The following is a 144179-nucleotide window of genomic DNA, read 5'->3' on the forward strand; positions in this document are numbered from 1 at the left end:
TGTTTTCGGTAACTTATATTTAGCACTGTTGGTTCACGTTTGTCATCTTTTCTCTCAAATGTGTCATAATCGGTTTTATGTGTCAGTTACAAGGTTCAGCAGTTTATCTGGTTCATCAATTGTTTTTGTTTCTATATAATTAATTTTTTTATATCTTATATGTATTCCCTCCTTAGGTCATTGCAAAGGTCGTACATTTTTATATTATTGACATTAGGTCCAGAAGATGGTCTAGTGCACTCATTTGACACAAGAGACCGAAAAGTTGGTGACATATCCATCATTCAAACACACATCTCGGGCAATGTACACTTGATGTTGTAATGATTTTCTGATGGACATAAACAGGTTGTATGGATTGACCGATTGTCGTTAACTACCACATGATGAACTGTGATTGAAATAAAGAGGTTGAATGGATTGACCAATTGCGAATAACTACCACTTGACGAACTGTGATTGAAATATTTTCTGACTAATGTTCAACTGATGTGCATTTTTTATGACCCTATAGCAAAATCAATTGAACATTAGCTCAATATTAAAAACAATGTTTATCGCAAACCTTAACAAGAGTACGCCTCCCCTTGTTAGTTTTATGTATATATTGATTTGCTCAGTTTTTATATCTTTCAGTGATTAAACTGATTGAATATACATGATACCAATCACCATTATGAAATTGGAAGTGCTGGCAAGTTACTCCTTGAGGAGCCTTTTCTGTGTGTTGTAGATGCACCGAAGGAAATGAACTTTACTGAGTGAGCACCATGTTTCACTCAATCAGAAAGAGTTTTTGAAACAAACTCCCAAAATGGGAGTTCTTACTATGTAACTCTCCGACTTAGATCATGAACTGCCAGCTGCACAGCTCAGAGATATACAGAAGCATGGAGTGGGATGTGTTGCTCTGTGTTTCTGAGCTCCGTTGTTTTCGCTTGTGTTCTCACTAGCAGTGTTACCGAATTAGAGCATGTGCTGTAAACAATGGGATATTGCTTCAGCAAGTATGCAATATGCGGCGGCTACAAGTGGGGGTGCAACAGGCAATGAAGTCCAAGACACTTAAGTTGTACCAGGGATAGGGTCCCCCTCCGAGAGAATATCAGAATTTGTTGATCTCAAACTACAAAAACATGTCCAAAAGATGCCCTCGTACATAAGGGACAGTAAGGACATAATGACTAAACTCAAGGCTTTTAACTGGTCTTGTGATCTGTTTTTTGTGACCCTAGACGTTGTTAGTCTATATACATGCATTGAACAGAAATTTGGCCTGCTGGCAACAAAGTCCTTCTTGGACAGGGAAGGGGCTGACTGTTTTGAAAACAACAGCATGGTCATGGAAATGATGGAGCTGATCCTCACAAGGAACTACTTCCTCCATGATGGCACCTGGTACCACCAGAGACAGGGGACTGCTATGGGTTCCAGGTTTGCTCCCTCTTATGCATGCCTCTTTATGGGGTGGTTTGAGAGGGAGCATGCCTTGACCAGGTGTGCCTCCCCCTGGACTGAACATATAGTCTTTTGAATGAGGTACATTTATGACACTATTTGTCTTTGGTCGGGATCAGAGGGCTTACTCACTGACTATTTTCATTATCTGAATAAAACCCCGTACAATGTCAGCCTTACCATGGAATTTCATTGAGAGAGAATGAATTACCTAGACCTTCAGTTCTACATAGAGGATGGTACTGTGCAGAGTACGCTCTATTGTAGGAAAACTGCTTGTAACACTGTGCTTTACGTTGGTTCTGTAATCAAAAACATGTCATACTGGGAGATGGTGCAGATTAGGCGCAACTGAAGTGAGGAGGGGACATTTGAGAAAAACATCCGAGATGTCAAGATGAGCTTTGGTGCGAGAGCATATGACAGGAGAACCCTGGAAATAGCAGAAAAGAGGGTGAAGGCTATGAAAAGGGAAACCACACTGGCAGACGTGAGTAGGAAGGATAAGAGCAAGGGAAGTAATAGGGAGGTCCGGTTCAATGCTTAGTATACCACATTGTCAGGCTGTTCAAAAGGAACTGGTACCTCTTGGAAGAGATCCCCAGCTTACAGGGCTCACTTAGAAGAAACCCCTAGATCACATACAGGAGGGGCACTACGCTTAGAAATGAACTATGCCCAAGCTATGTTACACGCACGAAAAAGAAGGGGGCCACTTGGTTGCCATAGAAACCAAAAGGCTTTTACATCTGTAGTTCCTGTAACATCTGCAAGTTTGGTGTAAACAAGATTAGGGATTTTAAGCACAATGACCCCACCAGACACAGGATCAGACAGTTTATTAACTGTAACACAGCTTTTGCGGTATATATGATTGGATGCCTCTGCAACAAGATCTATGTAGGGAGCACTAAGAGGAGTCTTAGGCACCACAAACAGGAACATCGGAGGGCTATCATAAATGGTGACATAAGATACCCCATGGCAGAGTATTATGTTATAACACACCCTGGGGACTACACCTTTTGGTTCCATGGCATCGATCAGGTTGTAGCTGAAGACAAGGGAGGCAACAGGAAGTTATGCCTTAGACAGCACGAATCAGGATGGATATGCAGATTACGCACCATTAACTAGGGTCACAATACCGATAACGGAATGCAATTCTTCCTCAATGACAAACATTAGTTGGGGTTTGCTGTGGTAAATCTGTCATCCCCATAGGGCTTGCATACAGACTGGAAGGTATCTAGTGTACTTCCACATGGCCATATTTGTATGTTAAGAGCCACATCATTGGCCAATTTTCTTGGCCAATGCCGGATTTATTCTGAATCACCCATGTACCAACATCCTCAGGTTCCTTTATGTATTAATGTCTAGATAAATCAACCTTAAGTCCTAAATGTTGCACCAGCCTGAGACACCTTAACCAATTGTCCCCAATTTGGGAGGTCCCACCTTTTGTAATGATATTTCCTTTGGTATATATGTGCCTTATTGTATATTGAAGGTTTCTCTTCCCTTACAAATTGATGACGTTCTAACTTAACGTATATGTGACTTAATGTATATGTGTCTTACTGCAGATTGAAGGTTTGCTCCAATCACAAATCAATTCTGCATATGTGCTCAAATGTTTCTCACTGTAGACTGAAGGCTTGCTCCATTTACAAATTAATGCTGCACCTAGGCGTTTTCTTCTACTAATTTGCCTTTCCCTTGTAAATGCAATTCTACAAATATTCAAATTATATGCTATGCTATGCTATGGTTTTGGTAAAGCGCGACAGCTGCCTCAGCAATGATGCCAAATTAATTACTTTTATATTTTATGGGGGCTCACTCATGCTCACACACTGAGTTTCTTTTAGGGAGGTGGAGGCGAGCATATTTACTCAGCAAGGCTGTTTATAATCTTTTCACACAGAACCAATCCAATATGGCGGCCCCACTTTCATCTCTAATCGCTCTTCATGTTGGTGACAGGTGGTTTGGCATTTTTGCCGTTGGCGTTGTGTTTCTCATATCTTATTTTGCCTGTAATTTTATCAGGCATAGCCTCCATAGATAAATGTTATAAATAAGACGGACTCATTTGTGATGACTCACGCTCAATTATTGAATTTTGTTTAGAAAGATTGAGGCGAGCGTATTAACCAAGGCTAGGCTGTTTATTATTTGTTTTACAAAGACCCACTCCAATATGGCGCCTCCAATTGCACTATTAGTCGCTCTACCTGTTGTTGTAAGTCAGATTTGGCAATTGCGCTGCCAACGATATGTTCGTACAAAATCCGTTTTAATGATTTAGCTTATTTATTTTTCTTTTTGTATTGGCGTTGTTATCAGGCACAGCTTTTTTAATGAATTGTAATATAATAGTCTGATCCAATAATCATGCTGCTTTATCCCGTTATCCTTCTGTACTGGAGGCCCGGCTTTCAATCTTGCTGATGCCGCTCAGGTGTGTCCCTCCTCCTTGTGTACTGACTATGGCGCCCTCTGAAGTAGATAATTGGCCACCAAAGACAAGGGGGTGGGCCTCTCTCACTTAAAAATGGGTCCAGCGGCTTTTCATTCCACCGCATACTGGGACGCGTACATAGGAACTAAAGAAACAGGTAAGGAAATATATGGGGTTTCAGCTGGTCACTCTGTTCTGGTCCTGTTTTAGCGGGGGCTGAAAGGAACTGTTGTGATTTTAGGTATTGCACCTGTTTGTACAGGTTGGATTTATTATGTGCACCGCAGTACCCTGTGGCCACTTAAAACTTCCTTATGCACAGGAGGTTTTTTGGGTTATCTGTCCTCAAATGTTTTGACTTTAAATGTTTTTGGGCCAAGGACTCACACTGCGTACAGGCCACCTTTCACTACTCCAGTGTAACCCAGAGGCACCATCAGAATTACATTATTTGGGAGATGCTTGCCATTGCTTTTTATGATTAAGATACTCCTGGCACTTTGTACTTTCCTCATGACGGGTCTTCTCTATGCTGGATAAACTTTGAACCTGGGTACTACTCTTTAGGCGCTTGTTATTTTTACCAAGGGTGCATTTTTTATGTCCTTGTGCTCATGGTCCAATTATTTCTTGATATACTTGTATGCTATCGTTGTTTAAGATTAAGATACCCCTTGGGATTTATGTTAACCCTGTGGTGCATACTATCGCCTAGTTTAAAGGAGTCACTACTGGTATGCTCAGCTTCACGTATGCTGGATACAGTCTATACTAGATAGACTTTTAGCTGAGGCTCTAGATGGTGTTACATTTCAATGTGTGATGTGTTTGATGAATCTTTAATACCTGATAATGCTCGCAGTGCATTGATTGACGTTCAGACCTTAAGCTGGGGCCAGCTTATCACATGCTGGTTATAGATTGTGTGTTATAGGTTTCCAGGTCCAACATACACTTTAGATTCCTGGTTATTATATATTACATCGGATTATGTGTGATCACTTAGACTTGTACTGATGGGGTGTTTTGCCTACAGCCTGTAAATATAGGACTTTATCTATCAATAGATTTTCGGTTTCAGGGATTACTTAGCCCTGGAAATTTCCCTTGCATCCAGCGCAATACACTGGATTGTCGATCTTGGATCTTAGCCACACAGAGTTCTGTACTTTCAAGATATTAAGGTGAGATCAAAGTTCAAATACAGCTTCTTATTTCACGCCTGGTCCGATGGCAGGTTTTTCCTTGTTTTGTGGCCACGCTTTGTCCATCACTTGTCATCTTTTCTCACGTTTCTATATAACATGGGGAGGTATTTAAGTTTAAAGCTGGTTTTACCAACATGGTTTCTCTGAAGAATTGCATGCTGTTCCAGGGAGGTGGGGATTTCCCTGCCTCTCTGCCTGACTTCACCATATAGACATCTACATATTCTTTTCCTCTTCTGTATGCTCCCCAAGCTCTATTTCTACATATGCTCATGTGCAACCTTTGCACTAGCCAACTGTCCTGCAGCAACAACAATTGCTATTCTTTGGCCTGTATTGCTAAGCTTGGGTACAGAAAGGTTTCCCTCTTTGGCTCTATCACTGTAAATGTGGTGTCTATTAAGTAATGTTTGTGTAATATTTCATGTATTCATATGTTTTATTATAAATGTTTGTAAATATAAGTGTTTGTGATCAAGGCTGTATGAGTCCTGTGCTGTTTTGTAATGTATTTAATTTTCTGATTATTGTATGTGTTTTTGATTAGATTTTTTTTGTGTCACTTTCAGCCTTGATGAAGTTCTCCTTGTGGGAAAGAAACGCGTTGGCTGAACTGTTTGTACTAGTAACCTATGGAAAGAATTCAACTTGAAATAAAGACGTTGATATAACTTAAGTGTCCTTCATTGCCTGAGGCACCCCCACTTGTAGCTGCCCCTTTCAGGATCTGGAACACAGAGGTGCCACGCAACAGCTGGGGCTGGGGTATCAGTGCACAGGACCACTTACTGATGAAACTGGTGTGAGGTGAAGAGCCATAAGTCCGCCGTTGAAACTTTGATTTAAAAAAAAGTATGCAATATGTTCTATGCTCTGCACAGGCACAGAGCTTGGTATTGCCCCCGATCCTCTCAAATTGTCAAATCTATGAGCTATATTGTAAGAACAGACATGGCAGCTAGATACACACCTGAACTTCCTTCATGTGATCCAGTTTTGCTCAATAATGCAGCTGTTAAGCAGATACACCTTGCCTGACAACCTTAGACCGTTGCTATTTGCAGTTTCTTTTGGCCATGAACGTTTTATTTATTGGTGTGTTTCAGCCAATGCTTAGTTTGTTAAAGGGAAAATCCAATTCCAAAATGGATCGCGCAGTTAACCAAAAATCCTTAACTGATGAACGGTATCCAGTCGTATAGGAGGGACACCATGGGCCCCAAAGCAAGATAGTTAATTAGGCTCAAGACCCCATATTGGAGGGGAAAAAACAGACACTAACTGTAGTGAAGGTGGACTCTCCCAACCCTCGGCCCCTATGCCACTGCACTTGTTGCATTGTTCATAGCTGTGCCCTTGAAAGTATCACAGAGGAATTGGGAACTCTTTTCAGCTAAGCCAGATTGTCAAACCTGCTAATTAATCTTGCTGTAGACAGTGGCGAAACACAAAACGATGGACTCATTTTACAAAATATATTGACTTGTTTCAGATACCAGTTCTCCTGTACCTTGTACATTATGCTGTCTGAAAGACGAATAGGACAGAATAAATCAAAATATATTTTTGGGTATAATGAGAAAGCTCATTATTATTATTACTATTAGTAGAAACATGCCTCTCTGTTTCAATTAAACGCTCAAGTAGATACTTGTCCCCGGCGCCCTGGCAATTCGCCGAAGAAACTAAAATTGCATATAAAAAGGCTCTAGGTGAATATCATAATCTTTGCAAAGCCGCCCAAAGGGAGTTTTACTCCCAAAAGATCTTACAGGCTGAAAACTATGCCAAAATTGATTCAAAGCAGTAAAGGAACTGTCTGGCACTGGACTTCTTCTGCCCTTTACCACGGCCAATGTGAAAAAGTTGCTCCTTTCTTCATTGACAAAGTCGAAAATATACATTCCTTGCTGCTAAGTAAAAACTCACAGGATGCCTTGCCAGAGGTAGCGGGATCATTGAACATTAAAAGGAATTCCGACCCTACCCATCCCTTTTTTAGGATCAGACCCTCCCTAAAAGTGGAAACCTTGGACCCCCTGGACTTTACTTCCTTCAATCACTTTCTCCATAACATCAAATCAGGTACCTTCCTTGATCCCTTACCCCAGAAGTGTTGAGGCAGCTGGAGCCTCCCATCCTCTCTATGGTAATGGAGCTTTTAAATGCCTCTTTGAAGGGGGGTCTAGTTCCCCAAAGATGGAAACATGCCATGGTCCTCCCCCTCTTAAAGTAAGAAAATTTCGATCCCTCTACTCCGTTCAACATTTGCCCCATCTCACTGCTCCCCATTTTCTCGAAAATTCGGGAGAAACACAGTAATGGACAGCCGGCCTCGTTTGTTGGAACCCAGACCTTCCTTCATACCTCTCAATCAGATTTCAGAGCTGGTTTCTCTACTGAATCCACTCTTTTGGGGGTGACAGAAATGCTAAAACACCATTTAAATTTAAGGCAAAAAAGCTGCACTCTTCCTATTGGATCTTAGCACTGCTTTTGATATGGTGTCCCATCATATCCTGCTGAGAGCACTACAGTCACTGAGCCTGGATGGAATGGGGTTGGATTGGTTTCGCTCCTTTCTCAAGAACTGGACCTTCCAGGTGTCTTCCGCGATGGCCAGTTTCAACTCCCACGCCTTTATCTATGGAGTCCCACAGGGCTCTGTGTTGAGTCCACTGTTATTTAATATATATGTCCGCCCTCTAGCGGAGGTGGTCGAAAGTGTGGGATTATCTCTTTTCCCCTATGCTGACGACACACAGATTATGTTCTCCCTCTCTTCGACACAAGGACACAAGCCCTCAGATCTTAACTTGGGACTGAGCAATGTTGCCCTCTGGATGCAGAACAATCTGCTCAAATTAAATGGAGATAAGATCAAAGTTATGATCTTAGGCAAAAGTCATGAACTTTGGGGGCCTCACGACTGGCCCCCCAAATTGGGAGCTCTGCCCGCGCATGTGAATAGAGTTAGGAATCTGGGATTCATTGTGGATGAACCTCTGTTGATAAAACAAGAAGTAGCAGAGGTAACATTGACCTGCTTTGCAGACCTGTAATGGTTAAGGAAGATTCTATGGCTGATTCCCCTCCCAGCACAGAGAAATGAGATCCAGGCTCTTGTAATTCAAGACTGGATTACAGTAACACCATGTATCTGGGAGTTGATAAATCGACCATTCAGAGGCTGCTGCTGGTGCAAAACACAGCAGCATTGCTTCTTAATCGCCCGCCTAAGTCTGCCTCTGTCTCAGAGATTCTACGAGACCTACATTGGCTGACGGTATTGAATCTGGTTAAGTTTAAAGCTTTGTGCTGTATGTTTAAAATCAAAACAATATCGGACCCCAAATACTTGAAGGATCTGGTTCAACTTTATCATCCATTCCACCCCTTGCATTCTGCTCAACAGATCTAGTTTGGGGTTCCTAGATTCATACTGGCCCGTATGAGAGGCCGGTCTATTTCCTATCTTGGACCGATTTCACGGAATTCTCTGCCAGCCTTCCTGAGAGACGAGACCTCTCATCTTGCTTTTCGTAAGGGTTTAAAGACCTGGCTGTTTTATTCAAGCTCTTCATGTTCTACCTCTTTCTCTCCCTACCCTTGTCTGGACCGGGAAACCCATTGGGGTAGCTGTACGCCCTACAAAGTCTGGAATAACAATAAAGTAGTGTTAGAATACATACAGGATGGTCCACTCTAAGGTGGGGCAAAATATCAAAGGAAACAGCATGAGATGAGACGTTCCAAAACATTATTAGTGTCTTTGACCAACACAAGAATCTGTTACCAGCGGAGTCATATGGCCTAGGAACATACATTTGATGTGGGGGTCCTTGTTCTCCTATTACAGCAACTACATTCTCAGACCCAGATTTAATAATGCTTTCCATTGCAAACCAGGTTTTGTGTTCACTAAAGCAATGCAATTGCTCTATACCATAATTTGCCCTACTTTGCCTCAAGGGGGCATTCCATGGGTTGTACATAAGCATTTCCATGCTTCCACTGATGGGTTATAATACAAATCCCTATCACTAACATTTGCAGACAGGGAATTTGCACCAACATCGTACACTCCTAAAGGCAGAGGTAAAGAGGAGAAATGTTTAATTTCCTCTTATTTTTCCAATTTTTCAGCTGTTCCACATTATAAAGCACATATACAAAGTAGGGAAAGTTTTAAAGGATTGTTTTTGTACAGGAAGGGTCACCTTACAATACAAAACATATGCTTCAGTGAACACACATACCCTTGCACTATGGCACATGGATGTGTGTGTTGGTGCATGACAGCCAAAAGCATTCACAGTGACTCAAACCAGCACAGCAACATTGGTGCATAGCAGCTTTGGTCAAATATTAGTAAATCTGTGACCAAAACCTGTCAGCATCAGCAAAGAGTTACAGGTATTGGCTGTCTGTGCCACAGCATGGTGGTCAGACAGGTTAAATTCTGTCAGGACCGGAGGAGAGGATTATGCATACTCTCTTCGCTTTGTTATTCACTGCAGCCATTTTAAAGAACTTCTCAAAACTACTATTCCCATTAACCCTTGGGAATAGGAAAAAAGTGATCACAACAGTCTACGCCAATAGGCAAACAAGTCCAGTGCACACCCAATCAGGACCCTAAGTCCAGAGCCGACCTGACTCCATTGAAAGCAGCAGCTTGGCCCATCCCGATTGAAATAGGGGTCCAGGCCTTTAAGTCTTTGTTGTTAGCCTTGTCGTGATCCACTTTCATTGACACACTGCCCCTCCAGTACAATGAGAACACTACATTTATTTCCCTTCAATCAAGGACATGTGAATCAATGTTCATACAGGGGAGCCTATTGTCATATCTGACCCCTCCTTCACTGTCATGTCAACTCTCATTCCTTCCTCCTGTGACATCATAGCCTAGTCCAGCGGCTAATTAGCCCCTTAAGTGCTTCGAACGTTCGGCGGCCGACGGCACCACTACCTCGGGAGTGCTGGTGTCGGCCGTTGGACGTTCCAACTGCACCTGCGCAATGGAACGTCCAGCACTGGAGCTGGACGTTCCATAGCTGCTAAGGTGTTAGAGGGCATTATACATGAATATCATGAATAACATGAGCATAAAACAAGCCTAACCTCATTATGCCCTTGTCTAGATAAGCTCTGGTGTCCCACCGCAGCAGTGCCCATGGCCAGTAATAAAAGCATAAAGCCCAGCTGGGCCACAACACCATGCACTCTCCAGAGTATCCAGGGAAAGGCAGACGTCCTTGCATGCTGTTTTTTTTTTTTTTTGCTGTTCACAAATGTAGACTTTTACCCAACCTTATCTAGTTGACCTCTAGCCTACTTTCATGCTGATGCAAGTAAGCTTGGCGAGGGACAGGAACTGAAATGAAGATCCGTGGGTCACTTCACTGCAGTGCCAGCAGCACGTAATGGAACATACCAGAGCACAACAGTGCAAGCCCTGGAAAGCGTTCATTGGCTGTACACCGGAGGCTCGACCGAGACTTGTTTTTCCACCTTGGCACGTTCCACGTACATGGGATAAAGTTCAGTTCACAGGTTCCAGGACAAAAAGAAAACAGAAAAGGGAACACTCAGTAAAAGAGCCTGTTTGATTGGGTACACGTTGCCCAACATTTATCAAATCAGTGAAAAGGGCCAATTGTGGCATGAAAGTGCATTTCAAAAGAATTATCCTATAAATCAAGCAGCATTGTGTTGGTGTAAGTGAATGAAGTGCCTGGTATAGACCCATATGTCCACATGATTCCACTTCTTTACCTGCTTGCTTAAATACACTGACATATATTTAATTAACATCCTGGGTGGAAAACACTCGCAAAAAATAAAATACTTAGCTTCTATATGTTTTTATTCAACTTTTACAGCATTATCATTAGTAAAGTAATAAACACAAATAAATCAACTTGTGAGATGAGAAAAGAGAGGTAGTAGGTGTCTCTTAAATCTTTCTCTGGAAGAACCAGGTCAACATGATTCAGCCAACTTTGAGTCCTATGGGCCGATGACTTTCGTCAGAGGTTGTTTTATAGGATCCCTTCATGAAGTCAAATTAAATCAAATCAAATGGGATACTTTCCCTCCAACTTTTGAAGTTGTTTTCTTCTTTTTTGATCATATGGGACACCTTGACCAGAAATAGAAGGAGGCAAAAAGACATGAAGAACACTGTGTTTTGAATTAGAATCTGGAACTGATGTTGTCCCATGATTCTAATAATGCATGCACCCAAGGATTTCTATAAATGTGTATTTTTGCTCCATTAAATGCAAACATCTTCTACCTTTTTGTGGTTGGTCATCTATGTGTTGTAATAATCTCATGTATTCTATAATAGTATGGATCTTAATTTGGGGGTGGGGGCTCTCTTATCAAAGCCTCCCCCATGCGAATTTCTGACAACGTATTGTGTGTAGATCTCACTGTATTTTGAAATGATAAGGATCTTGAGTCTAGGTAGTTGTAAACATAGACTTTGCTTTGAAAATGAACAGTAAAGGTAAAGGAATCTGTGACCGCAATGTTACGTATGTTGTTTTTAAGGGAGTAAAGTATTAAACATTTCCACTCAGTGCCCTTTTAGAAACTGGTAGAAAACTGTCTTGTAAAGTTTCTGCAGCGTACCTTAGTTTCTGTTTTAGAAGGTCTTCATAGGTCGGGGCAGAAGCGCAGTATTATTATTCCTTTCATTAGAGAGGAGAAGCTATAAAAATGGAGATTGGAGAGTTATAAATAGATAAAGGAGTAACTCTGAATGATAAGGTGGAATGGGGGACCCATATTGCCAAGGTTAACATGAAACTGGCCCAAGCTGCTGGAGGTATCCTCAAGGTCCATAACGAGTGCTCGTCCAAAATCCTGGGACCGCCATTAGAAATTTATAAAGGACAGGCGAGAGGGAGGGCGCTCTATGGAGTTGAGCTATGGGGCCATGCTAAAGCATCTATGCTCTCTACTACGGAGAATAGCTTCATCAGGCGCCTAATGAGACTCCCACAGAGCACTCCCCTGTTCCCTCTATGCCTCGACCTGGGGCTGGCCCCCCTACACAAAGTCATCCCTAATCACCCTCTTCAGTACTGGAGGAGGCTCTGGGCAACACCTGAGCTCTCTAGCTACCAGGAGAAACTTAGCTACCTACTGACGTTGAGTGGTGTGGGAAAAATCCCTTGGATTAAGCATGTGAAACAGCTATGCCAGGCCATAGAGAGGGGGGATTTGTGGCTCTCCCCAAAACCTTCCTCCTCCTCGACCCCCAGGAGAACACTGGCCAAAGCGCTTAACCAATTCCGACTGGATCAGTTGGTAGTAAAACCATCTCTGGGTAGGCTGACACGTAGCTTTCTTGAAGTCAAGGATAAGTACTACTTTGAGAAGCTCTTAGACAACATCCAGCCCCCACTGGCGAAGAAACTATATGTCGAATTTAGGCATGATTCTCTCCCCGTGAGGGCTGTAACAAATAAGTGGTCTAAGGCTCAACTTGTACCAAGCTTATGCCCAGGGTGCGAACAGGCTGAAGAGACTGATCTGCACGTTCTGCTCTTCTGCCTCTTGTACTCCAAGGCTAGAGCCAAATGGATCCTACAGTTATGTAAATCCAGGGGCTTCAGGGATTTCAGAGAGGTGTTTAGACTGCTGAAATACGACTCTTCTGCTCTGACTGTATTTGCGACCTCCAGATACCTGTTGTCGATGTGGTGTACTAGAGGAGCTAAAATTAAAACCCAACTTGCTTTAATTGACTTTATACCTCCATGAATTTACTTGAGAACTGTAACTGAACCCATCTATATTTTCTTCTATCCAACCACCAGTTTTAACCTTTTTATGCTTTTATATATTGTTTTAGTTTTTTTGTCTAATCATGCACTTTCTATGTTGCCTACTGTTGGCCAAATAGTATTTTTTTTATATGTGTATTCTCTGCTTTTATGTTTTTTAACCGACAATAAAGCTTTTTGACTGGCGGACTGATAAAGGAGTGAACGGGGTTTCAAATTTACTCCGCCTATTGTGGAGATGTTTAGAGAGTCACCCTACAGTAGATTCCCTTTTACCTTAGTCCTTCAGTGTGCACTCCATGACACGTCCTCTCCAGCCTGCATCTTAAAGCAAGTAGGGGTAGCTGCCTGGTTTTTAGACATAGAGATTGTAGTGTAAACGATCAGCTGGCTAGCTCACAGCAAAGCCCACAGCAAAGCCCACAGCAAAGCCAGGGGGGTTGAGTGAACATGTTAACAACTTTATATCCTGGAATGTTGCAGGTCTAGCTAATAAGTTCTCGGATCCATTGTGGGTCGTATTTGTGAAGCAAATCTGTGTGATATGTTTGCAGGAAACATGACTGATGTACTGTAGCTTATTTTTAGAGGGATACAAGTCTTTTTTCATTCCAGCATCCCCCTCCTTGGCAAGCAGACCAAAGGGTGGTCTTGCAATTTACATCTCTCTAGCTGTGGAATGCATGATAGAAGTCCTGCCTGCATTGAGTTTGTGCATACAGTCTTTGGTACTAAGTATGGGGTCGAATAAACTGGGTCACATTAATTTTTACACTTCACCATCATGCTCCAAGGGTGGGTGTAACATCACCATGCTAGCTCTTTCATAAGCCTACACTGTAATGCTGCTCTCCAAAACCTTATGATTGCTGAGGACTCTAACATCCACACAAGTGGAGATCACAGGGTAGCCACGTTAGCCAATCTTGGTTGTCCCCGTCTGAGGCGAATTCATTTTGAACACTCTCCACAGGGGGACTTGTTGAACGACATCCTTAACAAATTTGATTAAAATGTCTCTTTTGTCACTATATGATCCCTATAGCAAGGCTGTTGTCCCTTCATTTAAAGGGAGAGGTGGTGGCTCACTTATAGATTTTATTCTAATTTCATCGACTGTAGAAGCTTTATTTGTGGGATTCATTATCCAAGCAAGTGCCTATAGTGACCATAACCCTCTATGTGTTGAACTTCTTGGTCCCCTATTGTTGCCCAAAAAGGGAGCTGGGTAGAATGGGTCATTAAGACCCACACATGGTAGAAGAAGGCTGAAGTGGTCACTGATCTCCCCTGATGTATATTACAAGTCTGTGAAAGACGCATGTGCTAGCGAGCTAGCCCTGTGTACTTCGTCACATGCAACCCTGGGTTTCGTCATTAATGCTTTTAACATCATCTCTGGAACAGTAGGTGATCTTTTAAGCATCCTGGCCCGCCAACCAGTAACTCAGACCCCTAGATGGTTGGACTCCTATGTTTCTTCGACGGCAAGAAGGTTGAGGGAAGCCTTGATTAGCAGTTCAAGAAATCAGACTCTGGTTAGATCATGTCGAAGAGACTATAAACTGGAACTGGCTAAACGCAAGACCGCTCTGAAGTAAAAAGCAGGGAGGGGGTTAATTGGGGCCAGTACATTGAGAAACAGCTCTAGATTTTGGAGCATTATCAATAGTTCCTTTTTAAATCATGATGAAGGCAGCGCAGTAGGCACACATATCACAGAGGATGAGTGAGTGCACCATTTCGAAACGATGCTCATGAGCCCCGTTGAGCTTAGTGAACTGCCAACCCATGACGCAGTTTCTTCTGACCTGGTTTTCAGTATCGAAGAGATTGAGGAGGGCATAAACAATGCCCCAGGACCTGATGGCATTCCCCTGGATCTTTTTAAATCAGACCCAAAATTTTGGACTCTGGTCCTTGCTGCAGTAGCCAATGCTGCGGTCAGGTCAGGATCCTCTGCGTCCTGGGCTACGTCGATCATAGTGCCCTTTTTTAAAACGGGTGACCGTGATAGCACACATTGCTACAGGCCAATTTTGCTGTTGGACCCAGTGGTTAAGGTGGTGGGCCGAGTGTTCCTAGAAAGGCTGACTAGCTGGGCAGAGGAACACTCCACATTATCAGATGTTCAGTATAGGTTTCGCCCAGGCCATTCTACGGTGGCCCATTGCCTTAACCTAACCATGATTCTTATCAAATGCACGGTCAATTGTCCTGGCACCATTTATCTAGCATTCAAGGTCTTCCGCGTTTGATCGCGTGAACAGGATCAAGCTTTGGCATTCCATGATAAATATCGGGGAGACAGGAATATTGTTTATTTTTTAGAAGATCTTTATACTGCAACGAAGGTCCATGTCCGGTTCTTCCAGGATCTAATAGTCTCATGTAATTTCGACATAAGCAGAGGTGTGCCCCAGGAGTGTATTTTAGCACCCTTTTTGTTTAATTTATATATTAATGCTTTAGATAAAGCCCTACTGTCAACGGGGGTAGATTACCCGCATGTCAGCTGTCGTGGTCTCATAGTACTTCTGTATGCGGACAATTCGGTCCTCACATCAAGGACCGTTAGGGGGTTACAAACCCTGCGTGACGCATTCTCTGCCTTTATGTCGGATCATGATCTTTCTTTTAATGACTCTAAATCCTATGTTATGCAGGTGGGCATTCACCCCAAAAAATCTTTTCATTTCAGGGTAGGATCCGCTAAAGTACCCAGCACTGATGTCTTCTCTTACTTGGGGGTTGTAATGGATGAGCAGATGAAATGGGGCCCTTTAAAAAATAAAGAAAGAGGGGAGGCTTGGTGCGGGAAAATGCAGCTATCTTTAATTTTGCCTTGAAGTTAGTAAAGAGACCTATTGCGGCCCTCTTAAAGATCTATCAGGCTAGGAGCGTTGCAACAGCTTCTCATAGTAGTGAAATATGGGGGCATATTACCACAGATGATCTTCAAATTGTCGAGAACGCATTCCTGAAACGCTTACTGGGCGTTCCCCGGGGAATTTCCAACATAGTGGTACACGAAGAACTGGGGGTACCTTACTTAAGTGATACATTGGCCCTCCGCCCCTTAATCTTTTGGATGAAAACTTGGTTGAGTGTAGGATCTTCGCTAAGTCAACTGATTTTAAAAGAGTGTATGACCCTTGACCTTGCCCTCCAAATACCATGGCTCAGCTACATCAAGAGGAGCTTTAACAAATTAGGTAGAGCAGAACTGTATACTAACCCTGAAACAGTAATTAAAAAGGATGTGAGGCTAATAAGGAAGTCCTTTAGTAGTTTAGGAAACTTGAGAGGGAAGAGCTGGAGTTGAGGAAACCAACCGTCCGCAAATTCCTAATGCTGAAAACAACCCCATTAGGTGAACGTTATCCCTTGGGATTTTTAAGCATTTATGAACGGTTCTTATTAACCAGGTTTCGCCTGGACCTTTTCCATTTTTTGCGGGTTATACCAAGGGGTTGCCGGAGATGGCAGTTGCTAGCACCCTGTGGCTGCGATGGTGAGTCTCCACAGGATCTGCTACATTTTATACTATGTAAATTTTTTGAAGTCCCTCGGAAGACTTCCCGTCTTTAAAGAGGATGAATTTTACTCAGGCTCGTCCAGCTCTCATTTACTTACAAATATTGCACGAAGAATGCATTTTTTTTGTTCTTAGTTACCTGAAATCTGATGTGAAGTCCAGGACTAGCCTTTTATTAAATGTTAGCAATGGCCTGGGTCCATGTCTTCACATTTTAGATAAGGGTTTGGGACTCATTCTTTTAATTGTTTAAAAAGAATTTATCTGCGGGTCAAGGGTACATGTACTTAATCTTGTACTTCAGGCTTTGAATCAATTTGAACTATTGTGGATTGTAATTTATTCGTGATGAATTGCGTTATTACTGTTATGGAAATTTCTATGCTTTTATAACTTTTATGGTTTTATATGCTGCAACTGAATACAGTTGATTGATTGATTGATTGATTGATTGATTGATTGATTGGTCTGAGAAACAATGCTTGGACTCTATAAAGTTTTCACGTACATGTGCTCCAATGGTCCAATGGCGAGGTCTCTAGGTGACGCTTTGCAGCTTCAGCGGTCTTCGCTTTCCCTGCTCCTGACGTCCTGCTGTTTCCAGTCGGTTGCCTGTCTTACGGATGAGGTTTCTCTTCCGATCTCTAGCTTCCTGAGTTCTGGTTCCTAAAATAAAAAGAAAGGACAGTAAGTTATTTAATCTTGAGCTAGCGGCTGCAGCACAAGCACAAGGAAAACAAAGGTTCCTTCATTAAAGATAAAGAGTACAAGTAGAGTGTTATATATAGATACATTTGTTATTTATTTCTATACCATTTTTTTTAAATTGGGCAATATCAGGAGTAGCTCATTTGTGACTTTGAACTTGCAAAGAGACAAGATGTGACATTTAAAAGTAGAAAAGACCATCTGAAATTCAATCCTGTAATTCTGTAACCCCTTATTATTGTGATGTTATTTATTGTTCTTGCAGATCTAATACAGCAACTGTCTAAATAACCTATAACAGAGAAGGTAGAAGGTTTATCAGACATATTGACAGCGTATTCTTTGACATCTGAAGATTACGAAGAAATCATTGTTTTCTAGGCATGTTTTTGGTTACATAGTATTATCTAATTACCAGAGTATTAGAGATTCATACTCCTTGTACTCAGTAAGGTGATCATTGATTGTTTTTCTTTAGGTCACTCCTCCCCATTTAACCCATTGGAGGCTCGAATCCAGTTAACCATCATTAACCCCTTCGAGCATCACAATACAGAAAATCACACAGTATCTAGTGCTACAGACAGTGGCTTTCAGTGTTCCAGTGTTATGTCTCTTTCTTTCTCATCCCAACCCCTTTCCCCTTGGCACCACTGTTGGCTCAGTGTATAGAAAAGCATCGTAGCTGGGAAGGGTTCCAGGAGGTATCGCATCCAGTCAAATCACAAATAGGAAGACCTTGGGGCATATTATCAAGCGAGTTTTCGCTAGTTTAGTGGCACTTCCCGGCGATAATGCGCTGATTTTCATATCGCACCATTAACAAGGACTCGCTAACAAGCTTTAGCGCATGTTTTCCGACGATATTAGCTGTTTTCCTTTTCGCTTTGCATGTCAGCGATATATCGCTAATGACATGTAAAGTAAGCGTTCCTGACTTAAACTCCATTGAAACAGTCGCAAACACAACTTCCCTCTATTATCAATGCCCGCGAAGCGATAAGAAAACTTGCGCTAACCGAGCTTATCTCTGGAATTTAACAATTGAAAAAAACTTGATTTAACCATCTTGTCAATGGGAGGTGGATTGCTAGGTTAAGTACACACTTACCTATTAGAAAGCTTTTCATTAGCGCAGTTGATTTATCGCTGGAATTCTCACGCTATTGCTGGTTTTACACGCTATCGCTGGATTACCTATCGCCTTTGCGATACGCATTGATAATACGGCGCTTTCACAGCGAGGAAATCCACGGATAGCTGGCGATAAAAAAAAAGCGCTAAGCGCGCTTTGTGATAATTATCGCAAATTGTTGATAATATGCCCCCTGGAGTTTTTGGGTGAGTGGACTTGACACTTCCTCCCTCTTTTGATTTTTGAGGTCCCTCCCTCTTTTGATTCTTGAGGTCTGAACCTAGCGAGTCATAAAGAGGAATCTTGAGAAAAGAAATCATGCAAATTTGACAAAGATGAGTTGTATTTTTCATATGGATATGCATATACTTTCGAAGGTAATTATAAAACTCTGAGAGCAGATTGATATAATATTCCAAAAGAATAAAAGAGGGACTGATCTAGAAGAAAGCTCAGAGGCCGGTTCTTCAGGGAATGAGAGTCCAAGCAATAAACATAACTGTTTTAGAAGAAATTAACGTTTTCCACATGACAACCAGATTTATACGGAAGAGGAGCCCACAGACAGAGGTAGAAGACATTTAAAACAATGAGTAGGAAGTAAAAACTAAAAATTCCAATGTTTACACAGAAAACAACAAAGCGAATCCTCATGACAAAAATATGTTTGTTCTTAACATTGACAAAACGCCACTTGGAACTGGACAAGACCATGACAGCATACAACTGGCTACCAGTGGAAAGGAAAAAGTTCTGAAATTTGGTTAATGTGAGGCTTGTGAATACGGAGTGAACAAAGAGGAATATTACACGTTGGATGGCAGAAGATAAGAGAATAAGGAGTGTATCACATGCAACACTAATGATAAAATAGTTAGGTTCTTGAATATATCTCTCACAAGAAATACTGGGAACACAACAAAGAGAGTAAAAATAAGAATACTGATACACCTATGTGTGATAAATAATTATGATACTAGCTACCCAATCGCAAAGCATTTCTGAGACGAGCAAGAGGGAAGCCAAAAAAACATGATGTATAATATCGCCCAAGAGGATGGAATTGAGATCTCCAACTATGAATAAAGGAGACTGCGGCAGCGCATGCAATCCAAGATGGCGGACGCTCTTTAAGCTCAGTCAAAGTTTGCAATTTGTGTCAATTTTAAAAAGATGGATTGCGGTTTTAAACATCACTGGCTGCATAAATATTGAGATTTCATGGCCCCTGGGGCAAACCTGATGCTTTTTAAAAATCATTTTTCTAGCCTCACTGCTTTCTTTGCTGCTCCTTCATTATTCCAGTAAGAAGTCTGCTTTTCCTGAGACTGCCTGAGGGAGAGGGGGGTCTTATTCAGCCTGCTGTTGGTTCTTAAAGGTATTTTTTCTGCCTTTTGATTCACATCTTAAAGGCAGGTCTAATTTTATTGAAACCTGGCAACTGTTAAACTTTGCTATTTGAGCTCCATAACTTCACTGGTTTATTGACTACTTTTTCAGTATTTCTTCTGCAAAGAGGACATGTGGAATCAATGGCAATAATTCTAGAAAAATACAAGCCATACATAATAATACAGACACCATCTGCTCTGATAGTAAACATTTGCTGAGAGATAAGACAGCACTCACAATGCAGACCTCTAATAATGCCACTAAAATAAGAGATATTAAAGCTGCGATTGACTAAATGTTTCCTCAGGTTAGTCCTATGGTACCTATGAGGAAACAGCTTCTTGACCTAGAAAACAGAAATTGCCAGTATCATTTGCTTATTTTCAATCTTCCAGAGAATATTGAGGGACAAAACTATAGATCTTTCTTGGAGAATCTCATACCTTCACAACTGAAAATAAAATTCTCTGAAAAGTTTGAAATCGACAAGGCTCATTGAGTTCCCTCATATCATAAACCAACTCAATCCAAACTAGTTCAAATGATTTTTAAAGTACTGCGACACCATCACATCGTACTTATTTAATGGCTGTCAAAAAAATTCCAACGCGTATGGTTGAAGGACATACACTTTATATCCATCAAGGCTTTGCAAAAGAGACTGTAGTCATTTGCAAGCAAATCTCTGACATACCCCCTACATTAAGAGAAGCTGGATATAAATATAGTTTGTTTGACCCTGCAGTGATGTAAATCTGGACAAATGACATCACCAAGTCCTTTCACCTCTCCTTCTGACCTAATTGCATATCTTGCTCTTCATGATCCGGTGGCAAGGACATTTCAGTCTTCTACAAATGCTACTTGATATTTTTTACTGCATAACTAATATTATTCTTTCTTCTGTTAGCAGGCTGCTTGCTCTTCATTCGATTCCTGGATCGTACCTTTGCAGTTTCAAAAATTCATTCCAGGGGCCTCATTTATGAAAAGTGACGCATCGCTGCGTGAAAACAGCGAGGCGTCACTTTTCACTGCGCACTCCTTACGACATTCCTGATGCGTCATATTTAATGTGTGACGCATCATGTCGCAAGGAGTTACAGATACGTCAGTATTTCTGACGTATCTGTAAGCGCAAAAGTGACGCATTGCTGGAGTGTGTCACAAAAGTGACGCAACTCCAGCAATGCGTCCTTTCACATGGGGAAAGCCCCATGTGAAAGGGCTTGCGTCAGTCTTACGCCTGCTGTGAGGCAGGCGCAAGATTTTGACGCAACAGCGTCCTAAAATTGACGCAGTGAAATCTCATAGATTTCACTGCATCACTATTACGAGGCTTTTTGCGGGGGAACGCCCCCTCTGCATACATTATACCTGACGCAGGTATGATGTGGCGCAGGGGATTAAAAAGTGACGCATCTACCTAGATGCGTCACTTTTTAAATATGACGCAACGAGGCGCATTTTTTACACCGCTGGTGTGTCACAAAAAGTGACGCACCGGCGGTGCAAAACTGACGGAAGGCCTCATAAATAAGGCCCCATGTGTTTTGTATTTGAGTGTTATAATGGGTGTTTGTCTGTCCTTATTCATGGGCTACTTATTTGCTCTATTCCTTTCCATCTTTTCTTTATCCTATATTTATCCAACTTTTAATTACACTCTCCTCTTTAATGTGTTATGGCTAGTAGTTGCAAGTTTCAAATTGTGTCACATAGGGCTTGATTGCGAGTTTGGCGGTCCGAGGACTGCCAGACTAGCAGGGCCATGATGGTGGCGGTCCAACCACCACTGCACCGGCGGTCCAACTGCCCTATTACAACTAGGACGGTTGGACCGCCATTGCCCTGCCACAACCAGCAGGCATTAGAGCAGTGGTTTTGAGTCTGCAATATGCTAGGCGGGACCATCCCTGTCCCGCCAAGTATAATACGAGTTTCCTCTCCATCATGGTTTTCATGACAGTTCCTACTCCATGAAATGGAGTAGGAACCATGGTGGAGAGGAAACAAAGGGGGCCCTGCAGGACCACATTGTGCATGCAGGGGGACAGGTTGTTCTCCTGTTTGCATGCACCCCAGTACCTGCAGGGCATGGACTGCACCAGTCCATACCATGCAGGTACTGTCTTTGATGTCCCCATTGCAGTGCCTATTTTATAGGCTCTGCCATGGGACTGCCAAAGAACCGCCGCCAGTCACTGTTACAGTCATAATGTGGCGGGCTCTGCGCACACAGGTTTGGCAGTTTGGGCGGGGCGGCTTGGCTGTCCCGCTCCCACATGGCCAAACTCAAGTCCTTAATGTTAACTGCCTATGACATCCAGCAAAACAATACAAAGTTCTACATTATTTATACAAATATAAAGCTGACATCTGTTTCGTACAAGAAACCCATATTGATGATACCATCTATGACTAAATCGTGGGTGGGAGGCATAGTGTCCAACTTCTCGTCACAAAAGCGGTGTCGCTTTCCTTTTCTCTCATAAATTACAATTTACCACTTTAAATCTTAAAGCTGATTTAGATGCACATTTCATTTATGTTCATATCCAAAGTGATAAGTCTTCTCTCCATTTAGTCTATATTTATGCTCCCACTCAAGATGACCTCTGTTTTTGGCCAACAGTTACATCTGAAATACATACTATATGCCCTGTACCTATTATAATGGGAGGTGATTTTAATTTCATTTCCTACCCACTCTTAGACAGACTTTCCACACTTAACTTACATTCTACAAAAACATGTATTGTATAAAACCATTATTTAAACTACTAAATTATTAGATCATTGACGACTCACACATCTAACTGATAAAGACTTTAAATTTTTTTCCAATGCTCCCACACTAAGAACTCCCTTGCCCCTATTACCTGTTGCTCGGAACAACTTTGACGCCTATGCCCCTCCGATCTTTGACAAAACATGCTGATTTTGTGTATTGCTTTATTTTGAAACACGATTTATTCGTTCTGTGTACTCATTGTAAAGCGCTCTGATACTCTACCCTGGGTTTGGTCTACGCTATAGAAAACTCTGAACATAAAAATAAAAAAAGCTAATTCTACATATTCACATATTGACTATTTAGTATCCTCCAGACATTTACCTCATATGATTTCCAATTCAAAAATAGAACTCATCACTATATTAGATCAAGTTTTATTCTCTTTTTCTTTAACCTTAGCAGATGTCCCTCAATGTCAGAGTAGTAAGTGTAATCTTACCATCAAGTCTTGCACAGAAACAGAGATGCTAGTTTCCAACTCCCTCCCAGGAATGTCCCAGAACCAGTCTTTAAACCTGGCTCTAAGGAACCCCCAGGGGGGAAAGAGGAGTGGATAAAATAATAAAAAAAATCAGAAGAGACTGCACTGGAACTGTTCTACGGCTTCTCTTGTTCTGTCCGACCTGCAGACTTTTCTCCAGAGATAACCTTAAAGTATTTCAAGAGACAACATTAGCATAAATCCTCTCTACACTGTTCCCTACTCTCAACGTATCTATTCATGCGGTTAGTCCCAGAGACTTCGCTTCTCTTCTACTTGGTATGCTCTCGCTCGCTCTTCTCTTTCTTTAACGGGAGAACTATTAAGAAATGACAACCTAACTCTTGTGTACTTCTCTTAACTGTTATATCTCCTATTTAATTCTTTTCATTAATTTCTCACCTTGTTATTATCGTAATCTCTCCTTATAAACCTCCTAGTTCGAACTTCTTCTTACTGGTATTGTTCTCTCTCGCTCTCTCTCTCTCTTCTTATTTTAAAAGCAACTACTATTAAAAATAAACAACATTAACTCTTGTGTCCTTTCACCTCCAGACTATGATTATCTTTACTGATATTAGTTTCTCACCTTATGTCGTAATTGATCTTTTCTTGAAGTGTTTTCCTGTCCGCTGAATTGTACTTATCTATCCTTATTCCTAAAATTATATAGCCTAACTAATTCTCTAACATCTTTTTAATTTTTAACCAACAGTGTTTCATGTGTATTACTATTTGTGTTTATCTATTCTAATCTTTTAACGTCACTTGGTTTTCTCCCTTCTCTCTTCAGGGATTCCTAGGACTTCTTTTCCAAAGGTAAGTATTAATGTCTTTAAAGCATTCAGGTTTCTTTTTCTCAATACATAATATTCACAGTCAATTAATTTTCAATAGATTTTCGACAATTCACCTATCTTCTTTCTTCTCTTCCTTTTCACTCAGGACGATAATGACTGACTCTCTGGATTCAGCACCCTTTCAGGAATTCTCCGCCATGCAGGTAAGTCGAACGAAATGCCAGAAACTATGGAGAACACGCTCTTCACCAAACGCGTCTATTCTGCAAACTTCTTCTTCTATAAAGTGTACCAAAAACGACACCCCAGGAACTCCGAAGACACTCGACCGTCTCCGTTGATAACTTCAGTGAAGTGCGCAGCAATCTGTGCTCGAGCGCATCACCTCAAGGCTGACACCTGTGTAAAATCAGCAACTAGACCGCCAACCCGCCGGCGGCCATCTTGGAATTCCGCAGATGAATTAAAGATCGCCAAGTCATCGTCTGAAGATTCCTTCCTTGGTCCGATTGGTGCAACTTGTTTCTATGGTTTGAAACAGCACCCACAGTCTGTTTAGGGGTTCTGACACTCAAAATACATATAGGTGGAGAATTAATATTGACAATTAACTTTCTGGCCAAAATCAACTCAAATTGGCAGCTGCTTTCACAGATTATTTCCAAAACAACAAACTTTAAAATACCTCCAGGATTACTCATTTGGGAGCTTTTTAAAAGCACACATACAAGGCATTTCCATCGCCATTATGGCATATGAGAATACATTATTTAATTCTAGATTATAATCACTAGAGAAATAAGTTACTACAGTGGAACAACAGTTTATATCTTGACAAAGCACAAGAAAGGGTAGTGGTGGTACATAGAGTAGCACATCAATTTTCGAACAGTGTGTTATTTCAATATTATCTATTACTCACTATCAGTATAGATGTCACTGCAGCTAATTGCAAACAAAAAAACAACACTACCAAGGGTGTCAACTACACAGAAGTACCAGAGAACTCCTGTGCTAATCTTAACAGAACATCTGTACTTTGGGACTCTCCAAGTTTTTTAAACACAATTTCGAAACTATAGTCAGTTATATGGTTCAACAATATAGCTCCTCTGAACAATTGTATTATCAGCAGCATCATGGGGCTTATTGTATACGTATACAATTCTTGGAATTCTTGAGCTATTTCTGTGGTGGATAGAAGTAGGCAGCCACTTAGGGAACAAATTATTTCTTATAATATGTAGATAGTTTGCAAAAATACGACCCACTTTATTAGCATTAAACTGAAAATGAAATTTCTGCTAACAAATATAAAGATTTTCTCTTTTACTAACCAGTCTATTGTATTCATATCAAAGGGTTTGCAGTTTTAACTTAAATTGCATATCTGTAGAAGATATAAACTGTTGTTAACAGAACAACCGTACCTCGGCTCTCTCTAAGTTTTTTAAACACCATTACGAAAACTATAGTCAGGTATATGGTTCAACAATATAGCTCCTCTCAGGAAAATAGTCCAACAGAAAAATACTTTCGGCCCGCAACCTTGGGATTAGGTTTGACGAGGATTTGTCATTCAGACAACAAGCAGGCACTGTGGCAGGGTCCTGCTTTAGTATACTCAAGGGCCTCAGAAGGTTCTTTGACCTTCTCCCTCTGACAGCCAGAAAGACGGTAGCGGTGGCTCTCATTACTTCCCGTCTGGACTACTGCAACAGTCTATATGCAGGCTCCAGTAAAGCAGCACTGCATAGACTGCAGATGGTCCAGAACGCCACCGCCCGCCTCGTGCTGAGATGGCCCAGGAAGTCTTCTGCATCAGCAGCACTTAAGATCTTGCACTGGCTGCTTATCCACAAGAGGGTGTTGTTTAAAATCCTAGTAATCACCTTCAGGGCCTACCATCAACTGGGCCCCACCTACCTGTCAAAAAGGTTTGGAAGATATGCGCCCTCTCGCTCACTCAGATCCTCCAACTTGAACCTACTGGTGACTTCCAAATTCAGACTAGCCACGAAAGGAGGAAAATCCCTTGGAGTGCTAGGTGCCAGAGCCTGGAATAAACTCCCACTCCAATTGCGTCAGATTCCATCAGAGAACCTCTTTCGGAAGGCTCTAAAAACATGGATTTTTAAACTCACAGATACAGCCTGTTTAGCCCTAGTCTAAACCCTACCCCCAAAGACACCAGACACTATCCCACTGAGACCTCACTGGCTCACTGGTCTAACACCTCTTGGACACGAGTGGTCAGCGCCAAGATGCTCCATGGAGTGTAAGTCGCGCTTTATAAAAATAAAATTACATTACAAAAATTACATTACTTGCCAAAGATTCAATGTAATAACAGCTAATGCTGTTACATTCCAAATGTGGAGACCTAATTGTCAAGGTGCAAGGCAAAGACAAATATCATGTTACATTGGTGTTATTTTGCGTTAATAGTCCCACGGAGGTCCTATTCGTATAGCCTCCCAGTTGTCAACAATGGAAACAGATGACAAGTGTTTTGTTACGATTGTAACTTCTTCAAGGCTGTTAAAAATGCAAGATAGTACAAATATTTGTAAAAAACAACAATTAAGCATACAAGTGTTACCTTAAATGCGATCATCCAAGTGTGACCCGCCTCACTAGTCCACCAAGAGAGTTCCAAAAAGCGTGTAAAAAACAATTGTGTAAAGCCAGTCCCCACAAAAAGGATTATACACAGGTATTTAAAGGAAAGCCAGACATAGAGTCCGAACCACCACCCAGTGACAAGTCTTGCCCCTGTGTGAATTTAGAAGCATATTCAAAGTGCAAAGAAAATGAGAAGTGCACCAAAGTGTTGTGAAGAATACACAAAGCCACGTGAACAGATACTAGCTATAGATCAATAGAAAGGTTTATATTAACCAAAAACTCTCAAATTAAGCAAGGCTAAGTTACGTAAACCTCCCAAACTACTAAATGTGTGCCATCCCTAGCTATACCTACCTTATATGTCCAAAAAAGGTGTTCCAAAATAATTTTAGGGTTTTCCAAATGCACAAAAATCTGGTAATTAAAGTAGCAGAAATGGAGGACCCTGAAATATGAAAAAGTAAGAAAATGAATGTACATATACCTTAAATATAAAACGAAGGCTTGAAAAGATTTTTTACGAAGGGAGAGACACCAAGGCCCTAATTCCCTAAGTGGCTGCCTACTTCTATCCACCACAAAAATATCTGAAGAATTCCAAGAATGTTATACCCATACATTAAACCCCACGATGCTGCTGATAATACAATTGCTCAATTAGTCCCTCACTGTAATTTGCCAATGCTACCCCTTACAGATAGAAATATTCGTGATTCCCCTTTAACTATAGAATACGTTTACTCTGCAAATAAATCAAAAGTATGCTTGGTCCTGATGGAATTCCAGCAGAATTCTACAAACTTTCTCTGCATAAATAGCCCCAGTCCTCCTATCCTTGTTTGAGGATTTTGCTTTAAATGCTTCTGTTGAAGGTTTATTTAAAGATGCCACGATTATTGTGGTCCCCAAACCAGACAAATACCATACTCTAATCTCAAACTTTTGCCCCATCTTGCATATTATTCAAGACTGCAAAATATATGCAAAAAGTATCGCACTTAGACTATCACAGGTCCTAACTCATTCGGCCAGACCAAACTGGTTTTATGAAAGTATGTTTATCAGCATACAATACAATACTTGTCTGTCATACTATTGCTTCATTTTCTAAAATAAAACACTCCATTGTCTTTTTTGCTCTAGAGGCTGAAAAAGCATTTGATAAAGTTAATTGGAAATTTGTGTTTAAAACTATGGAGGTCTTTGATTTTGGAGCAACATTTCTTTCAGTGGATCAAGCTTTGTATTCTTCACCTCAAGCTACTACATATGTTAATAGTACTACTTCTGTGTCATTCGCTTTATATAGAGGCATGAGACAAGAATTCCCTCTCTCACCCCTATTGTTGTTACTGGCCATTTAACCTTTGTTGTGTCTTCTACGTAATTCGTTAGACAATACTGGAATTAATGTTAATAACATTACTCTAAAAACGTCTGCTTATGCTGATAATGTTTTACTCTATATTAGTTACCCCATAACAACTATACCCAGTATGCTGCACATTAAGCTTCACTCTCAGGAGACACATTGAATATTAATAAAACTGAGGGGCATATTATCAAGACAGGTCGTTACATTATCGCCGCTTTTATCTGCAGGAATGTATATGAATCTATATGAATTCCAATCGAAGCCCATGTTAGATGTGAAGACATCTAACATGGGCATCGATTGGAATTGCATAGAGCATATTATCAAGCCCATTATCGCCGCTTTATCGGCAGTTTCCTGCCGATAAAAGCGGCGATAATGTAACGACCTTTCTTGATAATATGCCCCTGAATTTTTTCCACTGTATGTCTGATGAACAACATATATGCCTAGACATACCAATATTATTTGGAATTCATCTAATCTAAAGTACTTAGGGATTTTTAAAAAAAATTCAATTAAGGATACTATCGACATAAATTGCAAAAAAGTAATCTCTTGTATTACAGAGAATTTAGACAAATGGTCTTCCATGAACTTATCCTGGTAGGGAAAATTGGAAGCAATTAAGACGATAATTACACCACAAATATTATATATGCTATCTATAATGCCTCTGTCATTTCCTACTTCTTTTTATAAGTCCCTCAATACAATTTTCATTAAATTAATTTGGAATAACAAACCTCCAAGAATTAAATATAAAACATTACAACTCTCAAAAGTATAAGGTCGTTTTGGTATTCCTGATTTTCAAAAAAATAATTTCTCTTTTTAGACGTACAAAGTGTGCATTGGTTTACAAACTCATACGTCGGTCTTGCCTAAGTGGGTCCTTATTGAAAGGAATATTGATGCTCCTTTTCCTTTACCTGCAATCATTACTATGGACCTTCATAAATTAGAGTCAAATTTATCAATCAAAATGTAACACAACATTCTAAGGTTGATGCATTATTTCATAATGAAATTATCTACTCAAAAAAGTGTCACTATGGTATAATTCTAAGATCAAACTACATACTCCTATCTCTTCTTGGTCTACATGGATTGATGCAGGGATGTTTTATGCTTCAAACATTTGTTATAACAACATGTTTTTATCCTTCTCAGAGCTACAATCCAAATATCAAATTCCAGCATCTGCTTCCCGTTATTTTGTCATCTTATTTAACACAATCCTCAATGCCTGTAAATTCTCAATTCCTCACCCTTCATGTTCAGATATGGAGTTTGTCTTCAATATTCATAAGCTCCCTGGCCATATTGCATCTCAAAATATAAAAAAAATAATACTTACTAATCTTTCCAACCTCACACAGCTGTATAATTTTGTAATCTTATTCTTAATACCAATTATACGACACTCAGTACAAAGACAATTTGGCTCAGCAATATTTCTAGTTGGTTACTTTTTCCATCTGCCAATCCAATTAATTTCTTTTAAACAATTGCTATTGGTCTCCTGTCATTATATGATGCACACCTTTCTGGTAAGCAAGACTGTTGGCATTGCAATTCAGAATCTGATACTCCGAAACGTATGTTTTTTGATTGCTCACTCATTTTTTTTATTTTGGTCTAATGTTTGGGACAACATTTCTGATATATTTAAGTTTAGTACACCACAAACTTTTTAAATTATTATAAACACACATGTTTCCCTTGCATCACCTTTATCATATAGGAATATGAAAATGTTTGATCTTCTTATTTCATGTGCAATAAAATCTATCACTTTGAATTATAAATCTGCAAATCTTTAATCTGTACAAGTCTGGTGGGATTGGATTCTTTATCTAAGGAAAGGAATTGATTTTTCTTATATCAAAACTAAAAAACCTCCTTTAATCCAAACTCTTATATAGAAAACATTTGATGAATGTCCATTTCTTTTTAATATTCCAAAATTAGTATTCCATATGTAGCCCTACACATATTTATATGTTTATTATTTATATTTCTTTTCAAGGTTGTAATCAATTTGAATGCATTTCAGTGCACAATTATATATGATATATATATCACTACAGTGACTGTTCACTACACTTTTGCAGATATTTTTTGTCTGTTTCTTGTTTTTCTATTTATAAAACTCAATAAAAGATGTTGAACTTCCAACTGAGAAAAGAGTAATCCATATTCATACTATCACTGGAAACTGAAAATCCTGTGGGGAAACAACCTTGATGCTGAATTACTTGCACAATTAGAGTGAAAAGCATATGGTGAATTTGGCGCAACAAGTACATTGTACATTGAACACATAACATCAATAGGAAGGAAAAATCTGAACTTGCTCATTCATTTATGAGTTTATCACTAGAAGACATCACATACCATCATGTGCAGTACAATAATGAAGTAATGAACAATGCTTTCTTTTTGTCCAACCACTTGGTTCTGTTTATCATAATTCCATGCAGCATTTTGCACTCAAAAGTGTGAGCCATGATTAAATGAAGAAATGTGTTCTTGAAATTTGGAGGCCCAGGCAACATGTTCATATGTTTACAGGTATGGCACTTTACTGTGACAGTTTTTTCCTGCGATGTTATTATGCTCCATTGTTAACAGTAATGTTTTCCAAGTTCATGATTTTAAGGCTATTTAGGCCATTACCATCCCTTTCCTTCAAACATATAATGTAAAGAGAGCTTAGGACAAGAAGCAGAATAAATCAATACAAATATAGAAATGTAGGAATGTTCATGTTGACTATACTGCAGTGACGCACTAGGCAGAAAGGTATTCATTTCCAATTGTGTATTTTCAACATGCTTTGAATGGGAAGTTCATTTGAAATGGATTATCTTTCTAACAATGCTACACGATTGTATATGGAAATAAATCATCTTAGATCGATCAGGGTATCAAATTCATCCTTTTTATAGTTCGTAATTATTTGTGTTTTAGTTGAATGAGTTGATAGCCAGGCACTTTTCCACAACATTTAGTCTCTTCCTCTAAGAAGAAGTATCCTGGCTATTGTAAGAGGAATATACAGCACCATCCTCAGTGAAAGCTGAAAGTGTGACCTCTTCCCCATTGAGCACAACAGGCTGTATGTTTCTGTTATTTTAAACATGTTGTAAATAAGGTTCTAAATATATTACGAATAACTTCGGAGAAATGGGGCACCTGAACTGGTGCCATGTGTATTGTACGCCAAATTCTTTCACATCATAACCACTCTGGCAGTTAGATTGGTATATAAAGCCTGCATCTGTCAAATGAACAGTACTCCGAAGTCTAAATTTGTCATAACTAGCCAAAGAAATCACCAGGATACCCTGTCAAAGGCCTTCTCAGCACTAGAAAGATAATCCTATTTATTTAGCAAATTGGTAAAATATAATAGTGAGATGGCAGTTCTAATATGAGTCTTAGTGTTCAAGTTTGGGATATATTTATGCTGCTGTGAGCATACCATAAATTAAATTATCCTCGAAAGAGGTAGGGGTAACATTTTGAATATACTTCGGCATTGGCATTAAAGAAATAGGCTACTTTTATTTAATTTAAACCCAGTTTAGGCACAGTAGCTTGTTTGATATAAGAAAGGTGCCAATGAGGAGGATATGTGTCAGTATGTAGCTGCTGGTAAGCTGACATTATCTTAGATTTGTACCCAAATGAGTTACAATATTACCATTGTCATCCGTTATTGCCTTAATATTTTTAATCATGATGAATTCTGTCTTTCTTTGATTCCATATTATAGGCCAATGTTTGTTTAAGAGCTCTTCCATATTCATAAATCTCCCCTTTCATGGATATGCACCCTCTTTTCTAAACGGCCTATGGCCTGGTATAATGAGTTAACATTTGGAGGTCAACTTCACCCTTGTTTTCCGTAGTCAGGTGTACATAATGGGCAAGTTCTACTTCAAGTGATTGAAGTCTTCATGTTCTTGCATTGGTTAGCCTGCTCTTCCTATATCTTTCAGCCACATATTTCATGGGGATACCGGATGTATATACTTTTAAAGCTGCTCATATAATATTAACTGGTGTTGCTCCTAAGGTACATAAAAAGAACTACTTTAGAAACAGCTCCATATAGTTACAAAATTCTAAGTTGCTAATCAGGGCATGCACAAATTGCCACATCATGACTAGACTCAATTGGGCAGTTAGCAACAAGAAGTCATGATCAGACATAACCTGGGACATACTGCCATACATATATACCACAGGCTACTGTGTGAAACAAAGGCCATATCACTACAGGAGTAGTGTCTATGGACAGAAGAATAATAGGTAAATACTGGCTGTAGCTTCCATGCATTACTAAGCCCATGTACTTGAATTCACTTAAGTATAGCACTTGTGACATGCTGCATACATGGGGTTGACCAGTGATGTATGGAACCTAGATTGTAATCCATAATAGAATTGAAATCATCAACCAAAAAAATAACCACCTGTATTGGGGCCATACATGACCCTGAAAACATATAACTTCTGCTTGTGAAGATTGAGCAATTGCCCATCTCCCCTCACCAAATGCAGTTGATTTAAGCACTACACAGAGCATTTGTTGGCCACACTGGAGATAACTCTAATTGATACTTGCGGTAAGATACACCTAGTCAGATCAAAACCCAATTGCCTAAATAATGGGTAGTCATCAAAAGCATTATGAGTTTGTAATTAGCAGAACATACTCTCTTTGATTAAATAAAACACAACTTGTCTCAATCTTTGCTTACTGTGGCTATTGAGGCCACAGACGCTATAGCTAAGACTAGTTAATTAGTGATTAAACTTTGATCAGAGGCCGTGCTGAGGGCATACCCTCTGTTCCAAATTACACTTTTGATCATGTTGAACCATATAATTGTTCCTCACTTTCTTTGCCTCAATACTGATGATCTGTGTACATACAAGATATAACTTATGCTCTTGAAGAATATGAGCAATTGGCTGTTTCCTCTGGCCATAGGCAATACATTTAAGCACTTCAACAGAGCATTTTTGGCAAAGATGGAGACACCTCTAATACATACTTGCTGCGAGGTACGCATAATCAGATCAACATCCAATTATCTAAATAATGCACAATCTTTAAAGCAATGTGAGTTTGTATATAGCAGATAATTATCTGTTGAATTGGACAAAGCAAAACCTGAATAAATCTTCTCTTACTGGGATATTGGGGCCACTGGCAGTCTAGCTAACAATATTTCATTAGTGATCAAAGTAGTACTTAAGCCCTGCTGAGGGAACTCCTTTGATCATATTTAGCCATATATTTGTTCTTCATCTTCTTTCATTCTTCCTCTTTTTGTTATAAAGTACAAACCTTTAAATCTCAGAAATATCCTGAAAAACAGGTATCCTGCAAACCTTACCCCGTCTTCATTGGGAAACCCCATCCCCTGTCGGGCAACAGGCTAGCTGCTGAATAGAGTGACAGGAATGCAGGACCATCATAACCTTCCTCTACCACTTATAAAGAAAGGCTGAGTATAAAGGAAGGACATATTGCCCAATGTTCTGAATATCCCTGTTTGTGCTAAGCTGCCAAGCCCATATTACAATAATATCTGCAATGCCCTTATCCTTCAAGAAAAGTAGCAATGAGAAAAAGAGGTAAATTCTAAAAATGCTAGACAGATATCAAGTCTCAATCCACATCAGCCGTAGTTGTCCAAAGGTGCCCCATATCAGAAAATAACAAATGTCCATTATTAACCACATTACGTGCATTGTTCCTGTGATTGTGAGACTTGGCATACCCCCCCCCTTCCATTTCTCTTGCAGCTAATTAACCTAAGCTTCGCTGGTGCAATCATATGTTCACCCATGGCTAAACACCCTACATTTGGTGGGTTCTCCTGCAAAAGATGACTCATTCTAAGAAAATGCCATTTCCATTCAACTGTTAAGTAACATAAGTCAGAATGGGCATAGAAGAGGATTGCAATGACCATGACAGGTGCAGAGGGTCGAGCTCTTGAAAATATTCAGTGCAGGAGAAGAAAATAGTCAAAATATATATGTATATTTTAATGGCACAGGATTGTGTCCCTGAACCTCAACTAGAGCTTTTTCAGGGTGGAAACCTCTGACTGCTGAATTTGAGAATGATCAAAGCCCCAATATGATAAATCAATAATGCTTTTTGGAATATCTTGTACACTGTGTACAGGCTCATCCAATTGACCCATCACTTGCACTGCTGTCTCTTGAGTTTCAGCAATGCATCTTTGAGTTCCAACAAACAGTCACAAATGTCATTAATCAATTTCTGAATTGGGAACTGAGTTTTATGGTTACCTGCTTTGACCTTTTCATAATGATAATGTTACTCCGCCCTATTAATCTGTATCAATTGAAATATAGCAACAAGTGAAGACATAGAGAGGGAAGCCTATTTACCTTTTTTAAATTGACACATAAGAAGTTGATTCCACCTCCTCTTGTAGAAACAGGACACCATGTGTTCTTGTAAAAAAGTACAAAAGAAAAAGAAAACCCTGAAACATTTGTTTGATTTTCTTAAAAATATTTATCGCAGACCAATGATGTAAAAATATTTAATCTTGGTAAATATGACATAGCAAAATATTTTAAAATAGGCATAGCATTTGAGTGATACATATCCTCTGTTTAGCTAAAGTCTTAGCTAAACAGAGGATATGTATCACTTAAATGCTATGCCTATTTTGAAATCTCTAGAGAAATTGCTATGAAAAGAATATATATATATATATATAGAGTACATCCAAGTTGACGAAAAATCGCGGTTGTTCTTCCACTTGGGTGTGCAATTGACCAAGGGTTTTTGTATACCCCATCACTACTACTGATAACAGAGTCCGTCACCAAACCACTTTGACAGTCTTGTATGCAGCATATATGCCGGACGGAATGGGTGAAATTTGAAAATAGAAATACCTGCACAAAGCTGGGTCTACACGTATTTCTAGGGGAAGGTTTGTTAACCTACGAGAGTTTGGATATATATATATATATATATATATATATATATATATATATATATATATATATATATATATATATATATATATATATATATATATTTATATACATATATATATATATATATATATATATATATATATATATATATATATATATATATATATATATATATATATATATATATATATATATATATATATATATATATATATATATATATATATATATATATATATATATATATATTTTCCACCAAAGGCCCAAGCATTTCACTTTCAAACTGTGAGAAGGGCTGCGCGGTAACAGAACTGTGTCATAACTGCGGCCAGCACAGCTTTTGCATGTAATATATCAACTGGCTGATACAAAGGGGCCTACTTAAGGTACATTGTATAAATGTGGTGATTATATATAAAGATGTGGCATGGAACCTACTAAGGGCGATATTAACTTTTCCAACAGGACATTATATCCCAGAATGCACGAGGGCGCATCCATGGAAATCCATGCCACATTTTCCCAGCTGCCAGATGAAGAGGCTGGTGCCTCGAAACGCGTCGCAGCATTACAAATCATTGACAATAAATCCTGGAAATATCATTGCCGGTTGATTCTTTGTTTATGAACCTTGGTTCGCATTGGCTGTGAGTGCGTCCTTCGAAATGCTTGGGCCTTTGGTGGAAAATAAACAACACGGCAGTCCTGTCGTGGAAGGATGCACCACTTTCAAACTGTGAGAAGGGCTGCGCAATAACAGAACTGTGTCATAACTGCGGCCAGCACAGCTTTTGCATGAAATATATCAACTGGCTGATACGAAGGGGCCTCCTTAAGGTACATTGTATAAATGTGGTGATTATATATAAAGATGTGGCATGGAACCTACTAAGGGCGATATTAACTTTTCCAACAGGACATTATATCCCAGAATGCACGAGGGCGCATCCATGGAAATCCATGCAACATTTTCCCAGCTGCCAGATGAAGAGGCTGGTGCCTCGAAACGCGTCGCAGCATTACAAATCATCGACAATAAATCCTGGAAATATCATTGCCGGTTTATTCTTTGTTTATGAACCTTGGTTCGCATTGGCTGTGAGTGCGTCCTTCGAAATGCTTGGGCCTTTGGTGGAAAATAAACAACACGGCAGTCCTGTCGTGGAAGGATGCACCACTTTCAAACTGTGAGAAGGCCTGCGCAGTAACAGAACTGTGTCATAACTGCGGCCAGCACAGCTTTTGCATGAAATATATCAACTGGCTGATACGAAGGGGCCTACTTAAGGTACATTGTATAAATGTGGTGATTATATATAAAGATGTGGCATGGAACCTACTAAGGGCGATATTAACTTTTCCAACAGGACATTATATCCCAGAATGCACGAGGGCGCATCCATGGAAATCCATGCAACATTTTCCCAGCTGCCAGATGAAGAGGCTGGTGCCTTGAAACGCGTCGCAGCATTAGAAATCATCGACAATAAATCCTGGAAATATCATTGCCGGTTGATTCTTTGTTTATGAACCTTGGTTCGCATTGGCTGTGAGTGCGTCCTTCGAAATGCTTGGGCCTTTGGTGGAAAATAAACAACACAGCAGTCCTGTCGTGGAAGGATGTACCACTTTCAAACTGTGAGAAGGGGTGCGCAGTAGCAGAACTGTGTCATAACTGCGGCCAGCACAGCTTTTGCATGAAATATATCAACTGGCTGATACGAAGGGGCCTACTTAAGGTACATTGTATAAATGTGGTGATTATATATAAAGATGTGGCATGGAACCTACTAAGGGCGATATTAACTTTTCCAACAGGACATTATATCCCAGAATGCACGAGGGCGCATCCATGGAAATCCATACCACATTTTCCCAGCTGCCAGATGAAGAGGCTGGTGCCTCGAAACGCGTCGCAGCATTACAAATCATCGACAATAAATCCTGGAAATATCATTGCCGGTTTATTCTTTGTTTATGAACCTTGGTTCGCATTGGCTGTGAGTGCGTCCTTCGAAATGCTTGGGCCTTTGGTGGAAAATATATATATATATATATATATATATATATATATATACATATACATATATATATATATATATATATATATATATATATATATATATATATATATATATATATATATATGTGTGTGTATATATATATATATATATATATATATATATATATATATATATATATATATATATATATATATATATACATACACATATATATATATACACATGCACACACATATATACATATAGACATTTTAAATATATAGATAGATATAGACCTATAGCTTCATCTCCTCTATTGTTGTACACTCAGCTACTATTCAGCCAGCTGACTCATGGCTAGATAAAATAGTTACAGCCTGCATTTGCAGACATTTGGCTAACCAGCTGCTACATGCATAATTTCAATTGTTCGTTTATGGTTTCATATCCCAGACTGCTAACCACAATGCAAACCTTCCCCTTTGTTACTTTCAGATATACCCTTTTCAGAACTCCCTGAGTTGAAGCAGATTGTTTATGTCAACATTTTCATTCTTATGTGTTGTCACATAAAAGCTCAAGAGCGCCCAGGTACTCCAACTGTATAGGAACATCTAAAATATGCTTAATATGGAGATACATGTAAAGGATTCTTCTAAACATTTGAGATGCATCTTTAAAGTATCAAACTCTACCTATGGGTCTCTATGAATTCCCTAAGTAAGCCGATAAAATGCCCATACAATGCACATCCAACATAAATTAAATGAAGCTACTCTGTGCTTTAAATTTATTTCTATTGTAAACCTGTTTACAGAAAAAATCTCTCTTTGACCAGCAGCTAAATGTTGTTTACTTCTGTTTTCCAACTCGAGAAACTCCCTGTCTATTTCATAATGAAGATCAGTGATGATTTGCTCTTCAAAGTATTTCTTGATGTCTTCCACCTCCTCTTCCCAAAATTCTTTGGACAGGTGGAAAAGTGCTGTCATGTTGACATCTCCCAGACCTTTTAAGTTGAAGTCTGTGGCAGTCAGCACATAACCGATGGCTGTGCACTCCACATATGCCTTGCTGTTGATTCTTGCGTACCGGAGTTGGAACCATAGCCAGCCAGAGAAAATAATCCTGCTCATCTTTGCGGAACCAGTTTACATGGAATATCTTGGGCAACCTGGCTGCGGGGAAGTGCTTCATGCTCCGCCAGTAAGCGTGGGAGCGGACAAAGTTGAAGATGAAGAAAGGTCGCATGGCGAAATGATCATACATAACTTTACCTCAAACAACAAGGATTATAAAACAACATGTCAATCAATGTTTTTGTAGTATTAGGGAGATTTACGCTGATATTCTTATAACTTTTTAAAATAATATCCATATAAAGCTTGGTCCCACAAGATGAGAGCTCTTTTAAGGCACAGGTGCTTGAAAAAGGGAAAGTGGCCTATTAATACATTTAAATATTGTTCAATAGGCCAGTCAATTAAAGCTTGAAGAGGATGTCACACATTTCTCAGACCTACTAGCTTGGAATCAATTTACACCATGTCAGATGAGGCAGGAGGGGCTTAGAGAGGGTTGGGCCTGGAAATGAGGGTGGAGCTTTCAGGACGTCACAGCTGGAGCTGGGTTGGTGGGCAATGAGACGGGTGGGGCTTGAGGAGGAGTTGGTGACTTCTTCCTATTGCACCAAACACAAAAAGTTAATGAAGCCACCTGTTGTCGGTAACTCATAGAAGATGTGAAATCAGTGTTGGAATGCAAAATCTTAGGACCTTGCTGGATAGGTGTTTCCAGCTCACATGGTGCTCACCGTGTGATATTGGCTATTCAATGCGTGACTGGGTCAAGACAGCCGATATTCTGTGACACATGGTGACACAGAGTGAGTTGATAGCTCTGCATATCAGCCACAGATTTTTGAGGAGCAGCCTGGAATAATCCCGTTTTTGGATTAATAGCTCTGTGGTGACCTGAAATACAAAATCTTAAGTGATTAGAATGGAAAGAAAAATATGTACCATTCAAAGTGCACCCAAACTGGGTAAACTGGAGCTTTAAAAAGAGGCAGATCACCATAACCATCAAATGTCATCCACGCAATGTCATCTCCCACACACTCAATTCTCCATCCAGGCAATGTTGGATTCATCATGGCCAAGTTGTTTTTTCCACATGCTCTAGGGAAGGCGGCTGCAAAAAATGTCTTCCCACCCTTATGTTGTCCATTATCTAATGAAAATAGACACGTATTTGCTCACTACAGGGTGTGCAGTGTATCAATATACATCAATATACCTGGTGGAGAACAAATCCATAATACAGAAAATCCTTGTCATATTTTCTCACTTATTATGCATGAAAGTTACACTGGAAATGGAGGTATATTTTTCTCATGCTTAAATATATTGTATTCACATTGGTCACTTACAACTGAATTACAATGCTTATGGACAAGGGCATCTCTCATCTTTGAAGAGTTTAGGAGCAGCTTAATTTTCTTTCCACTATAAATGGTGTTCCATGGTGGGCTGCATGGTGGAATCTGCATTTCTGATGTTACGCCATTACCTTTTGTACTGTTTGCCTCCACTCCACATATATTCTGTTTACTACTGTCTTTCACACATATTCAATTCCATATCTTCAAAATGTGCTGTGTCCTATGTCCTGTTCTCACTCTGCCTTGTGTATCATAAGTACTGTTCCCCCACCGACAGCACATCCTGATTCATATTTTAGATTGCTGCTGCTTTCACCATTGCCTCATTTCCCACCCCATCCTCTTTGGCTTATGTGGTGCTCCCTCTGCATGTTATGACTTGAAATATATTTTGTATTCTGCACAATGCAAGTAGGTATTGGTGTCCACCAGATCACTTGTGCAATTTCTTTTACGAGAATATAATTAGATATATTCTTAATCTCATGTACTTATAGTTCAAACCATGAAGACTTTGGTGATCATTTCTAAATATTATTAGTGCTATTCGTACAGTATTAATTTGATTACATTACAGTACTATCAATTTTTGCATTGGGTTAGTGATGTAGTTTGACCTTAATTCTTTATGGATTTGTGCTACATCACACATCTCAAAACAATTTATGGAAAAGTAGAAAGTAATACATGGATGTAAATCTAAGTGGCATTTTGTCTATGTGGTAATGGAAAAGCAATCCTACTGGTGATCCTCAGAGCAAATCACTTTTTCCTCCAACCAGGAGTTTCCTCCATAGCTGCTTCTGAAGGAAACAATCTGTCTGCATGCAATGAGAGTCATATCCGGGTTACAGGCCCAGTTGTTCACCAAGGGTTCTGTAGACACACAAGAAGATGCCTTACTAATGCGCCTGGTCTCACTGGCCACATGTCAGCTTAGGGATGGGTGTAAGGCAATGACCACAAGACCATGTCACTAACATACTTTTTAGCGGTAAGGGGTATTTGACCAAATGGAGGCATTTCACAAACTCGCCGCTGCCCAGGGCTCTCAAGACGTCAGTGCCCATGCGGGTCATGATCCTCATGCTGGCCACGACGTACAGCTAATCCGTCAGCTCACTCCCAATCTTGGACAGGGGCGACCCAATGTGACCCATACTGAAAGGAATGACATGCATAGTGCAACCTATGAATCAAAACGGGTACAAAATGAAAGAAGGTTGTCATAGATTTAAGATTAAATAAAATAACGGAATACCACACAGTAACACCCATTATATTAATTTGTGGGGTACTGCCATGACAATCACGACTGGTGACCAACAATGTTCTATCAAAGCTGACCAACTGTCTCCTTTGGTGGAGCGCTATAGGTCACGAGTTATAATTCTTGTGCCACTTAACAATAATCTATAATGTTACCTATATGTTAATGGATCATACGTCAACCAATCAATTCAATTAGTTCCTGTATCCCAACTCAGACTGCTTTCTGGATCATATTACTGCATCTTTATTGTTTAGCACGGTATGTAGACAGTGAAGTTCATGTATTCATTACATCCCTGTTATTACATGTTGTGGGTCAAATTCACAAAGATTGGTGTATGAGCAGGTGTGACTTACCGTTGTAGTACTCTCATCTTACTGGCACCATTGACTCCCCATAATTAGAAGAGGTTAGGGTGAGTCATTGATAACCAGTTAATATTCTTTAGAGGAATTTTTGAAGTATTCCTTGGTTTACTCCTGTCTTACTACAGGAATTCAGGAGATGACAGGAGTAAGTCACCGTAAAATCTTTATGAATAGGATCCATTATATCCCGTCTGCAGCCTTATTAATCAATCAAAAATTATTTAGAATATTTTAACCAGGTTACTCAGTGATTAGACTGATGTGCTGTTCAGGCCATTTCTTTTGGCAAAGTCTATCACAAATGTTTGCTTGATTGTCACCTGAGGAGGCGCTTTGTAAGTGTAATCTATCATGCCAATGTATTTTTTAATCAAAGAAAACTTTCCCTATTCACCAGCTAGCAGCTGTCTTTATAAAATGCAAGCTTCTTCTCTACTTTTGGTTGAGAAAGGAAATGTCTGATTTGGCCTGAAATATTCGCTCATGAAAGACGTTGGGATGGACAAAAGAAATGTATAAATTAATGAAGAAATCATAATGCATCCAATTAATAAATTAGGGTGACGACCTCTCTCTGGGTCATTTTGGACACTCACTCAGGGCCTAAACGTTTCACCTACAAATCAACAATGATTGTTTTTGTGCAGGAATGTTTCCCTTCCTGCATAAAAGCAATCATCCCTGCAATGCAGACACCTGTGCACCATGGTGCAAGGGTGCCTGCATTGGCAGAAGGTAGCCAATTGTGCACCAGCACAGGGGAAAGCACAGTGATGCGTCATATTGTTGTAAACATGGCGCATCCCTGTGCTTTTACAATTACACAGCTCAGCACAGCAAAATGGCGTGCGATGCCGTGCTGATTCATTTTGTTGTAAATAAGGACCCTGTCTGTTAGTCCAATCAGTTGAATTGACACAAAACAAGACTACAACACCCAGAGTACTTTGATAAATAGTTTAAATTCAAGGTCTATCAAAGTATAAAGCGCTGATAGTAATTAACTGACGCTCAATTAAAAAATCTTTTCAGATGAAAAATACATTAAGCAGATTTTTAGGAGAGTAAAAAAGTGCAACCAAGAGACACTGAAAAAGAGAACATGCATGGCGCCCTCTGTGTGCATGCACCTTTGACAAGTATTAACAAGATCAGTGCTACCTGCAAAAAGATCAAAACCTGTGAGAACGCTCTGGGCCAATCATTCCAATTTAATTTGTACCTGAGAGGAAGAGGGGTTAATGACAAATTTTGAATCTCTTAGACAGTGTGATCCATTGGACCACACCCTTAATAGTCAGAGTCTGTATCTTGAAGTTGGAAAAGATTTATTAGAAACTCAAAGTCAAACTATTGAAATTCAGTCACAAAAACATACTATAAACATATAGTTTTCTCAAAGGAAGACCAAACCGTCATACAACATTGGTTCTCAATAACAAAGAACATATAAGGATTTCTGTAGCCGTGATACAGAACATTTGAAATAATATTTGATGAGTGTACGAATACTCTTGATTGTTCTTCCCATACATGGAAGAGATTCACAAAATCTACCAAACCCTATACTAAACTAAGAAAAGGGAAACCCCAGTTAACCCCTCCCCTGCTGATGACGGAACCGCTCCGTCATCAGCTGCGGTGGCGCTGTGCTGATGACGGAGCAGTTCCGTCATGGCCCTGCCGCCACGCCTGCGCGGTGCTGATTTCGTGCCTGCACGGCGCGTTCTATTGAGCGGGCAGGGCCGTGACGGAACCGCTCCGTCATGAGCACAGCGCAACCTGACGCTGGTGACGGAGCGGTTCCATCACCAGCATGCGCCCGCCGCTCTGTCACCCTCCCCCTTAGCACTGCGGCGGAATAGCCGCCGCAGTGAAGGGGTTAAATCAGAGAAGAAGAAAAAAGGTGTCAGCATATGAACCACTGCAGAAGTTCTGTAGGCTATCATCTATAGCCTGCAGCCACACAATCAGAACTGTCAGAAGAGATGTTTGCTCTCCAAGTCAAAGGGGCATATAACTAACTTTGAGGTGTTTCCACTAATAAGAAAAACACAGAAATTCGAGAAGCATGACCTCACATCATTCAACTTGTTATTCCAATTTCACATCAAGGTTCTCTGCGCCAGGTACGATCTTCCTGTCTTCCAGTCTCTGCTTCTGAAGCGTCCTTGGATTCCTTCCTTCAGCAGATATCACCAACTGGTAGTGCTCCCTTTGTTCTACATTAGGTTTAGTTGACCTTGCCAGTTCTTCCTCACCTCACTGCCTCAAGAACACAATGTGCTTTTCACTAGCCAAGAATGCTTTGGTCCGCACCTGCAAAGAAGAAAACATGTTGACAACAACTTCAATGCTTAGTATTAAATGTCTTAACTGTAAGGTTAAGGCCCACAGTCATACTAATTTAGCAATTGTTTAGCAATTTATCCTAAAGGTATTTTTAAATTCTGCAACATAAATAAATCAATAAAAAGGAGAGTTCTTCGTTTTATACTGTACTCATCATTTGAATACACTTTATTAAACTAAAAGCGACAACTGAGTATGTTTTAAGCAGATTACTAACACACATTGTTTCTAGTCCCTGGCAAATGCACTATTTTCAAATTCATTTTAGCGCACCACCTTACAATCGAAACCTGTAGGAGAGTATTTTCAGCACTCCAGTTGTCCCTACAAAGAAAAGATTAATATGCCACACAATCAATGCACCTTCTATACTTAAGTGCATCACATTTCATTGATTATTACATCACACAAGTATAAAAGGCCAAAGGTACATAAACATATGTGGCCTAGTCATCCTGGAAAGGATGGAGCAAAATTATGCTACTCCATAAGAGAAAATGTTGACAGTTTCTTTGTCCTCATTTCTGTTTCCTAATCCTTATCTTTCATGCATTCTGGAAGCGTGGCCTTAAACGCCTCATCAAAGTCCTCCTCATACGTCCCACGCCAAAGCTGGCTGGTTATGGTTTGGAGATGGGCAGAGTGCTCCTCTGCTCTTTAGTAATGATGAGCGTCTTCCTCTCGATATGGGCCACATTCCTGGGGTTGGTAAGAGCCAGCTAGTTATGAAAAGAGAGAACGGACTCCTAGACAAACACCAGGCAATGATCCAGCGTCAGTGTGCTGCAAAGTTCATTCGAGACAACGCAAACACAGAGTGTGCCAGAGATTTCTGTGAAATGCATTTGAATTACAGTACAATCGAAAGATTAGGAAATATATTCCACTATTTATGTCTTTCTTGAAGGGACACAATGTGCTTACAACCATTCTTTCATGTACTGTTACCGTGGTGCCTTTGAGATACATCTGAACCCCCAATAGCCACCCCAAAATCTGGTCAATCTGCATTCAGTGAGTGGCCCATGATTGGTGTGGGAAGTCCTTATTTACAAAAACCCACTCCCCTATGACTGAATTCAAATAACGTGGGAAAAGGTGAGGCAGGATAAGGCTGGAGTGGGCATCACTGACAGGCGCACGTAATACTAGGGGCATAGCTATCAATGGTGCAGCAGGTGCAATGACATTGGAGCCCATATAAAAAATAAAATGTTAACTGGTATGTAGGTCTAGATGTACGATACCTAACTCCACATATGTGTATCTTATTTATATACATATATATATATATATACTACCCAGAAACAGCAGGTTGCTCAGTCTGGGGTGAGCAGTGTACCCAGCTCGGATGTAGTCACATCGGCAGAAGAAGGTCCTAGTGGGGAAATGGAAGAAAGAATTCCCACTGTCATCGATGAATTTGGTTTTTTTCAGGAGGACCGGCGCTTCAATCTCCGCCCAAGAACCAAGGTAAACTACGCCAAACCACCAAGGGCAAAAGGCAAAGGCAAAGGCGCAAAAGGCGCCAAGGTGCAAAACAAACAATAATAACTAACGCACAGCAGTCACCGATCATTGTTCCAACTTTAAGCCAACAACCACCATCAATAATTAATTTGACAGATTTAAAACTCTCCACTAAAGAAGAACAGACACTCAACTTGGGACTGTCATTTTGCCCAGAAGCTGAGTTTAATTATGTCCAAACACGCATCGACATCTTCAAGTTTGCTAGGCTTTTGAAACTTAAAAAACATTTTTCTATGAACCCGAGCTCGAGGAGTGGAATTTTGAACCCTAGCAACAATGAGAGCTCATTTGGAGAATTGAATGTACAGGATATGGACCTCATGTTAGACCTTTATCCTTCTGTCGGAATAGATGGGAATGACATGAATGAGGTGAATTTTGAGGAACAGGGTCCACTTGAACCTTTGGAACTTATGAGCCATGCGGATGAAGTGGCAAGAACCGAAGGACTGACCATCAATGCCAGCGATCCGACTGGCTTCCGTCCGAGATCCCGTTACACTCCTTATACTGCACGAGACAACATTGACATTTTCAATGATCTGGTAGTAAATGATTTAAAAAATCTGGAAAAGTGTACCAGTGTGTGCAATAAAAATTTAGCAAGCAAGAAAAAGCCCAGGCAACCCTTATTGAGAAAATTAAGCAGACTGAGAATTGTATTGTTCGAAATGCTGATAAGGGCGGGAATGTAGACCTCTGGGACAGGCAAAAATATATATCTGAAGCCTATAAACAGCTAAATAATAGAGCTTGCTATGTGAGAATTAAACAAGAAATAATGTTTAACAGTCATGCACAGTATAACTCAGATCTAGAAAACTGGTATAGCCAATCTTTGATCACCCATGATGAGTTTAAATTTCCGAAGATCTCTAATCTAGTCACCCCAGTGTTTTATTTGCTCCCGAAGGTGCATAAGGATGTGTGTAACCCCCCTGGTAGGCCGATTATTTCAGCCATAGGTAGTGGGTTGGAAAATACCTCGAAATTCATTGACTCATTCCTTAATCCACTGGCCTCACAATTGCCCTCATATATCCTTGACACAGGGGACTTCTTAAAATCCATCTATGACATACCCTGGGAGGAGGATTTGATTTTGGTAACAATTGATGTTACCACACTGTACACAAGCATTAAACATAGCGATGGATTGAATGCCATCAGACACTTTTTAGGAACAAGACCAATCAAATTGTGGGCTCATACGCAAATGTTGTTGTCAATGGTGTCAACCTGCTTAAAAAATAATTTTTTCATTTTTAATAATGAACTGTTCCATCAAACCTGTGGTACTGCGATGGGCACCTGCTTCGCCCCCAGCTATGCGAATTTGCATATGGGCTGGTGGGAGGAGCAGGTGATCCGGAAGCAGTACCAAACTGAATGGGAAAACAACATCCTTCATTGGAGTCGTTTTATTGATGACTTGTTTGTTGTCTGGAAAGGCTCTATGTTAGACCTAAACCTTTTTCTGGCAAAAATACAACAAAACAGCTTGAATTTAAAGTTCACGAGTACCGCTAGCACTGAATCTGTCAACTTTTTAGACCTCACTGTTTACATAAAAGATTGTAAAGTACATACTAAGATATATAGGAAAGAGACCTCTGGAAACACTGTGCTACATGCCAGTAGTTTCCATCCGACATGTCTAGTGAACAGTATCCCCTATGGAGAGGGTCTTAGAGTCCTGAGAAACTGTAGTGACCCAGAAGACAGAGAATTTGCCCTGAGTGACTTACAACAGCGCTTTAGACAAAGAGGGTACAGTGACAATTGTCTGAAGTCATCCTTTAGCAAAATCAGACAGAAGACCAGAGAGGAAGTTCTTTTCAAAGAGAGAAAGATGAAAAAACAGGAAGGGAATGAATGCAGAGTAATCACTAACTACAACAAATTGCATGGATCTGTGAGGAAAATATTAAGCAGGCACTGGCATGTCATTAAAAATGACCCTATTATCGGTCCTGCTTTAACCACCAGACCTCTGATTACTTTTCGGAAGGCAAGATCCTTTAAACAGATATTAGTCAAGACCACACTGACCAATGTAAAAAAGAAAAAAACAAAAAGTAAAATGAGCAATTGGTTGGCCAGAAAAGATGGTTTCCTAAAGTGTAGCAAATGTAAGGCCTGTGAACATGGGAAAAATACCAATACATACAAACCAGGCCTCTCAAACAGAATGAAAAAAATCAAAGGACAATTTGACTGCAAAACGGAGTTTTCGATATATGTTTTATCCTGTGGATGTAATCTACAGTATGTTGGTAGTACAATTAAACCCGTTCATCAGCGGGTACTACAACATTTGAGGGTGATCAAAAATGCAGACAGGTCATATCCAGTCGCCCGACACTTCGAAAAATTCCATGATAAAAATGTGAGCAGTCTATCCTACTATGTAATTGATTCTGTGCCCTTGAATGAGAGAGGGGGGGATAGGGTGAAAAAACTGCGCAAACTGGAGTCGTGGTACATAGTTGAATTAAATACAAAGAGCCCGTATGGATTGAACATTGAAGAAGATCTATACACTCACCTATGAATTGTTTATGATCTGAAAATCATTTCTTGTGATTTATTTAACTTCCTGCATAACAAAGTTCATTTTCTCTAGGAGAAAAGTTGTAGTAATATATGGAATCGTTTTTAGATATGTGTTTTCACAGATATCAAATAGAACTGATTGGGTTTGCCCACTGGGGCTTTATTTTTTGATAAAATCTTTTGATTCCTTTATGTGCATTTAGAATACTAGTTGGGTAACATTGGATTTGGATGTCGATTACTGAAGAAAATTGCCAGTATAGTGGTCTGGGTGAATTACAAAAAGCCCACTTGGGCTGAATTAGTTTTCAAAGACACTGTGATAAGGTCCTTAATTGGCATAGAGGATTGAGCAAATAAGCATGATAAAATTTCTTTTGGTGTTTTACGCTCATTCTTTCACTGTTTTTACCACTTTAAACATGAGGCTTTAATTATGTAAATTGCACTTCGAAACATTAATCCAAAATAATCCCGCAAAGAAATGTATTACTTTAACATTGTGCACGAAGAGAATCTATGTAAATAACTTTTCCAGTTCTATGATTTGGTTAGTCACGTGATGTATCACGTGAGTACTGAGCACTTTAAATGTATGTATGTGTTGAAGCAATCTTTATCGTGACCAAGCCTGCTGGGTCAGGCGAAACGCGTCGATAGCGACTAAAGAATAAAAAGAAAAGGTTTTTCCACCACGTTGTGTCGTCTCCTTCGAAAACTGGTTCGAAGTTTTGAGCGTTATATATATATATATATATATATATATATATATATATATATATATATATATATATATATATATATATATATATATATATATATATATATATATATATATATATATATATATATATATAAGATACACATATGTGGCATTAGGTATCGTACTTCTAGACCTACTTACCTGTCAACATTGTATTTTTGATATATTTTCCTCAATATGGTGTCCCACTGATATTCTGGTATAGATATTCAAGGTGCACACCAATTTGGCAGGGTTGTAGAAAAGGTGCGATTGTTATGAGCGCAATTAATGAAAATGTCCACCCTGACAGCTGGTTGGTTAGTAAAATACAACAATGAATATGGTTCAGGGGGCTCCAATGACCTTACACCTGCTGCACCATTGATAGCTATGCCCCAAGTATTACATTCCCCTGTCAGTGATGCCCGCTCCAGTCTTATCCTGCCTCACCTTTTCCTTTTGATCTGTCAAGCGGGCCGAGAAAAGAGGGAGTCCCAAAATGTGCATTCCCCATGCATTTTCCAAAGACTTCTATAAGAAGGGCTACAGCAAAAACTGTTGTACGGAATTACACTAAATTTGACAGGAAGCTAAATTTTAGTCCCCGTATTGTGCTTTTTGTGATTTTGTGTAAAACCTTTAAGTAGTTTTTTAAGAATTACAGGTCAAATGTATTTGTATATTTGGATGAGCCTCTCACAGGAGTGCCAATTCAAAAATAGAGAGTTCTGCTTGGCCATGGGAGCTTTATTTTCCTTGGTCAAATTTTCTCCCGCAGGAGTCAGACTCCAGCGGGAGCCAGCACTCTGATTCGCTGCCAGCAGCATGAGAAAAATGTTGCTGGCAGGCATTACAGGACTGAGTTCTTAGTCTCCAGTCCTGAAGTTAAATAAAATAAATAACATAACGAGAAATGGTAGGGATACCCTGCCTCCCCTTGGCCCCATTGGGAGACTCATAGGGACCCGCCCCTGAGGCCAAAATTGAAAAACAAAACTGATTTTTTTTAACTCTGCAGGGCTCATGCAGGATTGAAAAAACAGAACAAAATGGCAGCCAAGGACACATTGTTTAATTTAGGCGAGGGGGCACACAGGCCTCCCTTCCCCGAGCCATTATTGACCCCAGGTAGCCCACCTCCTGGTCCGAAATATGCAAAACCGGGGAGGAGGCTGCACAGACCCCTCTCCCTGAGCTTTACAAGGCAACAGGGACCCCATCTCATGGGGCCAATATCTTTAATTAAGGGGGATGAGGGCCCTAAGCCACCCTCGACAAAGCCTTTATAGGCTAACAGGAGTCCACCCCTTTGGCCTATATATAGACAAAAGTGGAGGGAACCATGCGGTCCTCCTCCCTGAGCCATTAAGGCGCTGGGGACCCACCTCCAGGGCCAAACTGCTATGTCCAGGAGAGCTCACCCCTAGGACATAGCAGTATTCCTTTTGGTCCTGCCCCCTTCAGCGTTATTAGTAAGCCATGGTGCTGGCTCCGGGTGGGCAGCCAAGCCCTGTTGCACTGTTACCAACCCCCTGCTGTGCACGACCAAAGACTGCACAATGTGGGGTTGGCTGTCTGTAGGGGTGTGATGCAGGGCCTGGCCGTAGGCCAGCCCTGCGGACAACCCTCCGCCTAGCATGACCGAAAGGTATGTGCTGCCAGGGGTTGGCGTTACATATAGTAATACATTATTACTTTACATTAAAAATGAACCTAGAAATCCATTGAAACAAACAAATATTAAAGCAGCGTTATAGTAGGGTGTGATAAAAAGACCCGTTTTTTTTAAAAAAAAAGAACATTAGAAATTACAGTTAGGTGACTATGTTAGTGACATGATTAACTTTATGAACTAAAGATAACACCGAAATGTCATCAGTGATGTCATATTTGATGTCATAGAACATGTCATGAGTGATGTAATATATGAGGTCATAAGCAGTGCATGGTGGGGGCTCAAGATATATTTAGCTCTGCTAACTATAACTGGTGATATTCTGTGTCTTTTTTTGGTGTAAAATGTTAATGTTGACACTGGCATATTCACCTAATTATAGCGTTACTTGTATGCACTTACCTTTTAATCATTTGTCCCTCAATATTCTATCCTAGATATTCTTGTACCACAATATCTTGGGGGTCGATATATATATATATTTTTTTAAACCTTTATTATGTAAAGAATGATACAGTTACAGACCTACAACCACGGAGGCTGGTCAGTCAAACACAACAACGGCAACATCATAGTACACAGCTCTTCAGCCGACAACCCGGGGGTCCGGCAGCGATATTTCGTGATGATGTACAAGCAGGTGGTATAACTAGGAGCAGTGAAAGGTTTCAAATTTTTTCTTTTACATAAATAAAACCACAAACAAAACACAAAAAAGATCGAGGCATTGCTATGTAAAAACTGGCTGTCCCTCACGGCAGTGGGAGATGGGTGAAAAACGTGCTACAATATAAGAGAGGAGAAATATCGGGGAGGGTAGGGGGGGGGACCCGGGAGAAAAAACAGTGCAGTGTAGTCAACAAAAACTGAATACAGGGAACGCTCGGTCAAGGGAGAAAAGCGGATCCGGAAGGTCGGTGAATGGGGGGGTGCAAATCTCTCCACGGTATGCGTTCCATTGACCCCAGATCCTACCCCATTTCTTGGGTCTGCCGCGAGAAACATATACAGTTTTCTCTCTAAACATAGACCAGTCCATATTTTCTTTCCACTTTAGGAGCGTTGGCGGCCTTGGGGAACCCAATAACTGGGCTATGTCCCGTTTAGCAACCATATTACCCAATGTGGCCCATTGAGTTTGAGCAACAGTACAGTCATTCGGTTCCCAGACATTCAACAGACAACGTCTGACTTCAGGCACCAACACAACCCCCGTCACCTCACCCATAACCGCATGCACTCGGCGCCAAAACGTCGCCACCTCCGGACATTCCGAGAGGATATGCAAAAAGGTAGCCAGCATACCACATCCGCGCCTACACAATCCATCCACAGAAAAACCCATATGTATCAGTCGTGGGCCCGTAACATATACCCGATGCAGTATTTTGAGTTGCACCAACCTAAGACGTGCCAGAATCGCTACCTCTTTAGGGGAAGATATCGCCGCCTGCCAGTCTTCATCATCCAGTTCTAACCCATCACTGGTCCAAGCGTTCCGCAGTTGCAGAAGGAGATCCGAGCGATCGTTGATCAATTTCTTATAAATAAGAGATATGGTGCTGTCGGGGACGTATCCATCAAGCACTCTATCCTCAAGAGAGGAGGAATCCGGGATAGTAGTGTCAGCTGGGAAAACCGAGTTAATCGCATGGCTAACTTGGAGATAACGATAATATTCCCTGTTACTCAGTTTATATTCCCGCTGGAGTGCCTCAAAGGTCTTAACTTTGCCCTTGGCCCAGAGGTCGCCCACCCTGCTGATACCGATGAGATCCCATCTGTCAAAACCCTTCGACGTCCACAGTCCACCTAGTGCTTCCGCTGCGTACAATGGGGTCGATTTCGTCAATTTATCCGTCCATCCCATGGCGGCGGTCGCGCATCCCCAGACTCCCACTGCCACTGCAGTAGGGCCTGTGAGGTGTTTCCGGTCAGCTCTAGAATAGAGCGCTCGATTATAATCCCCCCCTGGGAGTTGCCACCTGTCCATCTCAAACGCGAGGTTCGGGACAGGGCCGTACATAGCGTGGTTCACAGCACTCAACTGGGAAGCCCAGTAGTAACGCTTGATGTCGGGCAACGCGATACCTCCATCGTACCATGGCAAAGTCAATTTCGCCAGTGCGATACGTGATCGCCCACCCCATACCAACCGCCTCTGCAAGCCTTCGATCTCTCGGAAATAGCTGGCAGGTACCAAATCAAGTGTGTTTTGAATGGCATACAAGAAGCGGGGGAGAGACATCATTTTGAACAGGGCCGCCCTTCCCAAGGGGGAGAGTGGCAAGCCGCACCATGCCCCAACATCCGACCGAAGCCGGGAGAGCGGAGGTAACAAATTCCGTTCATAGCGGGTTTTGGAATCCAGTGAAATGTAGATCCCCAAATATTTAAAGCCATCCCTAGAGACCGGTATCGGACAATTGCGAGGAAGAAGAGGCTCATCGTCCGTGAGTGGATAAATACAGGACTTGGCCCAGTTAATGACGAGACCGGAATTTCTCCCAAAGGAGCGCAACACATCGAACAGGACGCCCAATGACTTACGAGGAGAGGTAAGATACAACAAGATATCATCGGCATAGAGTGATATCCAGTCCTCGATGTCAGGCGACCATCGGATGCCCTTAAGCGATGGTTCCCACCGCAACCATGCGGCCAGGGGCTCAAGGGCAAACGCAAAGAGGAGCGGTGACAAAGGGCACCCCTGTCTCGTTCCCCGTCCGAGGGTGAAGGGCTCCGAAGCCCTACCATTAACCACCACCTGTGCCAGCGGCTGCTCATACAAAAGTCTAATCCACCCAATGAATTTAGGGCCGAAACCAAACTTAGCAAGAGCAGCCCACAAAAATGGCCACTCAACCGTGTCAAAGGCCATCGAGGCATCAAGAGCAACCAAAATGGCCGGCTCTCGAAGAGACCCCGCCCTTGCTAGGACGCCATGGAGGCGACGTAGATTGAGCGCAGTATTACGGTGGGGTATAAATCCAGATTGGTCCGGATGGATCAAGTCTGCAATCACCGTAACCAGTCGATTTGCCAGAAGTTTAGCGAGAATTTTGGGCTCAACGTTCAAGAGCGAAATCGGCCAATACGATGAGCAATGATCACGGGGTTTGCCATCTTTATGGATGACCACAATGGATGCCAATCTCTGATCTCGAGGAAGAGATCCGAGATCTCGCGATGACAGGAACATCCGACGAAGATACGGCGCCACTTTGTCGGGGCAAAGTTTGTACAGTATCCCATTTGGGCCCAAGGCCTTCCCGGAGCGAAGTGAACGGACAGCGAGCGCTACTTCGTCAGTGGAGAAATCCGCCTCCATAAGCTCCCTGTCCGAATCCGACAGGCCAGGAAGGGCGATATCTCGAAGCAAAAGATGCGAATCCTCTTCCCGCCTATCAGAGACCGGTGCATAAACCGCCTGAAAGTGCTGGGCAAATGCTTGGACTATATCAATCGGGTCCACGACACGCTCACCATCCATACGCTCAACAACAGGCACCACCCAGTTCAATCTATCCTTTTTGTCCAGCCATGCAATCAACTTTCCCGCCTTATCACCAACATCATGCAAACGCCCCTGTTGCTCACGGTGCATCGCCTTGGCCGCATCAGTCACCAGCGCCTTATAATCAGATTGTTTCAGGGCCAGAGAATGCACCACGAACTCCATCCGCCCCTCCAAGTCAGTGATCTCATTCTCCAGCTCTACCACGGCAGCAGTCTTACGCCTCCTTTCGCTGGCAATGAGGGACAGGGCTTGACCACGAATTACTGGTTTATAGGCCTCCCACAATGTAACCAGGAGGATACCGATCCCTCATTCTCAGCGAAGTAGTAATCCATACATTTCACTACCTCTGACCTGATCTTTGGCCTACGGAGGTGCCAGGGGTTGATCGGAGCGATTCGGCCCTCAGCCCCCAGTTGCATGTCGACTGTAAGCCAAAGCGGAGAGTGATCAGATATCCCCCTGGCCAAATGCCTAACCTCCCGCACAGAGACCATCTGTGCTGCTGGCATAAGAATATAATCTAATCTCGATAGACTCCCGTGTGCACCTGAGTGGAAAGTATATTGGAGCTGACCAGGGTGTAGCTGTCTCCAACAGTCAACTAGCCCGAGTGTATCCAGGAGCTTCCCGAGCCAGAGCCGGGACGCAGGCAGAGCTCTGGGGGGGCTACGATCCTCATCCCCACTAACTACAGAGTTAAAATTGCCACCCACTACCAGTATGCCATCAGGAAGCCCCAGGATCACATCACCCAAATCAGCAAATGTGGTAGACTGCAGGCAAGGGGGGGACATACACAGACAAAATGGAAACCGTTTTCCCCTCCCATCGACCCGTAATAGCCGCGTAGCGGCCTCTATCGTCCAACACTACGCCATCTATTTCTAAGGGGAGGGAAGTTCGTACCAGGACCCCCACCCCTCTCGAACCAGATGTGAACCCTGAGTGTGCCACCATACGGTAGCCACGTCTGTTTAGTGCGCGGCATGCATTTCCAACCAAGTGCGTCTCCTGGAGCAAAATCACATCTGGGGCACAGCGTTTCAAATATTGCAATACAATACCCCGCTTTATTCTATCTCCAAGACCGTTAACGTTCCAACTCAGCATCCTAAGCTCCCCCCCCCCATCCCGGCACTGAGCACCCAGCCCCCCTCGCCCGGGAGGAAGCACACAGAATAAACAACAGGATATAAAGTAGCCTCGAACGAAACAAAAAGGAAAAGACCCCCCACCACCCCCACGGAACCCTGAAAAACACCCCCCCCCCCACCCTGCACCCCTGCATTAGACCAGAAAGCCACCCCAACTTGCAGTGTGCCTGTCGCCCCATTAAACTAACCTACAAGAAGAGAGAGAAAGCCCCCAGAGGAGGAAGAGGAGGCCCGATTCTATGGCAGGACCGGAGGCTTCTGATTATGCTTTCTCATTTCTTTACTGCAACAACAGCAGCCAATGAAAATGAAAGTACACATGTAAAAAAGAACATTTCTTATGAGGCTTTGAACCACGCCTCTCTTACAACAACCAATCACAATGGTATCAAGACTATAAATCCTGGAGACACTACTCCAGCCTCCTCTTTCTTTGCTGCTCCGCAGCCCAGATAAGTGCTCTTTCCTTTTCATGTTTTGCTCTATCACTTGTGACTTATGCCTTTTGCATTGTTTGGTGCCATTGATTACTGTTCTTCATTACTCGTGTGTACTTGTATGCTTTGATTGATCGCTTCGCGCTCTCTGTTGGCACTGTTTATTCGTAAGTTGTCCGAACTGCTCTTAGATTGGGGCCGGAGCTTCGCTCCGTTTCCCGTCCACCATTGTGGCGCGTGTTGCGCACATAGGCCTTTCCAGCCCTTTCCCCGATCTCCATTCATCGCTGCCCACGGCGCACACTTCAGCTAGCCGCACTAGTGAGGGGTTTAGCCCCCTCCTCGGGGAACGAGCGTACGTCGGAGCCGTTGAGGCCTTACGTACGTCTCGGGGAGCCCGCGCACGCCGGGTTGGCGCGCGTAGTTCTCGAAGGTGCCAGATCGATGCTCTGCCCCCGGCTGAAGTGGGGATCGACGCAGCTTGAGCCAGGAGCCGTGGGCGATTTCCGTGCTTTTGGCAGCTTACATTGGTTTAGGCGACGGTGCCTACCTGCTTGACCTTGCCCTTCAGGAGGATTCAGAGACTTTTTGGTACTTTCCTCCAATAGTCCTAGAGTGGGACTATATTTGCTCTTGTTTTTCCTGGTATTTCCGGCTCCTGCGCCTGGCATCCCCCACCATCGACGCCCCTGCCTGAGCTGGTCTTTTGCTTCCCGCTGGGGATTAGAGTTGGAATTTTCGGATTCCTGGTTACGATGGCAGACGCTGAGTACTGCGAAGAGGAGGATGCTGCGTATGGTTATCAAGGCCAGCAAGAATTCTATGAGGGAGACTCCATGGAGGAGATCATAGACAAAAAACTTGATGCCAAATTGGATAACGCCCTTTCCTCGGCCCTCTCCCCTTTGGCCAAGAAGTTGGATTTGCTGGTCCCGGGTAAGCCGATGCCCGCTCCGGACAAAGAACCCCTTCAGCCCCCCCCTAAGAAGGCGGCTCTTGACCTGTCCTGGCCTCATGCCCAGTCTTATGAAAAACTTTCTAAGTTTAAGGAGTCCCGGTCCCAGGACAAACCTGTTACCTCTCCCCCCAACTCCCCCCTGGTTGTCACCACTACAGATACTGGCACCAATACCGATTCCTCGGATGCCGCTCCCCGCAAACGCACTAAAAAGCGCAAGCACACTTCCCCGGTCATTCCCACCCCCTTTTTATTTGATCCGACGGACATTGTCCACCCCAGATCATCCGACTGGGTTCCCCCTCCTGCTGTGGCGGCCTATCTGGAGTCCCATCTCCGCAAGGGGTTCGATAAGGAGGTTCGTTCCCGCCTGAAATCAGAATGCCCACGTCCTGATTTACCCCACAAGGTGGCTATCACGCCAGATATAGACCCCTCCATGACCACCTTTCTTAAGAAATATAAGAAGGACCCGAAGAAAGGGATTGATTGCGCGCTCAGGGCGTGCCAAGATAAGGTCCTCGACCTTTCGGGCCCTTTGGCCAAGATCCTGGAGTTGGCCCTGCAGGCGCAAGAGACTGGTGCCGCCATACATCCTGAGGTTTTGGCGGGTTGGGCTCAGAGGGCCATTTGTATGCTTGGGAACGCGAATTGCGCTCTTGCCTCTGAACGACGGAAATCCGTCCTTCTTCGAATCGATCCCCAACTGGTGGAATTGGCTTCCTCGGAACCGGGTCCTTTGGCGGAAGGACAATTGTTTGGAGACAATTTTGTTAAAGACATTGCCAAGTTCGTAAACACTTTTGCTTCCTTGGACTAGTCTCAGGCCTCGCTGAAGCGTGTTCTGCATCAGGTCTCTGGTAGGGCTGGGCGTGGCAGAGGACGCTCGACCGGCCGCTACTCAAATCCCAGTCCTCAAAGAGGCTACGCCCCTAGACGGGGAAGAGGATACACACAAGAACCGGACCAAGCCGGATTTTACCCGTCCCGATCACGCGGCTTCAGGGGCCGCTATAACAAAGGGATCAATCGAGGCTACAAGAAATTCGATAACCAATCTTCTGGTAAGTCCCTCTCTTCCTTTACTTCCGTTGGGGGGAAGATTGCGCCATTTTGTCAAGAATTGGGCAGTTCTCACTTCAGATGTGTGGGTCCTTCGGACCGTCCAGGGTTACGAGATAGAGATGGTGTCTTGCCCCATTCAGCCCTTCCCCCCCGTCCTCTCCTTTTTTCCTATCTCGAACAGAGTTTTATAGACTCAGAACTGGACGAGCTTTTGGCAAAACAGGCCATTGCTGCGGGACCCTTCCTTCCGGGAGGCTTCTGCAGCAACGTCTTTCTTGTTCAAAAGAAAGGAGGCGGTCAGCGCCTCGTGCTGAATCTGAGAGATTTCAACCCCTTTGTCACGTATCGCCATTTCAAGATGGAGGGCATCCATCTTTTGCGAGACCTTCTCTTAGAGAACGACTGGATGTCAGACTGGACCTGAAAGATGCCTACCTGACGGTCCCAGTCTGCCCATCACATCAGAAGTTTTTGCAGTTCCCCTGGAAAGGGCGTTGGTTTCGTTACGAGGTACTTCCTTTCGGACTGTCCTCAGCCCCTTGGGTGTTCACCAAACTGCTCAAGCCAGTGGTCTCCCGCCTCCGGGAGATGGGAGTTCGGCTGATTGTCTACCTAGACGATATGCTGATCCTGGCCCAAGACCGGTCCCTCCTTCTCACTCATTTGGAGTGGACGACGTCCTTATTGCAGAATCTGGGATTCGTGATCAATACCAAGAAATCGGTGCTGATACCGAATCGGCAAATGGAATTCCTGGGCCTCCTGATAGACTCGGTCTCAGCCCAGCTTCTCCTTCCCCTTTCGAAGATCACGTCGATCAAGAGAGAGATTACAACTACGCTGGCCAAAGAGAAAATTTCTTTGAGGGTATTGGCACGGATCGTGGGCCTTCTGGCCTCGTCGATTCAGGCCATTTTTCCCGCCCCTTTGCATTACAGAGCTCTGCAGAGGCTCAAGATCTTTTATCTGCAAAGAAATTTTCATTACGATCATTTGATCCCTCTCTCGCCCGAGTCCAGGGAGGAGCTTCAATGGTGGCTGGACCACATGTCGGCCTGGAACGGCCGAGCTATTTTCGGCGCGGCCCCGGATGTGGTGGTGGAATCCGACGCCAGCCAGTGGGGCTGGGGCGCTCGCTGCGGCGAGTTTGCCACAGGAGGACGTTGGTCTGCAGACGAACTATCACTTCACATCAACTGTCTAGAGCTTCTGGCAGGGTCCTTTGCCATCAGATCTATCTCGCCGCTGAAGAGCAACTGTTGTATTCTCCTTCGGATGGACAATGTCTCCGCGGTGCGATACATCAATCGACTGGGCGGGACGAGGTCCCGGATGTTGGTGCACATTGCGAAGGAATTCTGGCACTTCTGCCTGGATTGCAAGATCTCCGTGGTGGCAGAATACCTTCCCGGGAAACTCAATCAGGTAGCAGATTGGCATTCCCGATTTCTCCGGGACTCCAGCGATTGGAGACTCCATCCATCGCTGTTTTCCCGGATCATGCCACTACTGTTGCGTGCTTATCTAGGTTCCTAATCGATACTGTGACCTTATGCCCCTATTCGGCTATAAAGCCATTTATTCCCTATATTGGCATAACCGTTCAAGTGCGATTTTCTGTAAAGTCATCTCTGGCCTCACACGAACAGAGCCACATTCCAGCATGACTCTCTGCTACTTCCTTTGCGACCAATTAGTGCAATGACAGAGCAGCAGTCACTATCTGATATTCCTAGATAACACTCCGAGTTCTTCAACAAGATAAAAACTCAGCAAACCTGGAAATCCCCGCTTGCTATGTTTTGATTAGTAATGGAACTCTAATGAGCAACTGATAACTATCACTTCCTAGTGACATCTTTAATTGACGTCTTATGTCCAGCAAACTTGCGTCAAACCTGGCACCTGTCAGGTATAAATATTACCAACGTTGCCATAAGCAATGTTCGTTGCCTGTTGCTGATGCCAGCTGCCTGCATGACCCCGTGTTGGTAAAAACTAGCACTCTGTCGCTGCAGCCTGCTATCCTGTGGTGGTGAAGCTACTGATTACCATTATCGCCGCTAAAGCGCGACCTATGGTGCAGTACGCTTGAGGAGCCGTGCAGCCGTCCTCTGCGAAGACATCCAGCCCAGCTGCCCGCGGACGCTGTCACCCCTCCTTCCTCGACGCGCTGAAGAGAGCCGCTGCCTTTCTCGTGCAGAGAAATCCAGTCCCGGCGCTTCCAGTTTACCCTCGCAGGTGACTGGGATATCGAGAGAGACCCCTGAAGGAGATACCAATCCTCCATCATTCTATTCAGAGGTATGGTGTTGACTAAACCCTTAGACGAGAATTCTTGAAACAAACCTTGGCAAAACCAACTTAACTTAAGCTACTTACTTACTCCCCTTCTCACGTGTTAGGCTTAGGTCAGGCACACTGGGGTAGGCTTAGTTAGAAGCACCAGTTGAGTATGTTAGCCTAATGTATATATGACTGTATATATGTTTTATTACTTTTAAACCATTGTATGGCTAAGAAACCATACTAATGCTTTTACAGTTCTATTTCGCAATACTTATCTTACTGTACGTACTTTTTATAATAACAGTTATTGCAATTGTGGCAATACATTTCTCTTGTACGAGAAGAAAGACTGTTCAATAAATGTTAACCTTTATTGATACACGCCCGTCTCTCTATTCTCTACATCTCGTGAAAGTAAACTGCACTAGACTGACTGAGTGAAATCTGTGTCTATTGTTTCACACGACCCTAGAGGTCGACTCTTGATCTGAGGAGCAAAGTTGTCATGTTGCACGGTTGTTGGAAAACTGAATCCCTTCTTGTCTGTGCCAAGGAAGCTGATCACTTCCTATGCAGAGAAGAAAGTTTCCAGTGACCTCTGAGCTAGTTGGTAACACAACCTAATTAAGTTTAGCATAGTCAGTGGAGGCCTGGAATATAAGCAGTTCCACGTCGATACTACTGTTTATGTTATTCCAATGCGCAGGGCCTAGTGGGAAACTAGGAACTACACTACATGGCGCCCTAACGTTTGGTAAGGCGATAAACTAACGCAAGACTTGTAGAGTAACTCAGTCGTGCATATTTCACAGACCCCTTTCTCCCGTAAAAACTCCAATAGACGTCTGGAGTGGGTGAAAGGTTAAAATCCGCCCGACCTTAGTAGGAAGAGATTCCTATGTAAAGCTCTGATTTATTCAACGTTGAAGGATACAGTGTTCCAAAATATTGTGCACCTAATCTTTGTCTCCTTGGAGACCTACTCTGCAAACCTGCATTTTTTAAAATGTCAGTAGAAAACGGAACCTCTGGGGCCGCAGTAGATGCGACTCAGCAAGGTCCCGAACAAGCAGACCCGGATGCTATTATCATCCCGGTCCAGTTAAGAAGATCTATAACTTTAAAACTTATAGAACACGGACTGACACCTCAAGGTGGTACAGTAATTTTCGTGATAGAGGCTCACGAATATCGGCAGACAGAGGTATTCTATTCATGGATAAACTTTCCAGCGGTAAACGCTATAACACAAGAGTTTCACTATTACAAAATAGAGGAACCTCCGGGAGAGTACGCTCCTTTCGAGGAGATTGAAATCCCACTTAAATTTCAAGAGCACCTGCTCTGGTTTAATGGCGCCCTAAAACACAATGATCACATAACCAGGCTCGGTCCACTAGGTAGACCAGGAGCCACGTGGCCGGTTCTAGCCAGCTACACACCACATCCTGACATTGCAAGAATGTCTAGAGAAGAGCTGTTAGAACAGCTAAACACATTAATAAAAATACATAGGCAATTAGTCCAATATGTAATACGGACTGCAACAGTCCAGCCAGCTGTTAATACACCACAGCTAACCCCTCATCAGGGGAACACTAATAAAATTACACCACAGAACATACAGTCATGTCTTGGTAAAACACCCGTAAAACGGGAACAAATTCCTTTCTGGTTAGCACAGAAAATCACTCAAATAGAGGCAGTATTTCCTGATACTACCCCTATTGAGAAACACAGAATCTTGACCATCTGCCTTCCTATGGGAATCGCACCACACGTGGAGGACTGCGACACTTGGGGTACAGTCTTTGCTTCCATTTACACAAAAACACACGGTGTTCCGTCTATGGCGGTAATACCAGAAGTGCTAAAACAGATTCAAAATGAATTCGGTCCAGAGCCCGCTTTAAATCTGGGTATGAAATTACTGAAAGATTTCAAGCAGGTCACAGCTATATTATTAGCCAACGTAAAGGGAGAAGCAGCATCTGTGGCAATTCGCCAGAAGTTGAGGGAAACAGATATAAAAGATCCTGTTGAGCTTGCAAAAATCATAGAGAAATGCTATGAAGAATTAGGTAGAGACAGCTTGGGTGGAAAACCAGTTAAGCCCCAACTGCTCGAAAATCCTGAAAAATTATTTATTAAAAATAATTTAAACACTCCGAAAAAGAGCTGGGATGGAAATAAACAATCCACTCCCAAGGAAAAAGTTTTCCAGTCCAGAGGAAGGTCTCCTCGACGGAGGGAAAGAACTCCGACTCGAGAACGCCAGTCTCCCCAGAGGGAGCCCTCTGAGAAAAGATATAACCTTAGAAATAGGGATAATCTGAAAAAACCTGATAGATATCAAAGTATTGATACACGTCCCTCTCGATCTTTTCCACAGAATTCGGAAAGAAGAGGACGGTCAGAACCAGGAGAGCACACCAAGTCCAAAGACAAGGAACCTGCTCAGAGTAAAAAATCTCAATTTCCTAAAAAGAAGGTAGCCAGTATTAGAGTAATCAACCATGCCGAGAATACTGAGGACACAGTTGAAAAACGGGGAGTGGGCATTGACAATGTTGGACAGTGCAGCAGAGATCAGTATAGCGCGCAAGAACTTGATGAGTCATCTGGAGACAGTGGACACGAATGAATTCATTCAGGTTGAAACTGCCGACACCAGACTTAGCGAGCCCCATAAAATATACGAAATAACATTGCGTATGGAGGGTGATAAGACTAGGAAAATTAAGGGTCTATTTTGGGATAAGCTCTCAAAAGGCTATGATATTCTGTTAGCTGAAAAAGATTGGCCCCCGGAGTTTGTCAGGGAGTGCCCTCGTGGCGAAGAAGTAATTATGCCTGCCTTCTCGAATCACATTCCGATTCATAAAAAATACACATATGCAAGGAAATGGGCAGTAGCCCAGGCACCTGCATTATATAAAAATCATGTAGGATGGGATGAGGATTCTCCGCCTCACAAAATCCAGCTAAAAAGTGAACCAACTGCCCAACGGCAGTATCCCATAAAGCAAGAAGCTAAAAAACAGGTCAGGGAGATCTTAGATCAACTTGAGTACCAGGGGGTGATTGAAACATGCACCTCTCAAATGAACAATCCTTTGTTTCCTGTCTCCAAGCCAGACAATTCATATCGTCTAGTTTTGGACTACAGACATCTTAATACGTGTTGCAAAACTTTTGCAGTACAAAACTCGCATAGTGCAGCCCTAATGAATAACATAGTTAGGAAAAAATATAAAACGACATTAGACATTTCTAATGGTTTCTTTTGTCAAAACATTGCACAAGAAAGCAGATATTTGACCGCTTTCTCCGCATTTGGGTCGCAGAAAAAATTCTGTCGACTCCCACAGGGGTTCAAGAACAGCCCAGGACTATTCTCAGCTAGGGTAACAGAGTTACTACAAATCTATGATGATGAAGCATTGTCTTACGTAGATGATATTTATCTCACAGACGACTACTTGGATACTCACTTGAAGAGAGTGAACACCATTATACTTGGGTTCGCAGCAGAGGGTTACAAATTCAACTTTAAAAAGTCCCGAATTGCCCATCTGACAGTACTATTTTTAGGGTACGAATTATCAAGTGAAGGGAAAAGCCTAGCGGACAACTTCTTAGAGAAGTGCGCTGTACTCCAAGCTCCAAAAACGCTGAAGAATCTACAATCAATACTAGGTTTTCTGAATTTCGGAAGAACTTACATTCGACTCGAGAACGCCAGTCTCCCCAGAGGGAGCCCTCTGAGAAAAGATATAACCTTAGAAATAGGGATAATCTGAAAAAACCTGATAGATATCAAAGTATTGATACACGTCCCTCTCGATCTTTTCCACAGAATTCGGAAAGAAGAGGACGGTCAGAACCAGGAGAGCACACCAAGTCCAAAGACAAGGAACCTGCTCAGAGTAAAAAATCTCAATTTCCTAAAAAGAAGGTAGCCAGTATTAGAGTAATCAACCATGCCGAGAATACTGAGGACACAGTTGAAAAACGGGGAGTGGGCATTGACAATGTTGGACAGTGCAGCAGAGATCAGTATAGCGCGCAAGAACTTGATGAGTCATCTGGAGACAGTGGACACGAATGAATTCATTCAGGTTGAAACTGCCGACACCAGACTTAGCGAGCCCCATAAAATATACGAAATAACATTGCGTATGGAGGGTGATAAGACTAGGAAAATTAAGGGTCTATTTTGGGATAAGCTCTCAAAAGGCTATGATATTCTGTTAGCTGAAAAAGATTGGCCCCCGGAGTTTGTCAGGGAGTGCCCTCGTGGCGAAGAAGTAATTATGCCTGCCTTCTCGAATCACATTCCGATTCATAAAAAATACACATATGCAAGGAAATGGGCAGTAGCCCAGGCACCTGCATTATATAAAAATCATGTAGGATGGGATGAGGATTCTCCGCCTCACAAAATCCAGCTAAAAAGTGAACCAACTGCCCAACGGCAGTATCCCATAAAGCAAGAAGCTAAAAAACAGGTCAGGGAGATCTTAGATCAACTTGAGTACCAGGGGGTGATTGAAACATGCACCTCTCAAATGAACAATCCTTTGTTTCCTGTCTCCAAGCCAGACAATTCATATCGTCTAGTTTTGGACTACAGACATCTTAATACGTGTTGCAAAACTTTTGCAGTACAAAACTCGCATAGTGCAGCCCTAATGAATAACATAGTTAGGAAAAAATATAAAACGACATTAGACATTTCTAATGGTTTCTTTTGTCAAAACATTGCACAAGAAAGCAGATATTTGACCGCTTTCTCCGCATTTGGGTCGCAGAAAAAATTCTGTCGACTCCCACAGGGGTTCAAGAACAGCCCAGGACTATTCTCAGCTAGGGTAACAGAGTTACTACAAATCTATGATGATGAAGCATTGTCTTACGTAGATGATATTTATCTCACAGACGACGACTTGGATACTCACTTGAAGAGAGTGAACACCATTATACTTGGGTTCGCAGCAGAGGGTTACAAATTCAACTTTAAAAAGTCCCGAATTGCCCATCTGACAGTACTATTTTTAGGGTACGAATTATCAAGTGAAGGGAAAAGCCTAGCGGACAACTTCTTAGAGAAGTGCGCTGTACTCCAAGCTCCAAAAACGCTGAAGAATCTACAATCAATACTAGGTTTTCTGAATTTCGGAAGAACTTACATTCTAAATTACGCAGAGAGGGTTAAACCTCTCTACGAACTAATTAAACCTGATTTAAAACAAATCAATTGGACTCAAAAACACACAGAAATTTTGAGATCACTGCAAACAGACATGTTAGCAAAAACAAAATTAGACACACGTGACAACACACGTGATCTTGTAATCCGAGTCATCCCAGGAAGATGCGGATTCACATACCTAACCTCTAATGAGGGAGAAAAGGTACCAATAGCATACAAATCACATTTGTACACAAAGGCTGAAATAAAATTCAGTTCAACGGAGAAAATTCTAACTGCGGTTCAGACTGCTGTAGCGAAAGAAAGGCCCCTAGCACAAGGTAAACGAATAATAATCGTAACACCCATACCGGCTTTAGAAGCGGTAACTAAAGCAAGCATTCCTAATGCTAAAGCTTTGCATCCGAGATGGATTCAGTGGGTTAATTCTCTTGCTGCAACAGACGTAGTTTACGAATTTGATCCTAACTTAAAAACACAGGAATTTTTACAATATGAATACGAATGTCCTCTGCCAATTGAAATCCTGCCTCTCGAAGAATACGGAAGTATTATATATACTGACGGATCAGCACAACCCGCAGTTGGGGGTAAGCAAGCTTACAGTGCTGCGTGCGCGATTGTTAAAGGTCGCTGGCACAAAGGAAAATTTAGACCATTGGTCACTAAAACACAATCTCTAGGAGATTGCTCGGCTCAACGAGCTGAATTAGTAGCATTTAAGATGGCGCTCGAAAATGCAGAACGCGAATTCCCCACACTAATAGTGTGCAATTCTTTTTATTGCGTACAATCTTATAATGAATACTTGCAGAATTGGGTGGAAAATGGTTTCAAAGATGCAAAAGGTGGCACAATAAAGCATAAAATACTTTGGGAACAGGTAGTGCTTTTACAGAAAGAACTACAAAAGACTCACGTGATACATACACTGAGTCATCAACGTGATGGCGTTCACGTTGCAGGGAATTCATTGGCTGATGAAGCCGCGAAGGCAGCTGTGCAAACGGCTTCCGTAGCTGCGATAACTCGGTCACAAACAAAAATAGACAGCGAAATTCTACAAGCTGTCAGTACGTCAGTAAAAGATGATAAGAAAACACTCCCAAAAGGCTTTCCTAAAAAGTACTTGTACTTAACGGATGCAAATAATGTTCCTTTTGCTCGAATCCCTGGAGTGGGGGATAGAGTAATTCCAAACAGGGAACACAGACTAGGACTAATCAAAGCGGCACACGAAGGGCTTGCTTCTGCACACGCTGGCGTTTCCGCAACAGTATCACTATTAAAACAGAGATATTGGTGGCCTCGCTTGAGAATACAAACTAAAAAGTATGTATTAGAATGCGACATATGCCAAAGGATAAAAGTATCAACAGTGAAACGACCAGCGCAGACACCCCTTCTCATCTCGGATAAACCATTTGCATGCGTTTACCTGGACCACTGTGGTCCCCTACAAAGGGACGGTAACTATAGATATATCATGGTAGCAGTGGATTCCTGTACGAGGTTCATATGGATGTGGCCCCAGCGCTCGGCTGACGCTAGAACGGTTATAAAAGATTTGCGAGTCTTTATCGGCACATACGCAATTACCACGTTCCATTCTGACCAGGGTCCTGCTTTCAGCTCTCGAGCCTATAAGGAGGCCATGGCCAGCATGGGAATTGGGTTGCGGTATTCTTGTCCGTCGCATCCCGAAGGGAATAGTGTGGTAGAAAGAAAAAACCGGGACATAAAGCAATCTATAACAGCGAAGGTATTAGGTTCAGGCGCTGGGTGGGTCAAACATTTAATAAGTGTCCAGACTAGTCTTAACAACATGCCAAGAAATTCTCTAAAAGGTTTCAGCCCATACGAACTATTGTTCGGAATTAGAATGAACGTTCAGGACCTCGATAGTCAAATGTCAGTGGTACAAGAAGAAACGAAGCACTTTGATGTAAAGGATCGTTTGGCTGTTTTACAGGAACTGAATGAAACAAGAAAATCATTAAGCAACATAAAGTTAAAGCAACAGCCAAGTACCACTGACGAGGCACCACCCGCAACAGCCCCAGCAAGGCCTGTCTGGATTCCAAAGATTGGGGATCTAGTCAGAGAAAAGATCGCGGTTAAGAAGGAATTTGGGCCTTCTTACAGAAAAGCAGTACCTGTCTTGGCAGTCACCGGAACAAGATCAGTCGTGCTACCGCCCCTTGCTGGTAAAAAGGAGAACAGAATCGTATCCATCGATCTGGTAAAACCACAAGCATGTGGCCTATAATCAACAGTAGGCCCAGTGGACTCCCAAGAAACAACAGAATACCCAAACTTGCAACAATCCAAGAGGTTCAAACTGAAAGACTCATCACATTCGATCAGCCTGCAGTGCACAATGAAGGACTATGCAATAATGCCATGGAACTCGTGCCTCTTGAAACACAGATTGAAACAGTTCGTCAAGAAACATCACCAGTCTACAATGATGTAGCATCAGAAAGTGCTACCGAGAGACAGATTGAAAAAACAATCCCATCAATTGACAGAACTGCCTCTGGTTATTTCATCATCTTCGACAACTTCTCTGAAGATCTAAACGACCCCGAAGTAATGCCAGAAACAAAAAAGTATTCTAAAGAAAATTCAACAGGACTCCTTCAACAAATCAAAGAACTATATCTGGATTCACCGTTGATTGAGCATTGGATTATCTCAGGGGTATTCATACTCCTACTATGCCTAATTTTAGTTTTAATTTTAGGAAAGTTCATTACAATTGAATGGACACAGCAAGTCAGAACATCAACCTAGTCCTGAAACCACACAGATCATCCCACGTGAAGAAAAGAGATCTGTCAGCAGTAAATGTCACAGCAATTCCAATACCTGGTGGGGTAGTATGGGAGAAAACAGACTATGAGATCTATGGTCCGGTCGAAATCCTGAAGTATCCTCATCAACTAAAGGTTTCCTTAAGTGACTTTGTTACACCTAGTACATTCTCTGATGATTGGGACTTTAACAGTATTAATGACATGATGTCTGATTTAGTAATGTCAGCTAGATTCACAGATCATGATTATTTACAAGGTTCATCTAGTTATGAGCAGTTATTCTGTTATACCCACTATGGGGATCATTACTTGCATAAATCTGCACAGCCTAGAAATGTTTTTATGTATAATCAATGGGAACATTGTTCTACACCACCTAAAAGCAGTTCTAAAGCATTTTTTGAGAAATTCAAATATTTTTCAGGGTTAAACACAAGTGATGCAGTAACGTTTTATTATAAACTGTTAGATAAAACAGGAATGAAAACAATGCTGACAAATTCTAAATTGATATATTCAGAAGCATTTTATGACAAAATGATGACATATGGTTTTGATTATTGGAAAAATAATATTGAAACGAAAACAATTTGGGGTACAAAAGATTGGCAGGTGCAAGGCATTGAAGCACTATTTAGAACCTGCATGATACCAGAACAAATGTTATTTTTAAATGACACAGTACACCAAACATCTTGTCTTGGCCTAGCTAAGATCAAAGACCTTAAAACACCGTCTATACCAAAGCCAATAGCTGAGAATACAACCACAGATATTGAATTAGACGTGACAAAAATTTTACATTTCAACAGAACACATCCTGATTGGAAAAAATGGTTAATCTGGCCTACAGACACAAATAGCTGTCAAGATAGGTTCCTGAATAAAACACAGGGTTTAAAAATGACCAGATTAGACCCAAGATATTCCCAGAGACAACATCCAGGGATTATAACAACATACAGTGTAGGGAAACTCTGCCTCGAATGGCTTACAACATCCACACTGGCTGAAATTAAGCAACACTTGTCTTTATTAAAAGATGGTGCTGATTTGCGCGATATCATTCTTGGACCACGCAAACAGCGTCAAAAGCATTTCATAGCGACCAGCATCTATGCTGCTTACAACGAGGCTTGGAAAGTAAAGCAAATTGAAACTGCTGAAAAGATACGAGAAATTGATCGTATTAATTTGGAGAAATCACTTTCTGTGGTAGACAATGGGTTAACGACTCTGTCTTCCAGAATATATTCTTTGGACAATATTGTATCCTCTGCCTTTGATGTGATAGACAGAGATTTGCTAATGTTACAACATGGCCAATCTCAATTACGCTCTATTATAGAATTAGGCTGGACGCTGCAAAACCTTCGTTCAGGCTATGTGCCTTGGCGTTTAATCAACACAACGTCATTATTTTCCAGTTTTAACCTTACTGATAAACAGATCAGTTTGGCACAGAAAGGAGCAGACTATACAATCCTGAGCATCGAAAGACTCGAGAGATTACCATTGACAATGTCAGAGAGTCCTGTCATTGAATGGATAATACACGGAATTATCACAATTCCGATAACAACTTTCCGATTTAAAAAGTGCCTTGAATACATACCTGCTGGCCAATATGAACAATTGGGTAAAGGATATGTAAAATCCATATGGAAGTTACCATACACTCATTCTTGCTATAGTGACAGCGACAAAAATGTATTTCTTAGTGGTGACAACTGTAAACATTCACTAAGCGGTATACTTTTGTGTCAGGGTATTAATTTACAAGGAGCATGTGATGGAAATTCAAACAACCTTTCATGCCACCAGCTAGTCACACCTGCAACTCAGATAGAGCCCTTCTTTATGCAACTTTCGAACGGGAGTTACATTCTTAGAACGGATCACAGGTGCTGTGGCCTCGCGCCCGGAAAAAGTTATCTAGTACAAGTAACGTCCATGGTCAAATGCTGTATGCAAGCATTGTTCCCGAGCGGGCCTCCAGACATAGTGACTCCCCTCTGGCCTCGTCTGAATCTCTATTCTATACGAATTGATACATTAAGCAAAATGAAATCTGTGCTTTTACAGACAACAGTGCCTATAACGTCATCTAAAGAGACGTATGATCTTCTAGTCGCAAGGACGGCTACTGAGGTCCATGACCTTTTATCAACAAATTGCCCCGTGCATTTCGTAGAAATGTTGAGCCAACTCCTTAACATGTCTAGTGCAACAAGCATCCCAGGCATATTTAAGACAGTCTTTACGGGACTGCTAACACCCTTCCAGGCAATTTTGGGAATCTTTCCTAATTTTGTACACTCCATTTTTGGTGGTATTCCACTATTTTTGGGACTCATCGCAGGGATTCTATTTTTGACCATCCTGCTACGTTATGGCAAACCTCGGCTCAGACATAGCTCCCATGGGAATGGAAGAGACAATCCTAGCAATGCGCTACAGGGACAGGATAACTAACGTCCTCGGATTGGCCAGGCTGAGAGATCTAAACATGACCTGGTTCCTTTCATTCAGACCGATATGGCAAAATTGCATTTTACCTGTGCTACGGTGTATGCTTTGCGGCGATGAATGCGTGTTGGACATCTGTCTTTCACTTCCATCAGCAGTACCAATGGACGTCGATACTTTGCTCAGTCCAATAACGGCTCACGCATTGTGTTGTCCCCAGCGGCTACCAATCCTGATGACGGCATTTGTGGAGACTCCTGTACTACAGCCAAGTGGTAACAGTGGAGCGAGTGACAAAAGCAACATCACCCAGGTACAACGTGCTGTGAGCATTGCTGGTCCTGCCTTCGATGACAGCAATCATTCTCACACCTGCCAAGTTACAGCGCTATCTAATTTGGTTGAACTATCACCTGATTTTGTAGACCAATTCTTTGCGAGCCTGTCTGATACGATGTTCTCACCCACAGAGAAACAATAACTTTTTGAGAAGCTTTCCGACACACAGCGTTCCCATGAACTCTGAATTCGGCCTTCAGTTTTGATCAACAAAAACTGCCAGGAGCTTTGGAAATCTATTTTCTTTGAATTGGACAATTTTTCTAATATTGACCTTTTTTGGCACGAACAATTCTTTGCTTAACGTAAAAACTATTCTTAGAGAACAGAAGCTTCACACTTCTATTTCTAAACACATCTAGAGACATAACAACATAACACCAGCCTCTAGCACACATGTTATTACAATGCATTTTTATGTGATGATTTATCTCGCATTTCTTCTGTCAGAGATACTTCATGTGTAATTCCTTTTTGCATAATCGTTCATTAATTTCATATGCAATACCTTTTTGAATGATTACTATGTTTTAAAAAACGTACAGTACCTAAATTCCATGTATTACAAGTACGCCTATTTCGAATGCATTTATGTATTTTGGGGTGGGCAATGTTACACATGCATCTAATTGCTTAGTTTTAGTAATTTTGATGGACATTAACCCGTGGAGTGGGTGTTGCGTGCTTATCTAGGTTCCTGATCGATACTGTGACCTTATGCCCCTATTCGGCTATAAAGCCATTTATTCCCTATATTGGCATAACCGTTCAAGTGCGATTTTCTGTAAAGTCATCTCTGGCCTCACACGAACAGAGCCACATTCCAGCATGACTCTCTGCTACTTCCTTTGCGACCAATTAGTGCAATGACAGAGCAGCAGTCACTATCTGATATTCCTAGATAACACTCCGAGTTCTTCAACAAGATAAAAACTCAGCAAACCTGGAAATCCCCGCTTGCTATGTTTTGATTAGTAATGGAACTCTAATGAGCAACTGATAACTATCACTTCCTAGTGACATCTTTAATTGACGTCTTATGTCCAGCAAACTTGCGTCAAACCCGGCACCTGTCAGGTATAAATATTACCAACGTTGCCATAAGCAATGTTCGTTGCCTGTTGCTGATGCCAGCTGCCTGCATGACCCCGTGTTGGTAAAAACTAGCACTCTGTCGCTGCAGCCTGCTATCCTGTGGTGGTGAAGCTACTGATTACCATTATCGCCGCTAAAGCGTGACCTATGGTGCAGTACGCTTGAGGAGCCGTGCAGCCGTCCTCTGCGAAGACATCCAGCCCAGCTGCCCGCGGACGCTGTCACCCCTCCTTCCTCGACGCGCTGAAGAGAGCCGCTGCCTTTCTCGTGCAGAGAAATCCAGTCCCGGCGCTTCCAGTTTACCCTCGCAGGTGACTGGGATATCGAGAGAGACCCCTGAAGGAGATACCAATCCTCCATCATTCTATTCAGAGGTATGGTGTTGACTAAACCCTTAGACGAGAATTCTTGAAACAAACCTTGGCAAAACCAACTTAACTTAAGCTACTTACTTACTCCCCTTCTCACGTGTTAGGCTTAGGTCAGGCACACTGGGGTAGGCTTAGTTAGAAGCACCAGTTGAGTATGTTAGCCTAATGTATATATGACTGTATATATGTTTTATTACTTTTAAACCATTGTATGGCTAAGAAACCATACTAATGCTTTTACAGTTCTATTTCGCAATACTTATCTTACTGTACGTACTTTTTATAATAACAGTTATTGCAATTGTGGCAATACATTTCTCTTGTACGAGAAGAAAGACTGTTCAATAAATGTTAACCTTTATTGATACACGCCCGTCTCTCTATTCTCTACATCTCGTGAAAGTAAACTGCACTAGACTGACTGAGTGAAATCTGTGTCTATTGTTTCACACGACCCTAGAGATCGACTCTTGATCTGAGGAGCAAAGTTGTCATGTTGCACGGTTGTTGGAAAACTGAATCCCTTCTTGTCTGTGCCAAGGAAGCTGATCACTTCCTATGCAGAGAAGAAAGTTTCCAGTGACCTCTGAGCTAGTTGGTAACACAACCTAATTAAGTTTAGCATAGTCAGTGGAGGCCTGGAATATAAGCAGTTCCACGTCGATACTACTGTTTATGTTATTCCAATGCGCAGGGCCTAGTGGGAAACTAGGAACTACACTACACTACGAGGCCCATGTCGGATAGATCTGTTTGCCTCGCGCCTCAATGCCCACCTTCCCCTGTTTTACAGTTGGAGGCCGGACCCAATGGCAATGGGGACGGACGCGTTCCTTCACCATTGGGGACAACAGAGGAATTATGCGTTTCCACCGTTTGCACTGATCCCGAGAGTAGCGGCGTTGCTACGCCGACAGAAGGCGACGGTTGTGTTGGTAACGCCTTATTGGCCGACTCAGTCGTGGTTTCCCACACTGTTGGAATTGTCAATAGACCTCCCCTTCCGGCTCCCAGTCTTCCCGACGCTTCTGCAGGACCCAGTGGGAACGTGCCACCCCCTGGTCCTGCAGAACCAACTGTCATTGATGGTATGGACGCTCTCCGGAAACATGAACGCCTTGCAGGCCTTTCACGAGAGGCTTCCAGTTTTATGCAACAGGCGTGGGCTCCTTCCACCCGAAAACGATACTCTGCTTCTTGGAAGAAGTGGGTGGGTTGGTGCCTTTCAAAACAGGTGGATCCCGTGGGATCAAATATAACCGAGGTACTAAACTTTTTGTCCGAGTGTGCGACTTCTGGCCTGGCTTACAGGTCGGTTAACAACTTCAGGTCTGCTATTTCTGCTGGTCACGACCACATAGATGGTAAACCTGTGGGGATGCATCCCTTGGTATGTAAGTTGCTTAAAGGTGTGAGTGTGGCCAACCCTCCTTGGCCCAGGTATTCCACCATGTGAGATGTTAATAAAGTGTTGAATTTGTTGGAATCCTGGCCCGATAATGGTGATTTGTCGCTGAAACAGCTTTCTGCGAAGCTTACTCTGTTGTTGTGCCTCATTTCATGTCAGAGGGTTTCGGATGTCAGAGCTTTGGATTTGGCTGGGAGGATGTTTTCACCCCAAGGTGTGTCCTTTGTCATTACTAGACGTACCAAGACCGTGTCCCGTTCCGTTGATTATCCAGCCTTTCCTCATAACGGCAAGCTGTGTGTTCTTCAATGTCTTAAATGTTATGAGGAGCGTACTAGTGTACACAGGATCGATCCTCTGGGGCAGTTGTTGATATCTATCCAGAAACCGTTCAAGCCAGTCGCTGCTGCTACTTTAGCCAGATGGGTTAGGTGGATCATGTCGGAAGCCGGCATTGATATTTCTGCTTATGGGGCACACTCTGCGAGGGGTGCGATGGCTTCTAAGGCTTACTTACTGGGTTCCCGCTTGGAGGACATTCTGAAGGCAGCAGACTGGTCCTCAGATTCAATGTTTAAAGTGTTTTATTACAAACCGATTCCTCATGTTTCTGATGCTGTGATTGACGAGCTTTAATGTGAGCTTTGAACCATCATAATCAGAAGCCTCCAGTCCTGCCATAGAATACAAAATTTTCTAGCTATCGCGACAAGAATTTTAGATTCTATTAAGGACACGGAGGCGAGGATTATCCCACCCGTTGGGACTGTTATGCAACTGTTGTTGTTTACGTGGCTTTATCTAACAGTTTTGCCCACCCTTACAACGATCTAGGTTGTGGTGGAAATTTTCTCAAACTTCCTTTTTTCTGTTCTAGGGAACGACTCCAACAAGAGTTGAGGACCGCCTGTGGTTTTGGCTGCCGCACCTTCCGGATGGAGGATTTCCTTTGCTGTTCCGCTTTTCTCAGTTGAAACTTCTTGTGGTCTGTTTTTCCGTTGAAGAAATAAACTTGTTCTGTGTGACGAGACTGTTACTGACTGTTCGCGCAAAGAAAGAGGAGGCCGGAGTAGTGTCTCCAGCATTTATAGTCTTGATACCATTGTGATTGGTTGTTGTAAGAGAGGCGTGGTTCAAAGCCTCATAAGAAATGTTGTTTTTTACATGTGTACTTTCATTTTCATTGGCTGCTGTTGTTGCAGTAAAGAAATGAGAAAGCATAATCCTCGCCTCCGTGTCCTTAATAGAATCTAAAATTCTTGTCGCGATAGCTAGAAAATTTTGTATTCACCCCACCCCCGGGTACCCACATTATAAAGCAAGTCTATTAAAAAGCCGCTGCTAGAAGTCCAAAGTAACCAGTAACCAGTTCGCCGTTACAGACTGACTACTCCTGTTCATCCAGGCCACCCTCGGCACCTCTCGAGCTCTCGCCGCTCGTGCAATTTGATGGTAATGTGTCCAACCAGTCACTAGCCACTTCAGGGCGATCGAAGAACAATGCCCGCTCCTCATACTCGATCCTCAGTCGGGCTGGAAAAAGCATGGCATATTTCAGGCCCATATCTCTAAGCCGTCTCTTCACCCCGGTGAAACCCATGCGTTGTTTCTGCACCGCCTGGGTGAAGTCTGGATAGAAACTGACCAAGGCATTGTCAAATTTGGTGGGACCTGTGGTTCGTGAAGCTTGCAGGATAGCGTCCCGGTCCCAAAAATTAAAAATCCTGGCGATGATAGGTATTGGTGCGGCCCCCAGCTTGGGATTCCCACCGGGAACTCTATGTGCTCGCTCCACAGTAAAAAAGTTGCTGAGGTCCTTAGGTGCAAGATGTTTAAGGACCAGATCCTCCACCAGAAGGTCCGTGGAGACGTCCGCATAGTTCTCCGGAACCCCCACGATGCGGACGTTGTTGCGCCTGGCCCGGCTCTCGAAATCCTCCAACCGGCGCGCAGCTGGTCGTTGGAGGTATGGAGTGCGAACCTCAGCCTGGAGGTCCGAGACATCAGTGGTCAAGCTCGCAGTTTTAATGTCCAGAGACTTGACCCGTTCATTCGTCTTACCCAGGTCCGCCCTAATGAGGTTAACCTCGATCGCCACAGTGTCAATCTTTGCAGCGAGAGTTCCATATTGTTGGCCCATAGCCGTCCGAACACTAGTAATGGCGCCCATGATGTCCTTTAGTGTCGGCTCCTCCGAGGAAGGAGTACCATCTCCAGTCCCTTCAAGAGCCTTGCTCGTCCCCCCCGGGGACCCTTTCGGGTGGGTGTAAGGCTCTATAGTCTGGGTTTGAATAACACCCCCACGATGCGTGCCCTTGGTGTTCCGCTTCTCGGCGTCCGCCTTGCCCGCCATAGAGGGCTTTGAACTCCCACGGAGTCGTTGTGATCTGGTCAAAATGATACCGCTCTCGATGGACCCCAAGGGCAAGCGGGCCAGGAACCAGAGCAAACGTAGGAGCCGTATTTAAGACAGGAATGCAAATGGGGCAGCTGTAGAGCGTCGTCAACAATGGCCCAAAACGAAACCGAAAGTACCACAGGGGCTGTGGGCGTGCCAAACTGGCCATTGTTGTTGAGTTGCCACCTGGGTACCTCGGGGACTCAAGTCCGGGGATGGTCCACGATATAGGCTGCAGACTTCAGGATGCAACAAGTCCGGTTTTCGGCGTCCGATTTAAGTTCCGAAAAAGTCCTCAGAATCAGCAGGGCATAGTCAACAAGTACCCGTCGTTCAAATCAGGATTTGTGGCAGGATAAATGCGGAGGCGAGAGGGTCTCAGGAGCCCTGTGCTCACGCGTCCATCTTGGATCCGCGCGAAGCTCCTCCTCGAGGGTCAATATTTGGTAATGCAACCCCTAATATTAATTACACGTTCATTGCTATCACGTAATAAGGAAAATTGTTTTCTGTAACATACACAAGACACAAATATTTGGTTGACTTATATCACCCATCGCCAAGCCTACTCACATTTTCTGTAACAAAATTTTCAGGCACTGAGAAGACTTGAGCTATTAAAGCCTGCTAATTAGTGCATTAAATGCATACCTCTATGATCACACAGCAAGTCACTGATTTGTATTCTCGTAGAAAAGACTAAAGGCCTGATTACAAGTTCGGAAGGTCTTACCGCTGTCCCGTGGTGGCAGCGGGACATACAACCCAGCCATGCTGAAGGCATTGCGGCTTGCTGTATCATGATGTTGCAGCTGGAAACATCTGACAGCAGTACCAACTGCAGTGTTTGCAGTATACCCCTGAGCAGATTAAGGTGTCAGGGGACTGGTGCAGGGGCCGTCAGCAATTTACAATATATAGTTACATATATGTTAATACAGGTATGTGACATGTACATATATGCATGATACAAGTGGAAAATATATTGTACAAGCACTTTTCCAATGCTGGTGTCTGGACCATATGGCCCAGTCCAGTCATTGGGAGTATAGGGGATAAAAGGACTTACCTGAATTTTAGCGACTGCTGGGTTGTTTTCTTCATGGTCATGTTGCTGCAGTGAAGTGGGGGCCTGGACAAAGGGTTCAATTTCGAAGACTGAAGAAAAAAGAGGGAAATTGGTGAGTTTGCACCCCATTTACTTTGTTTCTGCTGACTCAAAGCAGGCTTTCTCCCTGCCAAAATAGGCTCGATGGAAAACCAATTTGAAATTCTGACTGCGGAATCGTCTGTACTGCCCTTTGGTAGCTGCTTTCCCCGATCTGCAGCCGATATGGTCGGTGAATGTTTGGTGGTGGTGGTGCTCTGGCGGCCTTTAGTTCTGCTAGCCACCAACATCGTAATACGGCGGGCGCCTGCCAACTAGGGGGCGGGGTATCCAACGCCATTTCGATGGCAGTTAATTTTCAACCAAACTCGTAATCAGGCGTTCAGATTTGAATCCTTCTGAAGTTGAGCAGATGAGTACTGTCGTGCTAAGTGATAATAGTACTTGTTAATTTGTATGCTATGAAATATCAAGTGCTCTCTAAAAACAAACTTTTATTAAAACTTCAAATGGGGCACATTGAACATTGTGTTACAATTGGTGCTTGTGTTTGGGTTATAAGAGAGTGATTTGCACTTCAAGAAATGATTTCCACCCAGTCTGCCAGCCTCCATCTCTTTTATAACTAAAATATTAACTGCAGCATACAGAATACATTAAGCAGGGGAGTATCACAAATGATCTTCTAAAAAGGTGAAAGGCTGTATTTTAGTCAAGTCAAAGTGAGGGAGGAGTATAGATTTTTCCAAATGTTTTAAGGGTGATGATTGAACGAGTACATGAGTGACTGAATATTCATATATTCATTTTCATAGATATTATTATTAAATTACCCTTTATCCTACTAGGCACTGTCTGGGTGTCAATAGATTCAGGAGATTCAAAGGTAATGAAGGACTGGTTAGGAAAGAAATAAGTGTTTACAGAATACAGACCCCTCCAGCATAAGGCACCTTTCACTCACCAGTTCTCGTGCTTGGTCAGCCTCTTAACCATGCTGCTCTCCTCCATGTGGGTCAAGATCCTCTCGTTCTCCTCCTCGGACCAGTCACAGATGTGGATGTTCATGGACTGGCACACCTTGGGATTGCCCACCACAAAAATCCTCACACCTAGGCTCAATCTGTTCGGTTCCCCCTGTACCATCTTGCTGGTGATCTTCAGCTTGGTCTGCAGCAGAGTCCTAAGATTGTCCCAGTGGTTGGACCATCTGAAGGCCGGCAAGAAATGAAAAGTTCATATGCTCAGCAAATTCTCTATAAATAATTTCTAATGATTACTAACAATGACTTACACTATCCTCCTATAATTACGTGAAGCAAATGGTTGTATGTGTATAACACTGTACCTTTGAATAATGTACCTAAATATGTAAATAGACAGATGCTAACCCTGCTAGCAAGATGATCAGAAGAACTGCAATGGCTTGTCAGTTTGTAAGATTGTGGGTGATCAATGACTCTAAATTCAGTATGATCCACATTTATGGGGGTATTTTCAGTCTAGTACTCTTCAATTTAATCAGATCCTGTAGCCTCTACTGCAGCTCATTAGATAGCAGCCAACAGAACCACAGTTCAGGCATCTCTACCAGCCAGGGTGGGCATTTGCTTTGCAGTGCTATGCCACATTTTGATCCCGCTGGTGAAGGACGTGTCCTTGAGCTCTGCAGGGCAGCACTGCCAGGTAGGTCAGGGGTAGCCCTGACTTGGGCAGTTGAACAAAGTATGGGTCCCAGGGACCACTCCTAGGGCCATAATATCAAGAACAGGCAATAAAATGATCATTGCTTTATCGGCAGGAAACAGCCGCTAAAGCAGCGATAATGGGCTTGATAATAGGCCCTTGTGAATTCCCATGGCAGCCCAGGTTCTGGTGTTAACCTGGGCTGCTATGGGAATTCACAAGGGCCTATTATCAAGCCCAGTATCGCCGCTTTAGCGGCAGTTTCCTGCCTATAAAGCGGCGATAATTTTATTTTCTGTTCTTGATAATATGCCCCATAGATCCTCCATTCCATCAATCAACAAGTGGTTGAAGCCAGCACACCACTCCTGCAAAAATGCATGCATCACAGCTGTGGAAATACATGCATGTAAGGGGATTTGTTAGAATGAAGAACACAGCTCTGCAATTTACTCCCACAGCAGCACGTCTCTTTTGTCTTCGATTCTTTTCTTGTGCTGCCATCATAATTGAGAGTTTGAACACAGTAGATCGATCGGTCCAGGTTGGGAAACTGCTGCTCTCCCTCAGATATACTGAAAGCACCTTCTTATTGAAAACACCTTCATTCTTATCTTTCCATCTCGTTGTATCACTATCCTAATGTGTGCTGTGGACCAAGGACCAGTCGGAATAGTCCCTAGAATATTGGCTGTGGAACTATGAGATCGAGGTACAAATCTGCCCTGACTCACTAGATAATTTTGTGATTTCTGCAAAACATGTCACTTTTCTGTGTATCGCGACTTTTTTTGTCAATAATGTAATTTCATAGAAATCGGCTTAGATCCCAGTGTTAAGTTCCATATAAAAAATGTACACGCATATTTATCAGCCCTGTCTAGTCGTGCTGTATAACAGATCACATTTTGATTAATTAAAGTGTAGAATCATGATGAAATAGAGGATTAAAGTAAATAACTATGGGTTAGTACAAAATGCCAAGACATCACTGAAGAAATAAAAGACTGTAAAATGTATAAGAGGAAATTGTACCAACAAAGATAAACAACACAAATCAATGATATAGGCCTATACGCGACACAATACAATGACATACACCTGCTCTCAGAGCTCAAAATAACCCCAAAGGTAATGCGCTGAAAATATTTTCAGTCCCCACCCAAAACAAATTACTTCTTATCCCTAAAAATAATGAGCACATATTCACTTGAAGGTGTTAAAAGGCTAGAACAGTGTTCAGCGTGTAGCCACTGGGTTGACTCATCCATTTATCCATCCCCTAGCCAATGAAAAGGAGTCCCCTTTGTAGTGTGGGCTGGGCCTTGTTACGCACATTGTTAAGTTAGCATAGGCTTATTAGAAGTTTAAATGCCATTTTACCTTTTTTGTCGCTTTTGCACACAACACTGCATATAACTGTTGTTGTAAGTTAGGCTGCGTGAAATTCTTCACATGAGACTGTTTTCAGCATCCCTAGACTTACATCGTGACTTTAGTCTGCACACTGAGTGCTAAAGCCTCCAATGTTATCATAACAAGGTAGCTGTTGTTTGAACTGATCGGCTCACGTTCTAGCCATAACATATATGCAGCTGCAAGCCAACGTGATTCTGGCGCCTTTAATATCACACTGTAAACAGGATTTCAGGCACTTGGAAGAAGCCCGTTTTTCCAGAGAGACAGAGAGCTTTTGCAGATCCTGATGTGATTCACACCTGCTAATCTTGGAGGTATGGGGTCCCCCGAACAAGCCTAAGAGACCTTCTATATTTTATAAAACATATTTCCTAGCTAGGGAGGGTGATTTACTAGGTGCTATTGTACATATTTTCACCATCATTATAATATGATTTCTCCTTTTGTGTTTTATGGAATTGTAACAATACTGATCATATTATTTCTAATCATACGTCGGATTATGTTAGCAAAGATACTGCATCTTAGAGCACGTCATTAAAATACATATTTTAACCTGTCTGTGTCTCTTTTTTACTCCTGTTGTGGACTGGTATGAGAGTATAACGAAAGAGTGTTCTTCCTTCCCACCATTCCTGAGTATAACCTAAGTCACATGTTCTGGGTTGTCTAATCATTGGTTCCTTTGCTATAGGACGAAGAGCTAATGTGACACTGATGCTAGCTGGTTAGGGTTTCTATGCACTAAGGTGAGTTTTTTGGTACACCACAATTCACTGAGGTTCTGGGTCTCTGTGCACAGTTCTGCTTAGGAGCAGAATCCCTGCGACACCTTGAGGTGGGTGTTAAGCTGCATTGTTTGTGCCACAGGAAACAATTCGGCTAGTGGTGTGAACTTTATACATTTCATATATTGATATTGATGTGCCTACTGGACTGAAATTGATGATGATAAAGGGGGAGCGCCAGGAGCATGTTGGCTATGTCGATTAAAGTACACATGCACCAAAATGTATTCAAGTTATGTTAATCTGCTTTGTCTTGCATGAAAGACAGGTCGACAAATTCATGTACATGGAGTCAGGAAGCACCAGCCCTGCAGCTAAGACATTGCCTATGTAGACCATATTAGATACTATTTTCTGGATCACTCCTGCAATAATTTATGCAAGATAATGAAGACATATAGTCAACAAGTTTCACATCCAATTAGACTTTTAGGGCAGTCATATAGGAAATCTTAATTATAAAACCACACTTTCTGGATGGTACCTACTTTTTCCAGGTGAGGCTGAAATAATTCACTCTGCAATCAATGTTTTAGCTTCTTGAGTTCTTCTAGCTTTCTTTAGGTCTTTCTGGATTCCTATAGCCTCTCTTCATTCTTGAGGTTCTTCTTTTGCTCTTGGAGTCTTGAAGATGCTCCCAGATGCCTTGAATAGTTAAGGGTGAGTATCCCACATCGCCACTGCAGGTGAGCAGAGGAGGCCAGTCTTCTGCGTCATAAAGTACCTTTCTCGCCACTTGGAACTGGGCCATAAACAAGTGTCACCAGAAATCATTTTGCGAAAAAAGCAAAGCCCTTCAGCGGGTAATGATTGATCAAATTATTGATTGCAGTCCACCCAGTATGTACTTTTTGGCAGTAGCGCAAAGTGAGACGTTTGTACAACCTGTTGTGCATTTCGACCTTTGACCTGCTTGAATTCTGATGAAAGTAGGCTTGGCTATTCTGCGTTGCCGGTGAGGGTACTGAACTGATTACCTGGTTACTTGCCACCAGCAGTACGTCATGGCGCATACCTGGGCATACCAGAACAGCACAATGGAGCAGGAGGGTTATCGGTGCCTGTACTCTGGGGCCTCGATTCAGGCGTGTTTGCTCACCTTGTACATGTTCCTGGATGCATGATAAAGTACAGTGTGATGCTGAAAACACACAAAGGTGATATGTCAGCAAATTCAAAGACCAGGCAAGCCTCTAGCAATGCAGTTGATGAAGATGTGTTCCTGGGCAAAGCAAGCATAAAGGCACATGCAAAAAGATTAGTGCCATTGCACTACAGCATAGTGCAGGGCAGGTAGTATGTTCTTTGACAGTCAATGAGGATGTATTAAACATTACATGGTACACTCAGTGAACGGTCCTACCTTGTAGCATATTCCCAATGCTTTCTCCCACTGAAGATAGTTTTTGGACAAAATATTGGATTAAAAATAGCATGTGAGATAAATATACTATCAAAACTGAATATCGAAGGAAAGAATATATTTTTTGGTCTATAATATTGTTGTAAAGAATATAGTTGTCTTTAATATTGCTTACTTTAATATAATGGTAAAAATTACCATGTTTTAAATACTTTATACAAAATTCTTTTCCAGTAACTTCTCCGAAACAAATTCATGTACACCACGTTACTGCAGCGCCTCCAGTGTTTTATTGAAAAGTGGCTGCTAACCCCAATGCGTTTCGGCTTTAGCCTTGATCAAGGGACATGTAGTCAGCCATTTCTCAACAAGTAGTGGATTTCCAGTGCCATAAAAAAACATAGAACTCATGTTATAATAAAAATCTATTTCCACTGCAGCAGACATTTTGAAATATGTAGTGAATGCTGTACTAAATGTCTCTTGATTACTAAAGCTGGCCACAAATGTAAAGACTATCAATATTGTTGTTATTAAATACTTATACCGGAGAACAAAAAAGCATGCCAGTATTTCCCAACTAGAAGAACTGAGTATACAGTTAATGTTTTATAATAAATTTAGGCACAGGGGGCCTCATTTATGAAAAGTGACGCATCGCTGCGTGAAAACAGCGATGCGTCACTTTTCACTGCGCACTCCTTACGACATTCCTGATGCGTCATATTTAATGTATGACGCATCATGTCGCAAGGAGTTACAGATACGTCAGTATTTCTGACGTATCTGTAAGCGCAAAAGTGACGCATTGCTGGAGTGTGTCACAAAAGGGACGCAACTCCAGCAATGCGTCCTTTCACATGTGGAAAGCCCCATGTGAAAGGGCTTGCGTCAGTCGTACGCCTGCTGTGAGGCAGGCGCAAGATTTTGACGCAACAGCGTCCTAAAAGTGACGCAGTGAAATCTCATAGATTTCACTGCGTCACTATTACGAGGCTTTTTGCGGGGGAACGCCCCCTCTGCATACATTATACCTGACGCAGGTATAATGTGGCGCAGGGGTTTAAAAAGTGACGCATCTACCTAGATGCGTCACTTTTTAAATATGGCGCAACAAGGCGCATTTTGTACGCCGCTGGTGCGTCACAAAAAGTGACGCACCGGCGGCGCAAAACTGACGCAAGGCCTCATAAATAAGGGCCATGGTATTTACATTGTTATTATAAATGAAACATTTGCCAGAATAATACTTTCTTTAATTAATAAATGAATTCATTGTTATTTTGTTTTTTTCAGTTCCATTTTTAAATTACAAAGTATTATTTATTGTTATACTTTTGTTTCTGATATATATTTTAGAATCATGTTTTTGAACTTGTAGGGGAATAGGAGGGGAAGTTATATTCTATTTTTTTTAAATACTTTTTATGTTTAAATATTTGTTAAAACATTTATTTTTGATTTTTAGATGTTTGTTTATTATTTGATTTATTTTTTGTATTTGATTTATTCAGTAATTAATTAATTAATTTATTTGTTTGTCCTCATTAGCCTCAGATTCACCGTCCACAGCACTTTTCTTTTTTTTAAAGCTTTTATTAGCCATTTGGTACATTCATAATAAATTATACAACAGGTTCCAAAAACAGATATGAAAAAAAGACATTAATACAATCCATACATAGATTTTAGAGAGAGCAGAGATATCAAACTCAGATATACTAACCAGAGCATACAAACAAAAATATATCCTTACAACATTGCTTCACCAAAATTAAACGATTCCTAATGTCTTACTTTAACCTATACCCATTCTATTTCCTAACATATCTTGGCTGTTTCCCAACCATTTTGGTAAGGGGGCCCAGATCTTCACCCCTCTCTTCCTGGCTCGATAGCCCTTGTTTTTATAGAACACCATTTCCATATTATATATATTCAGTAGGTGGTGAAGCCAGGCAGTATATGCTGGTGGGTTTGAGTCTTTCCATGCTGTAGCTATTAATAGCCTTGGAACAGCTATTGAGACAAAAACAAAGTCCCTATGTGCAGATATTAACTCACAATGGCCATCATACCCAAGGAGCATAACCGGAGCATTAATCTTAATTGTGCAGTTCATCAGGTCATACCAAATATTTTCTATCCCCTTTATTAGAGGAGTCAGGGACGTACACGCAAAGAACATATGCGTAATGTCCGCAGGGCTATGCTGACATCTGGGGCAATGATCGTTGTCTCTTTTCCCCCACCCATAGAGTTTTGCTGTGGTATAATCTAGGTTAAACACCGTCTTATAGTGTTGAGTTTGAAGATTTGCAGCCAAAAATATTTTTTCTCCCAATTTTATTGACTTTTCAATATATATATCCTCATCCCTCAGTTTTGATGCCCACTTTGACTCTGCTTTCTCCATATAATCGGGTATTGTTTCTATTAAGATTTTATAGACTTCCCCAATCCTCTGATTCACCCGATATACTTTATCCATAAGCGGTATTGCACGTAGATTTTCCTGTTTCCTGACTCGTTTTTTATACATCCCCTCATTTGAATATATTTAAAATATGTTCTATTTCCAATCTCAAATTTCTGAGCCAATTCTGAAAAAGACTGCTTATCAACATTTTCGTTAAATATATCCCCAACACACTGTATGCCCACCTGCGCCCACTCTCAAGCCATGCTATCCCAAAATTCAGCAGGAAAAATCGATGATCCCCATAATGGGGTATATCGGTTACATTTTGGAATTTCCATAATGTTACATAATTTGCTCCAAACCGATCTAGCTGCTTTGAAACATTTGGAGTGGGATTTTTTTTAATAAAAACTAGATTCTAAGGGATCGATTCACAGAATGAACTTAAGACTCAATCCTAAACTTACTACTGTTTTGGTATTCACAGATTGCACTTACTACTTTTGGTATTCACAGAATTAACTTACTACTTTTGGCAATCACAGAATGCACTTACTACTTTTGGTATTCACAGAATGAACTTACTCATTTCGGTATTCACAGAAATTAGGACTCCTAACTTTAGGACTCCTAAATGCCTTCTGTGAACACCAAAATTCTTGAAATTAGGATTTTTCTCAATTTAGTAGTAGTAAAGTTAGGACTCCTAACTTTAGTACTACTAAATTGAGAAAAATCCTAATTTTAAGACTTTTGGTATTCACAGAAGGCATTTAGGTGTCCTAAAGTTCGTAGTCCTAACTTTACTACTACTAAATTGAGAAAAAGTGTAATTTTAGGACTGTCAGTATTCACAGAAGGCATTTAGGAGTCCTAAAGTTAGGAGTCCTAACTTTACTACTACTAAATTGAGAAAAATCCTAATTTTAAGACTTTCGGTATTCACAGAAGGCATTTAAGAGTCCTAAAGTTAGGAGTCCTAACTTCTGTGAATACCGAAATGAGTAAGTTCATTCTGTGAATACCAAAAGTAGTAAGTTTATTCTGTGAATGCCAAAAGTAGTAAGTTCATTCTGTGAATTCCAAAAGTAGTAAGTGCATTCTGTGAATGCTAAAAGTAGTAAGTTCATTCTGTGAATACCAAAAGTAGTAAGTGCAATCTGTGAATACCAAAACAGTAGTAAGTTTAGGATTGAGTCTTAAGTTCATTCTGCGAATCGGGCCCTAACTGTCTAAGCAGGAGCCCTGATGCTTCTCTCCCCAAAGCTAATTGATAGATTGATGGCACATTATCCTCACTCACACATTCATCTGCACCCAAGAGATCTCCCATTTCTAACACAAAATTTGCCAAATAATAGTAGTATAGGTTTGGAGCAGCCCATGCCCTTGGCAAAGTTAATGTCTTCAGGACTCGCCTAGTTTTTTGATAGCTCCAAATAAAGTTAGAGAAAATTGAGTTCCTTTTCTGAAATGAGCAGCGCAGCAGTTCTAGAGGGATTGTTTGAAATAAATAGAGTATTTTGGGGGGAAATCTTCATTTTTAGGACATTATTCCTGCCCACTAGTTAAATGCAAATTATCCAACTGTCGTAGCTCGGTGGATATCTCCTGTTGCACTGGGTCAATATTATTTGCCCATAATGCATCCATATCCGGCCCGATCTTTACTCCCAGATAAGTTGCGCTATCTGTCTGATGCTGATATTGAAAATGTCCCTGTCCGGTGCAGATTATCTGTGTCTTTCCTTTATTCAGACTGAGGAAATATAAATTTTTGGCCAAGTTATGTTCCCTATCGTGTACCCCACCGTCTCCATGTACGAGTTTAAAGTGCATGTAACTTCCCTCCTGTGCCAGCTATGAAGACGCAAATACATTTGCGTCCAACGTTAACATGTCCTCTTTCCGACCCACCCTGAATGGGTTGAATAGTCCGTTCCTAAGTATGCCATGCCAACGTCTTTTTGTGGTGTACTTTACACGTTTTTCAGCTCTGGCAAAGTAGGCCCTGAATTTCTGCCATCGAGCTTTTTCTGCCTTCTGACTCTGAAAACCTCAGCCCAGGCTGCCCAGGCTGCCCCCGTACCTGTGAACTCTGCCTTACTTAGCTCAGCCTGCTGCCTGCCAAGAATGAATTCAACCTTCGAGTTATCTGTTTCCCACTCCGAAGATGCATTCCTGCCTACTAGTTTAAGTAAACATTCCCCCAGCTGCAGAGCAAAAGGGCCTGGCCTTACTGTCTCTGTGCAAGTAATTCATAGCCTCTGTTACCACGCTACTATGGAAGGCCCATGCCCCACGCTCCTCATGCAGACACTTAGGCGCTTATACACGCACTCACAGTCAGTATAGAATAGCTTCTGCCCCAGAGACCTTTCCGCCCAGATAGCTCAGTTCCTAAACATCAGATATCAGATATGATAGAAGCACAAGTTGATCTGACATGCCAGACTCCTGTCTCTTTCCGCTAGTTGAAATGTCAAGTCCCCTGCACCCTTCAGCTTCACGTCAGTTACACGTCATGCAGCTGCGCGCGCATCCAGGCCTCAGATTTCTGCTGACATTGCAAGATTCTGCTTATTGTTGCCACCCACTTATGGCACCTACCTGTGACGTTTCTAGCACACACTTCTATGTTCACGCCTAGTTCACGCCTCCTAATTACGTATCATGACCACGTGTGTGTTTTATCTTGTTTCTCTCAGCTGTTACGCCTTCTGCATTGACTTCTATTATGTATATTAAGTATAAAAGTAATATAATGTCAATAAAGTATGCTCTATCCCTTCCTGGACCCTTTGTGGTTGCAGGAACCTGATATCCAGTTCCGGAACGATTCCTTTTTAAGGAATAAAACCCCTAAGAACTCTAACACCACGGACTCTGTTTCTTTCTTTCCGATTGAGTTATTATTGATTAAGTACTTACCTGCATAGAAATTAAGATGGTAAATTAAATATTTACGACATTTTGGCGCCCGAATAGGGACCCCTCCCCCAACTCACGCGCCGGTTGGTGCGTTGCAAACTCTGTCCCCTGCCATCAGTTAGACGGAACCTACGCGTACCGGCAGGATTTCCTGTATCTCCCTCTGGCCCACGGAGGCGACGAAGACTGCAATTAGCACCCAGACGAGGCGGTGAGGAGCGCGGAGGATCCCGACCAGAGCCTAGCCGAAAGAAGCAAGGTCCGAGGTGTCAAGAGGCCCACCAGTTTTCCGAAGTATCCACGTGTCGAGTCGAGTCGAGTCCGGTCCAGTCCAGTCGAGTTTTCCGAGGCCTTCTGTTTTCCGTGCTTCCCGGTGAGTACCATTGCTGGGACGTATCTAGACGGGTTTGGGTACACAAGTCCGGTCTGCATTGTTTTAGACAGTGTATCTGTACTGTTTAGCAGTATATCCGATGATTCAAGTTCTTGCACTGTTCTCAGCAGTGTATCTGTGCTGTTTAGCAGTACATCCGGTATAGGGGGTAGTAATAAGTGTTCTTAAATGTCTTTCTTCATGTGATCAATGTCGTTGTATGAGTGATTGTTTTTTTATGTGCATTATTGTGTTCTTGTGTAACTAGCTGTATTCAGTAATAAGTAGCAAGGATTGAGCATTCAGTATTAAGTAAACAAGATGCCGTTTTTCAACAAGTTAAAGCAAATAGGAACTAGGAAAGGGATGCTAGAGGAAGAAATTCCTATCCCCCCTAGGGACACTCCTGGAAATTTCATGTACCAGAAACATGGCATAGATGCCATATTGTATCTAGAATTATGGGCCGATTATACTAAGCATCTAGACGAAAGACACAGATGGCCCATTACCGGAACATGGGATGCTGAGTGCATCATGAAGGTAGAAGAAGCATTATGGAAAAAGAAAGCCAGACAATCTCAGAAAGACGCCATAGAATTTTGGCGTAAGGAATCACATAAGCGTACAGAAAAAGCACTCCGTAGAGAAGACAGACTTAAAGAATCAGATAAAGCTCAAGAAAACGAATTAGTTACTGAAGGGATCCGAGTAAAATCAGAGCAAATAGACCGCGCACGAAACAATCTTGTAAATGGTATGTATCTTGTGGCCGAAGGTTCGCCTGAAGCCACTTCAGAAATACCGAAAAATCTGCTGCCACCATTAGTTCCAACTAAAGTAACTCACAGGACCACTAAAGACATATTCCTGAATTCCTATCTAGAGGATGTAGCTCCCGCTTACACCAATCTGCCTGTCCGCGCCCTGCCTAACGGCGGGGACGGGGGTGGTAACCCGCCCCAAGATCATATTCCGCCAGTACCACAACAAGGTTCCCCCGCCCGACAGATTCCCCCTGTTCCACCACCTCCGCCACTTCCCGTACCTAAAATTAATACGCCGAAACAGCTTCTACCTGATCCTACTAAAAGACAAATTCAAGTGCCGATACAGACTCCACAAAGAGATAATGCTCAAGCTTCAGCCTCAGGAGGTGCGTCCGGGGGTCCCCAGACCCCGCCGCCAACACGTAGATTACACCTTAAGGATATAAAGAATCCTTTTATACTCCAATCACCCCGTCTCGACATACTCAAAGATCCGCTTCAAGTTTGCAGATACGACCCAGTACCTGGTAAAGATAATAGGATGTTTTTAGCATCACTACGCTTACGACAAGCTACCGATTACCTACTGTATTTCCCAGGAATGAAAGAGTACCTAGATAGAATATACAATTTTGTCCGGACTGGGGAAGACCCTGACAGTATTAAGGAAGCCATGGCATATCAGAAAGTCGACACTCAAGCGTCTCTACTACGTTTTTTCATAAATTGCTTAATAAGAGAACGAGACAGGCCTGAGACAGATCAGGATGAATTAGATGGACTCAACAAGTGGGGTCAAAATATATCTGAAGGAAAACATGACAAAGGGGGTTGCATAGCCAGTATGTACAAGAAAATAAGAAAAGAAGTAATAGAGATTCACAAAAAAGAAAAAGAAAAAGAGAATGCCTCCTCCGGGGAGGAGGAAGAACCTGAAGAACCAGAAAACACTACAGATACGATAGCGTATGTAGGTAAGGGAGCTTACCTTAGGAAAGGCATCCGTCCAGAAAGCAAGAGAGTTTTTCTCTCTGGCTTAACAAATCCGAATTCTACTGAACATCAGTTCCAGGAGACCGATAAAAGGCTTCAAGACCGAATGGGGTACCATGTACTCAATTCTATGGATGAACAAGAACTAGCTCGGTCAGCAGTATTATGGGCTAATAACCCAGATATATATAATGATGACACAGTAGCGCAGACATTCCTGAACCTTTCCCCAGACGAACAGAAATTAGCAGGTGTTTACATGATTCAGCACCTCCTCACGTTATATAGAAAGCAACATTCTGATCCAGGTCCCTTACACGATACATTAGAAGAACTACTCATGGATAGATGGAGAGGTTTAAGCACCAAATTAATTCAAATAATTCTAGAACAACGCCACAGATATAACACTTTCATAAGCTCCGAATATGTTCCCGCTCCACCCCCAGAAAGAAAAATGTATCATATGGAACGTCTGCATGGCATTGAAAGTCAGAACCCCTTACGAGAAGTGCATCCAGTTATGGGTGAGGATCATAACTTGAAACGTGTGTATGTACACACGCCTCTGACTAAGTTAGAACTGTTAGAAATGAAGAAACTAGTACCGTGTCATGATAGAGACCCTGCAGGTTTTCATAGAGAACTTAAGGACATGTTACTGATGGGGGATTACACATATGAAGATATCATGAAAATGTTAAAGGTACTGCTGCCCATGGGCATTTACGAGAAACTCAAGGAAAAGGAATGGGAGGTGGGAGAGAAAAAGATTGTATGGGCAGAAATAGAAGACGAAGAGAACAAACGTGTCCCAGGGGTAGGCCTTGGGGAGAAAACTAAAGCATTACCAGGTTTGATAGTACAGGTTCTGCCAAGATTATTGACAACCAGAAAGGAAGATTGGGACGCCATCTCGTCCTGTAAACAGAAACACGATGAAGATACTAGTGACTTCTATTCAAGATTCGAGAAATGTTTCATTATTAATAGTGGCCTTAAACCAAGTAGCGAGTCATATCCGCATCTTTTTGTATCAAAATTAGTCGAGAATTCCCTGCCATTAGTTAAGAACCGCGTGTATAAAGTTGAAAGTACTTGGCAGGCAAATACGCCATCCCAGATGTTACAGATGTTACAATACCATCAGAATAGAATTAGAGAAGAACAAGATCAGGAACAGAAACGCATGAAAGACACGAAAATGAAGATGTTAGTGGCCCAATCGGTTCCAGCCGACGGCCAGAGAAAGGGTGCGACCCAGACAGGCCATTCCGCAGCTCCCGTTAAAGGGACATGCAACTATTGCAAGCAGCCAGGTCACTACGTACACGAATGCCCAGTTCTGAAACATAACATAGCGACAGGTAAAACTAAAGAAAGACCGCATCCGCCTAGACAAGACCATAACCAGCATCAGTCTTCACAGAATATACAGCCCATGCAGAATACACAGCCTATGCATGCTTCATCACATACAGCACAGACAGTAGCGGTATCACAGCCGCAGCCCATTGCCGCAACTCAGCAAGTTTCACAACAGATGTACCAGTATGCCCAGTCCGCTTACCCCGATTATCCACGATATACATGAAACAGCCTAGAGAGGGAGGGTGGCTTGCCTCTTATTGAGATTCCTGTAGATCAAGAGGGTCCTTACGTACATAGTCAAGTATTGGGAAAAGACAGAAAGTTTTTAATTGACACAGGGGCAAGTCGTACCACAATCAGTCACGATGAAGTTCCAGGGGCACCCCTCTCAGGCTCACAGAATGTTTCCCTTGGTTTTTCAGGACAGCCTATTGTAAATGAGGTATCGAAACCAATTCCCTTGGCTGTGGGTCCATTATCACGTGTTACAGACCTATTACTCACGAAATCATGTCCAGAAAATCTGTTAGGAATAAAAACATTGAAGGCTCTAGGAGCCGTGATCTGCTGTTCCCCGGAGGGAGTTAGACTCTTTCTGCGGGATTTCAAGGGTCATTATGTGTTACGTGAGTTTGATGTCAGATTGAAAAATGTACCAGATCACTTGTGGGCAAAAGGCCCAACTGATGTAGGTTGTATGCACATTACACCATACCGTGTTACACTCAAACAAGGTGTAGTTTTACCCAGAATCAGACAATACAAGCTACCACCCGATGCTGTAGTGGCTTTACTGGAAATCATTGAAGAGCTCATTGCCCAAGGAGTGGTCGTAGAAACCGACTCCAATATCTGTAATTCACCCATCATTCCGATTCTTAAACGTACTGATCCCAATGCACCGCCAGTATATCGGCTGGTGATTGATTTAAGAGAACTGAATAAATGCATTATTCCACAGTACCCTGTGGTTCCCGACATCTCATCCTTATTAACTGCTATTGATTCAGAAGCAGCGTTCTTTACTGTAATTGACCTCAAGAATGCCTTCTTCAGTGTACCTATTGATCCAGAGAGCCAATATCTCTTCGGATTCAGTTTAAATGGACGAAGTTTCAAATTTTCACGCGCACCTCAAGGATTCACAGAAAGCCCCAGCATCTATAGCCAAGCACTGAAAAGACAACTTGATTGTATCACAATGCCAGTTAACACCGCTTTACTGCAATACGTCGATGATCTGCTGATCACCGCACGAAGTGAGCCCGAATGTGAACAAGCATCACTGACAGTTTTACATTTTTTGGCCGACAAGGGACACAAGGTGTCTCCTTCGAAGCTACAATTCTGTGTTCAGCAAGTTGTGTACTTGGGTCACTTGCTGTCCAAAGTGGGGAGACAGCTCACTCCCTATCGCATTCAGTTAATTGTAAATATGCCACAACCCCAGACACAAAAGGAAGTGCGGGCCTTTATAGGCCTCACCTCGTACTGCAGACAATGGATTTCCCAGTATGCATTTCTAGCCAAACCACTCATTCAGTTAACAACACAGGAGGCAGCGACTTCGACTGTCCTCCCTTTGACTCAGGAACATACACAGGCTTTTGAAGAATTAAAGAAAGCTTTATGCCAAGCACCAGTTCTAGCGACACCATGTTACAGCAAACCTTTTACACTTTTTGTTACAGAACGTGAGGGTACAGCATTGTCTGTCCTCACTCAAGATCAAGCAGGTTCACATAAGCCTTGCGCTTATTTTTCAAGTACACTGGATTCAGTAGCTCAGGCACTTCCTGCGTGCTTGAAGTCAGTAGCAGCAACAGCATTAGCAATCAGACAGAGTGATTCAATTGTTTTAGGTCATCCATTAACAGTTCAAGTTCCACATTCTGTAGAGGTTCTTTTCAACAGAACCCAGACTCAGCACTTGACTATAGCACGACTGACAGGTTATGAATTGACACTATTCCAGCCACACATAGAAATCAGACGCTGTAGCATTCTGAACCCCGCAACATTGTTACCTACAATTATGACAGATCCAACCCCGCATGATTGCATAGAAATCATTAATATAGTAACAAAACCTCGACGAGACCTAACAGATGTTCCACTGACAAATCCAGACCTGACACTTTATGTGGACGGTTCATGCATGAGAACAAGTACAGGAGAATTAGTGGCCGCGTATGCAGTGACCACTGAAACTGAAGTTAAAGAAACACACCGTATTGACACACTGTCTGCTCAAGCGGCGGAGCTCATCGCTCTGACCCGAGCTTGTATTCTAGCCAAGAACAGAAATGTTAACATATACACTGATTCCCGCTATGCGTTCGGAGTCGTACACGACTTCGGCCTATTATGGCAAGAAAGAGGTTTCTTGACCTCTCATGGTGCCAAGATCCAGCACGGTCCCCTCATTCAAGCACTATTAGAAGCAATACATTTGCCCTCGGGCATATCAGTCATGAAGTGTAACGCACATACTAAGGTTACAGATTCTGTTTCCCAGGGTAACGACCTGGCAGACCAGACAGCAAAACATACAGCATTGACTCACACCCAGACTACTGATGTGACAAAGACAATAGTACCAACTCAGTGTATGTCAGTCAGGGATCCCACCCTAGACGTAATCGATATTCAGACACATGCCACTCCAGATGAAATAAAGAAATGGACTGAACTAGGAGGGATCCAGACAGATCAGGGATGGGTCAGAAAGGGAAAATCTACATGGTTCCTCCCCGACTAAATGGTCCAAATCATGATAAACACAGCACATAGTCCTGCACATCTAGGAGAAAAAGCTATGTTAGACAGTTTACAGAATCTCTGGTACAACAAACACTTACGAGCAGCAGCAAAACAGAAAGTGCGTACTTGCATGATCTGTTGTCAGTTCAATCCAGGTAAAAGCGTTCCTGTAGAGCAAGGTGGATTTCATCCTCCCGATCACCCTTTTGAAGTCCTCCAGATGGATTATATCCAGATGGACCGTTGTCGAGGATCCAAATATGTCCTCGTAGTTGTTTGTGCACTTTCTCGTTGGACCGAAGCATACCCAGTCTCAGATTACACTGCCCCGACCACTGCCAAGCAGCTGGTTCGAGAATTCTTCCCACGATACGGCTTGCCTCGTGTCGTGTACTCAGATAACGGACAGCCGTTCTCATCCGAGCTCATGAAGCATGTCTCCCTTCTGCTAGGATATCAGTGGAGATTCCATTGTGTCCGACATCCAGAAGCCGCAGGCCTTGTAGAAAGGCATAACCAGACACTAAAGACCCGCCTTGCCAAAATATGCCAGGAGAAAGGGGTCGACTGGATAGTCGCCCTGCCAGTTGCACTGTTCTATATGAGAATGGTTGCCCATTCGAGATCAGGACTATCCCCGTACGAAGTGGTCTTTGGCAGACCACCGAATATGTGGGGGACGCCCATGCCTAAGAAAATTACTGATGTTGATTGTAACATGTTGACAGATTACCTTGCCTCCTTGATGTCTGCACTCCAATCATGTCGTTCACAGGTTGCCGCAGCCTTTCCTGACAACACTGATGTAAAGCCGCATGATGTCCGTCCTGGCGATCTGGTCTTAATTAGGAACTTCGACAGGAAAAGCCCGTTGGAGCCCCGCTGGAAAGCGCCGAAGACCGTCCTTCTTACTACAAGGACCGCAGTGAAGGTGGAGGGCAGAAAGGGGTGGGTCCACACGTGTCATATTAAACAATGCAACGAACTGAAACCAGACCCTGACTCGTCCACCCCCACCAAAGACTGTATTAAACCTAGTGACTTTAAAGTACCCGAACGAGAGAAAACTCCCCAAGAGGAGTATAAACAGAAACTTCGATCTAGCAAGTCAGACAGTTTAATTGTTTAAGTCCTCCCCTAGGTGAATCGGTTAAATAGTTTCTGACATGTATCCCCTAGATCGAGATAGAGAGAGAGAGAGACAATTCAAGAAACGTACCTATTGCAAATCACTGCGTAGTCACTGTATAGTGACATTATTAATTATGTTTTTTCTAAGTCTTCTGATTATTGTTGCGAGTATACTGCTTCCTATCTATTACCCTATTTTCAAGCGTGAACAATCTGCTTACAATGTTTCTGCTGAACATTCTTTTAGTACATTACCCCCTCACGAATTATCTTACAGACTTGCGCTGCGCAACAACACATTCATTAGCATGTTACATCACTCCCATCAGACAAGCAATGCTACAAACTGTTGGATATGTGGCCGACTCCCTCCCCACCAGAAATACAAGGGAGTTCTGCCCCTCTTTCCGTATCCGTTCACTCACAATGGCTCCTGTGGTGCATGGAGTAGATTGATTAATTCTTTAGATTCTGATATTGCTGTTACCCGCGAAGGGGGCTGGGTTTGGGGAAACCTGAATTCAGTTCTGTTCGACGTCTGTTACCCTGATAAAAGTGGACGATCCGTTAGAATAGGAACTGATCTAGAAAACGAAGTATATGGATTAGGAAATTACACAGTTAACCTCATGATCCTTACTATTGAGTCCGAAGCTGCACCCATTCTTCCCGCTATGTCAGTATTACCAGTCACTGGTCATCTTTGTGTTAGAAAGAAAGGTTCAGTACACTTAGGTCATAGTAAATGTACCGCTGTGGTCGAATTCACTGATGAGGGTAGGTCCTCATTTCGAGCTACACGTCATTCCTACTTTGTTTGTGGCCATACCGCATACATACGTTTACCTCCCGATTGGGATGGTACCTGTTACATTGCTTTCCTTCTGCCCCCTGTTTTCCTAGCTCCTCCTGATTATCATAGAAATACAAATCTAGTAAAAGATAGATTCCGAAGAGATCTCCCGATTGTCGACTATACTGAAACGGCATGGGAGCAATACACAGATTTTAATAAAGGATTCTTTTTCTTCACAGGTCCCGTCCAAAACAGTAAATTAATACGTAGACTAACTAGAACCCTTGAAGCAGTAGTACATGAAACTGCCTCCGCCCTAGGTAACTTAACAGAGGAGCAGTCTGCTATGCGGATTGTTGTCCTTCAAAATCGTCTCGTTATTGACGTCATCTTGGCAGATAGAGGTGGAGCTTGTAAGGTCATCGGGTCAAGTTGCTGTGTTTTCATTCCAGAAAACGCGCCATCTGTATACAAAGCTATTACACGTCTTCACAAAATTGCAAGTTTAATACATCAGAATCCAGGCACCTGGACTTGGTCCGGTTGGTTCTGGACAACGTTGTCCGCTTGGGGATGGAAGATCCTATCCTTCCTAGGCATTGGCCTTGTCATAGTATTCAGTTGCTGCCTGTGCCTACAGTGTGGGCCGGCGATATGTGGACTGTGCGCCACATCGTGCATTGAACATTCCAGTTTTCTCTCAAACCAACAACGGAAGAGAGACGAGCAAATTATGTTACAAGAACAGACTGATCAATTCATGATGATCGAGATATCATGAAGGGTCCGTAGGGAACAAGGAGGGAATGAGGAAATATAAATTTTTGGCCAAGTTATGTTCCCTATCGTGTACCCCACCGTCTCCATGTACGAGTTTAAAGTGCATGTAACTTCCCTCCTGTGCCAGCTATGAAGACGCAAATACATTTGCGTCCAACGTTAACATGTCCTCTTTCCGACCCACCCTGAATGGGTTGAATAGTCCGTTCCTAAGTATGCCATGCCAACGTCTTTTTGTGGTGTACTTTACACGTTTTTCAGCTCTGGCAAAGTAGGCCCTGAATTTCTGCCATCGAGCTTTTTCTGCCTTCTGACTCTGAAAACCTCAGCCCAGGCTGCCCAGGCTGCCCCCGTACCTGTGAACTCTGCCTTACTTCCAGCGCGGCCCACCGCGCTTAGCTCAGCCTGCTGCCTGCCAAGAATGAATTCAACCTTCGAGTTATCTGTTTCCCTCTCCGAAGATGCATTCCTGCCTACTAGTTTAAGTAAACATTCCCCCAGCTGCAGAGCAAAAGGGCCTGGCCTTACTGTCTCTGTGCAAGTAATTCATAGCCTCTGTTACCACGCTACTATGGAAGGCCCATGCCCCACGCTCCTCATGCAGACACTTAGGCGCTTATACACGCACTCACAGTCAGTATAGAATAGCTTCTGCCCCAGAGACCTTTCCGCCCAGATAGCTCAGTTCCTAAACATCAGATATCAGATATGATAGAAGCACAAGTTGATCTGACATGCCAGACTCCTGTCTCTTTCCGCTAGTTGAAATGTCAAGTCCCCTGCACCCTTCAGCTTCACGTCAGTTACACGTCATGCAGCTGCGCGCGCATCCAGGCCTCAGATTTCTGCTGACATTGCAAGATTCTGCTTATTGTTGCCACCCACTTATGGCACCTACCTGTGACGTTTCTAGCACACACTTCTATGTTCACGCCTAGTTCACGCCTCCTAATTACGTATCATGACCACGTGTGTGTTTTATCTTGTTTCTCTCAGCTGTTACGCCTTCTGCATTGACTTCTATTATGTATATTAAGTATAAAAGTAATATAATGTCAATAAAGTATGCTCTATCCCTTCCTGGACCCTTTGTGGTTGCAGGAACCTGATATCCAGTTCCGGAACGATTCCTTTTTAAGGAATAAAACCCCTAAGAACTCTAACACCACGGACTCTGTTTCTTTCTTTCCGATTGAGTTATTATTGATTAAGTACTTACCTGCATAGAAATTAAGATGGTAAATTAAATATTTACGACAAGACAATAGCCTGACCTACTGTCGAATTCCTCTGCCATTCTCTCTATTTCTACTATTGTTGACAGGGTTTGATGTAATTACCGCAATATCGTCCCCGTAGGCAAGGTTTTTTGTCTCATATCCATTGATCACATAGGGGTCAATCGTTAAGTTCTCAATAACCTGTCATACATGGATCAAGATATATAGCAAACAAGATTGGAGAGCAAGGGCAACCCTGCAGAGTGCCCCTTGCTACCTCTATAGGATCAGATGCCATTCCCATCATTTGTAGTCTAGCCGATGGATTGTGATACATTGCCTTGATTACTGTTATCATTTTTGGAACCAACCCTTGTTCTGCTAACGCCTCCCACAAATACTGCCACTTCACTCTATCGAAGGCCTTCTCTGCGTCCAAGAGAATCACAGCCTGCCCATCCCCCCTTGCTGCAGCTAGATCTAACAAAGATATTACTCGCTGAGTGTGATCCGTTGTTCCCCTTCCTGGCACAAATCCATGCTGCCAGGGAGAGACCAAGCTGGCTATGATTCTCTGGAGCAGAGTAGCTGAAATTTTTGAATATACCTTTGTATCTGAATTTATCAGTGAAATAGGTCGGTATGACCCAGGTGCTGATGGAGGTTTCCCCTTTTTATGGAATATAATTATATCTGTCTCCTTCCAAGAGTTAGGCGGAATCCCCCGGTATTGAACATCCAGAAACAGATCTTGAAGAAGTATAGTCAGCTCGCCTTGAAGTAATTTATATAGTTCCACTGGAATTTTATCTGGGCCGGCGGCCATCCCTGAAGAGAGTGAATTTAAGGCTGAAACAGTTTCCTCTAGTGTGATCCCACCTTCTAATTCTGTGGGTATATCTGGATCAAATTTACTAAGCAAAGAGCCTTCCTTTTCTATTACTGACAGATTATCACCTGGATCCTGCTGGTATAGGTTACTGAAATACTGCTTTAAAACCTCTATTATCTTAACAGTAGATGTTTCCATGTGTCCCTCTGAGTTTTTAATTTCAGTTATATTATTTCTGTTAGTCTTTTGCCTGCTTCTGAGGGCCAATAGTCTACCTGTCTTTTCTCCGTATACGTGCATCTCTTTTCGGTACGCTTGGAATGCCTGGGCTACTTGTGTTTGAAACACGTTGTTAAGCTCTGCTTTGACTATTATTATTTGGTTCCTAACGTTCATTGATCTATTGCCTGCCCCCTGAGATTTTCTTTTGTATTTTCTGTTTCTAGCTGTGCTAACTTGGCCATTTAGGAGGTGACCTGCTGCCTCTGCGTCTTGTGCTGTTGACCCACATAGCTTATCATTTCCCCCCAAAGGCACCCCTTAAATGTATCCCACACCGTTATGCGCGAGGCACTAGACCGATTTATTTCAAAGAACCCTCTAGTCCATTCTTTAATATATTTAATACATTTCTCATCCGCCAACAGCTTCCTGTCAAATGACCAAGACCGAGGTTTCTTAGCAAGATCCAGGCCCACTAAATCAAGTATAACGGGATTATGATCTGAAAAGATTTGCAGCAATTTTTTAATCTCAGCTCCCTCCAATAAATTAACAGAGACCAAAAAATAATCTAATCTAAAATATTTTTGGTGCGGATATGAGAAATAAGTATACCCGGGATCTACCTTCATCTTATCTGTCCACACATCTACCAGGCCATGGCTGGACTTGAAATTATTAATAGCCTTGGTTTTCTTCCCTTATACTTCTGCCCTGATATTTTACAGCTTTCTGAGTGCAGATTAAAATCGCCACATACAATTACTGGGGTCGTCCATGTAACAAGCTCTAGCTCTAACTCTTCCCATAGTTCTGGATCATCTTGATTTGATGCATACACAGTCACTATGGTTACCCCAATACTTAGTGATACAATAGCCCACCTCCGCCTTCGTCTGTTTACAGCTGCCTGCATGACGTTTGACAAATACTGCTACTCCTCTAATCATCGAGGTCTGAAGAGAGCAAACATCTAACTCATATCCTGTCAAATGAAGGATACCCCGATTATTCCATGGGGCATGTGTCTGCTGTAGAAAAATAATCTCCAGAGCTAAAAATCTTAACATTTCAAATCTTTTGCTCTTTTTGTTCTATCATTCAAGCCTGCAACGTTAACTGAACAAATCTGTAGATTATCCATTTATTCTTATATGATTGCACCATCTCAGCGCTTCTGCCCTCCCTCCTTTATTCATTCCCTTGTTATCTGTAATTTTAATTCTGTTCCGTTCTATGTACCTAAATGACTTTTCTTCCCCCAGACCCTCCGAGTCCCACCGCCCCCCCAACCCACCCACCCCTCAACCCACGTATAGAAGCCACTAGACCTTGGTCTAGTTATGATGTTGTAGCTCTCGGCGTGATCCCAGTGTCGCCCCCGTTTTCTTTGCTTATCACCTAGTTAAATATTTAATACTCCTCAAAGCATATGGGAAATAAAAAGGAAAAGAGAAAGAAAAACATCACACTAAGAGCCCTCAATATACATCAGACTCGTCTATGTTTTTCTTACCACTCATAAAACACTCCAAGCCATACGAAAAAAAAAGAAATGTGTGATTTTTTCTTCTCTACCTCTTCCCTTTAACCAATTTTTTATATCATACCACCCCCCTGTGCTCTCCCTCATCCCCTAGCTTACCCCATTTTATATAAATCTGACCTAGTCTTCCCCTCTTACTATTTCCTGCTAATTTCATCCAAAAATTATTTAGCTTTAATTTCTGAGGAAAAAAAACGGGTCCAATCTCCAAATACTATTTTTAGTTTTGCAGGATTCAGGAGAAATGCCTGTGCTCCTTTTTCCTGAAAGGGACTGATCATCTGCCATAGTCTCCAACGTCCTTCAACAGTCACATGGCAGAAGTCCGGTCTTGTAAAAAATTGGACGTCCCCCACCCGTCTTCTGCGGTCCGGTCTGGATTTTTAAAAAATAATCTGGCATAGGAGATAGTTCCCAAAGAAGACCAGCACCGCCTGATGTCTCAATGCAGCATCAGACTGTTGTTTCTGAGCTATTGGGACCCAATGTGCTCATTGGACCTCCTCATCCCAATTCCACCCTTCAACTTCAGGAAATGCTTTGGCTAGTAGGTCAACCATATAGGGACGCATATCCGCCCCTCCTTTATCTTCAGGGACCCCCATAAACCGCAGATTAATTCTTATTTGACGGTTTTCCTGGTCTTCTAGCTTCCATTGTATATCTACAAGTCTGGCGTCATGTGATGCAGTCTGCTGTTGGGTTGCCATCATCTCAGTCTCGATATTCCCCGTCCTTGTCTCGAGATCTGTTAACCAATCTGAGAATTCTGTGCACACTTTAGCTATTTTGCGCACTGATCCCTGGATTTTCCGAATAGCAGCCTGAGAGTGTCTATTATCCTGCTTAGATTCATCCCAGTGCACCATGACCGATTGTAGTATTGCATCCAGGGTTGCTGTGGTTGCTGCCACATTGGAAGGTACTGCGGGACTATCCCCCACCAGATGACTGGCTGAATAATCCCAGTTTAAATCTTCAGTTCCTCCTTTCTCTCGTGTTTTAACTGTTAGAGATTTGGCTAGCCTCCGTAGTGTAGTAGCAGAATCCCTCCCGCTGGTATCCTGCGGGCTTTCGCTATCTTCCTCCACTTCACTGCCACTGCCACTACCGCTAGCTGACCCCAACAATGACCCTGTCAGTAATTCTCCATCTTCTGAAAGTGAGTTAAAGCATTCTGTCGTCTCAATGTCCGTTTCCTTCCCTCTGTGAATTTTCCTTGCGAAGTGCTTAGCCCGCAAATGGGCTGGATCGGCTGTTATTTTTTCTATTGTCCCCTGGTTTCTTTTTTAGCGTAGAAAGCCTCAGGTTTGATTCTTTAGTAGTGGGCAGGGCTGGTCTTTCATTACTTTTAGCAGGGCATATCGAATTTATCTGGTTGGGCTTCCTGGAGCCCCCCCTTGCCCCCCTTGTCCTGCTTGCCTTTGCCAGCTGCTGCTGCGGTGTCCTGCCGCCCCTCATTTGGGAAGCCACCCCAACCACCTCACCAACTATGTCAGTAACTTCCTCGGTTTGCGCACCCCAGGCACCTATGGTCTCTAAAGTTGTCCTCTGCCACAGCATTATTTTCCCCAGGAGTACCTGCACCACCCTCTTCGAGTTTCCCCAGCACAGCTGTATCAACTACCTGATCGAGTGCATCCTGATTGAGGCATTCAGATACACAGTCCTGGCTAGTGGGGCCATTTTCTGCCACATCCAGCCATACCTGCATCCCATCGATTGTCTCAGCTGCATTTTCTCTCGCCTTCTCCTTTTCCCCTCCTACGGGCTCTCCTTGTATAGTTTGCTTTTCCCGGTTCTTCATTAGCATCTCCATGATGCTCGGACCGGCCGAGGGTTGCTGGGGCTGGAGGTGGGGCATTCCTCTTCCCTGGAGATCCTTCCGGGTTGCCCTGTGTCCACCTCGCCCAGGCGGCCGCATTGATCCTCCTGCCACACCATCCTCCAGTCCCCGGGAGTACTTCGCCGACAGAATGCTTGCTTTGGCCAGGGGGAAGGCGTCATCAGTCGAGCCCTTCACTCCGACTTTAACCCGAGCTTTTGGTTTCATTGTCACGCCGTCGTCCATCTGCCTCGCAAGTTGGGTGCTCAGCAAAGCACCGTGCTCCACAACGTGCCCAGAGGGAAGCGCACACCAGACCCAACAGCAGGTAAGGGCAGCTGCCTTCGTGGCAGATTCCGAAACTATTTCACATTGGTTTATCCTCTCGGCTCCATTGGCCAGCAATATATTCCTCATACGTCCGATCATCCCGAGGGTCGGCACAAGAGGGTATTCATAGTCATGGGGGGATCACTAGATCACGTCATTGAGCTAGTGCAGCAGCCCAGCCTGCCTAGCCTTTCGCCATCTTGGCCTCCGAATCCCCTCTTTTGAAATATTTTTTTAGATTTTTAAATGTTTGTTTATTATTTGGTTTATTTGTTGTATTTGATTTATTCAGTAATTAATTTATTAAGTAATTTATTTTTTGTCCTCATTAGCCTCATATTCACCGTCCACAGCACCTCCATCCGAAAACCTTTCCCTGATGTCGGGACAGGAGCTTCTGATACTGCCCCACTTGTCCAAAACCTGCCAGTTGCATTTCAAAGCATTCTCCCTTACATTTGACTCTCCCAATTGAACAACCAAGAAGAACGAGAACGAAAGGTAGGGGACGAAAGAGTGGGAGTGGCATGTGTATATACTGAGGTCTGGTTAGGCATAATCATTGGACAGACCCTTCCTATCCTTATCCCTATCCCTACCTCTTCAACCATTCCACAGCCGGGAGCCAGAAAGCATAACTCTTCCTTTCTAGGGAAACTGCATCCAACCTAAATGTATGCTCCAAGGATTCCCTCCCCTCAATGTATGTGGGGGGATTCAGGCTAGTCCACTTCTTGTATAGTTCTCTGCGTGCCAACAACACTGCATAGAAAATTAATTTGTGCTTATCTTTATCGTATTTGCTTACTTCCAGGGCCACACCAAAGAAAACGAGGAGAGGGCTTACCTCAAACTGTATCTTCAAAATGATGGTCAAAGCCTTGTTTACATCATCCCAAAATACCTGAATCCTTGAGAACCTCAAGAACATATGCAGGTCATCTGCCATCCTCTGACCACATTTGGGGCATACCACCTCTCCTCTATGCCCAAATTAGGACAGCTTATGTGGCGTCCAATACACCCTGTAGATAGAAAAGAGATAGTTTCTCCTTAAATAGGTGGGCTTGATCACTTGATAAAGTATAGAAAAAGATACTTGCCATAACTTCTCCATTTTTGCTTCCAGCAAGCATCTACCCCACAGCTCTTGTGACAACATAAACTCCCCATCCAATTCTTCCATCATCCGCCAGTACCAATGTGATGTTTTCTTCTTCTTGGGTCTATCGAAAATCAAAGTTTCTTCAAACTCATTTGAGCCACCTACCCTATTGTCCGATGACTGGAACCAGCTCTGAATTTGTAAATATTTGAACCTTGAAACTTGGTAATTGGTTTTACGTTGGAGACCTTTGCCTTCAACTCCTTTCAACAATCCTATAAAAAGTCTCCCAATTTCTGAATCTGAGGGTCTGTCCAGAAGCATCCTACTATTTTTAAGCGAGAAGACCCACGCATATAATTGCAAATACGGAAAAGACAACCCCCCTTTTTCTCTCCTCCTTCACAATTTCTTCCATGAAATACGTGGAGCTTTTGCTGCCAAAATAAATGACCCAAACTTGCCCTGTAGTTTCATGAGTCATCCTTCTTTAAAAGGCAGGGGTATAGCATTAAAAAGAAAAGTGAACTTCGGAAGAATAATAATTTTCACTAAATTCACTCTCCCGAAAATTGTTAGGAGGAGGTGTGCCCAGCCTGCCATTAAGTTGCATACCTCTTTTTTCACTCTATTAAAGTTTGTTTCCGCAAGTTTATTAATATCATGAGTCACTGTAACTCCCAAATATCGCATCTCAGTTGTGGTTCTTTCTACCCCTCTATCCAAATTCCAGATCATAATCTCCATCTTCACCCTATTTATCTCGCACCCGGAGGATCTTCTAAAATCCTCCTCAATTCTTACTGCATGCATCACAGTATTTTGCAAATCCGCCGAATATATCAACAGGTCGTCCAAATACAATGCTAGTTTCTTTACCCAACCTCTACATTGAAACAGTACAATCCTCTGCTCTGCCCTCAGTTTTCTCGCTAACAGCTCCATGTACAGATTGAACAATAGTGGGGATAAAGGGCATCCTTGTGTTGTCCCTTTCATAATGTTAAACGCTGGCATTAATATCACATTCACTTGGTGTTTTATAAAAACCTGCTATTGTTCTGCAAAATCTATCCGCCAAATTAGCAGCTTTCAAAACTGATTGCAGAAAAGCCCAATTTACAAGATCAAACGCTTTGGTTGCGTCCAACGCTATAACTGCTAAGGAAGCATTACTTACTATAGCCAAATCTATTGCCTTTATAAAGGAATAAGTGAGCTCATGCAGTGTCCTTCCTTGCATAAAACCTTTCTGGTCCCACAATGTAAAATAAATTCCTAGACAATCATATAGATACTCAACATATACTAAACATGTGTCTAAATAATCAATTTGTAACTGGTACTGCACAATGACAAATAAACAAAAGGTCAAAATGATTAATATAAAAAACTATAAAGATATTTTATTCATTAAATCATTAATTTCATTAAAAATTGTGCAAGTATTTAATACATAGTATTGTTTTACAGACATATATAAAAAAACATACAGATCATAAAAAAACAATATTATCAATGGAGCAAAGTAGATAATACTGTGGCAGAACTGTTTTACTTTTCGACACGCGTTTCGGCGTGAGTTACGCCTTCGTCAGGATTGAGCCACAATTCCTGTGCTTCTTGAAGAGATAGCCAGAGTTCAGAGGAGATACAGTCTCTCTTGTGGAAAGATACCTTATTTGTTGAGTACCAATCCTACCAAGGTGGCACTGTTATCAATCGTTACGAATATCACTATGCTGGATCAAACAGATAGAGCACACAAAGAATTCTTTAAGCTCGATGTGCTTCAAAAGTTAAAAACGATTATCTAGTCTTGATAATGGATGAATAGATAAACCAGAATAGATTAAAAACCGGAGATTATGTCTTGCATGGATGGCAGACGTTAATAATAATAGTAGCGAGCGTGCAGCCTGAACAATTAGTCTATGGTAAAAGAATGCTACTCGGCACAGGATCTGCTAACGATGTAGCGCGATCTGTCCTCATCCGGCGGTGGAACCTTTCTGGTGGCCATGCACCAGGTGCCCCATAACCCCATTAAGTCTTTCCACTAGAATTTAGGAAAAAAATGTATAGTCGCTATTCAAAAGTGACACTGGCCTGCATGAATTGCAACTATTTTTGCTCTTACCAGGTTTCAAAATTAGGGAAATTGTGGCTTCTGACCATGACTCTGGTTGAGGTGCCCCTCCATAAAAATCTCGTTAAACAGTTTAGTTATGATCGGAGTCAATGTATCTGCTAGTGAGTTGTACACTTCTAGTGATAGACTATCTGGGCTGGGGGCTTTCCCCCGTTTCCCCTTGTTCAATGCATGCTCCACTTCCCCATCTGGATTTGAGTATTTAGAAGCAAAGTTTTTTCCTCCTCAAAAGCATCTACCGAACCCCGACTCAACCAATTGCCCTTCTCTTTCTGATGTCACTAGATCCTCTTCATACACATTTCTAAAGTAGCTATAGAAGGCCCCCTCAACCTCTTTGCTGTTTATTAGAACACTACCTGTATTCTGGCATTTTATCTCCTGTATTAGATTCTTTACCTGATCTTTCTTAGTTTGCCAAGCTAGTAGTTTCCCACAACGTTCCCCATACTCGAATTGCCTTAATTTACTTGGTTCCCATCTCGCCCTTACCCTCTTATTGAGAATGGATGCAAGTTTAAGTGTCAAATCAGATAATTCGGGCTGTCTGGACTATCTCTGATTACTGCTGACAAGGTCCTTCTCAACTACTCTTATCTTCTCCAACTCTCTAATTTCTTCCAGAAAGACTCTCCTCTTAGCTGCTGCACAGGATATTAATTTACCCCTTAAATACGCTTTATAAGAGTCCCACACCACTCCAGCGGGGGCCAAGCCCCAATTAAACTAAAAAAATTCAGCAGTCTCCTCTTTCAGTCTCCCCACTACTGGCTGATCTAACATCAGAGTGCGATCCATAGTCCATCTAGTAGATATGCTATCCTCCGTAAGGAATATATCCAATATAACTGCAGAGTGATCTGACAAATGGATCCCCATGTGTTCAATATTTTTTACTGGTTTCCTTAATCCAGAGTTCAGCAAGAAATAATCTATCTTGGACTGAGGATGGTACTTCCTATTGGAATATGTATACCCTCTTTTGTCCCCCATTCTCTAGCTCCAAATATCACACAATCCCAGTTGGTTCATCATTACTTTTATCTGCTCCATCATTTTGTGGTTTACAATCGGTCTACTACTAGTCAGTCTATACAAAGTACTATCTAATACTACGTTAAAATCACCCGCCCAGATAATCAGAAAAACAAGGTAACTCCACTAACAATTCTCGTAGAGGTACTTTTTTGTCCAAGTTTAGCCCATAATACCCTACCAATGTAAAACTGTGTCCCCCTGCTTTTAATTTTGCTACAACCGATCTACCTCTACCATCTGAAATACTTTCTATGATAGTGACTTTTGGGTCTCGTATTACCAGTATCGCCACCCCTTTGGTTACAAATTTTTGTTTAGTACACACCAATTGCTGCACCCACTTTAAAAACCTACTTAAATTCCTTCTCTCTCTGATGTGTCTCCTGTGGTATACAGACAAGGGCAGTACAATCTTTAATATATTGCAGAATCCGCTCTAACATTCCAAGATAAAATCTTCAAGATCAGCTTCTGTCCCTCTCCCATGCACCTTTCTTGCTACCCTTTTTTAATGTTCAAATCAGCAGCTTCTGAGGAATTTTTCTTTCTTTTCTACCTAAATGCTCCCCACCCTGAGACCCCTCCCCGCCCCCCCCCATGGAGAACCTACCTCCCTTAATGATGGCCTTAGCCTATGGGTTAACCCCGAAGTGTGCCCTACCCCAACAATAAATAAATACTGTCAAAGCGTACCTCCACAAGATTCCAGTTGTTTCCGTCTTGAAGATGCTTAATCCCAATCTCTTTAAGATCCAACCAGTGTGACAAGGAGGGAAAGCACTTGCCACTACCAGGGGAAGGGGAAGTGAAAGAGAAACAAACAAAGAAACACAGGATCTCTTCCTGAGATGTCTGGCGTCTGTTTCTATTGAAACATTCTGGGCTGCTAGTCATTCTTTAACACTTCGAAATATCTAGAATAATAACAGTTAAATCACTAATCATTCTACCTTTGACAATGTTTCCTTGAGGAATTTAACATACAGAATTATACATACCAACGTAAATGTCAGCCCATTCCTATACTTCTTTGCAAGGACATTAATCACTGTGATATAATAGTATTTGCACCTTTGAAAATACATATACAAGTTGTAACTATTTGACTCCTAAGATTAAATCAGGTTTTCTCAAACGGTTATTGTGTTAGTACAACTTATTAATCAACCTTTAAGAAGCTAACCTCTCTTACCTTGCTTGTTTTTTCTAGTGCTGTAATTGGGAGTCTGTAAAATATATAAACAAAACAAGACAGGACCCCCAATTCCTTAAACATTTACAACCTCAGGAATTGTTATCATTGGTAATATACTTCTGTGCAGTTCAGTTACAAATCACTGCTAAGAATACTGTCAATATGCTATCACAATGACTGTCAATTATAAGCACTTCTCACATTAACTCTGGATTGTTCAGAATAAATTGTCCTAATATTTGTCCTTATTGCTATCTTCCAAGCAGATCAGATGCAATTGTTAACATAACTCCTGAATTGTCATAAATGTATGCCCAAAAGAAATGCTTTTCCGCTTTGGTCCGATTTGCATTCATCAAGGTTTGTTTTAAAAGAGCACTGTCCTAATGCGCAAATAATTTCTCTTTCTCACTGTCTCCTGGATGCAGGTACCGCAAAGGATCTCCGCCGAGGCCGGAATCTCTGTGGGACAAGGTCCGGTCCGAAAAGTGCTCCGTCGGAAAACCGGAAGTTCGGGACTTGAAGCGCCGCTTAAGATTCCTCTTCGCTCTGTGACGCCGCTGAAGGAAACAAAGGATCAGAGGGAAGCAGGTAATAAGGGACAGGGAACCAAGAAGAGAAGGGCCGGAAAGGAGAGCTGGAACTCCGCTGGAACACTCGTGAAGGACGCAGAAGTCTTCAAGCAAAGCGTCTTTCACGAGTCAGGCAGGGGCTTTTATAGATGTTCAGGCACGCTTGAAAACGTGAGCCTGTGTTTTCACGTGTAATAAACGAACGGTTTGGACAGGGCTTCCACGTGTTGCCAAAATAATTATGCATAACACATTGTGACATTTGGAATTTGACAACAAGCCTTAGCAACACAATATTCCTCTACAACAACAAGCATTGCTAAATGTCAGTATGAAATGCCAGTAAATAGTTTAACAATACAATGTTTTACCAGAAATAATGAAATCCATACATGACATGTTTCCTATCCTGAACTAACTTGACCTAACCCTACTTATTCCTAACAGTCCCCCCCCCCCCCAAAGGTCTTCTAACTGGTCGTGGTTTACTTGGGTGAAGGGCATGAAATAAGCTAATCAATCTTGGCGCATGGACATTATTCTCAGGTTCACAAGATCTTTTTGATACATCATAGCCTTTCCAGTCAATAAGATAATATAAACGGTCATGGATACGTTTTGAATCCCAATTTTTCCTGACTTCATACTCTTCATGGTCTCCAACTATAATAGGAGGAGGTGGATCATCAGGTCGAGTGTTTGGTTGCATTGGTTTAATGAGAGACACATGAAATACCGGATGAATTTTGTAATCAGAAGGTAAAATCAGTCTAATGGAAACTGGATTAAGGATTGTATCAATGGGGAATGGACCAATGAATCTAGGTTTCAATTTTTTAGGTCCCTCAATCTGTATATTCTTCGTAGATAACCAAACCAGATCTTCTGGACTATAAGTAGGGGCAGGGATTCTATGTTTATCAGCATATCTTTTCATAGTGTCTTTTTGTTTAGTCAGTGATTTCTTAACACTTTCTTGAAATTTACGTAAACTTTCTAATCGTTCTGAAACCACAGGCATGTCATTTGTCTTTTCTGGGAATAGAATAGGTAATGTTCGAGGATGCTGACCGGTGAGGAAATAAAATGGAGAGCATCCCAATGCAGAGTGTTTTGTATGTAAATTCTGCTAGTGGTAATGCTTCAACCCAATCTGAAGTCAAAGTTGTCGTCAAACATCGTAAACTCTGTTCAAGATATTGATTTAATTTTTCCGTGTGGCCATCCGTTTGAGGATGAAAGGCCGAAGACAAAGCTATTTCCATACCCAACTGTTTGCTAAAGTGTTTGTGGTAATCCATGAAGTTCAACAATGTTAGCTAAAAATATTTCACTGAATTCAGCAGCTGATGGAAGTTTTGGTAAGAGAATAAAATGTCCCATTTTTGACAAAAAATCCACTACCACTAAAATGGTTGTCATACCCTGTGACTTAGGTAAATCAGTGACAAAATCTAAGCTAATCGTATGCCAAGGAGTCAAAGGAATTTCAATAGGTTGTAACAATCCCATTGGAGGAGAATGGGATGATTTCTGCCTTGCACATACTGGACAAGTCTGAATGTATTGAGGTATGTCTGTCCTCATTCCATTCCACCAAAAATGTATTTGACATATTTCTAAGGTTTTATTTTCTCCTGGATGAGCCACTAATGCTAGATCATGGTTCCATTTTATAACTTGGTCTCTTAGTGTATCAGTTGGAATGAAAAAATGTTTTTATGATAAAATATTCCATCTGAAATTGAGGTATGTTTTTTGGAAAGCCAATGATCCTGATTTAAATCATTACTTTGTTCCCTTAGGACAGTCAAAAAGTCAATAGTAATGATTTCAGCACAAACTTTCTCTACAGGGATTATACTCTGTAATTCTGAGCTTTGTTCTTTGTCTCTATTACACACCAGACGTGAAAGTGTGTCTGATGGTAATTGTTTTACTACAGGACGATATGTAATTAAAAAATCAAATTTGCTAAAGAATTGTAGCCAACGCATCTGTCTTGGAGTAAAAGCTTTTACTGTGGAATAAAACTGCAAATTTTTATGGTCTGAAAAAATTGTAATTGTATGTTTTGCTCCAAGAAGATGATGTCTCCATTCTTGGAACACTGCTTTAATTTCCAAAAGCTCACGCTCAGCAAATGTGTAATTTTGCTCAGCAGGTAAAAGTTTTCTTGAGTAGAAAGCTATTGGATGAAAACTTCCTGTTTCCACATCCTTCTGTAATAAGCGTCCGCTTCTACAAAGAATGGTCGATCTGGATCAGGATATTTTAAAATTGGTGCTGAAGTAAATGCCTTTTTCAGAGTATTGAAAGCTGAATCAGCGTCTGAATTCCAAACAAATTTCTTACCTTTTTGTAAGAGCTGTGTAATTGGTACCACAATGTCGGAAAATTTTGAGATAAATCTACTATAAAAATTAGCAAATCCTAAAATCCTTTGTACTTCTTTTATAGAGGCAGGAGCTGGCCAATTTAAAATTGCTTCCACCTTTTTTGAATCCATTACGATTCCTTCGGGAGACAGCCAATATCCAAGGAATTCTACTTTAGAGGTATGGAACACGCATTTTTCAAATTTAACAAACAAAGAATTGTCTCTGAGTTTTTGCAAAACAGATCTGACATGTCCAACGTGTTCTTCAGGATTTTTTGAATATATCAAAATGTCATCGATATATACAATAACACAGATATCCAATAGGTCGTGCAATACTTCATTAATAAAGTATTGAAATGCAGCTGGTGCATTGCATAGACCAAAAGGCATTACTGTATATTCGAATAAGCCAAATTTTGTGAGAAACGCAGTTTTCCATTCGCCACCCTCTTTTATACGGATTAGATGGTATGCTCCGCGCAGATCTAACTTTGTATATATACTTGACCTTTTTACTTGGTTTAAAAGTACCGGAATCAGAGGAAGAGGGTAACGGTTCTTCATTGTAGCTTTATTTACTGCATGATAGTCGATGCATGCTCTAAGATCTCCTGTCTTTTACGAAAAACAAAGGAGATGAGACAGGAGAGGTAGAATGACGAATAAAACCTATCTCCAGTAACTCATCTAAATAGGTTCTCAAATACTGATTTTCAGGTTCAGTCAAAGCGTATATACGGCTGCAGGGTAAAACAGCTCCTGGTATTAAGTCTATCCTGCAATCTTATACCCTGTGGGGAGGTAATTTAGTAGCCTTCACAGGATCAAAAAGATCAGAAAAATCTTTATACTCCTTTGGGAGATCCATAGAATTAGATTGTATTGTGGCACAAGTAAGTGGCATAGTTGAATTTGTTGTCTCTTGATTGCAATATTCTTTACAATGAACTGAGTCTAAAGTCACTGTGCATTTGACCCAATCAATTTTTGGATTGTGGAGCTCTAGCCACGGTATTCCTAGAATGACCCCAAAAGCTGGAGTGTCGATGAGGTCAAATGTGGTATGTTCTGTATGACCATTTTCTAATACTAAAATCAAAGGTGTGGTATGAAATCTGATCAGACCTGAAGAGAGAGCTGAGCCATCTACTGCCCGTACAGGTTCTGGTTCTTTCTTGGGAACTTGAGTTAAGTGTAATTTTTTAGCAAATTCTAAATCAAAAAAATTACCCGTAGCTCCTGAATCAATAAGTACAGGTATGCTATGTCTCTGATGATTAGACAAAATCAAAATCATTCTAATTGTAAAATGTCTAGGTATGTAATTTCTAGTACAAGTTGCATATTGAGAGATCTTCTGACTATTTTTTCTCGAGAAACCGATCTCTTCTTTTCTCGAGACATCTAGTTTTCCGACTCTAGTGTAAAGTTGTGTGTTAATACCATAACCTTCTTTTTAATTGGTCTAATTGGACAGTCTTTGGCAAAATGACCTGATTTGCCCCTGTATAAACACAAATTATTTTTTCGCCTTCTTTCCTTTTCTTCCTGCGTCAAGGGTCCCTTGATTCCACCTATCTGCATTGGTTCAACCTGAGCATTTTTATCTTCATTGGTCTTTCTTTCTGTTCTAAAATGGAGATTTCTAAAATCAGTTTGAGGCTTTTCATTTTTTCTCTCACCTAATCTATGATCTAATTTTACTACTAAATCCTGGAATTCTGTGAAATCTTCAGGCAAGTTGACTATATGGACAAGAGAATCCTTTAATTCTTCATTAAGGCCTCGATAAAACAAAGACACCCTTTTATTCTCAGGCCATTGAGTTTCGGCTAACAATCTGTTAAAAGTGGTTACATATGATATTAAATCCTTAGAACCATGACGTAAGTTTAATAATTCATTGTCTGAAGCCTGCAAGAAAACATGTTTGGAAAATAAACTGGACATGGCGGTTTTAAAATTAGTCAGATTATGAATTAGCGGATCATTCCTGTCAACTAAAGGCATGGCCCAATTAGCTTCCACTCCTCCCAGATAATAAATAATAAATGCCACCTTGGTAGTATCAGTGGTAAAAATTTGAGGCTTACACAAAAAGTGTAGATGACACTGACTCATTAAAGTATTGAAAGAATTACAATCTCCTAGGAACCTTTCTGGATTCGCTAAAGGGACTGGACTTGGTGAAACTACCGTTAATTGGACTGGTTGGTTTTGAGTAAATCCAGGGGTAGTTTGATGCTGAAAACCCGGAACCCCAAATTTAGGTGAAGTAAAACCTGAAACCCCAAATTTAGGTGGTGTTAGAACAGGTCGATCATCAGTATTCTTTTCTCGCCAAGACGTAAAATTAGTTTTGGAATTATCTAACTCTTGTCGAAGAGATTGGTTTTCCAACCGTAAATCCTGAACTCCGTCTTTCATTTTACGTACTATTTCTATGATTTCAGAAACATCCAAATTTGAGAGATCCATAAATAAACACCTTCAAGAGGAAACAAAGGAAGACTTTTTTTTGGGCTTTGCTTTCTGTCAAAGCGTACCTCCACAAGATTCCAGTTGTTTCCGTCTTGAAGATGCTTAATCCCAATCTCTTTAAGATCCAACCAGCGTGACAAGGAAGGAAAGCACTTGCCACTACCAGTTAATTCCCAAAGGGAAGGGGAAGTGGAAGAGAAACAAACAACGAAACACAGGATCTCTTCCTGAGATGTCTGTCGTCTGTTTCTATTGAAGTATTCTGGGCTGCTAGTCGTTCTTTAACAACACTTCGAAATATCTAGAATAATAACAGTAAATCACTAATCATTCTACCTTTGACAATGTTTCCTTAAGGAATTTAACATACAGAATTATACATACCAACGTAAATGTCAGCCCATTCCTATACTTCTTTGCAAGGACATTAATCACTGTGATATAATAGTATTTGCACCTTTGAAAATTAATATACAAGTTGTAACTATTTGACTCCAGAGATTAAATCAGGTTTTCTCAAACGGTTATTGTGTTAATACAACCTATTAATCAACCTTTAAGAAGCTCTTACCTTGCTTGTTTTTTCGAGTGCCGTAATTGGGAGTCTGTAAAATATATAAACAAAACAAGACAGGACCTACAATTCCTTAAACATTTACAACCTCAGGAATTGTTATCATTGGTAATATACTTCTGTGCAGTTACAAATCACTGCTAAGAATACTGTCAATATGCTATCACAATGACTGTCAATTATAAGCACTTCTCACATTAACTCTAGATTGTTCAGAATAAATTGTCCTAATATTTGTCCTTATTGCTATCTTCCAAGCAGATCAGATGCAATTGTTAACATAACTCCTGAATTGTCATAAACGTATGCCCAAAAGAAATGCTTTTCCGCTTTGGTCCGATTTGCATTTATCAAGGTTTGTTTTAAAAGAGCACTGTCCTAATGCGCAAATAATTTCTCTTTCTTACTGTCTCCTGGATGCAGGTACCGGAAAGGATCTCCGCCGAGGCCGGAATCTCTGTGGGACAAGGTCCGGTCCGAAAAGCGCTCCGTCGGAAAACCGGAAGTTTGGTACTTGAAGCGCCGCTGAAGATTCCTCTTCGCTCCGTGACGCCGCTGAAGGAAACGAAGGATCAGAGGGAAGCAGGTAATAAGGGACAGGGAACCAAGAAGAGAAGGGCCGGAAAGGAGAGCTGGAACTCCGCTGGAACACTCGTGAATGACGCAGAAGTCTTCAAGCAAAGCGTCTTTCACGAGTCAGGCAGGGGCTTTTATAGATGTTCAGGCACGCTTGAAAACGTGAGGCTGTGTTTTCACGTGTAATAAACGAACGGTTTGGGCAGGGCTTCCACGTGTTGCCAAAATAATTATGCATAACACATTGTGACATTTGGAATTTGACAACAAGCCTTGGCAACACAATCTTGCTCTACAACAACAAGCATTGCTAAATGCCAGTATGAAATGCCAGTAAATAGTTGAACAATACAATATTTTACCAGAAATAATGAAATCCATACATCACATGTTTCCTATCCTGAACTAACTTGACCTAACCCTACTTATTCCTAACAAATACACTACAGGAGGACTATTATTAAAGCTCGTAACTAATTACCTTATTCATTTTACCTATTTACAAGAGTCTATAAAGTCATCTACTTCACTCACTGCTCTGAAATTGTGCATCATTACTTTTAACACTGCCGGAAATTTCATCTGCACAGAGGCCCCTAGCTCCTTTAGTCTGTCCATTCTCTGCCCCAACTCCCATTGCCTATTGGAAGTGATCTAAGAAATATCTGGCCTAATTTCACAGGAGAGCCCATCTTCCTTAACTACTTTCATTTTCAAAGCTCGAGATAAAGCCTTCTCTTTCAGGGAGTAAGTGAGGACAATCACCAGGATCCTCCTAGGTTTGCTTCTGTTAGGGTTGAGCCTAAAGGGGTCCCGATGAACTCTCTATATCCCTGCCAATCTCCTGTTCTGATTCTTCCAGATGTAACCCTGTTTTGATCAACCTGACTACAAAACTTTTCAAATCATCTCCCTCTGCCTCTTCATGAACATTTAGAATCCGTAAATGATTCCTCCGTTGATTATTTCCCATCCTTTCCTCCCAGTCCTGGCGCCCATGTTCTTTCAGTTTATAGCTTTTATATCTTCTTTATTTGTTTTACCTTGCCTTGAGCTCCTCAACTGTCGCCTCTAGGACTGTTGTTCTCCCCGCCTGATCATCGATCTTCTTCTTGAAAGCCTCACAAGCCAACTTTATCTCTTTCTGATTCTCCTCGGACACTTCAAACCTACTTCATATCTCTGACATGAGTGCTGATATCAATTTCTCCAGAACTGCTCCGCCTTTATTACTACTGCCTGCTCACACTGTATCATGTCCTTCCTCCCCTCTGTGCTCAAGCTACGTTCAAGCCTAGTTCTTCTACTGCCCAATCCCTGATAGCCTCCCTCACCTCTGGATCTAAGTGGGTGACACTCCACCCTTTAAATCTTTTAAATTTTCCGTACTCTCAAAAACATCTATGTCCTGTCGTGGTGCAAATCTATTTGGGCTACAAACACTCCCCCATTCCGCCGGTGGGCCCCAAGAGTGAAGGCCAAAGGGGGGTGGCACACGGGGGGTACCTGTGGTACCCCCCTGCATTTACATAATCAAAGCGGTAGGCACCGCGCGGTGCCTGCCGCTTTTATTATGTAAATGCTGCAAAGCATTTTTATTATTGTGGCGGGCGGAGCACAGAGCTCCGCCCGCCACAATACTAAAAATACAGGATGTGCCCGCCACAGTGGCGGGCACATCCTAATGGTCCGTGCGGGACCCCCGCCCTTAGGGCGGGCGGTCCCGATTTCCGATAGGATGGCGGGCGGGCTAAGCCCGCCCGCCATCCTAATGGGGCCCCAAGTGTTCTAGCTGTCCCTCCGCTTCCTTGCCTCTTTGAGCCTCCTTATTTGCCATCCCTGCCTCACTTAATATTAGAGTCTTCGGGAGTACTTTAAAAAAGGTCCTGAGAGAGGGGGTAACCTTCACTTTCTGGGCTTTACTCATGCTGTTCTTTACCAACCCTTCTTGTTTGTCTATTTTCTGTTCTTTCACCACAGGTTTTCCTACTACTGGGGCTCTAACTGCTGGGGATCTCTCTCCTTTACTTTCTCCTTTTATCCCTCCACCCAAAAAGGGTTCTCCCACTGCGCACTGTTCGAACAAAGCTTTCCCCCTCTTAGCACTCCTTAGCGTGTACCTACCCACTCCCAGCTGTTTGGGCTCACTTGTGCTCTTATTTATGCTATATTTTTATACCTTTTAGACCTCCCTGCATCTCTTTAGACTTTTCCCCTCTTCTCTCAGCTTTGCACCCTACTGTGGTTCCTGACACCTTACTGTAGTTTCCCCTGTGTCTTCTGAGTTCCCCGCTTCGGTCCTTGGTGGTTCTCTGAGGCTGTCTCCGCCTACTCCCCCGAAGGAAATCCTTGCTGCAGCCTTCCTCCCTCTACTCACTTCCAGTGCGGCTCTTGACCAGCGCTGCTCGCTGCCCTCCGTGCCTGCCGTAGCTGCCTCTCCACTGCTTACTTTTTCTCTCCAGCCACCTCACAACAGCGCTAAGAGCTTCCGGGTCCTCAAAACACTCCCCAAACCGGCTCGGCAGCTGCAGCACCTCAGCACTCAAGTCCGAAGCCTAGAATCAATCAACTCCTCTGCCCCGCTGGAAAGACGCCATTCAAACCAGCATCCCCCATCCCGGCTCAAGGTATGACCCAGAACAGCAATTATCCTGTGCTAATCCCCTAGATCAATCATTCTGCTGTATCAATCATTGTTTTCTGTCCATAAATCGAAAACCCATAGTCCGCTAACACCTCCTGTGTCGCATGCACACTTGGAGGAGCACCCACGACTCGCCTCTACCCGGCCGCCATGTTCTTCTCCAATCCTCCCCGTCGACTCAGACTCATTAATTTATTGCGATATGTTTGAAATATTATAAGTTATAAAATGTAATAAAAATGTTATCTTTTTATTTATTTGATATATTTTTATTGTATTGAAGGGAACTGAATTTTATTTGTATTACTTTAATATTTTTTTTATTATTTTGTATTTTTCCAATACTGGTATTATAGGTTTTATGCCATGCTTATTTTCATATGAATTATGTTTCAACATTTTTTTGCTAGGTATTTCAAAATTTTATATTATATAATTATAAGTTGAAATGGTATATGTAACCTATTTCCCTACAGTTGGAGTGGGAATAGTAAATCTAACCCCTCCGAAGTCCAACACTGTCCCTACGGTTGCTGAAACAGAAGTGCGAATAGCAACTGTAACTTCTCCCAAGTCCAACTCTTGCCCTACAGTTGATTAGACTGAAATGGGAATAGTAAATGTAATTTTGTTTAGACTGGAGTGTGAAGTTAATTAAATTATAATCAATTGAAATTTAATGTTAATTATTGTTTTGTATTCAAAAATTTAAACAATTGTTAAGTAGGTAAAATGTATAATTGTTTGTTATTTAATTTATTTACATTTAATAGTTTAATTTAAATTTGTGTTTTTAATTTTACATTTATGGTAATATTTTATGTTTTAGTACCGGGTTGTCCATTCTTGTGGGGGAAGAGGGTAGAAAGTTGATTGGTTTATAATTAATTTGATTTGTAGGTTATTTACATTGTTATTATAAATTGAATACTTATCTGAATAATAATGACTTTAATGATTAAATGTATTCATTGTCAGATTCATTTTTAAATTTTACTGCATGGTTTAATATTTATACTTTTGTTACTGATTTATATTCAAAAGTGGGTTGCTGGACTTGAGGGGAATAGGATGGGAAAGTTTTACTTGCATTTTGTAAAATACATTTTTTAGATGTAATTTTTTTTTTAAATAGTAGTGCATGTTTTTAAATATTTATTATTTTAATTATGTGTTGTATTTGATGCCATTGTTAATTTATTGTTTATGTTTGAAATATTAAAATGCATAAAATGTAATTATTTTCAAATTGTATTTTTTATTTATGAAATATTTTCATTTAAAACTTTAATTTTTTATTTTTTATGTGAGGAGACTGAATTTTATTTTTATTTATTAAATTTTTATTATTGTTTTGTATTTTTTATATTGATTGTATAGGTTATATGGTATGCTTCTTTTCATATGAATTATGCTTCAAACATTTTTGCTAGGTATTTCAGTGTTTTCTATAACATAACTAGCTTACCCGTCGCACGTTGCTGCGATCTCAGCAGAAAGGAAATTCAAGGCAACTCGATATGATAACATTCAATTTACATTGTTTCATTTTTTTTTTAAATTATTCCTTTTCATCTGGAAAACATTTGAAAGTGTGGCTTGAGCAGTGAGTACTCGATTGGCTTCCAACCTTGATTCTCGTTGCTCTCCTGTTTCATTCGAGTGGGCTTGAGCAGTGCGTATTTGATCGGTTTCCAATCTTGATTCTCGTTGCTCTCCTGTTTCATTTGAGCGGGCTTGAGCAGTGCTTAATCGATCTGTTTCCAATCTTGATTTTCGTTGCTCGTTCGTTTGTGAAGAACGTGCTTGACCAGTTTGGGTTCGAACAGCTTCTAATCTTGCTTCCTGTTGCTCGTCTGTTTCTGAAGCTTGTAATGCCTTTTTCTTTCGTGCTTTAGATGACAAATCGATTTCTGTTTGGGGGGCATAACTGTCGACGATGCTCGCAAATTCGCTGACAATTTCAGAATTAGAAAGATTAAGAGGGCCTTTCTGGGTCGATTTGTAAAAATATTTTTTGCCAGAAACCTTCAGGGGAGTGTACTCAACAACTTCCCAAAGTTTCATGGCGATCGGATGAATGGTGTAGTAATGCATGAAGGACAAACAGACAGACAAACATACATTCGTTTTTATATACATAAATTATGATTTGAAATGGTATATATGTTCCATTTCCTTACTGTTGTATACATTGGAGAGGGAATAGTAAATCTAATCCCTCCCAAGTCCAACATTTTCCCTACTGTAAGTTAGACTGGAGTGAGAATAGTACATGTAATTTTGCTTATACTAGAGTGGGAATAGTAAATGTATCCCCTCACCCCCGAAGTCCAACACTTTCCCTACAATTGCTTTGACTGGAGGGGGAATAGTAACTGTAACCCCTCCAAAGTCCAACACTTTCCCTACTCTTGCTTAGACTGCAGTGGGAATAGTAAATCTAAGCCTTCAGAAGTCAAACACTTTGCCTACAGTTGATTTGACTGAAGGGGGAATAGTAAATGTAACCCCTCTGAAGTCCAAATCAAATCTTTATCACTTGGACTTATGTGATCTTCACTGTGTATATATAATTTCACTTGGTAATTGTGCACTTGTATCTGCTGAGGGACTCATGTTAACTGTATTAGTTGGGGCAAATTGTCTTGTACAGTGTCAATTGGGTAATGTGGAAAAAATCTTTGTTCCAAATACGTAGGCATGATGAAAACATGATACAAACAGGGAAAGTGAATTGTCTCTAATTTGATAAACTTGGGCACTAGACCGAGAACAAATCATATAGAGACAACAAAATGCTGAAACGGTATAGAAATGCATATAAATCGGGCACTAGACCGAGGATGAACTATGGAATATAAATTCTTCAAATTGTGATATCAGTACGTCCTTAGTAAGCAGAGGCATTAGACCTGATAGTAGGACGTTTCAAGCCATGAACCTCGTAGCGCATTATAACTCTGGACGATTGTTCAACATATTATAATGTGTAATTATGCTTATTTCCAGTGTCAGTTAAATACTTAGTAAGCATATCCCGTTGCTAATGAGTCAGCACGAAGTTAAAAGTATTTGGAATATTTGCAAAAGATGTAAATCTATTGTCTGTATATTGAGATCTACCACACTCCAAGATGGCGGCTGCGGTTACGATCTGTATCACATGACCTTTCAATTGCCTCATTTGTGTTTACATTGATGTTTGTATATAACATGGCACCCCCAGCAGAGTGGTTTAGCGTGTGATCAAGACACAAGTGGTGTCGAAACGCGTAGCGTGTAACCAGGAATAAACTCTTTTTGATTGTAACTCCTTGAGTGCGCATCTTGCTTTGAAGCAAATTGTGGATGTATATATATATCTCTATATATATATATATATATATATATATATATATATATATATATATATATATATATATATATATATATATATATATATATATATATATATATATATATATATATATATATATATATATATATATATATATATATATATATATATATATATATATATATATATATATATATTTTTTTTTTTTTTTACCAAGCACATTTCCTCAAGATAAAGGACGGCACCAACTCCGTGAGTTGCTTAAGAGTGAAGTTTATTTTCCAAAACTGCTGAAAAGACGCGTTTCGGCGGAAGCCTCCGCCTTGCTCACTTCACATATAATGTTTAATTGACAAAATATTTAGAACGCTTTACTTTAAAGTCAATATTTACTAAGAAATCAATGTATGTACCTGTTTCTGGTGTTGATATTATTTTCAACAATAATTTTAACACAATAGTGTTGTAATTTGAATTATAGGTATAAGAACATGATATTTTTGCCATTGATATTTTTGTCACACAATTTTCTGTCAACCAATATCACTGTTCACGATATTATGTAAGGCCGTATTACGATTAGTTGTGGTGTTGGTTGTGCCTTGCCAGAACCACTGCTACCACCAGTGATCCACAATCCGTGGAGGTCTTGTAGTGGTTTGAGACTGGTAATATGCTGGCGGTGCCGCTACGGCACCTCCAAGCATATTACTAGTTCCTCACTGCCACAGTTTCATGGCTGTGTGACCACCAGGAAAAGTGTGCGGTGAGGAAATTAAGAGGGCCCTTACAGGCCCCCTATTGCCTCTGCCATACGGGATGCATGCAGAGAGGCACATAGTGTGCCCTCCTGTATGCATCCACCCCCAGTTCCTGCAGGGCATGGACTTAACTGTCCTTGCCCTGCAGGAACATGCTGTGGCATATTCATTTGCAGTGTTTTGCTAAAGCTCACATATGACCCATAGCAGGACACTGCCGTGGGCCAGCCACCGCAGGATCGCCAAACCTGGATTCCAGTTGGAATCTGGCAGGCGGTCTCATTATGGGTTTGGCTGTCTTGGAGCGAAACGCTTGTGTGTCGGCCTGCTTCATGACTGCCAACCTCATAATAAGGCCCTAAGTGTGCACAGTGACAGGTTATGAGCCTTCTATTTGCCCAAAACCTGTTTTGCATTGCCGGAAGAGGTGCACAGCATACCTAGTTATGCAGACATTTGATGTGAGAAGGGGCCCAAGGGAGCTTGAGGGAAATGTATTTCCTTCTTCCCTCTATGGCCTTACCTAAGGTCTGTGGACCTCATAAAGTCACCCCTATCTAACAGTTTTGCTAAAGGACGGGAGAACATACCACCTGATGTTGTTAACAGTTTCCGGGGGAAGAGGGGCATTTCTGAGGCTTCATCCAACCTTGCCCAAGGTGGATGGTGACACTGTGCCAAAATGAGGGGGATGGTCGCACTCCAAAACCCCTTTGCTTAGCCCAAAAGCGTTGGGGGAATAGAACAAAGTCTACTCCTCCTTGGCCTAGTGGGGGAACGAGTGACCTAGCATACCCAGGGCATGGTTTGAAATTGAAAACAGGTTACTGAAATGGGTGACAGCTAATATCAGTAGCACTGTGTGGGCTAGAGAGGAACGAGTCAGCTGGCACATTCCCAATGTCCTGTTTCTAATTGCAAACCGGGCTCAGCTGATCCTCTTCATGGCTCGCACCAGGCTGCGGGCTGTGAACAAGCAGATCAGCTGCTGCCACCGCCAGCCTTCTGTTTGAAAACATTGCACTGGGGCTGGGACAAAACTTCAGTTCTTCTGTGGCCTACACAGTAGTGTGTGCTTCTTTTCATTTTAATTTTTTTAAGTCCATCATTGTCCTTGGGCAATGACTTATGGGCATGGCGGCACACACTACCCCCAGCCTTGGGCAAGGTCGGGTAGTGAAGTACACAAACTTCAGGAGGATTAAAAAAAATTATCCCAGGTATTGTGTGGATGTAAAAGAATTAGTCCCCTGCTCTCTTTCTTAAATAAGAACTCTCCTGATGTTCGTGAAGTGGGCCAGGGACACATAAAGTAGAGGCTGGGAAACATAGAGGGCTGCAGTGGCAGGGCATCATGGGTGATATGCCTTTAGAAGGGTATACAACCTTTACAACGAATCTTTTACCACGCACTACCATTACAACGCAGTCATTACAACGCAAACCATTACAACGCATTGCGCTGGGGGGCGCTCTAGGATAGGGAATAAGTTTAATTTACTATCCAACACCTTCCCTAGTGTCCACGGGGACTGGAGTTGGAATAGTAAATTAAACTATTCACTATCCAGCACCCCAAAGCGCTATGCGTTGTAATGGTATGCGTTGTAAATACCGCGTTGTAATGGTATGCGTGGTAAAAGTATGCGTTGTAACGTCATACATCCCTTTAGAAGAGCAGGAGATAGAGGAGCTGCAGTGGAAGGGTTGGATAGAATACGCAGTCTGGAGAAGACGTGGGGCCACCCAGCAGAGATTTAGCAGGCACAAAGAGTAGATGCCAGGCGTTGGGCCACAGAGAAGGCCTACAGGGATTGGGAAGGAAAGCACAGAGAGTGTATCAATGGTTGGGGGAACCACAACACAGAAGAGCTGTTTTATGCAAGGGGCTGCAGGGGTGCCTACTACCGCAGAATGTGGTTGAGGTGGGCAGCCAACGTACCCACCAGTTTAATAGACCTCTGTGCGCACTCTTGGCAGAGAATTTTGTTCATGGGGATAGGAGATGCATGGGTGATGAACTGCTACAGGACCGTCACCAGCCATTTTTGTGAGTACATAAACCAGTGCTGCTTAAGTGAATCGACCACAATGTGTTTTTCAAGCGAAAGGGTTTTTAACAAAATGCATTCCAAATTAAGGAGCCGATTAGGATGGCGGACGGACTGTGGAAACGGGACCGTCCGCGACGTGAGCGGCGGTCCCACCATGCCAATTATGATGCATCATGCATTTTTAACATTGCGTCGGGCGGTGCTGAAAGAAGCACCGTCCGCCGCAATGTTAAAAATGCAGGCATGCATTTGCATACACAAAGCGGCAGGCACTGCGGGGTGCCTGCCGCTTTGTGTATGCAAATGCAGGCGGGTACCACAGGTACCCCCCATGTCCACCCCCCCTCTCGCCTTCACCATGGGGGCCCCCAGGGGGACCCCAAAGTAAAGACTGCATGCCTTTCCGTGGCGGCATTGCCACCACGGAAAGGCATCTGCATGTGGCCATTCTAATATGGCTGGCGGTGTCTGGAAGACACTGCCAGCCATATGAACCCTTTTCCGCCGAAAAGCGGTGGACGTTGTTTCTGTCCGCTGCGGTCCTCCTGCCATTGTAATATGGCGGGTGGAAATAGGTGGAGGGCGGTCACGCAGACTCTACGATGCAGGAATCCAGGACAAGGCCCTCGACTGGATCCGCTCTTTCCTCTCCGGCAGGACACAGCGGGTCAGACTCCCCCCTTTCCTCTCGGACCCCACACCGATCACCTGCGGAGTCCCCCAGGGCTCCTCCCTCAGCCCGACGCTCTTCAACGTCTACATGGCTCCACTTGCCCCCATCGTCAGAACCTACGGACTCAACATCGTGTCATATGCAGACGACACCCAGCTCATCCTCTCCCTATCCAACGAGCCCAACACCGCCAGACGCAACTTTCGAGAAGGCATGGAAGCCGTCGCCAAATGGATGAAAAACAGCTGCCTTCAACTAAACACCAACAAAACAGAAGTACTCATCATGGGCCCAAACCCCGACGCCTGGAGCGACACCTGGTGGCCCACCGCCCTCGGAAACCCGCCAACCCCCACAGACCACGCACGCAACCTGGGAATCATCCTGGACTCCGAGCTCAAAATGGACCGCCAGATCAACTCTGTCTCATCTTCCTGCTTCCACACCCTCCGCCTCCTTCGTAAGACATTCAAATGGATCCCCCTCGAACACCGAAAGACAGTCACTCACGCCCTGGTCACCAGCAGACTCGACTACGGCAACGCACTCTACGCCGGAATAAACAAAAACCTCATCCGCAAGCTACAGAACATCCAGAACGCCGCCGCAAGACTGGTCCTCAACCTGCCAAAACACTGCCACATCTCCCAGCACCTGCGCACACTCCACTGGCTCCCCGTCGAGGCGAGAATCACCTTTAAGATGCTCACCCACGCACACAAGGCCCTCCACGGCACCGGACCAGCATACCTGAACAGCCGACTCAAATTCCACGCACCCCAAAGGACCCTACGATCAGCCCAGCTTTCCTACGCCGTGGTCCCCCGCACCAGAAAGACCAGATCGGGAGGCCGCTCCTTCTCCTTCCTCGCGGCCAAAGCATGGAACGCCCTTCCGCTCCACCTCAGACAGACAACATCGCTCCCCATCTTCGCAAGAAACCTCAAAACCTGGCTCTTCGACAGACCCCCCTCCTTGATGGAATGGAACCTGCACCCCCCCACCCCCAGCGCCTTGAGACCCTTACGGGTGAGTAGTCGCGCTTTAACAAACTCCTGATTGATTGATTGATCGGATGTCGGGCGGATCGCCACCGCCCGACATCCTAATGGGCCCCTAAGTGCCAGATGTACAAAACTTTTTAGCAGATGCAAACCAGGCAATTCGCTAAATTTGTGTGCTAAAAATGATTTCATTTATGTAACAAGCCCATTTTAGGAGCCAAGAAAGGTTTACCAGTTGCTAAAATGAGTGCACCTGGATACTGAATCCCAAGTTGGAAGGGGTGTGTTGTGCGCGTCCCATCCAAATTGCAATTCGGAATCAGATGTATCAATGGCTTGCAAATTTAATTTTGGTCAGAAACCATTGATCAGATCTGACCTTCAAGTCGGAGTAACTACTACTTGGCAAAGGGGAAAGGGTCTCTTCTGAACCCCTTCCCCTTTGTGAATTTTTGTAAACGTTTCATGGGGGAGTAGGCAGCCCAAGGGGAAACTTAAAAAGATGTTACCACCTCTCCATCCCCAGGAGGACTGCCAAGACCATGGTGCATGCACCCGCCAGACTCACAGTTGAATCCAGGTCAGGCGAGTGGTGCTGCGGCTATCTCACGGTGGCGGCTGTGTTAGGTTAATAGTAGAATCTTCACTGCAGATCGTCACAGTGACGGCACCTGCAGCATGTTCCGGCACAGAGTGGCATGCATGTCACACTGTGCAGAAACTGGGGTGCAATTACAGGGGAGCACAACATGTGCCCCCCTCAACATGCACCCCTAGGACCAGGAGCGGCAGGGGACCCTGTTAGGTTCCCCTTAGTCGCTTCCCTGCCACTCCATGAAAAGGGTGGTGAAAAGGCAACTCATAATATGCTCTGCGGTGCCTGCACCATCACCGCCAACTTATTCAGGCCGGTTTCATGTCGCCGGCCTGTCGGAAACCTTGATCCCAGGAGAGCCGGCAGTCTTGTAGCTGTACGACCAAAACACTCAGAATACTGAAATCTGACCCGCAGTGTGGTGATGGTCGGACTGCCACCTGCCGTAGTCATTATAAGGCCGATAATTTCAAGTTCAAGTTTAATAGTGCTTTATTTAGACACTCAAGCCATTAAAAAGTAAGAACAGCATAAAATGACTATGAATAAAATGAATGCGATACATAAAAAGGTCAGAAGACATCATGAATCACACAATCAATTCAAAGGTAAATTAAGCCATAGAGAGGACGTGACATGCTGATATAAACCCATTTAAAAGATACTCTCATCATAATGAGGCCCTCACTTCTTATCTTGGATCATTTTAATAAATTCTTAATAAAATTGTGCGTTAGACAGTAATTATTGAATAATCCACTAGGTTAAGCCTCCGGCCCACACTCTAACATTTTTCATTTGCACTCAAATGTAGATGTAGCACGTATGTGGTTGCAAAAAAACATGAAGACGCTGAAAATAAACACACAAGGGATTGAAGACAGCTGAAAAAGTACATTTTCTTATACAAAAAGTTAAAATAATAACAAGTTGGTGAAATATTTTGAACATGTACAGAAAACATAAATAAAAGCATATTTTGAACACATAAATTATTTTGTTAAAAGCAGCCTTGTTAACATTACAAAAATAGGCTACTTTAAACAAAAAAAATGTATTTAAGCATAATAATAGGAATTGCGGTCTGCCTACCCCTGCAGGCCACCATTCCTGTGAATGTGGCCAATCGGACGGAGCCACTATTTACCGCCCACCTTGTGAATAATAATAAGGAGGAAGTTCATATTGCGAGCCACTACTAATCAGAATTTTGTGAACAAATCTATTAGAACATAGGCTGGTTCACAAAGTTCCACAATGGGCAGAAAATTAGTCGCACATAGTTTGATTCTCTTCTGGTGGATCTGGATAACAGTTTCACTTTGTTTATGACTTTAACTTTTTCTTATCCTACACTTCCTACTACCTAACCTCGATGACCAAGCATAGAACAATGCTGACTACCTCTCCCAAGAGTGATTTTGTATTACTATACAGTTTGTGCTGTAGCCCAACTAATTGTCTGTCTTCTTTTCTTGCCATGAGTGTGGAAGTGCCTTTTGGTACTTTAGCACCAAGAAACCGCTCGGTGAATGTGCACTTTATAAATATTTTAATTTCAATTTCATGTACAATGTAAACTCTGCTAATGTTTTAAGGACCAGAAAACTGCTGGTCCTACCTGTCCTGCCGGTTCAAAGCAAAAAGATTGGGGCATCCAGAAGGGCCAACCATGCCATGGATATTTGTGGAAGCTCAGGGTGAAGAATTAAGTTATTAGTATCTTGGATGCCATGTTAACCCCTGATTTCAAACCAGGTGGAAAGCAGACTCCAATGCCAGTGCTTTTAGAGATAAGAGTTCACAGAATGTGGAATTCACAAGAATGGACAAGATCAATACACCAGTGGGATTTAATCATTAAGGTATAACTTTTTGCTCCTTGGATATCGTTTGAGGGAACTTATCATGAATACACCCTCATTCTTGGTTAATATACGGAGAAGTCAAACACTGGAGGCTACATTTCTTTCTAGAGTTTTGCAGCCTCTGGTGCCATGCTATCTCAAAATTCCTCCCCTATGTTTCTAAAACCCTGCATGAAAAACTGAATGATGTGTAAAACCATTGATTGTAGCTTTTCCATTTTCTCTCAAATTATCCTCTCCTTACTTTCCATTTTCTGCATGCTTCCTCTCTGAGCACAACCTACTCTAAGAGACATGAATACTTGCTTTAATCTCTATTGTAGTTGTGCAAATTGTTTACAATTCATTACAAAGATTGAAACCTATCTTTGGTAAACATTTTACGCCCACAACCTAACAATGCCTAGTCACCGCTAGCTATTCTATCAGTCTCACCAAAAATGTGTAAGAATGGACATACCTCTCACTAAACAACACACCAAACTCCTATTAATTTAATCTACTAGAAAGAAAGTGGAGTAAATGCATGGGATGATTTCCTTGAAAGCACAAGACTAATCCCAGTAACCACTGCATTAACCACTACCTTTAGGCTACGGAGCTGCATGCTGTCCAGCATAACACACTTCAAGGCCTCTTCAGGGGTAGTAAGTGCTACATGAATGCAAACACATTTCAATTTAATATAATACACAAACGTGAAGGCTTTCACTGAGTTGTTATCAATTCTACGTGATCAAAAGGAACCCCTTGCCTTTCTTCTATAAAGGTATGAACCTTTATTCAGAGATCTAGAGTCTACAACACCCACAAATAGACAGTATGAAGTCACTGACAAACAGTGGGGATACGTTTGCTGACTGTCAGTAAAGTGACCATAACAATAAACTGGTCAATGTACAACCATACGACAATAAGGTGGAAATCAGTCATATGTGAGTTTTCAGCCTTGTCTCAATGAGTAAAGTGAGTATTACAATTTAAATGTATACTTATCTTTGGTGATCTATCATGATAGACATTGAGAAAATGGAAAAGGCTAAACAAAATCAAAAAGCACTCCAGGAAATGGAGTGAACATGGACCTGATTCAATAAGGTACAATTACAGAGACTGTGGGAAATCACAAAATCTCCTTTGTGGCAAGGAGATACAGAAAGCGCAATGTGTCCATATGCAAGCAGGGAAGGACATGGGAAGGGGAGCATGCAAACAAATGGATAGGTGGCAGATGTTTCGGGGCTATGTCATGCTACAGTAGCTGACAATTTTGGGGCACTGGGTTTCCACATGGGGACAGAGTTTTATCTTAGTGTTAGGCCATCGATTATTATGAAACTAACATAAGGAATTTCTTATATATGTTCAGGTTATGCCGCGGCGTTGCAGACCATTTCGAATGTGTTCATGGACACATTTCAGTTGCTGATTGCTCTTTTCAGGTGTCAAACTGGTTCTAAAGATGTGAAACTTCTGTACATCCAGTATTAATATTTGATACTATGGGAAAATAGCAAAACAATATTGCCACATAATGTGCACCATTATGCCAAATAGTTCGCCTTTTCATGCTGATTAATTGAGTCTATCTTGCCACATCATTTGGTCCTCCATTGCCACAGAATTCCAGAGGCCCTGGATTTAGTTATGGCCATAGTAAATAAATTGACAGTGGGTGAATAGAGACAGTCTGAGAGAAAGTCACCTGCTCAAACATGTCCCTAATCACTGACAGTATATCGAAAGAGACCAAGAACAGATTCAATGGAAGATCACTTTACTCTAGAAAACTCCATGGAGTTCTAGAGGATCATTGCTTTAATTGGTATACATGTGTAGTACTGATGTATTTTCATAAGTAATTAATGTAAAACATTGCTTTAATGGGTGAGACTATGAATAAAATAAACTGAGTAATGAATTTCTAGTGCAAGAGATGAACACCAGGTGCCTTTTCTGCTCCCCGTTAGTCAAACAAGAGTTGTCTTTCTCTATCTTTTACCTGTCTTGTCTCTTTCGGTGGCCTCTCTATCTTCGTGAGAAGAGGTCGCTCCCCCACGCTCCCTGGCCGGACATCGTAGCGCTTGCTCTGACTGCTTGAGCAAATCAGATTGCTGCCTGGGTATCGTAGTGTGACTGCTTGGCAGTATTAATTGTGCAGATTAATTATTTTGCGCTCGCATTGCTGGATTGTAAATTACATATATTATTGCCTGATTGCATCGTAGCTCTGACTGCTTGCCCGTTTGTTTAGCGCTGCCATTTTGTTTGTTGTGCCTCGTAGCAAGGCTATCCAGCACGCACCTGCCTCCCAGCTTCTCCTCCCTCGCCCCAGCCCCTCCACTATCCACTTATGACAGATGGTGTTTCGCGCAGCATTCACGCGCAGCGGTCGCGCCCTATGCGCGCTGAAGGTGCGCCAAAGGTAAGCCCGTCTACGGCCGTCCGCGCCTGGACCGCGCCCAGCGCCAGACCCCCTGGTCCTCGCAATACCCACCCCACTCGCTTAACGTACGCCACTCTCCTCGCCCTTAACCCCGGACGCACCCCACAATGCTGCGTAGCTACCCCAGGACACACCCACGGACCATTCGCATGTCACTCATGCAAGTTCGCCTGCATCAGGACCCACACCAAATCGTCCTCCTCCAAACACAGCTCCAACTCTAACCACCTGAAGTGCATCCTGTTGAACACCCGCTCGGTCCACAAACACGCCACTGAACTCTGGGACCTACTCGACACCACATCACCAGACATCCCCTTCCTTACAGAAACCTGGATGAACGCATCATCAGCGCCCGACATCGCCATAGCCATCCCGGACGCCTACAAGATCATCCGAAAAGACAGCACCAACCAAACAGGAGGAGGCATCGCAATCGCCCCTAAGAACACCATCCGAATCACAACCAGCTCCGACGATAACCTTGCGACCGCCGAACACCTTCACTTCCAGATCCACACCGACCCCAGGACCACACTCAGAGGCACCCTCATCTACAGACCACCAGGAACCCGCACACAATTCAACGAAGACATCACTGACTTCATCAGCCCACATGCCCTCACCTCCGAGAGCTACATTTTACTGGGAGACCTCAACTTCCACCTGGAAAAGAATTACGACAACAACACCACCACCTTTCTGGACAACCTGGACAATCTCGGACTCAAACAACTTGTTGACACCCCCACCCACCTTGCTTGACCCTATCTTCACCTCCAGCAAACACATCTCCTTCGACCACAACACAGCTTTCCATTGGACGGACCACAGCTGCGTTCACTTCAGCTACAAAAAGACCACGACCCACATCCCACCACAACCTATTCCTCGAAGAAACTGGAACAAAATCACCACCGACCAACTCCTCACATCGCTTAACCAAAACCCCCCCGCCATATCATCGGACCCAAACCAAGCTGCCATCAAACTCACACAATGGATCACCCACAGCACTGACAAATTCGCACCCTTGAAAATCCACCAGTTCAAACAAGGTAGCAAAAAGGCCCCTTGGTTCAACGATGACCTTAAGAAATCCAAGAAGTTATGTCGTACCCTCGAGAAAACTTGGAGAAAAAACCCAACCTCTGACAACCTGACCACCTTCAAGGACGCCACCCGCAAAACACCACCAACTGATCCGATCCACCAAGAAATCAGTATTCAAGGATCGACTCGACAACAACACCCACAACAGCAAAGAATTATTCAACATCGTCAGAGAATTTACCAACCCCACCGCCGGCTCCAAACACATCACTCCCTCCCAAGACCTCTGCGACTCCTTATCCTCTTTCTTCCACAACAAAATCGCCGGCATTCATAACAGCTTTGGAAACCTGTCCGAAGAACAACCCACTCCACCCACCTCCGAACCAAAACAGCACTCTCACAACCTTTGCGCCTGGAACCCAATCACGACTGAAGACACCATCCGCCTGATGAACTCCATCCACTCAAGATCACCAACCAACCCATGTCCCCACCACATTTTCAACAAAGCAGACTCCATCATCGCACCCCGTCTCCGCGATGTCATCAACTGCTCCTTCAACTCTGCCACCTTCCCAGAAAGCTGGAAACATGCCAAACTCAGCGCCCTTCTGAAGAAACCCACAGCGGGCCCCTCTGAACTTAAGAACTACCGCCCCATCTCACTCCTCCCCTTCCCGGCCAAAGTCATTGAGAAAGCCGTCAATAGTCAGCTCGCCGCCTTCCTTGAATCCAACAACTCACTTGACCCCTCACAGTCCGGCTTCCGAGCCAAACACAGCACCGAAACTGCCCTCATCGCTGCTACAGACGACATCCGAAAGCTACTGGACAACGGAGAAACAGTTGCCCTCATCCTACTTGACCTCTCCGCCGCCTTCGACACAGTCTGTCATAACACCCTCATACAACGCCTCAGCAACATCGGAATACAAGGAAAAGCGTTGGACTGGATCATCTCGTTCCTCGCTGGAAGAACCCAGAGAGTCCGCCTCCCCCCATTCAAATCAGAGGCAACCGAAGTCATCTGCGGCGTACCACAAGGGTCATCACTCAGTCCCACCCTCTTTAACGTGTACATGAGCCCCCTCGCAACCATCGCTTGACAACACAACCTCAACATTATCTCCTACGCTGACGACACCCAGCTGATCCTCTCCCTCACCTAAGATCCTAACACCGCTAAAACCAATCTACACAAAGGAATGAAAGAAGTAGCCGAATGGATGAAGAACAGCCGTTTAAAACTAAACTCGGACAAAATGGAAGTCCTCATCTTAGGATCACCCCCCTTGGCTTGGGACGACTCATGGTGGCCACCGGCTCTGGGCACAGCACCCATACCAACAGATCACGCACGTAACCTGGGCTTCATCCTAGACTTCTCCCTATCGATGACCAGACAAGTCAACGCAGTCTCATCATCATGCTTCAACATCCTACGCATGCTCAAAAAAATCTTCCGCTGGATCCCCACCGAAACAAGAAAGACAGTCACCCACGCACTAGTTACTAGCCGACTGGATTATGGAAACACCCTCTACGCCGGAACCACAGCCAAACTACAGAAAAAACTCCAACACATCCAAAACGCCTCAGCCAGACTCATATTGGACATCCCCCGTCAAGCTCACATTTCTGGTCATCTGAAAGATCTCCACTGGCTTCCCGTCAACAAGAGAATAACGTTTCGTCTCCTCACCCACGCACACAAGGCCCTCTACGACCTTGGACCCGAATGCCTCAACAAACGTCTATCCTTCTACACACCCACCCGCCAACTACGTTCATCCAATCAAGCCCTCGCCACAATCCCGCGCATCAATAGATCCACCATGGGAGGAAGATCTTTCTCCTACTTTGCGGCCAGGACCTGGAATTCTCTCCCCACTCACCTTAGCCTCACACAGAACCACCTCTCCTTCAGAAAGCAACTAAAAACATGGCTATTCGATAAATAATACACCCACCATCACTCAAGCGCCTTGAGACCCTCTGGGTGAGTAGTGCGCTATACAAATTATTGAACTTGAACTTTCAGCATGGAGGCACTAAGGCAGAGGTCTTAAAACTGTGGGACGTGCCCCCGTGGGAGGCGGGGGGCATGGATGTGTTCCCAGGGTGATGCAAATGGGTCTGCAATTACATGCCTGGAAGTGCGATAGGCATGTTTCTAGGCTTTAATTCCATGCAGCAGTTAAAGGTCATAAAAAAGTGTGAAGACGGTACTATTGAGTGGCATGGGACTGTGAGTGTGAAATGGGGTCAAATACATGGCTAAAAAGTAGAAAAAAGTCAGCTTTTTATTGTTTTTTGCTCACCTTCGAATAATTGCATATAAAAACATGCACAAGCCTCGAGGAAAAATCATCAATTAACTGTCAATAATGCCTACAGGGCGTGGTATAGTGAGGGTGGACATCAAGCAACAGAATAAACCTGTCGGGAAAGGGAATGAAGCGTTTGCAGAGAAATGAAAACCCAATCCAAGCAGCGGAAGAGTTTAGCAACTCGGAGGGTGAGGTGGCTGATATACAAAAAAAAGTTTCCACCCAAAGTGCCCGTGGTCGTCGAAAGGTATCAAAGGGAAAAGAACTTGCCTGTATTAGACAAAATGAAATTGCTTCTTCCTAAGAGCTGAGTATGATGAAATGTATCACCACTATTCAATACCAAATGGCTTTATGCACAACCTAGGCTTTTTACCTTAACGTGAACAACAAGACCATGTATCACAATGTCGGAAGGGTATTAGGATCACAAGGATGAAGATGGCTCTCTGTACATGACCTATGCATCACAGGAGATATTTGGCTGCAATCTGACCAGTGATCAGCAGAAATGGACAGACTGACCCTCACTAATATGGAATTTGTAACATTAAAGCAGATTTTATCCAGAGAAAATGCTTTTTAAATAGCCATTGCGCACCTTTGAGGAGTGTGAACACTTGCTACTAGACCAAAATACTCTGTATGTGTTACAAGCTATTACTGAAGAGAAGTTTAAATCAAGTCTTCAAGAACTGCTTGTTGGGAGGCTCAACCAACAGGGTTTTTTTGGTAGCAAATAAACTTTGTAGGAGTACAACTTCACAGGACTTACTAATGCATTTTTGTATTTTGAAGATGGTGAGCATAAAGGGCTCTTAATCAATCATGCGTCTCTTTCTCTGGAGGAAACCAACATATCCGATTTTGTTTACAAGTGTGGAGTTTGCAGGTAGGAGAGTGGTAAATTGATGACATTTGTAACCTAGCATGCTCTTTGGGGCTTTGAGAGACTTGATGGTCACTGCTCCTGCTCACAATTACTGCACCACAGTGACCATTGTAAAAGGACTTTGTAGTTATGCAGGTAAGGACATCCGTTTTAAAAAAAATAGAAAATACATTTATTTTTAGTATATACGACTCTGTACATTACATTTTATAAAACGTTATAGCTGTAATTATATTTGTAATAAAGCCGGACTCACCTCCAATGAAAAATAAATGCAAGTTAAACTAATCAAATGGAAATTTACTCTTTTACCTTATGAAACCTCAGTTAGCTAATGTGATCACTGCAGATGGCTTCTTGCGTGACCACAGAGTCACATAATTAAATCCTGATTGTTGGAGTGAGAAATAGTGACTTGTATATAGTGCTGCGATATCCCAGTCTGCAACAGAAAGCACTGTGAATGTCATTGTTTTAAAATTGTATTAGACTGTATAAAACAGGCTGTTGCAAAATACTGTTCAAGATAAAACAAATTCTTAAAAAATATAAATTTTGGAGATAAGAATTCAGACTATATGTACATATGTGTGTGTGTGTGTGTATACAACGGCGGTTAGGAGGTATTCAAACCTCCTTCTTGGGCGACATGGATTCCTGTGCCGGCCCCCGTGATGGATTTCTGGCGGAAGGGTTGCGGCGGTCATAAGGGGGAACTGAGGAGGCACCCGACTGTTGGACTGCTCCGCCTCCTACATTGCTTTTGATGCTGTGCCTGTCCTCGATTCCTGCTTCTCAAGTGTCACCCCGCTTAGCATCTCCGGTCCTGAATGCACCACATTGCGGCATTCTAGGAGCAGTCCGTCTATGAGGGATTGCACAGGAGAGCTCAATCACAACAGGGGGAGGAGCAAGGTGTTTACATCTACAGCTAGACAGGACTGCTTACGCCGCAGCAGAGGAAGCACACTGAGAGGGGCGCTGAGGAAGGCTGACATGCCGAAATGCATTCGCCTGGGACTTTCCTTTAATAAAATGCTTCCTTAACCTCCTCCTTGGGTCACTGCTCTTTCTTTGTGAAGGAGGTTGTGGTCATATTTTTATGCGCTAAGCCAGAGCGCATTACAGTGTACCCCCATCGCACAAGAGGTCTGGACGTCCTGGCCCGCTCTGCCGAGCATTGGTCCTCAATTTTGGTAGCAATTACGCCCAGTACCCACCAGAACGCCAGGAGGAGACGGCCGTTAGGAAGTATTCAAACCTCCTTCTTGGGCAACATGGATTCCTGTGCCGGCCCCTGCGATGGATTTCCGGCGTAAGGGTTGCGGAGGTCATAAGGGGGAACTGAGGAGGCACCGGCCTGTTGGACTGCTCCACCGCCTACATTGCTTTTGATGCTGTGCCTGTCCTCGATTCCTGCTTCTTAAGTGTCACCCCGCTTAGCATCTCCGGTCCTGAATGCACCACATTGCGGCATTCTGGGACTTGCAGTCCGTCTACGAGGGATTGCACAGGAGAGCTCAATCACAACAGGGGGCGGAGCAAGGTGTTTACATCTACAGCGAGGCAGGACTGCCTACGCCACAGCAGAGGAAGCACACTGAGAGGGGCGCTGATGAAGGCTGACACGCCGAAATGCATTCGCCTGGGACTTTCCTTCATTAAAGTGCTTCCTTAACCTCCCCCTTGGGTCACTACTCTTTCTTTGTGGAGGAGGTTGTGGTCATATTTTCATGCGCTAAGCCAGAGCGCATTACAGTGTACCCCCGTTGCACAAGAGGTCTGGACGTCCTGGCCCGCTCTGCCGAGCATTGGTTTGGAATTGTGGTAGCAATTACGCCCAGTACCCACCACAACACCAGGAGGAGACGGCGGTTAGGAGGTATTCAAACCTCCTTCTAAGGCGACATGGATTCCTGTGCCGGCCCCCGTGATGGATTTCTGGCGGAAGGGTTGTGGCAGTCAAAAGGGGGAACTGAGGAGGCACCGGACTGTTGGACTGCTCCACCTCCTACATTGCTTTTGAAGCTGTGCCTGTCCTCGATTCCTGCTTCTCAAGTGTCACCCCGCTTAGCATCTCTGGTCCTGAATGCACCACATTGCGGCATTCTGGGACTTGCAGTCCATCTACGAGGGATTGCACAGGAGAGCTCAATCATAACAGGGGGCTGAGCAAGGTGTTTACATCTACAGCAAGGCAGGACTGCCTACGCCGCAGAAGAGGAAGCACACTGAGAGGAGCGCTGAGGAAGGCTGACACGCTGAAATGCATTCGCCTGGGACTTTCCTTCAATAAAGTGCATCCTTAACCTCCCCCTTGGGTCACTGCTCTTTCTTTTGGAGGAGATTGTGGTTATATATATATATATATATATATATATATATATATATATATATATATATATATATATATATATATATATATATATATATATATATATATATATATATATATATATATATATATATATATATTTATATATATATTTTCACTGAAACAGCCATAGGTTTCACACATGTTATAGTTAGCTGGACATTTCACTCATACAAAACCATTAAAATTCCCCTGTTATAGTTAGTTCAGCTAACGTTAACTCACGCGCACGCAATGCACTGCTGATGACGTCACATATTACATCACTCATGACATGGTCAGTGATAACAGGTGAGTAAATCGGAATTCGTAGTTTGGCTGATTTTACAGGAATATTTTGCACAATAGTGAAGGAAGGGGGCGGGGCCTGAGGTAACATGTGTGCAAACACGCCCTGTGGCGCGTTTTAGATTGGGGAATTAATTCCTCTTCAATCCTGAGGTCCCCTGTGAGCCAACTAGCCCACCAGGTACCTCCAGTATGCACCAGGCAGCTGTGTTGCAGAGAGGTGTTCAGAGGGCACGCCCCCTTTTTACAACACTCTACAACATAGCTCTGTGGCGCTTACTGGAGATACCTGTTGGATTAGTTGCCCCCTAGGGTACCTCTGGATTGAAGAGAAATTAATTCCCCAACTTAAAACGCGCCACAGGGCATATTTGCACTCACATCACCTTAAGCCCCGCCCTCTACCTTCACCACTGTGCAAACGCGCCCTGTAGCGTGTTCTAAGTTGGGGGGTTAAGTCCCCTTGCATACTGGGGTCCCTGGGGGCCAACTAGCCCACCAGGAACCTCCAATATGCGCCAGGGGGCTGCCTTGCAGAGAGGTGTAATGAGGCCACACCCCTTTTTACACCTCTCTGCAACGCAGCCCCCTGGCGCGTTTGCAGAGGGGGAACTAATTCCCCTTGAATACTTTTGGTGCCTGGGGGCCAAATAGCACACCAGTAACCTCCAGTATGCGCCAGGGGGCTACATTGCAGAGAGGTGTAATGAGGCCACACCCCTTTTTACACCTCTCTGCAACGCAGCCCCCTGGCGCGTTTGCAGAGGGGGAACTAATTCCTCTTGCGTACTGGGGGTCCCTGGGCGCCAACTAGCCCACCAGGAACCTCCAGTATGCGCCAGGGGGCTGCATTGCAGAGAGGTGTAATGAGGCCAAGCCCCTTTTTACACCTCTCTGCAACACAGCCCCCTAGGCGCATTTGCAGAGGGGGAACTAATTCCCCTTGCATACTGGAGGTGCCTTGGGGCCAACTAGCCCACCAGGAACCTCCAGTATGCGCTCGGGAAGGTACAGAGTACAGTACAGAGTACAATACAGAGTACGGTACTTCGTACCCCGCGATTTAAAAAAAATACATATTTATTTTTTTGGCCTTGGGGGTCCTTGTGGGACCCCCTGAGCAGACCTTGGGGATCAGGGTGTTTCTACCCTGCCACCTTTGCGTGTTCTGCACGTTTGTTTCACTGCTACCGAGGCACAAGGCACAAGGCTGCCAACACTTCCTGGTTTACAGTGTTGACAGACAGTTGACAGCCAATGACCATGCAGCTTGTGCTTGGAAGGTACAGAGTACAGTACAGAGTACTGTACTTCGTACCCAGCGATTAAAAAAAATAATAATAATAATAATAATTTTGGGCCTTGGAGGTCCTTGTGGGACCCCCTTAGCAGGCCTAGGGGGTCAGGGTGTTTCTACCCTGCCCCCTTTGCGTGTTTTGCATGTTTGTTTCACTGCTTTCTTGTGCCTCGGTTCTACCGAGGCACAAGATGGCTGCCAACACTTCCTGGTTTGGAGTGTTGACAGACAGTTGACAGCCAATCAGCATGCAGCTCGTGCTCGGGAAGGTACAGAGTACAGTACAGAGTACTGAACTCTGTCTCTGGATCTCGCTATGATTTTACTTTTGATTTTCTCAGGAACTACTGAACGGATTTACACCATTTAACAAAAAGCACAATCTGCGACCCGAACTCTACCTTTCTGCCAAATTTGGGGTAATTCCGTTCAGCCGTTCGGGCTGTAGCCCTGGCTAAAGTTCCCTATGGATAATTGCATGGGGAAAACACGTTTTGGGACCCCCCTTTTTTCTCGGCCCCCACTTGACGTATCACCCCTAAACTTTCAGCAAATTATATATCTATATGCGCTCAACATTCTATTGGGAATAACTTTGGCGCCGATTGAGGAATCTGTGTGAAATTTTCCTGAATGTTGGCCAGCTCCGCTCCTCTCCTTCCCTGAAAGTTTCGGGGGGGATTTGTCAAGCGGGGGCCGAAAGGGGGGTCCCAAAAAATGTTTTCCCCATGTTAATTTCCATAGGGATCTTTAGACACGGCTACAGCCCAAACGGCTGAATGGAATTACACCAAACTTGGCAAAATGGTAGGGCCTGGTATGCAGATGTGCCTTTGCTATGTTTGGTGAAAATCCCTCCAGTAGTCCTTGAGAAAAGTGAATTTGAAATTTTTCAAATGGCATTTTCTATGGGACCTTCAGACACGGCTACAGCCCAAACGGCTGAACGGAATTACATCAAACTTGGCAAAATGGTAGGGACAGGTATGGAGTAGTGCCTTTTCTATATTTGGTGAAAATCCCTCCAGTAGTTGTTGAGAAAATTTAATTCGATCAAATTATATATCTATATGCGCTCAGCGTACGCGCCCCGTAAGCGTACGGTACGCGTACCGTACGCGTACGTGCGCGTACCCTTACGTGCACGAGCGAGTTTCTGATTGGCTGGCAGTCGACTGTCAACATTCCAAACTGTCAAAACCAGGAAGTGTTGGCCACCATCTTGTTTTTCAGGAGAACTGAGGCACAAGAGAGCCCAAACCAAGACTGGAAAACACAAAAAGGGGGCAGTGTAGAGACCCCACAACCCTCTACCCCTTCTCAGGGGGTCCCAAAAGGATCCCCCAAGGGCAAAAAAAAAATCGCGGGGTACGCGTATGGTATGCGTACCGTACGCGTACCCCGCGATTAAAAAAAAAAATACATTTTTTTTTGCACTTGGTGATCCTTCTGGGACACCCTGAGAAGGGCTAGGGGGTCAGGGGGTCTCAACCCTGCCCCCTTTTTGCGTTTTTCACTCTTGTTTTGTGCTGTCTTGTGCCTCACTTCTCCTGAGAAACAAGATGGCTGCTCAGGTGGTCCCAGAAGGATAATAACATATATAAACGTTATCCGCTAATAAAATTAGCATTTACAAAACCTTTGAAATTTATTGAAAAAATATATAAGTTTCACGCCTGATGTAGTTAGGAATTAGCATTAAAAAAACCTTGCAAATTCACTGAAAAAACCATAGGTTTCAAGCCTTAAATAGTTAGGAATTAGCATTTAAAAAACCTTGCAAATTCACTTAAAAAACCATAGGTTTCAGGCCTTATATAGTTAGGAATTAGCATTTAAAAAACCAATGAAATTGCTCCTATATAGTTAGTTGTACTAACTATATTTCGCGCACCCGCAATCCACTGCTGATGATGTCACATATTACATCATTCATGACATGGTCAGTGACATCACTGATGACATTACTGATGACATCTCAAATGACATCACTGATGATATCACTGATGACATCTCATTTGACATCACTGATCACATCACTGATGATATCATTTATGTGATAATACGATGCACCTCCTCACACTCTAATATAACCTTTGATACACCCAGTGTTAAATACAGACTACCATTCTTGAAACCATTGACACACCAATACCAGTTACTACATACGCACTCACTGATTCCTAGGTCTACACACACATTCACTCATTCACCCATAGATATACTAACACATACTTACTCTCTTATACAATCACTGATACAAGTACACAATGATCCATACAGCCACTCGCACATTCACTGGCTCTCATGTATAGTCATTTATATATGCCAACTTTCACATGCACTGTGTTTTACATACTGATGACATCATCCAGTGAATGTGTCTTTCTGTAAAGTTAAAATATGGTTTACATATTGAAGAATGAGTGTATGTATAAGTGTGTGGATGAAGGATTTAGTAGGTGTGTGACTGACTGTATGAGTGAGTGATTAAATGTGTCTTACTGAATGCATAGGTTAGTGACTAAACTGTCTGAATGTGTGCATCATTATGTCTGTTGTTGTGTAAGCTGCATGTGTTGATTAGTAGCTATATGAGTCGCTATATGGGTTATTGATCGGTTGCCCAAGTATTTGTATATGAGGGTGAGTATGTGTGGGGGTGGCTGGGAGGTGTGTGACTCTGTGCATAGATGTGTGAGCAGTTGATTCACTTGGTGTATGGGTTCAAGAGTACCTGTGGAAACAGCTGTATGGGCAGTTGACTGTGTGCATGGGTGTGTTGGTGACTGAATGGATATCTCAGTGCTACATGTCCAAGTAAGTACATATGTAAAACACAGTGCATGTGAGAGTTGGCATATATTAATGACTATACATGAGAGCCTGTGATTGCCTAAGTGACTGTATAGATCAATGTGTACTTGTATCAGTGATTGTAAAAGTGAGTAAGTATGTGTTAGTATATGTTTGAATAAGTAAGGTTATGTGTGTATAACTGTATAGATGAGGAAATGGGAGTGTGAATGATTCTTTGCATGACTGACTAGGTGTGTGTGTAACTCCATGGATAAGTGGCAGTGTGTGAGCATCTCTATAGGTGTATGAGTGCATATGATAGTGTTGTATTGATGAGTGACTGTATGTATGAGTTAATGTATGGGTGAATGAGTGGATGTGTGTGTAAACTTAGGAATCAGTGAGTGGGTATGTAGTAACTGGTATTGGTGTGTCAATGGTTTCTGGAATGGTAGTCTGTATTTAACATTGGATATATCAAAAGTTAGATTAGAGTGTGAGGAGGAGCATCGTATTATCACATGAATGATGTCATCAGTGATGTCATCAGTGATGTCATTTGAGATGTCATCAGAGATGTCATTTGAGATGTCATCAGTGATGTCATCAGTGATGTCACTGACCATGTCATGAATGATTTAATATGTGACATCATCAGCAGTGGATTGCGGGCGCGCGAGTTATAGTGAGTCCAACTAACTATAACGTGGGAATTACAGTGGTTTTGTATGAGTACCATGTTCAGCTAACTATAACAGGTGTGAAACCTATGGTTTTTTCAGTGAATTTCAAAGGTTTTTTAAATGCTAATTCCTAACTATAACAATTGTGAAACCTATGTTTTTTTTAGTGAATTTCAAATGTTTTTTAAATGCGAATTCCTAACTATAACGATTGTGAAACCTATGGTTTTTTCAGTGAATTTCAAAGGTTTTTAAAAGCTAATTCCTTACTATATCGCATTTGTAACCTACGATTTTTAAAGTGAATTATTATTTTTTTTAGTAGCTGTTTTTTATAACTATTAATTATTAAAAAAATCTAAAATTGATTTTTCATGTAGGTTTTTTTTTTATCATTTTGTCTCGGAGCGCTCAGGGTGCGCGCACCGGTGAGCTTACCCGAGAGCGCAGCGAGAGCGCTATTCCCGCGTTTGCGAGAAAAAAAAGTTTGTATTTAAAGTAAAAAATAATGCAAGACATTTAGTGGCATACTTATAAAAGTACTATTTTTGATTTTAAATACCCGTATTTTAACTTTAAACGTATTTCCGAAAAGCTAGCAAAACGTCATTTAGGCGCGCCGCGTAAGCGCTTCCTGAAGCGCCTACATTTGTGCCGCGTAAGCGCCCCCGGACGCGCCTACGTTCGTGCCGCGTAAGCGTCCCCGAAAGCGCTCCGGTGCGCGCAGTGTAGGCGCGTCAAGTCATGTGACATTAAAATAACACTTTTTATTGGTTCTTTACAGCTTTTTTTACAACTAATGAAAACCCCACCCATTTCCTTCACTACCTCTTTCACTTTGGAGAGAGCAAGACCTGTTCCCTGTTTTTCTTCATTACTTTAGAAAGAATGGCTGCAAGACCACCTAGCAGCAGTGCGGACTCTGATGGGTTTATCCAGGAAGAAACTCCTCAGCCAAAGATGAGGGAGCACTTTATCTGGAAATTTTTTACTATTCCACCAGGAGAGAAAAAGGTTAATGCTCCAAAAGTGGAGTGCAAAATTTGCCAAGCTGTTCTTTCACGGGGTGACCCTAGAAAAAAATATAGTTTTGGCAACTCAACAATGATCAGGCATGTTCAAAGGAGGCACCCCCAGAACTATGCCAGGGAGAGTGTCAGAGACCTGGAACATAATCCCCCAAGAGATGGCGCCTCAACTTCCACCGGAGGACAAACATCATCAGGGAGAGGAAGATCAGTGGAGCTGATTCGCAACATTCAGCCTGTTTTCAGCGACATCAACATTCGTTGTAAGCAGTGTAATGAACTGCTTTGTGTTGGAGAACAGAGTATCCTCCTGATTGTTCGCAAAAGGGAAGAACACTGCTGCCCTCCCCAGCCCTAATTTTACCCCTCTTTTTTTGCTCCTGTTGAGCAGTTTGGCATTCCCTATTTTTGTTTTTGTTCTGATAAAAATACAAAAAAAAGTTAAAAACGTTCGTAAAAAGAAAAAAAAAACTAAAGAAGAAGAAAAAAACCTGTTCTTTTTAGAACTACCTCCAATTCTCCAAAAAGAGCTATATTCTTTATATATTGTGAAGGAGTGAGTGAAGTGGTGAGCTCAGGGTGCGGGTACCGGTGAGCGTACATGGAAACGCACCCAGCGCTTACCCCGTGAAAATTGCAAAAAAAAAAATAAAGGTTTTTTACCCTTCAGGGTCCTTCTAGGCCCCCCTCAGAAAACCTAGGGAGTCAGAGGGTGTGTACCCTGCCCCCTTTTAAACTTTTCCCCTTTTTATTTTCACCTCTTGTGTCTCGATTCTACCGAGACACAAGATGGTGGACTCTCCGGACTGTTTAGAATGTTGACAGACATCTGACAGCCAAACAGCTTTCCGCTCGCGCGCTCCCATTTCGCGCTGGGTGCCCTCCCCGGTACGCGTACCGCTGAGCGCTTGGAGCGCGCCTATAGATATATATGTGTTTTTGAAGTTAATTTTCAAAAAAACCACTGGAGCAAATTTCACCAAATATAGCAAAGGCACATCTGCGTACCAGTCCCTACAATTTTGCAAAGTTTGACGTAATTCCGTTCAACGGTTCGGGCTGTAGCCGTGTCAGAACGTCCTATGGAAAATTGCATGGGGAAAACAGGTTTTGGGACCTCCCTCTTTTCTCAGCCCCCTCTTGACGAATCCCCTCAAAACTTTCGGGGAAGGAGCGGAGCAGAGCTGGCCAAAAGTTTGGAAAATTACACGCAAATTCCTCAACCGGCGCCAAAGTTATTCCCAATAGAATGTTGCGGATTTCCTATGGTAGCTAGGTCCTAACTATAACTACCTACTGGCGACCGCCAGTTGGTAATACACACATATATATATATACATATATTTGGGCATCAGAGAGACAAGAGGAAGAGGATGATGACAGATGGGAGGGAGAAGGTTGGTGTGGGATTGGATCCCATGTAGTTAACAACAGTCAGAGGTGAGAGCAAAGCAGCAGCTATCATTAGTGAAACAAATGCAGTGATACTTTTGACACAGGGCCCAATGCACCACAATTATGAATATTTTACAATAAAAATTGGCCACAGAGAAAATGTTCCTTGCTAGCATGGATTGGACTGACTAGACTCAAGCTTGCTCAGTTGATAAGGAGTGAAACCGGTCCCAGGATACTTTTTTACGGTCCTAGGCCGACCTGGCCTGGCAGTTCGGGCTGGACTGTTCCCATAGGGAGCAGAGTCAAGGCTGATTTGCATATGGCTTCGTCCAAACTGTGGATTTTTGCCCAGATTTCTGTAGTGGGGGTGAATGTATGATATTGTTCAGCATGCCGTCCATCAATTGTTTATTTTTGCATTTGTCACCCCCGAGTGGGACGGGTATGCCCAGATGTGGGTCCCGTGCTCACCATGCCACTGGAGTCAAGCTAGCCTGGCTGATGAAGGGTGATACCCCAAAACCAATCCCAGGATGCTCGTTTCCATTCCAGGGAGGACCTAGCCTGGCATTTCGGGCTGGACTGTTCCCATGGAGAGCAGGGTCATGACTGA

At 42.6% G+C, this 144179-nt stretch overlaps 2 pseudogenes; one reads left to right on the forward strand and one right to left on the reverse strand.

Annotated features, from left to right (window-relative positions):
- Window positions 1-39973: 39973 nt before the first annotated feature.
- Window positions 39974-98235, reverse strand: LOC147706066 (phosphoenolpyruvate carboxykinase, cytosolic [GTP]-like; annotated as a pseudogene).
- Window positions 98236-132931: 34696 nt separating this feature from the next.
- Window positions 132932-133355, forward strand: LOC147706067 (microtubule-associated protein 1 light chain 3 gamma pseudogene; annotated as a pseudogene).
- Window positions 133356-144179: the final 10824 nt, after the last annotated feature.

Source organism: Lissotriton vulgaris, chromosome 7, assembly GCF_964263255.1.
Source record: "Lissotriton vulgaris chromosome 7, aLisVul1.2, whole genome shotgun sequence".
Lineage (NCBI taxonomy): Eukaryota > Metazoa > Chordata > Amphibia > Caudata > Salamandridae > Lissotriton > Lissotriton vulgaris.